This window comes from Pseudochaenichthys georgianus, chromosome 17, assembly GCF_902827115.2.
Source record: "Pseudochaenichthys georgianus chromosome 17, fPseGeo1.2, whole genome shotgun sequence".
NCBI lineage: Eukaryota > Metazoa > Chordata > Actinopteri > Perciformes > Channichthyidae > Pseudochaenichthys > Pseudochaenichthys georgianus.
This window is the reverse complement of record NC_047519.1, coordinates 22,234,341-22,353,008: the sequence shown is the minus strand read 5'-3', so window position 1 is coordinate 22,353,008 and position 118,668 is coordinate 22,234,341. Positions and strand designations below refer to the sequence as shown.

Here is a 118,668-nt window from a genome sequence, read left to right as displayed (position 1 = left end):
AATAATTTGGATGTTATGTGTTAAGATTCTCAGCCTTCTTACAGCTTTCCTTTCACAGGATGCACCTTGGATGAGCCTCAATATTTGTTATTTGGACCCCATGTGCCCTCCTCGGGCATCTTTGTACATTTTTCCTGCCTTTTTTTTTTATTTGGTTTGATTTTGATTTTGATTCATTTCATCAGCTTTTGGCATGGATTTTTGCAAATCAATGTCGTTTACTCTTACATGTTTTGTATACTCTCGTGATGCATTTTGTATCCTCTGGACCCCTTCGTGGCAAAAATGTACACGCTCATAAAAACTGCTATTAAATCATACATCAATATTCTTTTTTACTTTTTTTCCATGAATCACCTGAAGAACTTCTAACGTGCTCAAAACTACCAAACATTCAATAATTTCAGGATTTTAACCCTTTAAATGCCTGTTTCATTATTTTAATTATTTAATTTCTCTTAAAAGAAAACACAAAAAATTATGTGTCAAAGATTAGCAACAAAATTGATTTCACTGCATTATTATTTTTTACGTAGTGTCATATACTACCTCTGGACACCTTCGTGGCAAAAATGTACACGCCCCAAAGAACTGCTATTAAATCATCATACATCAATATCTTTTTCTACTTTTTTTTTCATGAATCACATAAACAACTTCTAACGTACTCAAAACTACCAAACATGCAATCATTGTCAGAAATGTAACCCTTTAAATGCCTGTTTCATTATTTTAATTATTTCATTTATCTCAAAAATGCCTCATTGACTTCCATTCAGACCACCTTTTTTGATCTCACTGCCATTGCAGTATAAAAGTAGACAAGTAGTGATATTTGATATTTCTACTCTATTCCAACAGATTACACCATTTTCCCACTGGAGGCCGATGCATGGAATTCTTACATGTTTGCCAGTTATATTATGGAGCCGTGTGACTACCAGGGGGCCCCGAGAGTGGTGTGTGTGTGTGTGTGTGTGTGTGTGTGTGTGTGTGTGTGTGTGTGTGTGTGTGTGTGTGTGTGTGTGTGTGTGTGTGTGTGTGTGTGTGTGTGTGTGTGTGTGTGTGTGTGTGTGTGTGTGTGTGTATGCACGGATCTTTCCATGGGGAAAAAAGGCCATCTTTTGAGGGATGTGTTTGATGTGTCTTTGAAGAGCTGCTTGATTACTCAAAAACAAAAAACAACTGTTAGTGTGTGTATGCACCTGGCTGCCAAAGATAAACATGCAGTTTGACCAAGGGCTTATTTCTTTAGTGAGCAGAGAAGGAGAAAGACCTGGAGCAAAGAGAAGTAACTCAAATGAAGAAGCATTTCAGTGCAGAGGAGACTTCAGAAGTAATCTTGTAGCCTTCTTCTGCACCATCCACCACCACGGGGGGCTTTCTTCTCACAATCTGTGAGGACACCCTGGTTTTCCCCAGCTCCTGGGAGAATGACCTCCGTTCTTCTCTGTCCCCTCACTGTCCCCTCACTGTCCTCTCCACTTTCAGATGAAGGGTCAGAGGAACTCAAAGAAATGCTGGACTCCAGAGAGCATTCAGTGTCAGACTCCCTTCGAACCTTGTGTCTTCTTCAGATGAGTCCTGCAGCTCGCTGGCAGAAGAAGGCTACACGATTACTTCTGAAGTCTCCTCTGCACTGAAATGCTTCTTCATTTGAGCTACGTTAGAAGTTGTTTATGTGATTCATGAAAAAAAAGTAGAAAAAAATGTTGATGTATGATGATTTAATAGCAGTTATTATGGACGTGTACATTTTTGCCACGAAGGGGTCGAAAGGTTGACAATTCGAGGAGGGCACAAGGGTTAAGGAAATGCCCATTAGCTTTAAATTATTGCTGGTTTCAGTAAAATGCAACTGTGATCATGTGCTCAGGTGTGTCATGACAAATGCTAATGCTAAAGGATTAAAATCACAGACAGAGTACTTTGACTTGTCTTGCTAATGGCAACATTAGCAGACTTGCTCATCTCCTCCCACACTTGTTTCCCTGCACTAACATTATTTACACAACAGACTTAATATAGGGTGCTTGGAAGCTTCTGTACAAGCAGATGTACTGTACGTTGGTGTCAACGTGTTGCTATGTAACTGATTTATTATAATGTCATTGTGCCACCAGCATTATTAATAACATGACCTCTTGTGCCGATGACGGAACCGGCTAACCCCATAACTGCCTCTATGTGATTACACTGACTCTCTGCAGAGGAGCAGATCAGCAGGGGATCCTGGGCCAAAGACCCTGAGGGGACATGAGGCTTCACAAGATGAGAGAAATAACTTTGGGGTATGGGGCCAAAATAAGTAGTGTTGTAAAGTATTTATACAATAGATGCAGATGACCTCCTAGGGGTCCTAAATCATATGATGGGCTTAAGTTTGCTTTTATAGTCATATAAACAGCAAGAACATACAAACCCCACTAACGACTTGGTCCACACCCAGATCACTCTCAAAGGTTTTGGGTTACAGGCAAGTGTGGGATGAAAACAATTGCTACTTTATTTTCTGTCGATCTCTTTTATAATAATAGGACTAAAACACATGCTCTTATCACCCATTATTTCCTATATAAGAAAAAAGTATAATAGTGTTTATCCTGCTGTCAATTTGCTTGGTTTGTGTTATTATAAGATTGGTTATGATTTAACAAGATGTCTCCATTTAGTTTAGCTGTATCACAAAAACACAGTAGGTATTTATCTCCACTTAGTGTTGTTTTAAGAGGCGACACTGGTCTCGGGAGTAAAAATCCATCTCTTTCAGATCTCTCAAAGGGACTCCTTCACTTGGTCATCCAGTCGGTGAGTAATGCCACTTAAATGCCACCGTGACAAAAGCTTGAGAAAAAAGGAGGGGTGGCAGGTTTCCACTGGGAGCCATAGGCAACACTGAGTCTGGAGCAGAGGGCTTCATTTCACAGGGACTGCAGGGCTTAAAGTTAAAGATTACTTTGAAATCTGCATCCCCTGCCATCAAACTCTCCCGCTTTAGCCAAACCTCCCTCCAGCCGTCACTCCCTCTCCCCAAAATAAGAAGCTGTCGCCACAGAGCAGGGGATGAGTTTTGAGCAGATCCTCTTTGATGACAGAGAAGGAACCTTTTGTTCTCTAATCCTCACACAGACCCCCCCTCTCCTTTTCCCTATAAATCCAACTGGACGCCAAGGGGCTTCATAATCAGCCAGGGGGTCAAAACGTATTGTTTTTTTCGTTGTTTTACTTTGAAAAGATTGGAATATAACAGTGATACACCTCTTGTAACAACATTACTATTTTAATTAAAGGTCACCTATTATGCAAAATCCACTTTGTCATGTCTTTTATACAGAAACACGTGTCCCCTCTGTGTAAAGAGATTCTGAAAGTTTCAGGAAAAAAGATTCGCTCACTTTTTGTCCTGATCCATTTCTATAAAAACCTGTCTGAAAATGAGCTGATCAGATTTTGGCCACTTTATGATGTCATAACGATGTTTTGGCTTGAGTAACCATTAGCCAATAACCAACCAAGGTAACCCCCCACCTTATCACCTGAATCTCCTCCTAGAGCACCTTTGTGTTCTTTTTAACCAAATATCTCTCAGAGGGGCGTGGGGAATGGCTCCTTATTTTCATCTAAAGTAAAAGACACAGAATCAGCACTTTTGAAACAGGGCTGAAACAGAGGGGTTGATGGGATGCTACAATGCATGATCTGTTTGGTATTTTGAGCCAAACACTTCAGAGACATGTTTTGTATATAAATTAGAACTTTTATATTGATGAAAAACTGTATAATAGGGGACCTTTAAGTCTTATAATGTTGGTCTTTACTGTGCATGGAAGTCTTGTTGAGAGCAGCAAGAACTTAAAAGAAGCTTATCATTAAGTGAATACTCTAACAAGTCACATGACACTAAGGGAACAGCCATTAGCCACTGTGCATGCTGTCAAGAAAAAACAGGGTCACACAGAGACAGACAGTTCCAGGACTTCCTGTGTCTTCCCTTCAAGTGTGAGCAAAGTGTGTCGTTATCAGATTGGACACACAGATTTCACAGAGGAGATGAAAGTGTTCCTTTTGCTCATGACATCTGCCCTCTGATGGTTTGTGTCCCATCAAGATGACCTCAGACATAGCCTGAGGAGAGCGATTATCACCACTCTGTACGCACTCTATCTCGTCATGTGATCACATGTTGAGTGAATGGCGTGGGTTTATGAAGAGAAAAAGGCATGAACTTGCGTTTTGAGTGCATGTTTTTGTCAGATTATGACTGCACAGACATATGCCTAACAAGCATGCAAACACACCAGAGACCAGTGAGAAGGGATCAAGGTTTAGGGTCAATGTGTCAAACATGGCTTACCTAGCTATTTCACTTCCATTATGTGGCTCTTCAGATGTTAAAGAAGACTCTCCTCTGTCTTGAACTCTTGGATCTTCTCTCTGTCAACGTGAAACAAATCAGATTATTAAAAAATGCAGTGAAAAAATGAATAAAAAGGGCACCAACTCCCTCTAGTGTAAACATGTGAGATTGCAGTCGAGGAAAATAGTCAATTTTATTTGACTGTTGTTTTTTTAAATAACCTCCTCCTGGAATCATCTATTCGTTACACAGCAGAGTTATTACATACTACATACAAACGTATCAAAATGGTGAAAGAACAACAGTTGCCAGTACAGTGACCCAAAATATATTTTTTAAATAGCCACCAGTACTGTCATGGGACCAGAATATATTGATTTTCAACAGTAACAGTATGACTAATCCACACTGTGTTGCAGATGGCTCTATCAGGGATGGTGCCTGTCAGATGATCGCAGTAGAGAAAAACAATCAGACTATGTGTTTTATGTTTTGTTTAGGGGGTTAACTGTAATCTGCATAGCTTTATGGGCAGAAGTTCAAATGGTTCAATGATTATCCACCCCCAGGTTCCTCAATTATAGCCCCTTCTCCATTTACTCTACTTCCATTTCCCTCTTCTGGATCTCTCTTCTTCTTTGTCATCCTTCTTCTGATTTGTACAGATGAGAGGACAGAACTAGACTGATAAAGAAACAAGGTCAAATGAGACAAGCTGAGGGAGAAGTACAACGAGCCAGGAGCCAAAAATAGAAGTGACAGAGACAGCTAGGAGGAAAGGAAACTGTTACCGCATTGTTACTCAGAATGTTCAAATACTTCACAAACAACTCACAGTATTGCAAGCACCTCTTATCAATAAGTCTTGTTAAGGACCACAACTGTTTTTATAATGTTTATTAAGGTGAAAAATGTCCAACGCTGTCAATCTCAGTTAGGTATTCCGGGTAAAAATTATGAAAATGAACAACATTATTTTGCAATGGCAACATACTGCATGTAGTGAATAAATTATGAATTATGCATACAGCTACCATTAATGTGGTGTTGCCTTTGAGTGAGAAACTGGAATAACAAAGATTTCCAAGAGAAGGCCTATATCTGACTGAATGTCTTGGATACACTTGGACCTCCTATAGTAGAATACAAATATCATCACATCATTGTCACATCTGTTGGTTGCATAAGGTTGGAGCTTGCTTTATTCTTTAAACCAGTGGTTCCCAACGGGGCCAAGTACCTTCTGACTGAAGTGAGAAATAAAGGGGGTGTCACTTTAACGAGGCCGGGGTTATACATTTAACTCCGCCCTCATTGAAACCCACTGTCAGTGTCTGCTAATGTTGCTCACTGTGACCACGATCATGAAGTCAGTTTTATGGGTGTCAGACAGTCATATTCACTCCAATCTTCTTCCTCAGTTTATCAGACTGTCAGCAGTTAGAGGACGGTTCACTTACATCTTTACCAAAGGGTTTAACTAAGGGATCTTAAAATCCATCCAATTGCTAATTTTACACAAACTCCCTTTGTAAATAGGCTACGATTTTGTATACGGGTTATTGTACAGTTTATCAGTTGTCCTGCAGTGTTATTCTTATGTGTTGAATAGGCTACATGGATATGATAACTATATAAAAGTTAACACTTAACTTTAGTTTATTCTTTTATGTTTTTAATTTAAATCCTGCAGTAGGCCTGTGTTAGGATAGCAACGTTATGGAAACGTTTAGAAAACACTACTACCAGAGTGTTGCGTATTGACTATTTAGTTTGTTTTAGAAAGGAAGCAAACCACTGGGCCCCCCTTTATTTTCATTTGTAGGCTACATATGCCATTTTATGGAATCTTTGCATGGTGGTGGTTATAGTACAGGAGGTCCACTTTAAGTCAACAGGCCATAGTCACGAGGAGTCATGGTGGGGCTACTAGCCCGCACAAACAGAAGAAAAAGGAGTTTCGCTTGTTTGATTTTGCAAAAACTAAAAAAATTAAATCCATGTTTCATACATGAGAGGTAAGTAGGAGAATACGCTGGTGACTGTTCGCACAATCTTTAGCTGAAATATACGTTCCTGTAAAGCCCACCATTCAGTTTCAATTCCCTACCATGTGCGCCTTTCTATGTCTGGTGTACACCACACACCTTTAGGTTTTTCTCGATCTTTGGGATTCAGGGTGCATTAACACTGGAGAAAAGTCAAACCTGTTCACGGTGACAGGTCGAATTGACCCGTTGGGACCGGGTGTATCCCGGGTCACAGTGTGCCGACGACTGACGCTGCCCACAGTTGTGACCGCTAGTAACCTCACTGACGTCCCGCTACCCCAAACACGCGCCACCTCCAGTGCTCCAATCGCTGTGGAGAAATGTCCTGACGTCACTCAGAAGCTTCCGGGCTGGCAGCACTGGCCCGGTGATGCTCAAATTTATAATTTCACTACATTTTTCAATCGTTTAATAACAGAGTAGTAGATGTGATTCATACCCAAACACATATTGTTTATAGATTATGCCAATATGATGTCAGAGCTTTGGTTACAACGATAAAGAGACTTGATTAAACCCTGCAGCGACTCAGGCGTAGCGGCTGGAAAAGAGGTGAGAATGTATGGCTGTGTGAACTGCAGATGTTGATGAGACTGATGGTTAGAACCGGTTTGCTCAACACATCGCCTATAATGTGCCATGTAATTGTGTACAATACGATGTGTGTGCTCCCGTTTGATTCTCAACTGAGTTTTGATAAACAAACTAACAAACTATATAAGCAGCGGGCTAACAACAACTGCAGTAGTTAGCCGAAATGCTAAATACTAGCTCGTCTTTGAGCTACACGCTAGCTGCTAAGCTTGATGCTGCGTCGTTAGCCTTGTAGCTTCAGAGACGCACACTGCGGAGTAATACAAATGTCTTGTTGATTAGATTAGATTAGAATGAAAACAACCACCGTGCCAGGTTATGCTTTGATAACATCACACATCATATCTATAATGATGTACAGGTTATCATAGCATGTGTTATTATCTTATCTAACGGTGATGGCGAATATTCATGATATCGACACAAGAATCAAAACACTATTGATAATAATAGATACATACATATAAACTACGTTAATCATAGTTAAGCTAAAACATAATATACAGCCTGTTGACAATTAAAATGTGACGCAATATCTAATTCATTGATAAGATGGAGAAAAAGGCATGTAACGATTGCCAGATGTAAATCATAAAGGGGAAAGGTTTATCATTTAACCTCATCACGTTGTTTTGATACTAGAACTCTCGATAAAATATCTTCATTATCAGATTAAACCTCTATAAAATCATTATTGATATTGTAGTTAAGCTGCAAGTCTGCTGACATCTGTGGTGTAAATCTCTAGTGTCAAGCATGTTGATAGGAGTACTTTACATACCAAACCTTTAAGCATTGGTCACGTGTTTTTTTATTTAAGTCTGCTTTGATCAGAACCTGATTGTAGGCCTTTGGCTTTGTGGCATGACAAAGTAAGATGGAAAGATGGCCTGGCATTACAGTCCTGATGATATTTGTATTATGAAAGTTGTGAATGTGAAGCAGAATATCTGCTCTGTAATCATAACTGTGGACCATGTTAAATAATTTCTATCCTCATTAAATTAGACGATCTGATCATGTGCCACACTCTTGTTGGAAAAGTAAGTAGGAGCAGGTGTGTCGACCTAAATCAAAGTAAAGCACACTATGAATGAACCAGTGTTACAAGAAACAAAGGGAGCTTTCACCTTCCTGATATACAATGAAATTAAAGTGTCAGTTGGTTGAGGTATGTGTCTCCCTGCAAAACAGGTGAGACATGTTCACCTGTGACACGATGTATACAATGTGTATTTAGAATTATACTATAGTATAGGGAGGCCGTTGCTGTTTGCCTCCTTTAAAACCCTGCACTAGATACACAGAAACAGAATGTTGTTTCCTTCACCTAGCAGCATTATATGTATACACGCGTTGCTAATAGATGTGCCAATATACTCACTTTGAAATGATTGTTTTGTCTCTGAGTGTAGAACTCATGAGAAAGTAGCATGCGTGTGCACACACTTACACATAAATATGCTGCTTTGCATTTATAACGAACTCTGTACAGAGAATGACCTATTGTTGTGTAGGAACAGATTGTACCCTGCAGTGTAATATGATCCTGACCTGGTCTCACAGTCCTTACTGGTGCAGTGCAGGTGACAGGACTCGCATTCTAACTGTAGTTAAATCCCTGCACACGTCTCATTTGTTACGAGAAGTGAGCCACGTTTAAAGGATAACTATTTGTTATCTAGACAGCAGCGTCCCTAAATGTTCTTGTGCTGCTAAACATGTAGAATGACAGTCATTCCTCAGTTGTTTCCTTTAGCTTGTGTTTGAGCAGCCCCTCTCATCAGTCAGTGTTAGATTCTTCTCAGTCCTGTTATATTGGCTGCTCAGGTTATGCTCACCTCCTTCGTGAACTCTTGACTTCTCAATCATAGGACTGAGTCACTGCTGCTACCTCTAGCATGCTCAGGATCAGACGTGCAGGGGCAGTGTCCCAGTAGAGCCAAAGTTGATTGTGGTATAGCCAAACAAATGAGAGCAGTCACAAGTATGACATATATGCTGTACTGCTGAATGTAATATTATATCTTGAGTTGGTATGAGTTGCAAACTAGTGGGGAGGCAATGTTTGTTTCTGTAATGAAATTAAAACGCTGCACATGTCCCAGGAGAGACCATTCATTTGACTGTTTATTAACTTTCCATTTTAGCACAATTATTATTGCTGATGATGATTGCTAAAGCATCTTGCTTACCAGTAGATTTGGTGAAATAGATAGTAACGGAGAGCCGGCCTAAGAATAGGCAGCAAGGATTTATTTACTGGGACGCAGGTGCACACTTTTCCAGCTGCTCAAATATCCAAATGTGCTTTTAAATGTTGTATTCCAGACTATACTTCTATCATTTCATGTTGTGTTTCTGTGCTGCAGGGTTGGACTTACTGCACAAAAGAACGACTGCCTGCAATCTTGAGCCTGCAATCAAGTCAAAATACTTCAAGTGCTGAGAAGAGTGTGGCGTCGCTTGTTTAGTTTGATTTAACTTCATCCTCAAAGATGAAGTTGAAGGAGGATATGAACCCGCTGCTGCTGCAAGTCTTCCGTTCTGTGGTGTGGGTCTACTCGGTCATCACCTTCATACCCTGGTACTTCCTCTCTGGAGCTAGCAACAACCTGGAGCGGGCAAACCGGATCAAGGCACGCTCAGTTAGTGGACTGCCATTAGGGCCTTACAGGGCCACCAACAGTCAAGACAAGCTGGTGGCATGGATGCACCCCAATGTTGACACCCTGGACAAAATGTTTAAATACGCTGCCAGTCGGTTTCCACAGAGAGACTGTCTAGGCACCAGGGAGGTGCTCAGTGAAGAGGATGAGATCCAGCCGAACGGCAAGGTCTTCAAAAAGGTGAGACACACACATTATTTCATAAAACAATTCTATCACCTTCAGTATTCTTTTGAATGATTGGTCTGTTGTCAGGAGGAAAGATAGTCATGTCAGTGGGTGGCAACGCTTATCATATGTACAATTAGAAGTGTGTGAACATTAAACATATATGATGATTTGCACGATAGGTAATAACTGTGTGTGTGTGTGTGTGTGTGTGTGTGTGTGTGTGTGTGTGTGTGTGTGTGTGTGTGTGTGTGTGTGTGTGTGTGTGTGTGTGTGTGTGTGTGTGTGTGTGTGTGTGTGTGTGTGTGTGTGTGTGTGTGTGTGTGTGTGTGTGTGTGTGTGTGTGACAGACACTGCACAGTGTGAGGAATGTGGGTGGAAGCAGAGAGCCTCCTCTTTAACATCTGCATGGCTACAAAAGCCCTGCAGATGGCGCTAACTGACCGCACATGAAGGATAAGGGATAGCGATACAGTTATACAGTTCTCACATTAATTACATCATTGTGGACACTTTCAGTGAAATGTCCTTAAAATCATTTAAGAATTGTTTTTGTCCTATTTCATATTTGACCCACTAACAGATGCTCTGAAGATGTGTAGTCCTGTAGAATGTATGTACATAGGACAGTTTTCATGTATCTTGGTGTAGTGTGTGGAAATAATCTTTAATAATACATTTTACAATTGCATGTTGTGTGCAGGTAATTCTTGGGAACTATAACTGGCTGTCGTACGAGGAAGCCTACGAGGCAGCGAAGTGTTTTGGCAGCGGTCTGGCAGCACTCGGCCTGAAGCCGCAGTGTAAAATCGCCATCTTCTGCGAGACCAGAGCAGAGTGGATGTTGGTAGCACAAGCCTGCTTTATGTACAATTTCCAACGTGAGTGACAGAAAGACAAACATAATGTGTATTCAGACCGTCTTGAGCCTACAGTAAGAAACTAATGACCAATTTAACTGGATTTGATTTTGACAGTTGTGACACTGTATTCCACTCTCGGACCCATGGCCATCGCCCACGGCCTAAACGAGACAGAGATCACGCACATCATCACAAGCAAAGACCTGCTTCAGAGCCGTCTCAAGGTAAGGCTATGTTTTTCACTTAATTCACTTAATTAATGGCTGTTTATTGTGTAAAACTTGATAAGAAGCTCTGGGCCATTTGCATAATTAAAATGTCCTCTCTTCTCCATCCCTCCCTCCTACATCCAACTTCTCGGTCCCAGGCCATAGTGTGTGATGTGCCGAGGCTGCAGTATATCATTGTAGTTGACAGTAAACCCACAAGCTGGCCAAACATCCCCAGAGGAATCACAGTCTACAGTATGGACGCTGTGAAGGAGATAGGGTCCAAGCCTGAAAATAGTGAGTATTCGTGTTTTGTGATTAAAAAGGTTTTCAATTTTGTCCGGGGAAATTAATGGAAGCGCAACTAATGGATGATTAATTCAAAGCGGACACCCTCATGTGTAATTGGAGTGACGTGCAGTGCATGACAGTCAGCTAGAGGTTCAATTACAATTTGCCAAACCCCCATTGCCACAATATCATTGGTTGACCTTTTAGGGAAAATGAGGGAAAACAGGAATTACTTTGTGCTACAAAAATCACTTGAGACCTTTTTTACAATTTCCTCTTGCAGTATTTGTAAAGAAAACCAACGTATATTGTTTTAAAATCGTGGATGATTAAAATAGAAACAAACAATAAATGTGTGAAATACCAACTTTTGAAAGATATTTGTCAAATTTAGAAAACAAGAACTATTTCCAAAACTCAGTGTGAGGATTAGCTGCATTTATCATTTTCTCTCATTGTAAATCATTTTAGTTCAGCTTTGGTTGAAAGAAATATAGACACCTTTGTGTTTGAATGGTTTTTGCACTGTACCATTTGTTCTTTACTTAAAGGTGGGGTAGGTAAGTTTCAGAAACCGGCTCGAGTGCACTAAAATTTGAAAGTACACAGCCGAAAAGAATCCGCCCCTTCCTTCAGACTTCCTTACAGAGCACCTCCTCCAACACACTTGAACGCGCAATGCACGCCCAATGACGGCACGCCCAATGAGGGCACGAGATACATTTGTGCGTGCACGAGATGGAAGACTAACAGACAGTAATACTGTACTTTTTACAGTATTACGGCTTCCACAGATGACGTTTTTTTATGGATTTTTTGTCAAAGCACTTAAGATATTCATTGCTATCTGGATGTTAAGAGCATTCCATGGAATATATCAAAAAGTGTTTCTCGAGCCGGTTTCTCAAACTTACCTACCCCACCTTTAAGTGAGCAGACATTTCTTAAACTAATAATGTTTACATTGATGTGTGATCCATGTTCTCTCTAACCATCTCCCTCTGCTCCTCTGTCTGTGCAGTCGCAGTAAACCGCAGTCAGCCAGAGTCCTCAGACATCGCGGTCATCATGTACACCAGCGGCTCCACAGGCATCCCCAAGGGTGTCATGGTCTCCCATGGCAACATCATTGCTGGCATTACTGGCATGGCCGAGCGAATCCCTAACCTCAAGTATGTCCATATCAGAATCACTTCCTGTCCTCTTTGTCCTATGTTATGTAACTCTCCCAACTCCCAATCTTCCCCTTCTTTCTTTACTGATTCTGAAACACGATCACATCTATCCTGTCATACTCAAATACCACCACCTATCTTTTGTTGTTGAAATTAACCTGCTGTTATTTCTGTGCCGGCAGTGAATCAGACACCTATATTGGCTACCTGCCGTTGGCGCATGTTTTAGAGCTCAGTGCAGAACTCGTGTGCATCTCTCACGGCTGTAGCATCGGCTACTCCTCCCCCCAGACTCTAGCTGACCAGGTTAGTGTACACACACACACACACACATGCACCTTGTGGGCAGAATGTATTAGTTGCATTCCGCGTTCATATATTACGAAATGCACCGTTTCCTTTGCTGATGCCCTTGGAAATGATCGTTCATGTTTTTACTTCATCCTCCTTAAACTGTTGTATCTTCCTTAAAGGAATGGTATGCTCATGACACTCATTTTTTAAAAATTATCATCCGATAAAACAGACCAGTCTCTGCCAGTCTCTCTTTTTTTTTTTTTAATCCGATGACATTATCAGTGATTTTAAACTGATTATATACCGAAATAACATCAACACTGTGGGCGCCGCCATTTCCCGGACGTGACGTAATCCATGCGTTTGGTTTTCGAAGACACGTTGATCTCCATGTTATTTACTGTAGTTTCTCTATTCAAATATGCCTCACTGTATCGCGAAATATTGCCATAATTCGGATAGGAACAATCCACGGAATGCTCGGTTCCATCTGTTGCCAAAAGGTAAGCATAAGAAGTACATTCGGAGGCAGTGGCTAGCGAAATGTGGCCGGCCTGAACCGAGAGATTTACAGGCTCATGTATGCAGCGAACATTTCACATTTCCAGACGACTACTCTGAGAGTATGATCAAACATAACATGGGATTTAAAGAACAACCATTACTCAATGGAGATGCAGTACCATCGGTCTTTCTGGTGTCATCACCGACCAGGACACCAGTTCGGCCAGTAGAGAAATCGCCCTCTGCAAGTGTGAAGCGACGGAGGAGCAGAAGTAGTGCTCGGAGTAAGAATAAGGTATGTTATAGCGCATTTCCATTGCAGCGGCTAGCCCCGTTTTAACGTCCAGGCCAGGACCGTTTTTGGTGGCCTTTCCATATAGCGTAGTACCGGCTAGTGTGTATTTCCCCCCAGTTTTTCCGGCCCCATAAAATCGTGATTCTATGGCCAGGGACAACGAAGCTGAGTATGCTAAACTAGAGAGGGAATCGCTAGCAAGGGTGGTACTACATGCATACATATAGTATCTTATATCATCTTCCCATTATACACACATGCATTTCCAAACATTTGGACTACCTATGTTGCAAATGTATTATCTTTTCAATTTACACACGGCATCTATTGCACGTCTGTCCGTCCTGGGAGAGGGATCCCTCCTCTGTTGCTCTCCCTGAGGTTTCTCCATGTTCCCTTTAAACTGTGGGTTTTCTTCGGAAGTTTTTCCTTGTACGATGTGAGGGTCTTAGGACAGAGGGTGTCGTATTGTCATACTGATATGTATGGCTGAATTCCCCCATCCAATCTCTTCACATTGGTCAAAACGTGTTCCTCTGCTGACGAGTCCGAACTGAAATACCCCACCATGTTTCCGTGTGTTGACAAAGTGAACGCATGGATGACGTCACGACCATCACGTGACTACTGAAAATGGCAAACATGGCGGCGGCCAGACGGAATATACAGGTCTTGATAAAAAAGAGCTATAAAATCATTATTTACCGGGGAATATCGCTGATTTCTTCAGGGTATGGTTTAAACATAACGTTTCACTAAATACTGAAGTTTTGATTAATTATCTAATGAGTGGACCATTCCTTTAACGATATATCCCTGAATCCTTGCACAACATTTGGTGTTTGATAATGTCCTTAACGATCTTACCTGACTTTTATCCAGTTTTTTACTCTGGCAAAAATCCATTCAGTTGCCTCTGGTCATGATTTTAAAGTGTATCTACCTCCCTTACTGACAGTTGATCAATTGTTTTGTTTACAGTCTACCAAGATAAAGAAGGGCAGTAAAGGGGACACCAGTGTGCTGAAACCTACTCTCATGGCTGCTGTACCAGTAAGATGTTTTTATCAATCCAAAAATCAATTGTTAGTAGTAATATGGCTTGTAATAAGTGTTTAAAGCGTTTTCCTGCCTAATGTGCGTAGGAAATCATGGATCGCATCTACAAGAATGTGATGACTAAAGTGGAGGAGATGAGCAAACTGCAGAGGACACTGTTTGCGCTGGCTTACAACTACAAGATGGAGCAGATCTCCAAGGGTTACAACACGCCACTCTGCGACAGGTAAATAAACATTTCATTCCTGTTCTGAGAGAGAGAGACACCTGTAAAACAAGAGCAAACATTAACCTCAGTAACATGGTTAATCAAATCCTTAGTCATAAAAGTAGGTTAGGGAACGAGGTAAATCGTTGCATAAAATGGATTCTGACATTGTGTTAGCAGAGGACATTATTTCGTTTAAGTCAGGGGTGTCGAACTTAATTTCATTGTGGGCCACATTAGCATTATGGTTGCACTCAAAGAGCCGGTTGTAACTTTAAGACGATATAAATATACATATATAAATATGTAATATATATTAAATAATGTATTACATTATTGGCTCTGCATTGGATTATTATCAGTTCTGGTAATAACTTCCTAAATACCTACGTCTGAAAGCAGAAGTCTAGGGGAAATAATTGAAAGCAAATATTCAACAATTACACCAATTGTATTGTATATTATATTCTTTGCAAACTCTTGCAGGCCACATCAAATGGGGTTACGGGCCTTGAGTTTGACACCCCTGGTTTAAGTCAATTTTGGAATATACGTAGTAGTATACAATAATCTAATTGGCCTCATCAGTCTCTCATTTGTCTCTTTTTGTATTCAATTTGTCCGCCTGCTCTCCTTCAGTCTGGTGTTCAAACGGGTGCGTGCGCTCTTGGGAGGGAACACCCGGGTCCTGCTCTCAGGCGGCGCCCCCCTCTCTGCTGCCACACAGCGCTTCATGAACATCTGCCTGTGCTGCCCGGTGGGCCAGGGCTACGGCCTGACGGAGACCTGTGGAGCCGGCACCATCAGCGAGAGTAAGAGAGACTGCATTTTATGTTTTTCTGCCACCTTTGGGAAATTAAGAGAAGAGCAAATGAAAAATATAAAACATCTTAATTTGTAGACATTATATTTTTACCATAAGTCTTTGCTGGTGTTTTTTTTTCAGTGTGGGACTACAGCACAGGACGAGTTGGTGCTCCATTGGTTTGTTCAGAGATGAAACTGAAAGACTGGGAGGAGGGTGAGTCCGATTCCAATAACCCAACTTTAAAGAAAGCAATACATATGAGGTTCCTATGGACTACATGATACTCTATCTGGGCCATTTTACAGAGGAAAATGTTCACTACATAGATAGATATATTTAAAAAATACTGTTGATAGCTGGCAAGAAAGCCATAACTAGGAAATGGTGCAAGGTGGAGCCTCCTACTGTGGAACAGTGGATGGAGATCGTGGAGGGAATTCATATAATGGAAAAAATGACATATCGACTGAGAATGCAAGAAACACAATATGAAGAGAAATGGTCAATGTTTAAGATTCAAACCAGCGACAAGGAATACTGACTGATTGAGTTAGAGGAACTGTTCTGACAAATGAGAATGTGACTCCCAACTGCATTTTTATTTTATATTATCTCTGTATTTGTATCTATAGCTGTTTTGCATTGTTTATTTTGTTTGGGTTGTTATGTACGTGCACAGCTGTTGTTGTATTGTTTTTATATGAGAAAAACTAAAGTGAGAAAAGCAATAAAAAGTACTGGTATTCTAATCACGCCTTTGCTCCTCTAGGTGGATACTACAGCACAGATAAGCCCAACCCACGGGGGGAGATTTTGATTGGCGGCCCCAACGTAACGATGGGATACTACAAAAATGAAACTAAGAACTGTGAGGACTTTTATGTGGATGAGAATGGCCAGAGATGGTTCTGTACAGGAGACATTGGAGAGGTTCACACTGACGGATGCCTGAAGATCATTGGTAAAAAATCCGCAAACTAGAGCATGTGTGGCACATCTTGTATCTGTTCGATCAGGACTGTGACCTGGTTGTCTTCCAACAGACCGTAAGAAGGACCTGGTGAAGTTACAGGCAGGCGAGTACGTCTCTCTTGGAAAGGTGGAGGCTGTTTTGAAGAACTGCTCACTCATAGACAACATCTGTGCCTATGCCAACAGGTAAAATCCTGCACACACTGTTTCTTTCAGATATAAGACTACTCACAAAAGACACTAACATTTCAGCTCTTTTTAAAAATATTTCCCCTCTCCCAAATGGTGGTAAAACTACATTTTGGACTCTTTTGTACCTTTTTTCAGTGACCAGTCGTATGTGATCAGCTTCGTGGTGCCTAACCACAAGCAGCTAATGGCCCTGGCGGAGCAGGTGCAGGTTAGAGGCACATGGGAGGAGATGTGCAACAATTCCCAGATGGAGAAAGAAGTTCTTCGCATCATTACTGAAGCTGCCCTCTCAGGTAGGGGCAAAAGGCCTTTAATCGTCTTCCTCGCTTATATTCATTCTGTAAATGCCCTCATTAAAGCCTTCTCAACAATACTAAAGATGTGTTACTCTCCATCATAACTTCACAGTTCACATTGGGTGCGATGATGCCTGGCTTGTGACAGACTTGCAGTAGTGTTACACTGTAACAAACTGACTTGTGATTCTTCTCTCTCCACAAACCAGCGAAAATGGAGCGGTTCGAGATCCCCAAGAAGATCCGTCTGAGTTCTGAGCCCTGGACCCCGGAGACTGGGTTGGTCACCGACGCATTCAAACTGAAACGCAAGGAGCTGAAATCACATTACGAGGAAGACATTGAGAGAATGTACGGAGGAAAATAAAAACAATGCTTTAAACAACCCATCCACATATATACTTGTACACATACACATGCTCAGAAGCCACTACAAGGAATATTGGGAGAGCAGTTATACTTTAGATACAGGTAATACACACACACTGACACACACACACACACACACACACACTAAAGCATCTCATGCATCTCCTCCTCGGCTTCCCTGCGACCAGCTTCGATCAAAAGAGGGAGACGAGTCTTGAAACCAGCTTACTTGCTATGCTATCTCTCAAGACCAAAAGGCTCATGGTCACTCATAGATGGCTGAACCAGCCGGTGCGACTTACTCACCGTTCCCCTTTGAGTTTCTATGACAACCGAGGTGGCACATGAAGTCGGACGTCCGTATGACTCGAAGTGAAATAAATGTCAGGCTAAATGTATATCTGGATCAGTGTCCGTGCGCTCGTTCTGTTACTCCTCTTCTTCCTCCCCTGCTCTCTGGAGGGCTCTACATGTTCAGTATGGTAGTGGACTTAGTGCAGATACCTGGCAGGGACATAGGGTAGCATGAGAGCGATGGCGGGGTCTCTCCTGGGCTTTAAGTAACATTCAGGTTGGAATATATGCAGGGATCTTCACTACACTTCATGTTTGGTTCATCAGCTTTGAAACCCCATTTGATGAGTATTTTTTTAAGTATGAGGAATCGGTGTTGCAAAGCCATGAGAGATTGAGCATCAACATTTTTTATTATTTTCTTACTGTATTTTGTATGGTTATATTCTAAAGGGTCTTTTTTTCTCTATCCTCCTGTTTTGTATTGCCAATTTGTTTACGCAAAGTACTTTATTGGGCTTTGTTTCCAGGTTCTTTTTTGGTTGGCTTTCCTGCTTTGCCCCTTTTTTCTGCCTGTGTCTCAAAGCTTGTAGTGCGTGCTTGCTAACTTGACTAGTAGAAGCAATTCAGTCTCTTTTGGTCTCGGGCCCTTTGCAGCAGGCTCAAACCTAAATTGTAAAACGCATCCATTGGGGCTTTTTCTGTCTCTGCTCTTTGCCCACGGCTTCATTTGTCCACCTAAGCGCCCCCCGGACACCTCCCAGCCTGTATCTAATTGGTTATTCTGTATTGTCTGTTCATTGATCATTAAGAAGCCCTGCCTCGTAATCCTCCAGTCATGACCAATGCACCGTATGGATGTCAAAGAGGGAAATAAGCCCAGCGTAGAAAAATAGTTACATTAAGCCTTTCATGGGTTACTCTTGCAATTACTTTTTGGCGGAAATGTACATGTTATATATTTTTTTCTCCATAGGTTGAGTAACTGTTACTTTTGTCTTTTTTTTACTTATGAATATGAATTACAAAATGAATGTGCAATATTTATACACAAATTTAAACTAGAGTACATAGGAAGAAAAAAACGCACATACAGCAGCCCCTCCGTAGTGTATGAATGTTACGGTCTGTTGCTCGTATTGAAAGACATGTTGGAACACAAGCAAAGGATTAAAGGGGTAGAAACACACTGAGAGGGAGGTCTAGATGAAGCCCATTTGAACGTACTGTGCTAAATAATGTAATCATCTTCATTCAGACTGAACTATTTATTATTGAGCATTGTAGAAACCGCTTAATATAAAGTGTGCAACTGTACCAAAGCACTTGAATTCATATTTGAGGAGGAAAGCGCTCCAGTCAAACAACTGAAGAAATTCCTTATCAATACACTCCTTTTTTTAATGGTTAGTAAATAGCATAAACTTACCAAACCTCATAGTATCTTCAAATTGGTTATTGTGTATGACACTGTATTGCAACTTAAATGAAGAGGTTCAACCGCCACATGTTTGAACTCATGTAATACTGTAGTTTTCAGATTGGTGGTGAAATTACCTGAATGGCATCAGTACGAGTGACACCCTCGCTTCAGTCTTTCTTTCTTTGCTTCACATTTATGGGTAGAACATGAAATAGTTTTTGGTCAACGGTCCTTTGTAAGGCCGACGTCTATCCCCCAGCTGCCCTCTTGTAATGCAAGTCTTGCTTTGCTTGTACTGAAGAATTTTAGCATTAACAAATGTACAGTCATGTACTCTAACTAGTTCTCTTATCCGACTAGCTCAACGTTAAGGTTATTTTAGCATGTACAGAAGTTACAGTACCATCTTGATGAAATGGAAAGCTGCTCCTCCCTTCCTGATTTTTATTACAGTTCTTTCTCTCGACATTTTAGTGAAAAGTCAGTAGCTTACTTTGCTGTTTGCTGCTTTTCCTCTGCCTGGCTAGAGGCAGCTAGTTGCCTTCTGACACACATGAGCTGTCTTCAGGGGTCTTAAGAATGTACTACCCACATTTTAGTTGATAGCACGCAATGCTGTGTCCTGCTACATCCATTTCATCAAGGCCAAGACAAAGGGGCCGTGGGAAGACCCCTCCTCTAGTTTATCTTGCAGTGTAAATAGGTTGAGAGGGGAAGGGATCTATAAATTCAAGTCCATTCAAACTACCAATAATTGTACAGGCGTAAATTCTCCTGTTATATTTAATAATCTTTGTTACTGACCAGTTTTCGAGGGTCTCCTCGTTGTATTGTGTGATTAAGTGGCCCTGCGAGCCAGGCTATTTGCAAGTGTCTCCTTCCTTATTTATTTGTAATTTGGCCTTGAAAACGATGTAATGAAAATAAAAAGTTGTGTTGTAATTGCTGCTGTCCTCGTGTGTGTGTGTGTGTGTGTGTGTGTGTGTGTGTGTGTGTGTGTGTGTGTGTGTGTGTGTGTGTGTGTGTGTGTGTGTGTGTGTGTGTGTGTGTGTGTGTGTGTGTGTGTGTGTGTGTGTGTGTGTGAACAAAGCGAGGCACGACGTGTGGCTGGTTTGATCAGCAGCTTGATTAGAATCACCCTGAGTTTCTATGGCAACGGAGACGAGTGTGTCGGTGCATGTGTGTTTGAGTGAGTGTGGTCTGTGAAAGACTTGTGGTACGAGGACGCTAACAGAACATGCAGTCCTCGGAGTCAACCTTCATTCAGCGCTAGTAAACAAAGGATTTCTCTTCTTCCAGTCATCGGCTGCTTTTATTCACAATGTGTCGACCTCGGCTTCTGATTGGTGAATCATTTAAAAGAAATGTAAGGAAGAAGCTTAACTGCTCACTGCACCTGCTATCCTGATGCCATACCCATCTAAATAAGATATAATCCAGCATTTTACCACACTATTTGCATTGCTTAGGACAAAAATGATCAATTTATCTTAGATATTGGGCCCTGATCAGATAAAGGGACTGTAACTGATGATGATGATGATGATGATGATGAGGTAATATAGGGAAAATATGTCAGATTTGCCCAAAGGTCAAGTTTATATATTTGAATATTGTTTGTCTGACCAGGTCCAGCCCTCCCAAAAAAAACGTAAGTAATTCTGTTTGGTATCGTAGTAGGAATTTAAAAAAGCAGTTTTCACATCTGAGAAGCTTTACCCATATAACAAAAATAACTCTAGTTGACAGGTTATTAATGGACTAATTATTTCAGCTGTAATTAGTACAAATGATTCTGATCTGTCCAAATCGGCTTCAGAGCTTTCAGGCAATAACAACATGGGTACAGATTAAATGTAGGTATTTGATAACAAACGTATTGAAAACGACAAATTTCATGTAAGAGCAATGTTAGAAAACGCAGATGCTTGAAGTCCTAATTTATGGTTCCGTTTCTGTGTTTTATTTGACATTAAACAGCAGCTATATGACCGTAGAGAGATGACTGATTCTTCTGACTCCTCCCCTCCTCTATTCCCTTCATCTAACCCTATGGGACTGGAGAGTGCGTCAGAGGCATCATGCTGCCTTCATTAGCCCACTGACTCTGACGCACACACACACACACACACACACACACACACACACACACACACACACACACACACACACACACAGAGAGTGTGTGTCTCTACCACAAAACAATAACAGCACCAGACAGCAAGAAACCGTGAAGGACATCTTTTAGATTGCATAAATTAGATGTGTGTGTATGTGAGTGTTTATGTGATAGCCTTCATTTTACTTTCTGACACTTTATTCCAAATGTTCCTTTCTCCCTCGTCCCTCCCTTGCGTCCTGCTTGCTCCCTCTTCCTATCTACCTATGACTCAGAAGTGCGCACAGACTTGTATCTGTTTGTGCTTTATACGCACACTCCAGTGTGAGCCAAAGGGCCATATTGGAGTTTACCCAAGGATGAGAGGAGCTGATCTTGGTCTGGAGAGGTGGGTGGTACTTCGAGAAAAAACTGAGAATGATTACCAGAGAGAGTGATAGAGCGAGGCCAGGGACTGAGATGTGACACTGGAATATAAAGCACACTATGGTACAGTAGGGGGCTAGTTTAGAAAACATGTGGATAGTAAAGGCAGGATAGAAAAATAAAGCTGCCTTCTTTCTCTTCCTGCTGATATTTGTTCTAAAAGAAAACTCACTTTTGTATGAAATGTAGCTCCTCAATTGTGTTTGTAATATATTTTGTCACACTCACAATGCTAAAATAATTTGAAATCCATATTCAAATGCATCTAAGTATACCAAGTATATCATGTTGTGTTAAAATAGCAAAGTTAAAACATCAGACATATTTCTTTGATGTACTAATGCAATCTTGGATTTCAGCATTTCACTCGTATCATATTTTAGCAGCAATTACTCCCTGAAAACAAGAAGACACAGAAAGATATTTCACCCGCCGCTGACGATACTAACGGCACATTTAAGGAGAGCCAGCTCATTAAAAGTTGGTGAATCTGATGCTCTGCTTTTTTGGTTAGCTCCGTTTCCCCATATTGTGTGCGCTCGGTATCACTGGCTGCTCCATGCCAGGCACACACACCTCAACTCTGCCCAGCTGGGTTATCAAGATGTGAGGGCCAAAGTGGAGGTGGGAAAATGTGTGAGGTCTGGCAATGAGCTTGAGCAGAGAGAGGGGAGCAGGGGGGGTGAGGATGGAGAGGCAACTGATATGTCTGGGCGATGACTCACCGATGCTGGGTATTTATAGCATCAGGAGGGGAGGGAAGTGTGTGGGTGGAAGAGCGAGGGGGGCAAGCGGTTTGGGAGGCGGACAGGACAGCATCATCGCACCACTGACAGGGAGTGGAGGGAGAGGAAGCACTGGGGGAGAAAATGGGGGAGGGGAGGGAGGGTGGATGGGACTGAACACAATGGGAAGATGAGAGGGTGAACTGAGAACAATATAAGATAAAAATAGAACAGCATGCATATGAGAAAGAGCATATTTAAAATGAAGTGTACAAAAAACGATCCTGCTGGGTGTGCCACACTGCAGAAGCAACTGCTTGCTAGTGTTTGGATACTTACAAATAGGGCATATTGGGTTTTTGTGATAAGAAATATACAGATTTTCTCTCTGAGCTGTTGTGTAACCAGTGGCAATACACATTTGCAAAAACACAATTCCCTGTAGCCTCAGATAGAGTCATGTAGAGGGGACAGAACAATGACCACGGTTGCCTAGAAGCTGTACATCTGAACGAACACGTAAGACAGAAAAGACAGAAATCGAATTTGAGATACTTTATTTGAAGCTTCACAACAGGTTTGTATCATTCTTGCTGCAAATATTTGTATTGGTTTATTAAGTCTCTCATTCCGCTCTCTCCAAGATTCCTTCATCAGAAACACACATCCTGCCTCTGCCTCTGGTGACGTCAGCAAGTGAGTCACACTGCATCTCTTACCATAGACACTAGCATAATCTGTGCACGTGTGCTCACATGCACAGTGGAGGGCTGGAGCAAGCACGAAAGCTCACCGTCGGTCTGATGAAAAGGGGGATGAGTCAGAACACCTAGGTGAACACTTGCAGCCTTCGATATGAATGTAGTCAAAGAAGATTCAAGAGGGTTTTCATATTGAGCGAAATGTTGGTTGACAGGGTAGCAGGAGGCAGGGCGGTAAAAGTAGCTGAAACTGAAGATAAGTTTCATAAAATAGTGCTACACTTTGAGGGTTGGTTGCTGATTCGACAAGAGAGAATAGGTTTGTGATGGTGCCTGAAAGAGTGACATTAATGTTGAGAAGTAAAAATGAGTTGAGGGTAGATCGACTTGCAAGAGAGGCAGAGGTTTCCCATTTTTCCAAAGTCAAGTACGAGAGTTAGATGGGATAATCAAAACCAGTCTTCGCTGAATATGTGTGCAGCTGAAACTAGCAGCTGGTTAGCTAAGCTTGGCATGGAGACTGTTAATGGAGAACAGCGGGGCTCAGTCCAAAGGTGTAAACAAAGCAATTGATCACACCACTGTGGTTTCTTTGCTGGACTTGTCTTGGTCGTGAGCGAGTTGCCAGAACAGCAGTTACAGCTCCCGTCCAGGAAATAATCTGGCACAAAAAAACTGTTAAACGACATCTTCTTCATTCTGTTTTTGTACGAACAAAAGAAACAAGATGGGCCAGAAAAAAGAGATTTTTAATCTCAATGATATCCTGGTTAAATAAAGGTAAAATAAAAGATATAAAGTGCTTCTTAGTGATCTTAGAATTGCTAGTACAGAAGGTGGATGTTGCACATATCCCAGCTAGCTGTTTCCAACGTTTCTCAATCTTTAAGCTAAGATGAACTAAGCCAACCAGGTGCTACATTTAGGTATTTGTTTATCACACAAACTCTTATCGTCTTCTCATTGAACTCTCAGCAAGAAAGTGACGCATGTCCCAAATGTCAACCTCTTATTAGAGACAAATATTAACATGGCCATTAATAGAAGATAGAGGCTCGGCTGGTGAATTCAGCCTCATTAAAACAAATCTACTTTTGCCCACACACAGGCTTCCTGTAGCATAGCGTGGACATGTGCCCTTTTCAAAAATGCTAAACCTGTTTAAAATGTCCACCTTTATTCCTTTCATACACTCCTTCAGTTTCCCTCTCTCCTCCCTATGTTTCTCAAGACAGACCACTTCTACCCTCACGACTGCTCCTCTGTCCTAATGGTTTCAGACAACATGTAGCTGCCCTAATCACCCCCGCTCTGCTCCTGGCTGAAACCACCTGCTGCCTCCTGAAGACAAGGACCATGATTTAAACACAGTAATTGGCACAAGGAGAGAGATGAGCCGGATGGGTACAAAAGAGGAGAAAAGTAATGAATTCAAGTCACTCAGAAAATGCTAAGAAAGGAAGCGACTAATGGAGAAGAGGAGGATACCAACCTGTGGGGAGAGACGACGCTGGAAGCAGATGAAAGGCCATGAGGCTGCGTCACCATAGAGACGGTGGTTGAGAAGATGTTGAGCCATGACAACAGGCGTGCCATTCTCTCCCAGCCTCGTGAAGAGGTGAGGAAGAAAACACACAAAGGAGAGGGGGAGGAATGACCACATATGGCTTCATCGATGTTAAGCCACCAAGGAAGAAATCCAAGGTTGTTACTATAAGTCAGTTGTTTATGTTTGATAACGTGTCCTTGAGCTGATCAAATATATCAAAGACAGATTCAGCTTTACGAGGCTGTGTGTGTTTCCATCTTTGCAATTGGCTGTCATTGCATATGAATATATGGGCGTGTGCTTTTCTGCCATTGTGACGCACGCGAGCTGTTGTTGAGCTGATATCATTCTCTCCCTGCTGCTCTGATTGACATGTGGATAAACACCAGAAGTGTCCCCATTGCCTACTATGGGTGTACAGACTGACGGAAGAGGTATGTTTTGTAGAGAGTGGAACAAATTGACACTGATCCACGAGACAAAATTAAACAAATGTATTTTGGAGAGAGGGAGAAAGCGAGTACAATAAAATCTGATGTGAAAATGTGGACCTAGCTGAACATGTTCCATTTAATCACTGATTCAACAGAAGCAGGGAGAACTATTCAATAGAATTAATGAGGGAGATAAAAGGAACATAGCATGTACCAATCACTAAAAAGGTTTCTTCTGTTTTGAATGTCTCAAGTAACAGCGTGGGTCTTTAAAGATTGATGCACATAGACAGCACATCACAGGCCCCGCAGCAGAATCACAGACTGAGCCAGTAAATCTTCCACCACCAGGAACCTGCTGGGAATTGAGTCTAAAAACCTCTGATCCATCACTTGGAGTCCTTATGGTATCCTGTTGGCTGACAACGAACACAACAGATACAACATCATTTAGATGAGCTAGAATTTCACACCTATAAGGATTTACCTTTTAATAACATCAGAGAGACCTGTGAACATGTATGGCCATGAAACTACCAAGACACATCAATAGCTTAGACACTGGCTAAGGTGCATTTAACTAAATGACATATCCCTATAAAATGCATTCCAGTTCGTTTGTTGTGGTGCATGATAGCTTACTCACACACACCATAGCAACCATATGACAAGTTGTTTTGTCAGCAGTGGAAACCAACGTTTCTGAATAAAACACCAATGTACAGTGAGTACTTGCGTGTCTGTTTTGATACGCTTGAGTGTGTGTTCCTAGCTGTAAATGGTCTCCAACCAAAACGTAAAGGGCCCTTGAGCTGGACAAACACTCCCTTAATCTTTTTTAAAAGCTTGACATTTTAATCAGTCAGTGGCCTGGCGATAAAATGACTTGAACAATTCAATTAATCTGCAAATAGCTCCTTTGCGCTTGTTCAATTTCAGTTAAATAGATAGCACTAGAAGGTATAACCTTTAAATGATTGATACTACAGTGTGCTGGCTGTCGTGACCTCTGGAGTTGAAGCCGTCCCTCGGGGTGGAGGCTGTTTCTGAATGGAGAGACGCGATGTTTGAGGGGTGATGCTGTGGGATTATACAACACATTTTACAAACAACACGCCACTCCTCTCTCTAAGAGTCTCTCGAACTGTGAACCTGTTTTATTTCCCCCTTCCCTCCTTCTCTTTGGCGCACACACATACAGCAGGCAGATCGATGTGTACCTTACCGTCAGGAAGCTCTCTGCAGCCCTTCAGCCCTGGAGAGCTGCAGATGTCGGCACATTTCACTAAAAAGCACCTCCAACGTCGCAATTTGATGGCATAGTAGATGATAGTAATTACCTTTAGTGCGTTGAATGGCATGGTTCCAGCTAAGCATACATATATTTGTTATGGAGATTTGTTTATGTCTTTAAAAAGAAATGTCATTGTTTTCCCAAGAGAATGACATTCTAAATCATAAAACAAGTACATATTTTAACCTGTTTTTCTTCTAGGAAAGGGTTTGGCATGGAGTCTAGATGTGACTCATTCAGTATGTTTATTTTTGGAAAGATCTGTTTACCACATATCACACTAAATGTAAAAATGCTGCTAAAAATGAAATAGCTGACAAGATGATGAAGCCATTTGTTGATGGTTGCCCCAGATGTTCACGGGATCCCGGGAGAGGAAGCAGCTTTGCATGTTGTTTAGTAAAGCTTTTTAAACTCATCATAAACTCTATCACCACCCATTCCTGACCTTTCATCGGAAGGTGCCGTGCTGAGGCCACTTTATCTTGTCTACCTGCGGAATGCCGGAGCGTTGGCCCCCAGCCGGCAGGAGGGTGTTTATCACAGTCTCTGTCAGAGGAAGAGGAGGGGGGGGCTGAACTGCGACAGCAACTCCGCGGTGCTTTAAGCCTGTGAGTCATCGTTGGAGGGTTTAACTCTTCGTGTGCCATGACAAGGGTGGACGTGAAAACTGCATATTGTTTTACACCAAGATGCTCAAAAGTGCTTTCTCTCTGTCACTGTGAAAGGTTGTTGGTATACATTTGGAACACATTTTGTATATGATATTGTCTCGTAAAACTGTGGCATGATTGTGCATGTTTACATAAATTGTAAATAAAAAGGGAACTTTTCACCTTGTGAAATGGTCTGATTTTAATAAAATATCTTCATGCAAAGTTTGCATGAATGAGAATCCGCATAAACATATCACTATTTGTGAGACACAGCAGTCCTGAAATCATACTCCCAGTCTTACAAAGATAGTATCTCCAGTCAATTGCTTCTAGAAAGTGGTGCAACAGACAGCAGAAAACTATTTATATACGCAGCTAGCTTTTGGTATGCCATATAATAAACCTGAATCATTCATGTCAATGTTGTTAGGGCCGACTATTGCGTGTGTTGTGTGATGACGCGGTGGTCAGGTGTCGCCTCTTATACGAGGGGAGCTGTCCAAGTGCTGAACCAGAAGAAAACAGCACCGCTCCCGAGGAGATGCCATACACCTTCACCGCTGTCTGAGCTTCATTACCAAAGGTAAGACATATTTTCTTTACGTCTTTAATATTATTTCTGTTCAAATGAATAGCTAAATGTTTTAGACTAAAGACATTGGTGTAAATCACATTCGCGTTTCGTCGTTCTCAACAAAAGTCACGATTTTCTATGTGATCAACCCCGCATTCTCATCAATTGACAATCACAATGCGAGGTTATTGTTTTGCAACTATGGTGAAATAACGAGGGAGGGAAGATGTTTTAGTAAAAAATTATTGTGATGTTATGGAGAATCGGATGCTGAGGTTGCCCATAACAACGCAGTGAATGACTCATCCAGTGATGTGAATGTATCTCCTGGCGCACAGTATCATATCATTGATTGCCATACAAATACATGATAAAAACAGACTCGCGCACATTTATGCACGTTGCTTTTTTGGTAGGTTTTTGGCCGGAAAAATGTTGTTTAAAAACATTTTCAATTATTTGACTAACATTTTATACCCTCTTGTTTGCAGGAAACAAATTGCCTATAATGCTGCATTTCCACCACAAGTTGCCCGCGGGGGGGGCCGTGGTCCTGCTCGCCTTCCTGCTCCATGGATGCACCGTGCAGACTGCGTCTCTCCCCCGCCACTACAGGCTCCGGGGCGGGGAGAGTGAGGCACAGCCGGCTGCCTACCCACCCGGCTCCGACATGATGAAAGCCCTGGAATACATTGAGAATCTGAAGCAGCGCAACGGGGGCAGAGCTGAACCCGCGGATTACGACGAAGTGGAAAAGTTCAGGGTCCTGCTTCAGCTCGCCTCGCAGCAGGAGGAGAGTCCCGGGGACCGTCAGCCAGCCCCCGGCATGCAGAGGCAGGACATTACCGCTGAGCAGCTGATGAAAGCCCTGCTCAGCTCTCTCCAGGATCGGGCTGGGAAAGACGCGAAGCCCGCTCCCGTGTCGGCGCCCCGGAACGACCGCCGTACGCACAGGCACCGCACCAAAGAAACGGAAGTTCCGCAGAGCCCACCGTCAGAATTCGGTAATTTCCCCAGACCCCACAAGAAATACCCGCTGATGTTTGAAGACGAGGAGGACACAGACGCTTCCAAGCGGGCCACGGAAGACCTAGATGAGCAGTACACCCCCCAGAGCCTCGCCAACTTACGCTCCATCTTCGAAGAGCTTGGGAGGATGCCCACGATCGGGGGACAGAAGAGAGACGTGTTCGGGGACGACGATGACGAAGAGGGGGACGGGTTCAGTCTGAGAAGCCAGGCGTACGAGGATGTGGCCGGGGGAGAGGAGTGGGTCCCCGTGGAGGAGAGGGAGGAGACGGAGGAAATGGAGAACGGGAGCCACGAAGAGATGGAAAGGGCGATCGGCGAGCAGGAGGAAGCAGACAGGGAGGAGATGCAACGCCGGGCGAACCAGAACCAAGAGGAGGGGGATGACGACACTAAGATGGTAGACTACTACCTCTTGAAAGTCCTGGAAATGAGCGACCAAACGCAGAAGAGGGATGCGACCGGAGAGCAGAGAAAGAGACTGATCCGTCCCTCCATAGTAGATCCTCGGACTTTGAGGGAGTTGCTCCAGCTCTCTCTGAAGCTCCACATCCCTCCCCAGGACCTTATCGACATGCTGCTCACTGAGGAGCTCAGGAAGCTGCACCGGGAGCCCCCAGCCTCCTCTCGCTTCCCCACCGGACAGACCCCAAAGATCAGGTATTACAGCCGCAGACTGCCGGTGAAGAGCAAGCCCGTCCACGAGGACATGGACAGAGAGGACTTTTTGGACATCATCGGAGTGGAGACTATCAGTAACGAGTATCCCCTGGTGCAGAGACCCATGAAAACACCCCCACCCGCAGAAAGAATCCCAGTGGCGTCCATTCCTGTTGTAAAACAAGTTCCGGTTAAAATCCCTACGCCCTCCGGGCGCCGGGAGAACCTCTTCTTGTCAGAGCTCAACAAAATGCCGCTGAAACGTCAGTCAGATGTCGCTGATGATGAAGACGATGAAGGTGGCGATGTTGAAGACGAGGTGACCACATACCTGGCGGCCAAAATCCTCACAGAGTACCCCAACCCCAACTCCAAACGGGACACCCAGGCGCAACTGAAGGGACAGTTCCCCTTCGACCTGTACGAGAGGGTCATGAAGGACTACTTGGGGCAAGTGGACACTGATCTGAGGCCAGTGGTCAAGAGGGACATCGAGGGGGGCCCAGAGGAGAAAATTGAGCCCACAGAGATGCAGGGGGACGAGGAGATAGCGGCCAAGACCTCGGCTCCACAGACCGTAAATGAAGAGGAGCACCGTGAAAAAAATGCGGCTGGGATGTAGCCTGATGCCCTGCAAGACGCACGAAAGGATCAATATAGTATTTATAATGTAAAAAAAAAAGTTTGGTGGACGTGATCTACGTAGTTTACACATTTATATTATAGCTGGTATTACTAATATCACCCAAACGAAAATGAACTATAGCAATCTTACAGGTCCAAAACATTTTTAAAATATATACTAGTCCCTACTTGCTGCAGGAACATTGTACAAATATTATAACGGTATCATAGACGATTAAAGGTGCAATCCGTGCATAAAAGAGAAAAAAAGGTTATCCTTAAAACACTTGTGTTTTGTTGTCATTCTTAAATTGCCAATTAAAACATTGACTAATATTAAATTACAATGAAATCCAAGTTATTCACGTTTTGTGATGTTGTAAAAGCTGTTTACATTAAGTTGTTTGTAAACAGGCCTATATTTTCAATTATAATCAACTGAGTAATGGTAAAAAACGCTTATTTTTCATCCATTTCAAACATATGTGAATATTCCTGTAAATTATAAAGTATAATGCTGACTCGGCCTTAACACATGCATACAGTATAATGACAGAAGTATAGGAACATTATGTGCCACGCTGAGAACGAGTGTTGTTGTGCCTCGTGATATAATCAGGGTTAGTGAATTCAATGTTATTATTATGGATAATTATTTCCAAGTCTAAATATCAGACCGTCGCCTGCCTTCCAACCCTTTCATACTGCGAAGCTCTGTATTGTTGGCCTACCAGTGGTTGTGCTATGTATGCTCATTTTTAAATCATTTTGTACATGTTCAATAATGTGTGATGAATCACAGATGAATAAAGCATCAGATGTATTATTTTTCTTCTTGCTGAGTTGTGTTGCCTTATTAAAAACACACCATACACAAACAGCCAGGTTTACAATCAGATGGGCGAAATTTGTTTAAAATCTCTCTTTTTATAATGTTGATCCTTTGATCAAACCTAAAATCAACAAGGCTAAAGGAACTTCATATGGTAAATAAATCATCAAATCAAACTGCTTATCAAAATACATATTTTTATTTTAAGCTCCGACATCAGAAATTGCACATGGTAAAAAAGTGATATTCACCCACACAGTGACTCCTTTGAAAGACCAATTGTCCCACCAATGTGGAATAGGCAGATTAAAAATAGTAAGACATCTATCATCATCAGTCTCACTACAATTTGTTGAAATCTGTTGTTTTGGAGACTGAAAAGATTATTATTTTTTATTATAATATTATATTCACTGTGGACGGAGATTACAAAATGTTTTCCCCAAATTAATCGGCAGTGTTTTAAGAATAAAATGACTCTTTTCCAATATATTAATACATGACTTAAATAATAATCCACTCATTCAGAAATCTAAAATATATTTGTTTACATCCCAGATCCTTTTTTCTACTTCATTAACATTTTGAAAACAGCAATCAATGTGAAAACAACCCTCCGCCTTCCTACAATTTAGCGCATGACTCTAAACAAATATTAGACTTGAATGCAGTTACATTGCAGCCAAGGTCGAGGCAGAAGTGGAGCAGACATTCAGACATTGACAGTGTTCAAAATGTTCATTAAAATCAAAGTAAACTTGATATCCATATTCAGAAACTTCTTCGATTCATATACAGGACATGTTCTTCCTGTGTTCCTCCCCGCTCTTCCTAGTCCTTTTGCCCACAGGTTAAAATGCAGGTTTGCTCATGTACTCCTCCATTGTCTAGAAAAAAAGCACAAAGAGTTTAGTTTAACATTCCAGTTTCACGGCTTGTAAAAATGCATTATAGTACAATTAATATTCACAGGCACACATTTACACACCACCTGCTATTAAGTGCATACCAACTAACGAAAGCATAACATCTAACCTTTCTGTCCATATTCAAGGTCATCCAAAGAGCTCCACCTCAAACCACTCACTGTTGTCACCCTGAAGTGATAATGGTCAAAATGAATGAGAGGCTACGCTCCACACAATCCAACACTTGATTAAAAAAGTGTTAGTCAGCCCTACTCAGAAGCAGAAACAACACACCCAGTTAACTACTGTACCACACGGAGCCATGACCCTACAGGGAGAGCGGGAAGCATCAGCCAAACAACTAAACCTACGCCACGTTCCAGGGAAATCTGTCTCTCACTCGCTATAACACTGGCAGAGAGAGAGAGAGATACACACACAGAGGGGTGAGGAAAAACACCAGCACAAACACAAATCTACACAAAAAGGAGCTAATAACCACAAGGCTATACGCTTTAAGAAAGACAGACACACCAGGGACTCAGCACCACTGTTATGGAACTCATTATGACGCTGACTACTAGCGTTGCAAGTTTAAACACACACACACACAAACTGAAAAAAGTTCCCATATTGGAGCTTAATTCATGAGTAGCGTTATAAAAAACTCAAAGCAGGCATCTGGATTGATCCAAGTACCCCACAGGCTAGATTGAATTAAAGATACAATCAACACTAAACTACATTTAAAACACGTCGCTGTTTCTTTAATGATCACGAGCCATGCAACAGATGTTACATGCTCACACACCACCGATGCAAGCCACGCCTTGTGTTGTTGTTGTTGTTGTGCTGTTGTGTATGAGTGTGTATCTCACCTCCTGTAACATGTCTGAGGCTTCAATGGAGCGATTCACCATTTGTTTGGAGGTTTCTTGTATTTCGCCTCCCATTAGAAACTCATCCAGGATAAAATAGGCCTTCTCAAAGTTAAAGATTATGTCCAGCTCACACACCTGAGAAGAGGGTATTCACATTATTATAAAAACAGTGCAGAATGCACTTAGATAGGCTACATTTAAAGCTGCTGTTTGATATGATATCTTAAGCCTAATTTAGCATATTCAATAAGAAAAAGGGGAATCATAATCAAATACATTGCCAAAGTATTTGTCCAGCAGCTCCACGTAGCGGTGAATAACCTCCAGGGCTATCAGCTCATTTTCCCCGTTCTCTATGGCCAGGCAGAAATACAAGCTTGCATACCTGAGGAAAAGACGACACAGTGATAACTTGCATCAGATATAAACATAAAGGTCTGCAAATAACGATTATTTGTATTGTCCATTGATCTGCATTACATTTTCTTGATTAATCGGTCGGGTAGTGGTTTGGTCAATAGAATGAGAAAATGGCGAGGAATGTCGATCAGTGGGTCATTCCAGAATTGGAGGACAATTTAGACACCAACATTTTTGAAAAATGAACCTTTTATTTTATAATTTTTTTTTATGTATTTAGTAAAAACAGATAATAAACCATCAAAAAAACTCATTTGCCCAGCTAGGCATCAAATGTATATTTTCCAATGAAGAATTACCCGTAGTAACAGGGTTGAAAATCAATGCTAATTTGAGCTTTAACCTCAGGAATGATTGCTAGATGTAGCATGTAATGCTACTTTCAAGGCAATGACAAACTTGGATATCTAATGCAAGAAAGATAACTTTGAAATTAATATGCTTTATTCTGATAATATGAGTAACAGGGTTGAGTGGGTCAGAGTGTCACACTCTTTTAAGACTGAAAAGATTGTAAAAATATGAAAAATAAAAGAGAGGACTTAGTTTCGGTCTACCCATGGCACTAGCACATTGCTTGCTGATGTCCTTTCCACTGTGTCATCTGACTTACAGTTTTTTCACTTCCTGTGCCAATCTAAAAAGGTTTGGGTAACAGGGTTGAACGCATGTTGAGGGACACACGTTCTGTGCAAAATTACTGTTATTTCAAATATGTTTATGATTTAACAAATTGATTTTACCATTACAAGAGACATATCAATAGAATAATACAAAAAAATGTAAATAAAATCACTATTTTAAATGTTATATTTGACATGTAAGTTGGTCACCAAGAAGCGGGGAGAAGAGAAAAATGCCATTTAAGGGGATGTTCGAGAGCTATTTGATCATTTAAATAATATTTTGAAACCACTTTTTCTACAACTTTATATACACTTTGTCTCAAGACAAGTATGTTTAACACAACAAGTGCATGTTTTAGCATTTTGGGCATGGATTATTAGATTTTTTATATGGGGGACATGAAATGTCCTCCAATTCTGAAATGTGGACAAAATACAACATGTGTTGTATTTTGTCCACATCTCAAAAGACACTCAGTTTACTGTCATAGAGTATTTAAGAAAACACTTAAAGGTGGGATAGGTAATTTTGGAGAAACCAGCTCGAGTGCGCTAGAATTTGAAAATACACAGCCGGAACAAATCTGCCACTTCCTTACAGAGCCCCTCCTCCAACACACACGAACGCGCACATGACCAATGAGGGCACGAGATAAGTTTGAGCACAGATGGAAGGCTGACAGGCAGGTAGGCCATCCAGTTACTTTAGCCGGGCCGGCTAAAATGATTGGTCGTGCTTTTTACAGTACTACGGCTTCCACAGATGACATTTTTTTAATGTATTTTTTGTCAACAAAAAGTGTATCTCGAGCCGGTTTCTACCCCATCTTTAATATTACAGCTGGAATTTGGAAATTGGATTTTCTCTTTATTATTTTCCCTTATGTTATTAAAGTTATTAGTGAATACTGTAATACTTGCCGGCTGTTCTATTCATATTTGAAGCTTTAATATGTGAGGAGTAATGAATAATAATACAGCAGGTGTAACTGTTAGTACAAATCACCCAAGGGTTCCTGCTGCTCAAAAAGCAGATACAATAATCTAAGTAGTTAGACAAACATGCAGGGGCAGCACCCACCTCTTGTAAATAATCTTCAAGTCCTTCCAGTGTAGGAAATTACAGGAGCGTGGTTGCCGTGACAACACCATGGTGGTCATGTCCCTGGTGATCTTCTTCTTTTCACGTTCAGTAATGGGCGTGAACCACTTCTGCAGACGCAGTTTCCCCTGGCGACTGAAGAGGAGCAGGAAGCGTATCTGAAAGCACAGACACAGCTCAGGGTCAGAGGGCAGTTGTGATGCACGCATGAACAAAGGGGATTACACGTAGGAACACAAATGCACACAGTCTTTGCATAGGACATTATTAACTACCCTCTAACACAAACCAGGGGACGAACAAGTCATGGCTCATTAAAGTGTAACTCCGCTCACCTTACAGTCGGTGAAGGTCAACAACTGTTGCAGGGAGAGGGAGTTCGGAGTTTTCTTTTGTGATTCTCAAGAGAGCAACTCACTAAGGTTTTAGATGTTTACAGATTAAGTTTACAAGCATTAGGGCTGCTCGATTATGGCAAAAATCATAATCTCGATTATTTGGGTCAATAATTGATATCACGATTATTAAAAAACGATTATCCATTTACTTTGAAAACATCAATTTATTGGAGAAAAAATATTTGAACAGTATGTTTTTAACAGTTGATTACCCTGAACTTTAAGTATAACCAATACAAAAAAGTAATAATACAAAAATAATCGTTTTATTTCGATTACGTTGTTTTCGTAATCGTTGCCAGCCATAATCGTAAGCCATAATCGTAATTGCGATTAATTGAGCAGCCCTAACAAGCATTGGAAGAGACTTGATTATAATTTAAATGTTCATTATTCTGCCCAATTATCGGAATTACTGACATCTAAATTCTTCCCAACATAGATTATGTAAAAGAAATTATAGGTATGAAAAGAAGGTTTTGTGTTGCACCTTGCCATTGGTGCTTTATAACTAAAATGAAATATCTGTGCAGAGGGAACATTCCTCAAAGACTCAATAGTGTAGGAATTGTTTTTAAACTCATGTAGAGCAACAAAGCACTGTTCCATCGGACATAAGTAGATAATAAGTCAAAGTTAATAAGAGGAGATGTGAACATTATAAAAGCACACTATACTTCACACATGTATTATTAAGCTGCAGACACGGTAAAAGGCATTATACAATTGATTCTTATTTAATATATTAGGCTTCCCAACATGGAGTCCCTGAATTCGACCATTGTCAGAGTTCAATTGAATTACTGTTCATAGTGAATTGGACACAGAAAGAGAAATACAGCTAGACAGTTATCAGGACTACTGTATAATAGGCTACCACATTAAATTATACTAGAATAACAGTAGGCATAGTTACTAATCTGGTTTTTCCAGCAGAGTAGGCTATCTGTGTGTCAGCCCATAGGCAAATTGATATGGAAAGCAAGAAACTGCCACCAGGGCTCCACTGAAAGTGACGAAACCTGTTTGAGGGGACCGCTCGAGGAAACACCTTACTTCCGGTTGTGGTTTAAGGTTACTGCAAGCTAAACAAACAAACATTAAACCTCACACTACAAAAGGAAAACATCCCCTGTTTGTTGGCCGAACGAAACAAACAAGCCTCAATGTGTAACAGGAAGAAGCATGTCACTTAGCTTTAGCTACCTGTCAGCGACAACAGGTGCAACAGGTGAACAGCCTGACGCTATTTTACGGACATGCGTATAGAAAACAACCACAAAACACTTACCATGTTGACGCTGCGACAAGATTCACAAACGATATGAAATGACTTTAAACTCTTACAAAGGGTCAACTGGTCCGGCTAAACACATATCTATCTGTCGTTCAGCTCAGTGTGGAAGTTTGTTAACTAACTCCGCCCCCCTGGCCGTGCCTGCTGCAAGCGTCACCACACCTGACACCCACCTGGATCGCTTATCGTAGATCTGTGTTCCAGGAATGCATCCCGTCCTAACCTTTAAAGATCTAAACCCTGATTTGTTCAGATTATTTCAATGAATAAGCTAACAATACCTTAACTTAATGTATCACTTGGCTCTCACTGTGACCGCAGAGAGCAGCAAGGGCTCCCTCTGTCTTCTTCATGTGATCCTGATCTGTCACAGTGGCTGACAAGGGGAGCTGACTGCAAACTGCTGCACTTCTTGGGATTATTATTCACTTGATAACATGTCTCTGTACCGAAATTCTATCTGGTTTATGAATGGACTCCAGCAATACACAAGGTCAGTCAAAGCTATTGAGTCTTTTGTAAATGATCTAGAGATATAGTGCTAAAGAAATGTCTGTCAGTCAAACAGTCTAAACTGTTAGTCTTGCTTGTTGGCTGTGTGAATGCAGAATTAATGGTTTGTAAAATGGTTTTCATATATTCTATTCAAGCCTAAAGACTTGCTAAACAGTGTCATATCAAAGGTCTGATCACCGTATGGCACACACTCAAACTAGCCTTTATGCTCAATTACAATAGTCCCATTGACAGCTGATGTTTCTTGAGGATGGCATTCACATCACTTGACTCGACTGAAACAAAAATGTGGAGAAAGGAAAATATGACACACTTTGATTTGTGTTTCTTCTATTTGCTTTTAGGAAGGGATATGAGACAGCATCTAAAGTCTTTGAGCCCCAAGACCTCAATGTGTCGATTGTGGGAAGGTCTTTTATGATCACAGGAGCCAACAGTGGGATCGGCAAGGCAACAGCCATAGCTGTAGCCAAGAAAGGTAAAATACTGGACAGGTAAGCTCTGCCATGCACTTGAATAGAAAATAAACATGAATGTTATTTGTTTCCAGGTGGGACAGTCCACATGGTGTGTAGGAACAAAGATAGAGCAGAAGAGGCCAAGGTGGACATTGTTAGTGAGTCAGGGAACACGGTAAGCGTGCCATGGTGAATGTGGAACAAGTGACACTTTTCGTGATTTATAAAAGACTGATACTAATCTGGTTATTCTAGGAGGTATACATCCATATTGTGGATATGTCAGAGACACGCAAAGTATGGGAGTTTGCAGAGGCCTTTAAGGAGCAGTATCAATCCTTAAATGTGTTGGTTGGTATCTCTTTTAATCATCAGAAATCTGTCTTCATAAACAAAAAATGCTGTTTTCGTCTGTTTTGACTTTGTTATTTTTGCTTAACAGATAAACAATGCAGGGTGTATGGTGAACACCAGAGAGGTGAATGCTGAGGGCCTGGAGATGAACTTAGCCACCAACGCAATGGGTTAGTCTCACTCTGATGTCAAAGAGAGACATTCTGCTGCGAACAAAACAGTTTCAAATTTCAATTTTCTCCATCTCGTAAGGGGTGTTGATCCTTACCCAGAGTCTTATACCACTTCTACGAAAGAGCGGGGATCCAAGAGTGGTATGAACCCACACACACACACACACACACACACACACACACACACACACACACACACACACACACACACACACACACACACACACACACACACACACACACACACACACACACACACACACACACACACACACACACACACACACACACACACACACACACACACACACACACACACACGAAACAAAACAAACAAACAAAGTGTTCATCTGCATCATGTGCACAGCATAATGCAACGTTTGTCCAGGCTGTAGTGGCTGTTGTCTGAACACACTGTGCCTATTTTCTCTGTGGCTGTTAGATCACTGTGTCCTCTGGAGGCATGCTGGTCCAGAAACTCAGAGTCGATGACCTGCAGTCAGAGAAGGGCTACTTTGATGGCGTCATGGTCTACGCCCAGAACAAGGTAGGAGATCCAGGTTTTAAAACACGTTTTTTGTGTAGTTCTCTCTTCTTCATCTGCCTTGCTGGGTTTGGATTTGTCTGTGTAATATGGTGGAACAGAACAGAAAAAGTCATACAAAAATGGATATTAATTTACAGCAGTAGGGAATAGTGTAGAGGCCCATTTCTAAAATGAAGCAACTATGTGTCATTCCTTCTCAGAGACAGCAGGTGGTGCTGACACAACAGTGGGCCGAAGCTTTTCCAGTCATCCACTTCTCTGCGATGCACCCTGGCTGGGTAGATACTCCAGGTACTGACTCATCCAAAGCACCTGAAATCAGTTGAGGGTGCTGGTAATATTCCTTTTTCTTTGTTTTTATCCATTTTCAAAGAATACCAAATAAATCGCACACTCAAATAATCCAATGTTAACATGAAAGTATTGTATCTTTTATTGTATTGTATCTTGCCAAATGTTCATGTTTAATTGTTCAAATAATTAGTAGAGTATGCATTAGCGTCTTTGGGTTCAGAAAAGCGCTATATAAAAATATATTATTAGAATTTTTTTAAATGCATAAAAACTTCAAACGGCATATTTGTTTTCCCTCTTATTATTTTTTATTTCACAATCCTTGAGAACCTGCTTACCAATCCTTCATGATGTATTAGTCTGTAAATGTTGCTTCCACTTCATTTGCTTGAGTAAATACTCAATACATACACATGATTCTTCCCGTTCCAGCTGTTTCTGCATCAATGCCTCAGTTCCACCAGATGATGGGGGAGAGGCTGCGCAGTGTGGAGCAGGGAGCCGACACTGTGCTGTGGCTGGCCGTGTCTAAAGCTGCTGCAAGGACACTCAGTGGGCAGTTCTTTCAAGGTGAGCAGTATCACGTGGGGCTGGTCCTATTTCAACGAAGAGAAGTCCCTTTTATTTTTGTTGAATTCTGACGCACTGTGTTGCAGATCGTGCTCCTGTTCCTGCCCACCTGCCTCTGGCCTGGACTCACAGTTCTGCTGAAGAGATCCAGAGCTTCATGACTCAGCTGGAGACTTTGGCCAGAGCCCTTCTACCTGATGTAGAGCACGAGAGTCCTTCCAGACATCCATCTGTATAAAACCTGTTACTGATCAATTCAAACATCAAGATTATTTTCTGAAAGCCATATATTCAGGACAGTGCAACGCTCTGTCACCTGATTTATGTTATGTCAACATGTGGTAGATGGACTACGTGCCTCGCAAATGTCACTATTGATGTAGAAGAAGTTGATTTTGATTGAATATCTCAATAGCATGAGCATATCTGAATTGTACTTGTGGCTAGCACATAGAAAAGCATACCACTGTTTGTACCGTGGGTGCATCAGATACTCTTCTTTCCCTTTGTGCTGCCACCTATGAAGTAAAGATATTTGAAGTGTTACTTAAAGTGGGAAAATAAAGTCCAGTTGATTGTTCTCCTGTTCAAATGTCTTAGTCCTCCCACAAAGTTCAATTTGCCTGAAAATAGTGTACAAAATAAAACACTTTGAGACAACATTCTGTTAATTATTTTGGTCTATGCTGCTGACTGCAATTTGAATAAATATCCCAATTAGGATTCTTATGTAAGAAGCTAATGTAAGGCAGAGCATATCTGTGAAAAACCACAGAGCATCAATACTCATTTGTATTTTGTAACAATCCACATTTGCTGTTTTTAATAATTTTATTATTTTTATACAGTATTGAAACAAAAAAATAATGTGGTGCATTCACATTTTCCCAAGGGATTCTTTGCAAGTTTGATCTCTACAAGGGTAAAACAGTGAAACGCTTGAAGCTGGATCCATCCATGTTAAAACTCACAGGGAATAGGAAGACTGGGCCTGATTTAAAAATCATCTACAAGTTTTGATGGATTTTATTTCTGCGCCAACATTTAATTCCGCATTTACTGTGTTTTTGTAAGGGAGGAGGAATCAGGTTCCCAGCATTTGTCTTTAAAAGAAACTTCCAGTCCATGCGTAACAACAGTCCAAAGAAAACAAACAAATCCCATCCCCCCCAGTCCAGTCCTCTCATCCACAGTCCATCTTCTATGCAACGTAGGTGTACACTTTGCGATCTTCTGGCGTCCGTGCCAAGTATTCTCTTTCTATTAGTCCTTCTATACGCTTTTTAATTACGACAGGGCTCGGAAGAAAACGTGACCGGAGCTGTTGTGTTACCTGAAGACACAGAGAGACAGCATGTAAGAGACCAACAGCAAATCAGCCTTTTACATTACATTTCTCTGCAGAACGTGGATGTGAGAAACAGAGAAGATTTACCAATATTGGATTAAATGTGCCATTTAACATTAAAAGTGTATCCCCATGTGGAGTTCCTTACCTCCGCCACCAGGACATTGTGCTGCATCTTCTTCCTTGACTTCATGATTCGGACAATGGCTGCCTCAATCTCATGCTTCCTGTCATCGTCCACTTTCTGCCGCGTCTCTTTCCTCTCGGGGTCTGATTCTCCTTGTTTAGCAGCAACTGGGACAATAGGATAGGAAACATGATGAGCTTCGAGGACAACATGTGGAAATATAAGCAGGAACAGTCCCACCCAGAGTTCATGTCACAACATAGCACCTCATTATCCAAGTTTCTTAAAGGCTGAAATAGAAACTATGGTGTTCTTTCACCTGACCTAAAAGCATGTGTACCGCTCATACAATGTACCAAGTTATTCAAAGCTAAATCATTTCTACTTCAACTATAAAATACAGGATTTTCATCTTTTATCAATGCAGTTGTAATGAGCCATTTATATCTTAAGACTACTGAAACATTATCATGTTTTAAATGCATAGAAATGAAACTCTCTGACCAAACAATACAGTGCCGTGCTTGACAGAAGCTGGCCTGGAAATGAGGTGTGACTTTTCTTTTTGTGATGCATGTGTGGTGCACAAACGTTGCCCACCTGTCTGTATTTTGACTCTGTGCAGTTTGGAAGTAAACTGATCATTAACTGTAAACACGTGGCCGGTCTCGATCTCTTTAGACTTTGGCTCCTTGGTGAGGACTCTCTGCGTCGGCTTCCCACAGGCCAGAGACTGCAGCGCTCGCACTAACTCCCGCTCAGGGATATCCGTCTCCTGCTGGATCTCCTTTAGACGGGGACAGAACGGACAATTAAGATTGTAAAAAGAGGGACGAAAGAACTTGTTGTCCCTTAGCAAAATGACATCTATAAAAAGGCCAAAGGATCTAATGCGAGAATGATATTCAGATAGTGAGTTTAAGGTGCTTCAATGTGTCCCCACCTCGAAAGTACACTTGTCTCGGTTGTTGAAAAGCATGAGGATGGTCATCTGGAAGGTGGAGACCTGCAGTATGTGCTTCCGGGTGTTGGAGCCGGTCACCTGCGCACCCCCCACACCAACCTCTGAACCATCCTCCTGCAGAAGAATTCAAAGGGAAGTTTGATTAAAACCTAGGAAATGATACGTAACAACACAATTGTATCTTGAATGCAGTAGTTTATAATTGAAACTGCTTTTTGTGTCTACCTTTTTAATAGTTCCGTAGAAAGTTGCGTTCAGGTCCGCCCCGCCCATATGGTGTTGCAGTGTGAGTTGTCTACCACTGTGCTTGGCGAGGTAAAACCTGGAAAAGAAGAGCAGAGTCCTTTAGAAACCACACAGAACCAGTTCAGACCTCCCTGTATAGTATCGACGTCTGAGGGAATTTAGATGCATTACCTTCTAAAGACTTCAAAGGCGTGTCTGGGAGAGGGGGGGATGGTGCATTTAGGTGTTGCCGACTGTGTAGGCCAGTAGCCTGTCGTGAGGACTCTTACTGTGAGGTCCACACCACTTAGAGATGCCTGAAAGAGATGCATGGTAGGATTTTTTTCAATACAAATATGAATGAATGGTGGTTAGATACAAGAGACTACAATACAACAAAGCTGATCTTCCAATCCTTTTTCTGTAAACTTGTGGAATTTCAACTATGCTTTCAAATTAAGATGTGTTTTTAAGTGTGCCTTGTTTAGACGAGTGCATTGTGAGACCTTACCGACGTGGTTTGTATGTGTTGCCTGAACTCATCCATGGTAGTGTTGGAGATGCTCATGTCTCTGAACATCCCTTCCAGTTTCGAGGTGAACTGACAGCCACATTCTGTCTGCAAAGGAGAAAGTCAGAACAGTGAGTTACACGAGTGGAGAAGAAAGAAAAACAGTACAAGGAATTGCATAAACACTCGGCACCAAAACCGTGTCCTTCTTTTACCTTGAGCTTAGAAATCATGTTCTTCTCCGAGTCGTCTGAGACACTCTTGTTGCTGAGGAGCCTGCGACCCAGATGCTGCTTGTAGTACCTTTCAAACACATCCTTCTCCTGCATGAAGCGGAACAACACCATGGCCTTGTCGAGGATCGACTCCACCTCCTGTTCTGTTAACTGTTCAAACACGACAGGGCAATCAGTTCATAAATGTGCAGTCAAATGTGCTTTGCGTTAAAAGATCATTAAAAGGATCTACAAACCCCTTTAACACCCTTCTTGAGCTTGTCATCGATAAAGAGTGAGAGGTACTCTGGTGAGCGGGAGTTGAGGTTGAGGAAATACTCAAAGTCTCCTGCTATGGTTTGTTTAAAGAGTCTGTCGTTGTTGAATGACTCGAGGAGGAAACGGTCAAATCGTATCTTCAGGTCTAGCAGGCCCTGTTGTGGAGGAAGATACAAAGACGTGATGTAATACATAAAAACACATTAACCTCTCTATCAACATTTTAAGAAGGGATCATCCAGGTGTCTTATCTTCAGATCTAAAGTTGTGCTTTTGGACTAATTTCTCACACAGCATACCTGGATATAGTCAACAGGGTTCTTGCCCTCTCCCTCTTCTGACACCAGAGCTTTGCCTTGCTCCCTCAGGTAGGAGCTCATACACTCACACATGGTTTTCAGGCCATTTGGCACACGGCTGAACAGCTTGTACATGCAAGCCAGGTCTGAGGGAGACACGGTGCGGAGAAAGGATGAGAAATAAACAAAACAGATTGAGTTAAAGATGGAAATAGAGCACAGGTATCTTTGCAATCCTTGATTTAGAAAAGTTGAATATCAAATAGGCAAAGCTTTTTACCTTCTGTCTTTCCGTTCTTGAGCATATGGACAAGGCCAGAATTCTCCATCTCCACTATGGTCTTCATGTGTTTGGAAATGAGCTCCCTCTCCACCACCTTGACAATGGGCTCCTCTGTAGTCTTGTCCAGGCAGTGCATAACTCGCTCGATCTCTTCATTAATTCTGGCCTCCACCTTCTTAATGTAGACACTGGCACTGTTTTCTGCTAGGAACTTTTGGCTCTCCATCTGAAAGAGCAGATCATTGTGTGTTTACATATTACAAACAGTTCCAGTGTCAATTAGGGCTGCTCGATTATGGCAAAAATCATAATCTCGATTATTTGGGCCAATAATTGATATCACGATTATTAAAAACGATTATCCATTTACTTTAAAAACATCAATTTATTGGAGAATTATTTTTTGAACAGTATGTTTTTAACAGTTGATTACCCTGAACTTTAACAACAAATTAACAAGACAAACATGTCGCTGATGACGATGACCTAATATTTTATTTCTAAGAAAAATATATGCTAGAGGGGGTAGGACCAGAAAAGTTTTTTTTAAGCTTCTTCTTGCCCCTGTTGAACATGACCAAGACTATCTGAGAATTATTATTCTTTTTTTTGTTATTATTCTTTTTTTGTACTTTGTTATAATTATTAATTTGAGTGAGAAAAAAAAAAAGGAAAAAGAGAGAATATATATATATATATATATATATATATATTATTGTTGTATGTTTTTGTTTCTGACATGTTCAATAAACTGAAAAAAAAAAACCTTTAAGTATAATTCAACTGAAAAACCAATAAAAAAAAATTAATAAAAAAAAGTAATAATAATAAGGACAAATTATAGTTTTATTTTGATTACGTTGTTTTCGTAATCGTTGCAAGCCATAATCGTAATTGCGATTAAAATACGATTAATTGAGCAGCCCTAGTGTCAATGCATTATAATGTTTATAAACCATAGAGACAGCGAGAACCTCCCACAGACTTACCTGGAAGAATTCCGCCGACATATCTAAGAAAGGACCCTCAAAGTCCTCCTCGTATACAGACCTGCCGTCCAGGCCAAGGATCATCAGCATCTGACAGGCGTTTCTGATGGCGCCCCTGCAATGGATAATACAAAAAACTGAGTCTTCCATTTTGCAATTATTACAAATAATTATTTAGAGGAAATCAAACGTGACAAAAATAACCTTCACAACTAAAATAAATGCATAATGTTGAACAAAATAAGGAACGGGACCTAGGAGAGTTGCTGCATGTCGACCACATTTCGAATTCAACCTAAATATCCCGAAACACGCGTAGTTACCTGTCTACAACTTCTCCCTTCCTCTCACGAGCGATCATGTCGAGTAACGTCTGTCGTAGGTGGTCTCGAATGCAGCCGTAGCGGACCACCTGGTCCCTGAATATGATGAGGCCGAGGTTGTACACATTCTCCACGTTGTTTTGTTGAACATAGACACGGTCCTGGGAGACAAGAGACGAGTGTGAGAACGACATTGACTAGTGTGTGAATGGAGAGAAGTTCCAAGGCCCCAAACTGACTCAAATACGCATGTTGAGATTTTAAATAATAAACTTCTGTATATTGAGGCATGTACAGTTTGTGTGAAATGTGTTCCTACCCCCTCTTTATAGGCATGGAGTTATGCATGCTAATCATTGCAGAAATAACTTCATCCACTGTGATTCAAAGGGGTGCAAATTATTTTTGATAGGTGCTGGATATACACAGACTTTCCATTTTACACTATGCATCTAATTGACAGGGTGCAAAGCTTTTTAAGCATCAGAGGAAAGGACTAGTAGGCGTCTAAATTATTCCCAGAAATCACGAGGTCAAGACATAAGCCCTATTCAGAAAGCATCACTATTCAAGGGGGTGTTGGTAATAACATATTTATAATGTATAACTCTAACCGGATTTGACCTTAAAAATGAGGAGGTGGCTTCTACTATCTTCTGGGACATTACGTAACATCATAATTCTTCAAAAAGCATTACAAAAATCTTTCAATCTCATAAGCTTGTTTTCTGATACCTCTCCTTTCATCATGTGTGCAGTGAATGAGTTTGCATTTCCTGGATTACATAACTACATTAAAAAAATAGGGCAGGTAACACTGGCTAAAGTAAACGTGATTAAATGCCTGCTCAGCATTAAACAAATGTGTGGAGGAAAATAACAATCGCCTTAACTTCCCTAGAAAATACATAATGCCTCGAGGGCCTAAAGGGAGGCTTTCAAAAAGGTAAATAAAGCAAAGTCACACTGGCTGCATCCTTCAGGCTCTCCTCTAGAGGTCAGCAGGCAGGTAACAACAGCAGGCACGGTGAGTCTCCTGTAGTTAAACACGGGAGAGCCGACCCCGGGGTAAGGCCAGGACAGGGAAAAGGAGAGAGCAGAAGAAAGGAACCCCAGGAGAGCTGTGGTCTCTGTGCCATTGTTCAGAGCCACACTTGTGCCTATCTCGAGGGCTCACTCAGTTACACACACCACACAAACATGTTGGACTTGCTGCTAAAGTTATTCACCTAGTTCCGCCAGTTGTCCAACTAAACAAATGCATACAGTAACACAAGCTCATTGTTAAGACCACAGATAAAGCAGCGCCTTACAAAGTCCAGAAAGGGATAACGTTTAAGGTCTAAGTTGGAAAACAAAAAGGCCATTTCTTTGGTAGCACACAATTATTCATGAGAGGGAACACACACTGTAATCCACTTGCAGAGGCAACATAGCCCATAGGATGGATGTACAAATGTGGATCCCATTGAAATAACAGCCACCACTGCATTGTAAAATGTTAAAAGCTTCGGTACAATAACAACTACAGAACAACATGAAAAACATATAGTATGACGAGAGAGCACAACAGCCTATTTACCATGTACATGAGGATGTCTCTGATCATAACCATGGCAGTCTGATGGTCATTCCAGGCCTGATTCAGTGTTTGCAGAAAGTTGTTATTTAGAGAGTTTAAGACGTCTTCCCGTACCTGAAAACACAAAGACATTGACAGAATTAAGGTCACATCAAGATATTATCTGCAGCAACACAGACAGTTGTGTTCACCTTGTAAGTCTGTGTGGGTTTGTTTTTCAACCATGTAAGATGCAGAAACAAAACTTTACAGGGGTGTAATCAAAAACAAGTCAAGTTGGAAAATGGCCATGGGTCAAGCAAGGGGGGCGTGTCTATGTGCTTGTACGTCTGTGACACATATCAGAGATTTTGGGATTGTGAAAGCATGGGAAATGTGCAAAATGCTGTCACAAATATGTAGTTGTAATCATAATGAAAGTTTAAAGAGGGTTGTGATCCGAGCAAGGAAGTGGCCATTGAGCCCCTACTTTACGCCCCCAGCCCAATTTGGGGTTGCGGCTGTAGGATACAATGTTAGGGTGGTCTCTATTTTCTAGTGTGGCTAATAAACAGAATTTTTTTTAAAGGGGAGATTTTGTCTTACAACCGATTTGGCTCATGTAGCTGTCTAGAATGTAGTATCCAAAATCAATGTGTGTATTATGCTTAGGAAAAGTCAAGACTATAAGTGTATCTCTTGTTAGGGTTAGGTCAAGCCTGCTCTTTGATATTAAACATTTGAAATACTTTAGCTACAAGTTACAGTAGCCCGAAAATGCAAACCTAAAACAAATGGGTAATTCATTATTATTGATTGTCTCAAATTATATAATGTTCCTATTTCTTTCCGATAATGATTTTTCAAGAAAGAGCTGAATATAGAGGAGATGTGTTTCTTTACTTTGTTGATGAGGTGCTCTGTGACGACCTCCCTCAGGCCCGTGTAGAGCTTCTCCCCGTGCTTGTGGAGCACCATGGTGTAGGCATTCCTGTAGAGCTCCTCAAAGCTCAACCCACTGTTGTTCTTCCTCTGGATCTCCTGGATGGCATTCTTTAAAAGGTCCCAGATGTTGTTGACATACTTCTCATCCATTGTCATCTAGGAGGGACAGAGAGATGAAAGTGTGTTTACCTGAAAATGTTCGGTTTTTTATTTCATCATGTTGGATGGCGAAAGTCTTGTTAAGGATTATTTATTGCAACACAATTAGGCAAGGATGTCATGGGAACCGATGCTTCAGTACCAATGTTGTGAAATCGTGACAGTACTTGTTTTCACTTGCACCTACTGTATTGTTCCTACGGCCTTGCGCCCTCTCTCCCTAACAGCTGTTTGCTGTAAGCACATCCATATCTCTTTTGCTCAACACTGCACACATAATATGGACAGTTAACAAACCTGAATAAATACAGGTATGGAAGTCAGCAGGAGTACAGCTAGGTGACGTTAGCAGCTGGTTTTGGAGGTGTTATTGACATGCATACATGCTTTATTAAGGAAAACTCTATAATCGGGGAAGGTCACTTTTAACATTGCCATGAAGTGTTCAAATGTAATCTTGTTTAATGTGGCTTTTTGTCAAGAAACTGTGGAATGACGACCTCCGATACTTTTATAAAAAAAAGAAGAAGATATAGATATAGATATATATATATATATATATATATAAGGAGTGTATGTTAAAGTACATGAGATGTATCATTTTGAACCCTGGAATCGATTGGGTACCAAGAGTTTTTAAATGTCATTGCTATTGAAACCAACTATTTTATTTCTGGTATCAAAACATCGCTAGATTTAGCACACAATAGTATGGCTCTTGTAAAATGTTACTATATCCATATATACATAAACAAAGACTTCCATACTAAGCAACCAATTTCTACCTTGCAGTGGGGATTGATGAGTTAATAGTGAGTATTGGTTACTAAAGTGTAGCAGAATGGTAAACAAGCTAACATTTGTGTTGCTTATAACGTCCTCCATCTGTGATACCATAATGACAGTTGATGCCTTGTGTCAGATAACTTTGCAAGTGTATAGAAATGTGATCAAGCATTTTAGGGCAACAGCACAGGAGCTATAGCTAACGGAAAAGCCATGATTGAATCACTCTTTTGAACTAGTGTAGCCATATCAATAACAACAGAGAGCTATATCAGTAATGCCATTCATCTGGCAGAAATCGAAGCCATAACAAACCAATCAAGAAAGGAGAATGTTTAAGAAATCCTTATATTTTTTAGGTTTACTGCAGACAATAATATAATCTGTGGACTGTCAGGATCATGCATCAACCAAGGAACAGACATATTTTTGCAGTATGGTGATATGTTGGCTATCAATGTTAAAACAGAAAACGTTATAATAATAATAATAATAATAATAATAATATGCAAGACTATGAAAACTGTGCCATTGTCTTGTCTACTCGTCATGAAAGGCTTTACATCCCCAAACACAAAGCAAGTGCTGATTGGCTCTAGAAAACAGGTAAATGTCCACGATCAAAGGATTAAAAAAGGAATAAAAGTCAGTAAACCATGACATAAGCTCCCTGACGTCTCTACGGAGATAGTTAATTAGACGCCGGTGCAATGTGTGTCAAACCTCTTTATAACCTTGGACAAGTTAACCTTTCTGCCTGAAATTAATATATGTATATAAAAATGTAATTTTATGGCAAAGTTGAATGACATTTGATTTGTATCTGATTTGATTTGTAATTTGATAATGTGGTTTCTGCCAAGTCACTCCGTCACATGAGCTGCCAACTCAGTTGTTTTGACATTTCTTAACATTAACATTGTTGTGATCAGTTCCATGCAAAAGGTACCAGCATACATGTTTGAAATTGGGGGGAAAGAGCACTGGTAATCCATAGAATCAGCATTGGTATAAGGAGGAGTTTCAATAGCTACTATATTTGGATCACATTATATGAATACCTTAATTCCAATTAGGTTGACCATCTGGTAGTGTGATTAAATTGTGGTCTAATTGGCTGGTCTTGCATTGCATGTGGGATCAACATTTCAATGGAAGATTAACTATGATCACTCGCTCATCTGCTCACTGACTCATTCTGCCAGACACCCACTCATAACCCTGGATATCAAGCAGAACAAAAATGGTTTCACACCATCAATCTCAACGAGGAATGGATGTTGCAATTTTGTCTATCAGAGCTCAAATAAGATTGTATATACCACGACATGACAACTGCGCTAATAACGGGATTTCATTATGGGTGAAGATGTAATTCAGCCCAGCGCTCAGCGGATGAAATACATGTGTGAAAGTGGTTCTGGTAACGTAGTTGGTGTGGTTGGACGTCAACAACACTAACTACTCAGGTTTCCTTAGACATGTTTACTGTAGCCTTGAGTAAGTGCTGAAGTGGCGTTAGCTCTCAGGCTAACAAAACATGCGAATGTGTAAATTGCTATCTATAACAGCCCACGCCAAATGCGTGGTGCAACAAAAGACCAACAGCCAAGACATCTTGCTCTTACAATAGCATTATAATACTTGCAGACTGATTGTAACTTAGCTAGCGTCAAGTTAGCTGACACTATCAGGCCTGCTACTTAGCTTGCTACCAATTGCTAGTATGTCACTGATGAAGTTTCCTTAACGTTGGACATGCTAACAGTAGCTAACGTCAAACGACGAAAGCATTTTCAAATCAAGGTAGCGTTTGAACTTAACTGATAACACAGCTAATGTTATTTCGGTTATTTGTCCTAATAATTGCAATTTTTACTTGACTGACATGTTTTTCTCGTTTGACCAGCTAGTTAGCAGGCAGTTGCTAGCGTAGAGACCTGTCATCCCCGGTACTCGAGTCTCACAGTTAGCTTCACAGTGCTCACAGAGCCGGAAAATACTTACAGGAAAGGCTCGTATCCTCATCTTGGTGTCCTTCTTGGTGCCGCCTTTGAGGTTGGACATGATTAGTTAGAACGACTTTCGTTTCTAAGTTGACTTAAAGACTACATGAAAGGCAGTTGCTAGTTTGCTTTCTACGCCAGGAAAGCGACAGGGTAACTCAGTGACCTCCCCTGCAGGAATTAGGTCGGTGTGTATGTCTGTTATGTTGTTGTCACTCGCTCGCTTCTCAGTGGTTGTTGGCTAATGCTAGCTTGTATGCAGTGATGGCGGACGGCTGTACTCCACTGCGCAACGCCGAAATCTCGCGAGAGTAAAGTCACTATACTGACAGGTGCGTTCCACAGGTTGATGATGGTAATAACAACATTTGCATTAGCTTAACAATGACATTTGATATTAATGTGTCGACGAAAAAGCTGTTGGAATGAAAAAACGTAACATTTAAGCTACAGTATTAATGTTACAAAATTCACCGAGGGCAGAAAAAAACTTTATTTTGAGACAGTGATACACTTGTTGCCGTTTTTGGTGACAAAACAGATTTGATGCTAAGCAAGGGATAGCCATGCGTTAACTTTAATGCAAGCCAGGCCACCATGTAGAGCTTCTAGGCTACTTTTTTTTTTAACAGAAAGCATAACTTTACAATACCAATCTTCGATGTTGTCAGAGGCCACAGTTTATCAGCATGCTAATTTGCATGTTTCTTTTGCTGTTTTCCAGTCCATCGTTCACTTTTCACACCGTCCATCTGCACATTCCGATGACTGGCCAACGGCTGGAAGATGGAATACCTTCTGACTGTCATGACAACGCTCTCTGAAGGACAGAATAAAGAATATACCAGCAAAAAGGTGGGTCAACACAACTCTAATGCCAAAATATGCAGAGGTGGACAAAGTATTCAGATTGTACTTGAGTAAAAGCACTAATACCACACTGTACATATACTCAATTTCAAGTAAAAGTACTGCTACTTAAAGTATTAGGGGTAAAAGTACTAGCCTACTTGCAAAATAAATATTTTGAACAAAGCAATCTTATTTAGAATTAATTTTCTGTTAACCCACTAATGGTTTTAGTATCTTAAATGTATAATTTTGGATGGTTTGATCTATACCAAATAATCCTATTTTAAAACTTTCCCCCAAGTATTGTGTGTCAAAGTCTGAATGTTTTAAGTAGGCTACCTAGTAAATCAATCTGTGAAAATACATTTAATGGAGTAATAAGGACACAATTGTCTTTTAGAGGAGCAGTATAAAGTAGCATAAAATGAAAATTACATTAATGAAGTACATTAATTGAGTAAATGTCCTTTAGTTAGTTTCCACCACTGAAAGTGCAATCAGAATATTAAATGAAGAACCAACCTTAGAAACGCCACACAGCTTATGCATATTTCAAAGCCTACAGCTCATTGACAATAAGTCTACCTCTGCATTCTGTAGTCATGATGGGAATGGTTGCAATCTTTCGGAGATTAGCTCCCGCTCTCCTCCTCAGGCCCATGTTCTCCAGCTCCAGCTTTCTGATTTCCATCCGCATCGCCTTGATCACATGTTTGAGCCTCTGTTCACTGTCCATGGTGCTAAGCGCACACATTTCCACCCTGCTGGCATCTCTGTCAGGGTGAAACAACCCACCACAAGACCCCATCTGACATGTAAACACACAGTCTACATACAGTATAGACGTGTAGAAGCCCCAAAATGAGCAAGTAAATAAGCAGCCAATAAAAGCAGCAATCTAGTCAGTCATTGGACCATTGATAGCCTCGTCACATGATGGATAGAGGGGTTATTTTCTTCTTAGTGATCTGATGCCTACCACTTTCTCTCATCCTGTTAAATATTCATTTACTCTGTCAACACAAAGCAACAATAGGTACTTGAGAGGTGTAGCCTTTGGTCGAACAGTCTGTGTCGAGGAAAAGCTGCTTCTCCTTTGAACTCAGACAACTTCTGAAGGTGGCAAAAAATATAAAGGAAACTCACATCTTGTTTTTTCATATTTAAGTTATATGAAAACAGACCTCTCAGTTTCCACACCTATATCCTAACTCTTGTGAATACATCCTTACTGTATTCACACAAATCCTAAAACACACACACTTGAACTGATAACACAGATAATGTAAGTGCTATGAATAACCAGATAACTGCTCTGGGTGTTTATTTTTGTTTACTTACCTATATTTAATGTGAGACGTTTTTGTAACTAGAACACAGCATCAGAGGTGCAGTATTTAGAGGAGAATGTACGAGTCGAATGAGTCGGTCAGTGTCTGTTTAATGCTGCTCTGCTGCTCTCTAGTGTCGAGTAGTCCCAGCATCATGCGACAAGAAAGAGGAAAATATTGTTCAACTGAACTCTTGGTTGAAATGTCAAAAATGTAGGGCCTCTGACTACAACTAACAGTTATGTTAGCACACTGAACATGATCTTATTACACCTCTATATCAAACCTTTTATGAACTAACTTCCCTTTAGATTGCCTTAAAAACAACAAAATATACTATAAACAAGAATATTTTATTTTATTTACCTTCACTGAAAGAATACAAATGGTTGTACACATTATTTAAAGATCCATTGTTCTGATTTAAACTACAATGCATTTTAGTTGTATACAACACTTAAAGGTCACATGTCATGCTTTTCTGGTTATTACCCGTCCCCTTGTGTGTTATGAAGGTTTTTATGCATGTAAACGGTGTGCAGAGTCAAAACCCTCAAAGTACACCCTGTAGCGAGTAAAACTATAGGTTACTTACGTAATCCCAGTTCTCAGAGTAACATGAAGTGAGATGTCTCACTATGGGATGCGCCTCATCGCGGAGCAAACAGAAGCATCAATCTCATTACGCCAATCCTGATTGGCTGGTGATCTTGGCGTCAGCGTCAGGGGAAATCACCCCCTATAAGTAGCTTGCGCCACGATTGCTCTCTCACTCTGGCCAGAGTTGGAGGTATCAGAGCCAGGGGTGGAAAAGCGTACAGGAGGCCCGGGGGCCAATCGTGCGTGAGTGCATCCACGCCTAACGGTGCATTCAGATCCCGCATCGAAAAGAACAGCTGACACTGAGCGTTGTCTTTCGATGCGAACAGATCCACCGCGGCTCTGCCGTAACGCACCCACAGCTGGCTCACAATCCGGCGAAATTCTCTCTGCAGACCCATTCTCACAGCGTTTATCAACCTTTTTCTTACTCAATATCAAGCCACACTTATTGTTTTTACTTCGGCTGTGACTTTGTGTGTGTTCAGGGTGAGTTTGGCTGTGTTTCGCTGTGTATCGCTAAACAAGGAAATCACACCTCCACGGAGCTCAGCGCGATTCACAACGTCCCGACTGGTCCCGACCAATCGGAGCACACTGGGCTCACAGGGAGGGGGGGGGGGCAAGAGCTGCAACGAGCCGTTTAGTGGAGAGAGTGAATACACATACTTTACAGAGATGCTGTATGCGAAACCAATGTGAGTTTGGAAAATTGCACAGTATAAATCTATTCTAGTAGACCTCAACAATGGAATTATGAGCAGTGGAAATGGCCATGACATCAATCAATCAATGTTTATTTATATAGCCCAATATCACAAATGTTACATTTGTCTCAGTGGTCTTCACAGTGTGTACAGGCATGGGACCTATAAACTCACATTTAATAAACCTTTTGATGTAACAGTGTAAGACCAGTGGGTGTTTCTCATACTAGAGTCAGTGTTTCCATTTTCCATGTTTCATTGCTGCAGTGAATCTATCTCATGAGCGAGGCTAAGTTTACAGCATACGCTTAGAAGTACAACAAAGGCCTTCAACAACGACTTTTGGTTTGTGGGTGCCTGAGGTGAGTTGGATTAGAATTCCTGTAGACATGCCAGCAAACCCCCTGCTACATACAGTACAGTTGTAGCCACACGTTATGCTTCCTGTGACCGCTGTACTTGTCCATTCAGGCTTCATGTTTGTCTCTCATCTATTGACAATTCTTAGGAGGGGAAGCTTGACCCCTCATCACAGAGCACGTCCTCAGCCTTGCCACTGTTCATATGATGAGAGTAGTACCCATAGAGTCCAGTAGAGGGCGGAGCCTGTGTGAGATAGACCACTGATATGGTATTGAGTTGAGTATATACCAAATGAGAAAATGCTGTGCGTTGCCTTTTTTAAATGAACATACTCTCTGATATTGACAACCATTAAGGTGTCATGTGAACTGCAGTTCTGGCACAGTAAGTGCTACAGTCACAACCTTGTGTGTGTTCAGAGGTCATGTTAGTATTATTGTGTACTGTAGGTGAGCAAGTTTCATGGTAAAATGAAACTGAAGTAAGATAAAACACACCTTTTATCTAATATTGGTTTCTGTGAAAACTTATCATAGATTTATCCTATAACTTCACTTGGTAACATTACAAACAGAACTCTGTGAAACACACGTGCGCTGCTGGGTGGAGCATAATATTAAGTTGTCCGTTTGCTTGTGTGTGTTTGACACTCCATTACATACTCTAAGTACCTCCCATTCCACACAGTGTGGCGTGTAACCTGTTTGTCTTTAGATAACAACCCCTCTGCAACTGAGAGATAAAGTCTGCATGCGGCTGAAAATACAGCTGCATGACAGATATGTATGGTGGCTGAAATGAAACTCTGCTGAGCGAAAGACCTCTTTCTTGTAAAGTGATGTTACATTAATTATGATAAAATGTGGTTCTCTAAGCAAAAATAACCAACCAAAATAACATCCGCTTTAATTAAAACTATATATATATATATATATATAGTTAGTTTACCCCTATTTGTCATATATCATACCCACAATGCCCAGCAGGAGGCGTTTGCTGTGGTGTGAGTTTCAAAAATGCACCTAATGCAGTCTAGCTTCACTCCATGTGCAAGCATATGACATCCTCCAGCAGCAGGATAAACCAAAGGACAACGGTATAAAGTGGTGCATTTGAAAGCAAAGGTAATTGATTTTTTTTGCCAGTGATTACAGAAGCAGAATTTAATACACTGCTTTTGATTTCAGCCATTTTTCATTGCTGCTACTTGCTTTGAAAACATGACACCAGAGACCTGGGACAAATGCGGCTTCCTTCAGATTCCCGCACTCATCATTTTAGCCAAGATGCTGTTGACCCGGCGCCAACACCACAAAACAGGACAAGTAATTTAATTTGCTACTGCTGCCGACCTTGAAGCAGAGAATGTAGGCTACCAGAATCCCAATAGGGAGGCTCGAAGAAAGCGTCCTGGGAGCTTGGAGAGGGGTCAGGCTGTTCTGCTGTAGCATCACACAGGCTCCTCATCTCCACAGTCACATGTTTGTCCTTCAGGTTTATAGAAATATTATTATTTCAGTGAAAGATAATGTGACAATGATATCAATCAATTTACTATCATTTTAGTTTGAAGAATGTGTACGTCCTAACCATCATATACATCATAATGAACAAATACATTTAAATTCACAGTCAATGTAAAGGTTTAAAATCCACTGTTGTGCTCTAAATATGTCCCTTTTTATGGCAGAAAATGTGAACAATGACAAGTATGGACTGTGCTTTCTCAAAACTGTTACCCCCTCAAAGTGGAAAAATCTGTAGTTACTGTCAGGGAGTTAACTCCATCATGACAACATATGACATGACTATAGCTGAAACACTTAATAAAAGACTTATATGACCTCATCTTATTAAAGATGTGCCCCTACGTAGGCTCTATATGTCACAAACAAGAATACGATTATGACACTGGATATATCACACTGAAGTCTAGAAAGTATCACCTCCCCATAGGAGAGGCACTAGATAAGACAAATAGTACAGGAGGTGGCAGAAATGAAAAACACATCTGCTTTTATGATGTGATGCATGCCATGGATGTTTGATGGTGCTTCTATCTCGTTATGTTTACATATTTCAGGAAATATGTGACAAGACATGGTATTGTATGCATTTGAGATACAAAAAACAACAACAGTCGGTTTAAAAATGATAGATTTTTTAGAAATTGCTTGGTCATTTTGTGTGCTTGCGACAATGATTTGTCATTGTGACTTGTCGCCACAATGACAATGATGATATGACATTAAGGTCTTTGATAAACACACAAATCCTTAAGTAAAACAAGCGTCCTGTTACTGTGAAACATGTCTTATATGCAAACACATTTCCAATCCCGTCCCTCAAAACCCATCGGGAACACATGTACCAATCAACTCCTACAGCCCATGTGATGTGATCTGAATGTAACTGCTGCCATAACTTGTTGCCCTACCAAGGTGACATGTCAAGTCACCTTATAGAAAATGTCTAGGGGTCAGAATTCAATATTGGTCGTACAAATCTAAATATAATGCCCCAGGGACTAAGCTGTTTCACAGAGCGCTGCTGTAGCTGACTGGCAGACACACACACACACACAGGGTAATAGGGCTTGAAAGTGGGGCCCTTACCCCTTACAAGAAAGCTTCAGCTATTAACATTATTGGAATATTTGTGAAATGTTGTAATAACTTTGAAGAAGCTTGTTGAAAGGACTTTTGAATCCTGTGCTATCCTTCCTTGTCTTCCAGCATGCCAGTGTTTCAAATAGAGACCTGTAGATGTTCAAGCCACTCTGCACTGTCTTTAATGACATAGCTCATAGCCACAGTCCCATCTAACGGCCTTCATTATAACTCAGTAATCATAGGCTACATTTGTTTTTCTTTTCCTCTCCACTCGCTCTATCCTATATGCTCTGCCGCTGTCTCTATCCCTCTGTTTGTCCTCCTCTGAGCATGACGAATTCAGAAGAGAGCCTGCGCCGCTACGGGAGAAAGTGTTTGTTGACTTTTCGGCGCAGACTGGTTCTCTGTAGGGGAGCAGTCTGTTATTTATGGCTCATGACTCTGTGATTGGTTGAGGAGAGATATAATTATGTCTGGCACTCAGCTTAGCTAGTTTTAGAATTACAATAGGTGCCATGTTGAGTTCAGTAGTTGCTATGATACTAAGTGTAGGGTCTTATACTGTATAGAAAATATATTTGATATAGACCTATAACTGGTGGGTGCACCCTTTTTTCTGTAATTACCTTCAGGGCGAATAGGCAAAGTTAGTTAACACTGGGCAATATAATAATGCATTACTGAGTTACATTAGACCAGATACTGTCTGAAAACTTTGTTTGTTGTTAAGTTGCACAACGTTGCACAGAATAACGTCTATTCATTTTGTTGCCCCATCGCTTACTTTCAAAACTCTTAAAGGCCAGCATGAACAGGCAGAATGATTACAGCAAGCACAAACTGTTTGATGTTCACATTGGCACCAGACTGTTGTTTAAATACTATGTGAAACTATCCTTTAATCCTATGATGTTGCATAAATGTGGTTCCTTTACCTCAGAGAGCGGGTGCATTACACACCAGGTGAAGTTAATGACCTGCAATATACTGTAGCTGTAGTTCATCACATATGAAATGTTTGTATAAATATATTTTAGAGCCTTTTAAAGCCTGTAGAATGTAGATACTGTCAAAGGTTCATTATAAGTGACTGATATTTGATTAATTGTGTGTATTAGATATTTGACAACTTCTAGCCCTAGTGTTTTTAATATTAAGACATTAATCCCTATTTGCATTAGATTACATAAATGAATGAAAAAAGTCTTACTATACACAATAGACAAAAACATATTAGGCATCATAAGAGATACTGAACCAATGTTTACACGGAAGTTATCTTAAAAGACTAATGTAAACCTTAATTACTACAATAATAGATATTTACCAGAGGAGTTGAAAGACTATCACATGACTAAACGTGGTCGAGACAACCCACTCAGATTCCTGGTTTCTTGTTTATTAAACTTGTGTGTCCCTATCATCTGTATACTGACAATTACAAATGAAATACCACCAGAAGACTAATGTAAGGATAAATAGATGTCACTTGATAGCCTTAAGTTTTAATCTGATTACATGCTGAAGTAAAAACAGTTACTGAGCTCATCCTTCTGATAAATGATGTCAGAAGGATTTCCAAGGAGCTGCAAAGTCTTATATCCAAGAGTCAGGATAAACCGATCTCAACAACCATCTTAGAAGTTGATTCAGAGCTTAAGACTAAATAACACACTATATTCCTTTAAGAATTCTCAAATCCAAATCTTGCAAGGGGGGTTAATTTAATTAGTAGTCGTCCATGACACAAGGGACTTGACTAATTATCGTTATTAAAACATTTAATAATGGATATTGCTCGAGCCGTTATCTCCTCATTACGCAGGTTGGTCAGTTAGGGACCTTGACGAGACTAATGGGATTGTGACAGTTTGAATCATCTTTTCCCGGGTAATTCCACACACTTGGAATACAAGTGGTAGCCATCTGTCTTTGTGCGGCAGCCATGTATTTGTTTGTTCCCCATAGGAAGTGGGGGGTGAAGACGAGTCTCTCCACCATAGATAATCCTATTGTGTATTCCATATCATGGCTTATGTGATTACTGTGTTATATAATAAAAGTGTAGTCATATCATACGTAGAAAACACAAGGATGGGAAGGGAGTGGAGGCTCAATGAGTAATCCTCATCTAATCCATTTATTTTTAAATACTTGGGCTGCCACGGTTAATAAACAGCGTAATGTCTATCATGCTCATGAGAACCGCTGCCCAGCCCGGAACCATTTCGTTTTGTTATCTAAAAAACACCAACACATTACATTTCATTTTCCTGTTGTAAAAATGATTTGAGCAATTGTTTGCATGTAATTGAATCAGTTTAAATCAGAGGAAATGTATCAATGTTTAAACGTAGACATTAAAATAGAATACTACTGTATGTGTGTAAGTGGAAGACGAGTGATAACCCATCTCTCTCTCCCTTTTTCTTTCTCTCCCTCTCTCTTCCTCTCTGTCTGTCACATGAAAATCAGCTGATCACGATGGAGGAAAGATACACTTCCTGGCCGACAGCATCTTGTTTCAGTGCAGATGAAGGATATTAAAGATAACATGACATGGTGTCATGGCCACGCAGAGTGGATTGTGTAAGTACAGACTCTCTGAATCGTCCTCCTCTCATGCCTAATTACTGGTGTGACGTTAGGGGTAGTTGCTGTGACAGTGAAAGTGTCAAAATGGCATTTAAAATAGGTTTACAGTGTGAGTAATATAAAGACTTTGCATAGAAATAAAAAAACTGCATGGAAAACATTTTCATAGATCCCACAGTGCAAGTTTATTACTTTGATAACAATTCTAATGCAGCGTCTATAAAACACATTTTGGCTGTCATCTTTCTCTCTGTCTCTCTCTCGGTCCTTAGTGTGGCGAGGAATGCTGAAGTGCCACTTGCAGACGACAGTATCCAGGGAGCCCTAAAAAGGGAAGGAGTCCCACTCTGATTCCAGCTGGCTCGTGGAGCAGCAGAGGCTAAATTAGGCCTGGTTTCATTGACTTCCAATCTCCAGAGCCTCAGCAGCCCAGAGGAGGAGATGCCGCCTGGCGCTCTGGGCCTCTGATGCTTCCTCAGAGCTTCTCCAGATACTGCCGGGGTAGGTTAAGGCCACGTGGAGGAATCATATGTCTAGAAAGCTTGCAACGAGAGGTTGCATCTCCAGATAATATTCTGAATATGTGGTAAAGACATGAATTACCTTAAAGGTTCTTGGATGTTTAGCCTTTTTACCATCATAAATCATAACCAGATAACATTTAGCAGTAGTACAATAACTGTCAACAAACAGAAAAATATACTCTATTAGTTTTATCAAAGATAAAGCTGCTATATTGCTGTATATAAGGGGGTCTTTTTGACTTGTGACTCCTTAAGATGAAGCAGTAGTCTCAGTGTGGACTTCTTTTCTCAGACAGTTTCCTCTTAGGATTTCGAGAGGCCTAAAAAAGTAAAAGTATACATTTTTGCACAAGAAAAAAACACAATAAGGAAATGAAAAGTGGTGAAAGCTAAACACAATAGTGTGTGACAAAGTTACAGCGCACGGTTATTATGAGAAATGTCCACCTGTCCCATAATACATCTCAGTAACTGCCCTCAAGGTAACTTAAAAGATATTGCACAAACTTCTACATGAAATCAAGGATGAACCGAGAAGTATTTGGTTATGAAAGGAAATGGGTATTTGGACCTTACTATACACGTTTTTTGACATCATTTGTAAATCTATCAGAATCAGGTTTATTGGCTAAGCATGTGAACACATATACATATTTGACTTAGTTATTTGTTTCTCACACTAGTAGACAAACAGCAGAACAAGAACAACATAGCTTAACAAAGGCAAGTCAAATCAAACATTTTTAAACAGTTTTACTGTTGATTTGGGTACTTGTATGAGTCGACTCTGCTCACTTCCTCTCCCTGGATGACATGGTACGGGGGGCTTCTTGTTCCTCTGGTAGTCCATCACAAGATGTTGTGCTGAGCTTCAGGTTGTTGTTGCACCATGTGACGAGCTCTCTATCAGTCCTGTGTTCTTCTCTATCAAAATAGTCCTAAGGTAAAGACGGATGTTTCTCAATGGAAATTATTCACAAAATGTTTAGGTTATAATAGTAATGCCTTCACCATAACTAAATGGTGAAGGCATCCAATGGTGAGGCGGTACATTTAAGAATTTGATTGGACTATTTTGCTTCCTCGTATTTTTTTGTATATCTTACGTGTTGTTGCACGAGCCTGGGACTTAAGATTTTCGTTGGCAACAACTACGCTTTAGCTATTGTGTAAGTAATATAAATATAATACAATACGATATTATATTATATAAAACCTTCACATTTGTTTTAACCTGAATCCTTTAACAACCTTGATGTATATAAGGATGGAAAGAATGTTTTTGTAATTTTTTTTATTATTGCTTTATCTTTATGCAGCCAAATGCCAGAAATATCGTCCCTAACATTGTCAAAAATATTGTATATATAATATAAGATGATTTCATTTTTGTGTGCTTTGAAAACCTCCTTGTTTCCAGTCTATTGCTACAAGCAGCTTCACATGTGTAAAATGCAACATTATGTTTGAAAAAGGAAGAGACATGTGGTCACTTATTTGAACAACATGGGCATGAGACAGAGGCTGCAACTTGTTTATGGTAAATACACATTTCCACATTTGACTTCATAATGATTATATTCAACAAAGTGAGTGTTTAAGCCATCATGTGACGTGTAGCACAGCGTCGGCTCTGTATGTATTTTTCTGCTGATAAAAAGCTGGTCTGCCTCCCACTCTCCACTGCTCTTTTCTCTTTGCTGCACTGTCCAGTGTGATTGACCGCGTCTCTTTCTCTGGCTTGCAGTCGGAGACAGGTGCTGAGTGCTGCTGAGTGTTGCTGTACGTGTGGGCTCCTGGGGCCTGGTTCAACATAGTTTGATAGACGCAGTCCTTTGGGGAGAAAAAGGAGTAGGAGGAGGCCAAATGCCCAGATCGAGTCCACAGGAAAAGAACTCGGTGGGTAAGTGAAATGTTGTGACGATGTACCTGCCATGGGAGGATTGTGATAACATGCTGCAGTCCTCCTTCCTTTAAAGCCCTCAACAGCAGCCTCTACAACACTCCACTTCCTGATTTGAAAAGCTGTTGCAGTGCTTATCTTTTATGTTGCAAACTGTCTAATGTCAGAGGCACTTCCTCTTTTCACACTCACAGGCTGCATTTGTGTGCATATGCTTTAGCCGCTAAGTACAGAGAGATGTGAAAATGAAGCGAAAGAGGAAGTTAGAAAAAGGGGACGCAGAGAGAGGCGGGGGGAAAAACAAGGCGACCATATTTGGCTCCAGTAGATAATGCAAGCAGAAGATGCAAATTAGATAAGGAGTGGTTGTCATGGAGACTTGATGTTGCGCAGTGATGGTTCGCTGCAAACCTGACCACATTTGTGGTATGGCCGTTGCCAAGCAGAAGGTGCTATTATGAGAGTGAGAGAGACGAGTGAGATGGGTAGAGGAAGAGACAAATGAAGGGGTGCATCCCATAGTGCATTGCGTCAGTGTGACCTGTGTTGAAGTAACTTCCTCTGTCCCAGTGGCGCCTCAGCGATAGACAGACACACAGGTAAGCTTGTTCTAAAATCACTTTATGGATAACTAAGGTTCAATGACTTTTGGTTTTATACAGTGTTTACAGAGTTGGGTTATTTGTGAGGATTTCTTTGTGTAAACGGACACATGTTTTACGCTACTTTGCAAAGACGTAAGTTTGATCAACTCTAGGAAAGCCAATATTTGCTATAATGTTCCCCACTATACAACTTGGCATAGAGTTAGAGTCTGTAAGAGGTTTGGGATGTAAGGAGAGTTTGACATGTGCAGCAGTGTATCTGCGGGTTGCATTTACATAGAGAAAGGACTGAATGCTGGAGTGAAAGGCCTCTTTGCAAAGGGTGGTTCCATTCGATGGCATTTTATTTTCAAGATAAGCTTCAAGCTTGGAGACACACACACACACACACACACACACACACACACACACACACACACACACACACACACACACACACACACACACACACACACACACACACACACACACACACAATGGTGTCAGATGGGGACAAGACAGTGCTATTTCCTCTCTGTATTTCAAACATGACAGCTTGAATTGCACCTGCTTCCCTTTACTGCGTCAAAGTGGATAGAAGTTGAGCAAAGACCACAAGTATGCAGCAGGGCAATGTCTGCAAATATGCACACTATAAAGGACTTGCTTTAACCATATACACATTTACAATTTCTCCCACTTGTAAGTTTTTTGGTAATATATAGCATATTTCTGCACTTTTGGTTTACAAGGGATGCTCCCAGTGTATTCTAAAGTAAAACGCAAAACATATTGTTTTTAGTGTCTCAAAGCACTACTTTGCTTTCTCATTTGGCACCCTCCAAAATAAACTATTGTGAAACGGCAGACGTTAAATGCATCTCCAAGCTGCGGGCCTTTTCCGCAAGACTGTGTACTGTTGCAGTTGTTGCTGTGATGGTCTGTAATGGGGGTGTAATGTGTATTTGCGGCCTTGGTGATAGATGAGCCGTCAGAGTTTGGCACACACAGGCTCTGGAACATTTCCTCGGTGGAGTGAGAGTTCACATCAGCCAGCCAGTGTCATTTACAGACGGCTGGGAAATAGCAGAGCGCTGAGATGATAGGGAAGCTTAAGGTGGAACGTTGCATTCATCAGGGAGGAGGGAGCGAATATCAGGGTGGACGAAGGTGAGGGGTTAGGATCTGATGGCTTTACAGAGGCAGATGGGGTCAGCCATGCCAGACTGTGTTGGTTTACGGTTATTTGTGACGGATGAAGTGTGTGAGAGAGTTTCTAGAATATTCCGAGTTTCTGTGTCAAACGACTCTTTTACTTGCTACTTCTCAGAAATGTACTACTTTATATTTTCACCCATGACTAGCTCACTGATCTTGATGTGTAAAATGGTTGGAATTCCCCTTTAACTAGGCCACGTACACACACCTCTTCCTGTTTTCAGTTGGTTATGCATGTGAACAGTTTGCTCAACACCAAGGAAGTCAATTTCTGGTGTGCTTCGCTCATACCTAATCAGCTCTAGGGCCTCATTGATCTTCTATAGAGAACAACGTCACACCATCCTCTTATCTGCAAGACACAAGACGTATAGAGCAGGTAGTTAAAGTGTATGACTGATAAAGATACAAATAGAAAAAGGAGAAACCGTCTCCTGCTGTACACTTGATCAGCTTAAATGTATAAAAAAACTCATGGAACTCAATGAGAAAACCATCTGGTATCTTCAAAGCTTGGCTCTGTAATCCAACCTCTCATTAGTGTAGGGGGATAAGAACTTTTCGAGTTCGGACAAATAGGCAGGTTGCTTGGGTGAAAACAGGCTCAGAGAGAAAATATAGAGAATGAGAAATATGGACCAGCATGGCAGAGGAAACAGATGCAGCGAAAGAAAGGAGCAGAAGCACTGGCTCACACTCAGCTGCAAAAGAAGAGGGGAAATTCCACGTCAGAGTCTGAGTTTCACAGAAAGCCCAAAACTTTGGAGGCGTTGCTAATGTGTCTCCTATTGAGCCAATCACCATCAATCACCATGTTTCTTCATTATGGCTCAACGAAAACTCCATTCGTCGGTTAGAGCGACCTGCTGCTTCCATTGATTGGCAGTCAAACGGATTGCTCTGCTAATGTAAAAGTCATACTGTTTGTGTAGCAGGGCTGTCTCCGTAGTTGGAAATAGATCTCCTTCCATCACTAATGAACGGCGGTTGGAAATAGATCGAGGCATGCACTTTGCTGTTGTAGCCAATGATAGCACTGTCTATCAACATTTGATCACCACACTAGTGCTACGGCCTCCTATGACGTCTTCCTTTTGACTGGGGGTATTCAACACGTTATTTAGTCTGTCTGAGTTCAGAGGTACACTGCGGCTGGGCTCTACCACAGATTGTCACCCGGGGTTTAAGGGCCTGCTGTGTGAATTAGAAATGACTTATCACCCGCTTTTTATTGAACAGAGAGTTGCAGCGATAGAAAATGATAGAAGAAAGGCACAGGCAGGTGTCACAGTTTTACACAGCATTGATGGATTTTTCTTTCAGGGTTATCCATATTTTGGCAAATACACCAGAAAGAAAGAAATGTTTCTTACATGAGAATATGGACGCAGGTGCAATCTCAGTAGAAACGTAATTCACTTGCAATGATTGGAATTTGCATTCTTTGTAAAAGTAAAAATTGAATAGCTGGTTTTAGTTTAGGCGGCGTAATGAATGCACTTTCTCCTTGATCACAATCAAATGAAGTGAGTCATGGACATTATACCAGACAGAAAACTTGGCCTCAGCACACTGCTCAAAACCTGTAAAGAATCCTGCAGATGCCAAGGCCACTATCTCCATGGCTACCGGATATTGCAGCATCACATTCTTGGAGGCTCCTTTAGCCTCCCTGGCTTTCCCCTGGAAGCACAGGGTTGTGGCGGCAGAAGCCTTGAGTCAACGACAATACAGGAAATATGGCAGCAGCAGTTGCCTCAGTGTTGGCTGGGTTAGCCTTTTTTTCTTTTTAAATATGTTGCTGACCTGCAACCAAACTGCACTGGTCTGCATCTTTTTAATAGCCAGTTTTTACACGCTCGGTGTTATTCTGGATGTATAGCCACTTACTAGCGTAGTTCATTTAGATTTAGTGCAGTTCCATGTGTCCTGCTTTTATGGTGCAGGCAAGAGCTGTTAATGTGAGGCTGTGCTGAGGCGTCTGAGGGCTGCATGCCACAGCAAAAGGGGGACACCTGATAGAAGTTTGACTAAATTAGTTGTAAACTCCCTTCTTTCCATTACATTACATTACATTACATTGCATTTAGCTGACGCTTTTATCCAAAGCGACTTACAATAAGTACATTCGACCAGGAAGACACAACCTTGAGGAAAACAGAATCATATAAGAACATCAGGTTTCAAAGAGCCAATCGTTTCAAGTGCTGCTCAACTGGCTATAGATAAGCCAGTCCTTTATTAGTATATAAGTGCTCTGTTAGCAGTTCTTTGTTAGTCATTCTATCGCTCGAAGTGGAGTCGAAAGAGATGAGTTTTCAGTCTGCGCCGGAAGGTGTGTAAGCTTTCTGCGGTCCTGATTTCAATGGGGAGCTCATTCCACCATTTTGGAGCCAGGATAGCAAACCCACGTGTTTTTGCTGATGGGAACTTGGGTCCCCCTCGCAGCGAGGGTGCAGCGAGTCGTTTGGTTGATGCAGAGCGTAGTGCACGTGCTGGGGTGTACGGTTTAACCATGTCCTGGATGTAGGAAGGGCCAGATCCATTCGCAGCATGGTATGCAAGTACCAGTGTCTTGAAGTGGATTCTAGCAGTTACCGGAAGCCAGTGGAGGGAGCGGAGGAGCGGCGTGGTGTGGGAAAATTTTGGAAGGTTGAAGACCAGACGAGCCGCTGCATTCTGGATGAGCTGCAGAGGTCGGATGGCACATGCAGGTAGACCAGCCAGGAGGGAGTTGCAGTAGTCTGCAGTAGTCTTTCCTTAATTACTTCCTCCACATCCCTTAATCTGTTCATTCTTTCCAACTGCTGTTTTTCTCCTTATCTGTCTTTCTTCTCTGTTCATATGTAACAACTAAACCCAGCTCTCATTTCTGATGCCCTTCCTCATCTTGCATGGCCTTTCCTCGATTCTATCTTCATCCTGTTACTAACTTCCCTTTTTTTCAGTTTCTTAATCTTTTTTCCTGTGCCTTCCCAATGTTTCCTCTTCTCCTTCCACTTCCCTCTCTCCTTCCTCAGCCTCATTGGATAGGCAAGGGCAGTGTTGCTGCAAGTGAACCACTACTTCCTGGTGTTGTTTTAAGGGGGGCGTGGCCAGCCTTTAGTGAGGAAGAGAGGGTGGGAGAGGGGACTGCAGGATCTGTATGCCCAGTCTGCAGGATCTGTAGGCTCCCTCCTCCTCCTCTTCTTCTCCCTCCTCCTCCTCTTCTTCTCCCTCCTCCTCCTCCACAGCTGTTGCTACTGCCACCCAGCAAGCAGCACTTTCCTCGGGCAGCAGACGGATATCTATCCAGAGGCTGGAAGTCAGTAGAGACACAGCCCAGCACATCCACTTCAAGAGGCAGGGGAGGGGAGACACTAGCGCACACAGCCAACACTGCAACGTACACACACACACACACACACACACACACACACACACACACACACACCCACCACACACACACAAACACTCCTCTCTCTCTCACTCTGGCGCTCGGCTCCGCACAGCTCCTCTACTCATTCGCTGCTGATTCACTCGCTCACTCGCTTGCCTGTCTTCTGCCAGTCGCTCTGCCTTGCTGCTCTCTGCCTGCCTGCCTGCCTGAGAATGGTCCAGCCGGTGCCTGGGGGTCTGCTGTCGCGGCCTGTCTGAACACACGCATAAACACAGAGCCTATCAACACACGGAAGCAAACACACACAAGCTTGAGAGCAATGTGAGAGGTAAGAGCTTGGTTCATAACCCTCCTCCTGGTCTCATTGGTTTATCTAGATATTTCCTCCTGTGTGTGCTGCAGCTTTTACTTTCCAAAGTGTCATTCCTTGCATTGGAACATAGGTAGACATATAGGGGATTGTTTGCTTTAGTGTCTGCTGTGTGTGTGCGGATTGAGTATGTGGGCCATAGGGTTAACATTGGTTTGTTACAGCTTGTTTTATAGATAAAGTCAGTCTCACACATGCACGTACACACACAGACACACAATAAGACACATTCTTGGCTCAAAGCAGACAGTCACACAATAGCTACTTCCTGAGGGGAGCGCTAGTTAGCAAGGAAATGTGCTGGTGTGTGTGTGTGTGTGTTTGGAGTGCCATGGTTGTTCCAGGAAGCAGTGGAGAGGATCAATAGATCGCCCACTCAGCTTTCATTCCCTCCATCTGACTCAACATTGGACATGTTGGGAGTGATCCTGCAGGGCTTAGTTAACACGAGGAATGGTAACATGTGATTCTCTCGTCCCTCTTCCCTCCCTTTGCTGCGTCAGCCTAAAGGGTGAAGCATGGTTTTGCACGTGTGTTTCTACGTATGTAAGGCAAAACTCCCGCCCCGCTGCATGTAAATTACGTGTGACATGCGAAGCTGCTGCTACCTTATATGGTGAGCACAGTATTTCAGTACAGTCGAATCTTGCCAAGCATTCCGGGTCGCGGGAGGAGAGAGAGTGTGTGAGAGGGTGACTCTGTCTGTGTGTGTGTGTGTGTGTGTGTGTGTGTGTGTGTGTGTGTGTGTGTGTGTGTGTGTGTGTGTGTGTGTGTGTGTGTGTGTGTGTGTGTGTGTGTGTGTGTGTGTGTGTGTGTGTGTGTGTGTGTGTGTGTGTGTGTGTGTGTGTGTGTGTGTGTGTGTGTGTGTGTGTGTGTGTGTGTGTGTGTGTGTGTGTGACTAAGTGAGTGTTTTCATGCGTCTGACAGAGGGGGAGTACTTGAGAGAGAGGAAGAAAGTTGAAGACGGAAGGAAAGAGGGGCAAGAACTAGAGAGACAGGGAGAAGGAGACCCAGTAAATGGAGGGATTTTACTTGTCGATGTCTGTACTGGAATGAAAGTAAGTCGTGTTGTACTTTATTAAGGCTTCGGGGGTTACATTGAGATTGCCCTGTAATGTTTTTCTTACCCTGTAATGTTTAACTCTGTAAGGAGTTAGGTTAAGCTTGTCTGGATCATTCTAAGGTGAACAGACTGAAAGTGCTTTCTTACGTTCAATTCTGTCTGGCTATTAGTCAGAAACATATCAAGTGTTGGCAGGCATTACTTCTGTTGGAACATTCCAAAAACTCTGAAAACAGCAGGACACAATTCAGGTAAAATACATATAGTGTTTATTTCAGAAGCTTGTCAGAGCTCTAAACTTTATCCCCTCTCCTTTGTCCCTCTCGCTGCCACCTCTGCCCTCCTCCCCCTCGCCCTCTCTGGGTTTCCTCTTGGTGGTGTGTCCGTGGTTGAGGCTATGAGGAGGAATGTTGTTTTTGTGACTAAGAGGGACTCAGGGTGGCTCAGACAGTAGCACGCACGCACACACACACACACACACACACACACACACACACACACACACACACACACACACACACACACACACACACACACACACACACACACACACACACACACACACACACACACACACACACACACACACACACACACACACACACACACACACACACACACACACACACACGCACACGCAAGCATGCGCAACACAGACAGATGTGTGGCAGATTGCATTGTTGAGACTTCATCCCTCTGCTGCTGGTAGACTATCCATTTCTGTCTAACAGGAGCCTGAGGAACGTGCTGTTGTTGTCAATGAAAATACCATGGCTAATAATGTCAAAGATGACATGGCTCTCTCTGGGTATTATTGTATATGTGTGTGTGTCTGACTTTAGGTGCAAACTACCCTGCATTTATGTGTGTAGCCCCTGATCTAGGGAATGCCCCACAGACAGGATTACGTGCATGGCTGAATCTGCGCTAACAGGTTAAGCCTTTATTACACGAGGGCTTCTCTGTATGCTCCTACTGTGTTAGGACCACATGTCAGCCCCTCTGAGTAACAGTTTGACACAGCTCTGTCTGCGTAGGAAACCCTTCACTTAACTTAATCCAAGCTAAATTCAAATGAACTGACGCGACCCCTGTCAGAGACACATTTGAGCTGTTAACTTGCCATGGTGTTGACCTTTTTTTATTCTATTCAGGCCTTCAGTAATTATTGTTTATCAGATATTGCAGTATAAAGGAAACACACCGAGTGTTCAGCAGTATGAAGCACACAACAGTGATAATAAGCAGGGCGAGCAGTACGTTGAAGCTGACTTTCGTGGAGCCAGTAATAAATGTCTGGTTATTTCTTTGTTGTTGTGTCCAGAGATACACGTGTCAACACAAGCCTGTCCTTGTTTTTCTTCACCGCAGTTGCGTCAGCTCCTGCCTTGACATCTTAAACCTCTCCGTCTCTGAAGCAGAGATAGATGTTACATTTAATAACACACCCCTGCCTCAATATGACACTCTTTCGCTCAGTCTCTTTCTAGCTACCCCCCTGCCTTGCCTCTGTTTCTATACGTGTGGCGGCACTGGGTCGGTTTGCCTCGATGTATTGGACCCACTATAACACAAGCCAGTTGATGAGGCCTGTTCTTTATGAAAATGATTGACTATTTAAATATAGATTACTATTGCAGACGATAAAATGGTTTGCATGTAATACACCAATAAAGAAGCTAAACCACCATGTCTAATAAAGTATGCCAAAACCACTAGACGCACTTTATTTATGACATCTTTTGACACCAAGGAATTCTAAATAATATGATAGATTGATAGGTCCAACAATGTCATTAAGGTCTAAGCTAATTTAAATGTATAATATTTATTTCATAGTATAATATAAATATATAGGTTTGTATTATGGGAGAGCAACTAGGTTAACCCTTAGATGCATAGGTGGGTCTTTTTTGACCCGGTGAGGTGGTTTTCTTGAAGTATCTTCATAATTACATTTTTTTTATCATTTCATATTCCAGCTATTCCTCAAAAATCATGTTTTGGATATCATGCCATTCAAAATGTTTATTTACATTTTAAGAAATTGTAGTTTTTGTATTACTACCCCAAGCTTCCATAAGTGGGTAAAAAATGACCCGCATGCATTTTCTATGGAATCCTATGGGAAAACGTTTTTTTTCAAAATGTAAAACAATTTCTAAAATTATAAATAGTGAAAAATTAAATATAAAATATTTCTAGTGTGAACCAAAATATAATACTAAATATTATACAAGTCATTTTTCTTAACCAAAATGACAAAAATGGCATAAAAACACATATTATTCTAATGCGGATCCATTTTGACCCACTTATGGAAGAGTGTAGGGTCCAGTCACTCGTGCATCTCGTTAAGCGAGACTTCTATACAAATGGGAAAAAAATAATAAGGGGAAAAACTAAATAAACTGCAAAAGGCCAACATGATCGACCAGTTCTGGTCGATCATGTTGGCCTTTTGCAGTTTATTTATTTTTATTTATTTACATTTCCAACATGATCGACCAGAACTGCTTCAATTAAACATGCCATGGATTTTACACGTCTCTAAACTCTGGAGAGATGAACACCATTCCTCCAAGACATTTTCTCCTATAAAATGAACTTGATACAAATTTCCCACAGGTGTTTAATTGGCAATTGCTAAGGTCATGACATATGACACACATTATTATAGTACTCGTAAAATCTTTCATCTTCTGTATTCGCTTTTTTCCCCCCTATAATTTATTTCGATGTTTCTCAACCTTTCTGCACATGTGGAAAGCAGTCTGACTATCTCCCAGCACGTGGACACAGATAGCATAGATGTGAGCCAATGAGCCACTCATTAAACCATAATGCCAGACATTATCCTCATCGCCCCTTGACTTAACCACATCCTTACGTGCGCGCACACACACACACACACACACACACACACACACACACACTCACACACACTCTCACACATACCCACACACAAAGATGCAGTGTTGCACACACAGTCGGATATTCACCACAGCTTAAGAATACCCTCTCTCAGGACAAAAAGATGTTTGTATATGTTTGCATTTGGGTGTTTGTGTGTGTGTGTGTGTGTGTGTGTGTGTGTGTGTGTGTGTGTGTGTGTGTGTGTGTGTGTGTGTGTGTGTGTGTGTGTGTGTGTGTGTGTGTGTGTGTGTGTGTGTGTGTGTGTGTGTGTGTGGTGTGTGTGTGTGTGTGTGTGTGTGTGTGTGTGTGTGTGTGTGTGTGTGTGTGTGTGTGTGTGTGTGTGTGTGTGTGTGTGTGTGTGTGTGTGTGTGTGTGTGTGTGTCAAAAGCTCTGTCCATGTATTCTATACAAGAGATCTAATTGTCTCCAATGGTTTTCTCTCGGAAGAATCAATAGGCATTGTTTGTTGTGCGTTGCTAGCCTAAAACACCCTTTCAGAAACCACGCTATTTAGTCTGTAGATAAATGAGTGAACTTAACTCATTGCTGAGAGAATACGACGCCTTGATGCTAATGGCTAAAAGGAGGTCAATAACAATAATGGTACTCAAATTAGCAAGAATTAACAGAGTTTTTATTTTTCCAACACCCTTGCTCTCCATGTGAACTCTTTTCATCCTTAGCTTCTACGCACACTCTGAAATAAATGATAGATAGATAGAGTGTACGCATCATATTTTATAATTCAATGTGTTGTTGCTCTAGCCCTCATTTTATGCAGACCCATACGTGGTGCAATCTCTTCACAAACGAGAAAGCGTGTGTGTCAGAACGTTAAAGCATGAAGAAGCAGCGAGGATACATCCTCCTCACGTGTCCATATACAGTACGTACTGGTGTGTATGTATGTGCTAAGGTCAGTGAGGGCAATATTGACATGCTATATTCTGAGCACATGCAGGAGCGAGGCCCGGGGTGTTGCATTTCCTCCAACGTCCTCCACTGAGATGACCTGCCTCAGCACACTGTCACCCTGAATCCACCTCTGTCAATATGCTGAAACCACTCCTTTTACTGAACAGCAGCAAACCATTAGAGAAGGACGCTCCCTTCTATAGGAGGTTCGGATACAAGTTATGTTTTCTAAGGGTAGCCTTAGAAGACCTTGCAATATAACAAGCATGTGCTTACTGCATCAGTAAACCACTATGAGTTATTGCCTCAAGCAATGGGTTTACTTCTTCGTTTGTCAGCAGGTTTATGGGAAACATTACTAACCTGATACTAGTACCTTTCTAGATTCCTATGAGATTATGAGAATAGCAGATCCTCCGATAACTAATGACCTTTGATATCAAGATATGCTGCATGTATAATGTGCCACATGTCCAATTTTAAACAATAAGTGTTGACATGACTGTGAACCACACCTTTTTTCTTATTCACATGACAACTTCAAAACAAGCGTGTCTCTTTGATTGCTCTAACCCTTTTCATCAATTGAGACATGCCTTAACAAAAAAAACATCACTCTGTTTTAAAAAAAGAACTACCTCATAATGTGCCATCCATCACAGCCCACCGTGCAAATCATTGACAGTAATGCGCAGTTGGCGCTTTCCGTTGAGGTGAGGAGTGTACTTCAACAGCGTCTCTGACACGTCGTGAACAGATTTGTTTTGTGACTCATAACCAAGAGAAAGTCGGGCAGGTTTACTTTTCATGCCGGAAACCGTTTGTGCTGTTGAGGCATATGCTACAGTCACATGGCCGTAAGCTGATGGTGATGGGCTCATATTGGAAACACACACTTCCTCTTCTTGCAGCCATTTAATGTTTCTGCCACTTGTCCTGAAGGGTGATAGGAAGCATACGGTTGCTCTCTCTTTCTCTCCCTCTCTTTTCTCCCCTCTCTCTCATCATCTTCCCTTTCTCCAGTGTGGTTGACCTTGCACCAGCTTGCAAGACCTTGGAGTCTCAGGGAGTGCTGGAAGAGAACGTCGGCCAGACAGTCACATTGAGGGCATGGATGGAGTTGGGGGGGGGTGGACAAATCAGGGAGAACAAAGTAGAGTGGGATCCGCTGGTTAAAAAAACTGTTCTTTGGTTATTACATTACATTACATGTTACTTGTTAGGCGCTTTTATCCAATACTGTGGGCAATCCCCACAGGAGAAATGTGGGGTGAAGTGTCTTGCCCAGGGACACAACGACATGCTGACTGCAGTGGGGTTTGAACCTGATCCGAACACCAACGCACAACCCACTGCGCCACACACCTCCTGGTTATAGAGGAGAAGAAGTTTGTTTTCAACATCAATCTATTTGAAACGGATGCCTTGGAGACAGGGAACACAGACAAGCAAAGTGGAATTAAATCGAGGGAGTGGCATACTGACAAGAAAGACCATGGCGCTGCAGAAATCAATATGAGTGGGACACCCATGTCCAGACATGATGGATCATAATGAGCGCTCATTATCAATCTGGCACTGTCTTACTCCGTTCTAGATTGTCTCTCACTCTCACAAATATGTGCTCATCTGACTCTAACAGAAACCATAGAAACCGATTAGGAAGCCAGACAGACAAAGAAGGGTGTTTTCATGCATGAACTCATCACATTTTCTCATTTAATTGAATACAGGCCCATGGTACCTTTTAAACATGTTATAATACATATTTCTACTCCACCAAATGAGTGCAAGTCCAGCTTTGGCTTGAGTTGAGTCTGTTCAGAATGCACCTGAACTTATTTGAACGTATGTTTGTGTAATAAAAGTGTGTTGCCATCAGCCCTATCAGTCTGAGTTGTAGCAATAAACACATGTAACATCAGCAGTACATGACAGGTCCTTGGGGCATACAGGGTTACACAGTAAGATTAGTATAGGCTGACTCCACATTTTTACAGCAATTAAAATAAAAAAATGAAATCTTATTCCAAAACATTCAATCAAGCCCAAAGTCAAAAATGTTTTTTAAAACTGACCAAAAAAATGATTGCTCACATATAGCAAGTATTTTCTGTTAGAATTGTGTCGAAAAGTGTATTTATTTTACTCTCCCCTATTCAGTGCATGATATGGAAGCTCATTGGCTGTGTGTGTGCGCCTGTGCATGTGTGTGTTATGGGGGTAGGGCTGTCGTAGGGTATGTGTTTTGATTATGCTTGCACTCCAAAGGTCGTTTCGAGCAGTTATGCTACTTTTGCTAGCTTTGGGGTCAATCAAGGTGAAACGGAGCAGTTTCCCCTCCTTCCCTCTGTAACATATATCCATGTTGCTGGCTCATTATGACCTGGGCTGTACTGCTGCAGGGCTCTGATATAGTGTGTTGCAGTGTTGCAGTGCTGTAAAGTAAGACGCGGCTTCATAGCATTGCTGAAGGTGCAAATGCTGTTCTGGGAAAAGCGATTTCTCTACACAGGGTGTGGTGAGTTACCCTGCCAGTGCGATAAGAGCTGCCCGGGCCCACGGGGAACCATCATTCAAATTCCCTGAAAGAAAACCAATGGATTTTTTTATTTTATCATTTGAACTACACATGCTATTATCCCAGCAGGCAGTTCATTTCTGTCTGAGATGATCACCGCAGTGTTCATGGTGGTGTTTTTTATTCAGAAATGCTCGAGTTAATGGAGAACAATATCATCGGGGATCTTGCTGGTTTGAAGAAACATATCATCTTTGCAGATACATCAGGTAGTCTTAGAAATAGAGTGATTAGTTCAGCCTGTCTCGCTTTCTCTTCATTCAGCAGCATGCAGGTCAGCCTCCTCGTTGCTCCTCCCCCTGCTCTCACCTGGCGCTCAGCCCAGAATGTTGCTGCAACTCTGCAAACTCTCATTGGTCCCCACTCTCATACCGCTTCGCAAGAAGGGAAATGACTAACCTCTTCTCCCTTCTGCCCTGCCTCAACTTCCCCTCTGCTTTCAGTCTCTTGCTTTCTCCCACCTCTAAACACATTTGCAATGGCCGGCTTTGCTGTACTCGACTGTAAGTGACAGAGGATTTGATCAGATTTTCCTGCATTAACCAGGAGATGTTTAAAGTTGTGAATAGCTGCTTTGTGCATTTCTGTGTGAGTGTGTGTTTGGCGTGGCGTGATGAGCGTGTGCGCACCATGTGTGTTTAGAGTGCAGGGCGGGTGAAAGTTTTATTTGTTTAAGCTGACACCCCTGCATTTCTGACATTTTTACACATTATTTATGCCCAGAGCTGTATAACTTAGCGGCAGATAAAATATGCTGCACGTCAGAACCTCCTATGAAAGATAAATGGAAGAGAGATAAACCTGAACGTTTTCTTTAGATCTGATCATCAATCTAATCTTTATTTCCCTCGTTTCTCTCTCTCCCCAGAGGAAGTGCCTTCCCTGATGTCTGCTGCAGCTTCGACCTGCTTCTACAGCTGAAGCCCAACCCTCCCCCCCGCCTCGCACGCTTGCTGCCACAATAAAACGAGTGTAAGGACAGCGGCCACACCCACCTCTCAGCATACGCTCCGACCTGCTCGTTCACCCACCACCATCACCACCAACTCCTCGCAGCCGGGCTCCAGCCTCAGCTCTCCTCACCTGACGGCCCGCTGACCAGCCTTACTACAGCAGCCCATCACCACCAGGCCAGCGCAGCATCTCACCCACCTTGCCTTTTAACCTTCGCCTTCAACCCTCTAAGCCTCCACACAACCCTGTAGCAGGCTACACCCAGACTATCACCTCCGTTGCCTGCTCCACTGCACACAACCAGAGGGCTCTCGGCTTCTTGCGCTTGCCTCCTCGGCTTGTGAATGTTTTAGTTGGGATCGCTGAGCAAGCAAGGTCGGCCAAGAGTGGCACCTTCATCGTTAGGCTAAGTCATCACCTGGATACAAACACTTCTTCTGTGATTGATTGATCAGGAAAACTTAACTAATACCATTCGTCCTGCAACATTTCACTCTGGAAACAACCTCGCTCAATCAACAGGAAGTGTATTTGAAAGGTTTCATTCAACGTCACAAACACCTATCACAGACTTGTCAACAAATAAACTAAAAAAGACTTATAAGTTGTGGATTAAAACACAATAAGTACTTTATCTACGCTAGACCAGATTTCAACTGAGCATAACCTTTAGCCGCGTGTCGCCATGGCTATGAGCATGGCACACATCCGTGACACAAAGTGGCTGACCCTGGAGGTATGTAGGGAGTTCCAGAGGGGCACATGCTCACGCTCGGACCAGGAGTGCAAGTTCGCTCATCCGGCCAAGAGCTGTCAGGTGGACAACGGACGGGTCATCGCTTGCTTCGACTCACTCAAGGTAAGAAAGGAGAAGTGGTGAACAGGGAGTCTGGAGGTCTGCTCTCAGACAGATTGGCCACAGATAAGAGAAAGCATGTTCTGTCTGACAGGCCGTTTGAGTGAATATATGGAGTGACAAACTGGAAATAGCCGTTGTCTACAGTTTCTACATCATGCTGCCATCTGGCCACAGCATGTGCTCTCCTTGGTCCCACCTATTTCTGGTCAGGTGACTGGAACATGTGACCAAGCGTACAGAGGGGGAGAAGGGGGTGGAGTTTCTGCTTTTTTGGATCCAGGAAGCAGAAGTCAGGCGTTGTAACACTGCACTGTGGTATTCTCTAGAACAGGCTGAAGTGTTTTGGCGGGTGTTTACTACTTCTTATTTTAGCAGTCATTTAGGAGTCAGTCACATTACACTGTACATAAACACTGAAGACTAAACCAGCACACTCTTTGGAAGTGAAAAACACCGCTCTGTGCCAATGTTTGAACAGCAAAACTCAGATGAGTCAGCTGTCACATGTACAAACTTATATGGATGCCTTGAGCACAACGCGTTTCAACAGCTCGAGATGCACGAGGCGATGGCGTCACCGTGTAGATCTCGCTCAGTCAAACCACTTCCTGTGCAGAGGCCTAGGGGCAGTTAGAGGGGGTGTGTGTTTGTGTCTCTCTACATGCGTGTGTGTTTTAGAGTGAAGTTAGGGGCAGATTTGGGGCACCGCATGCAGTCATTTTCCATTTTTAGGCAGCAGCAGGAAGGCAGTAAAGCAAACAGCTCTTTTTCATTCTCTCGCTCTCTTTCACAATCTGTCTTCTGTCAATCTGTCCGCCCATCTCTAGAGATCTCGTGCTCCACGAGATCTCTAGAGATGGGCGGACCTCAGCCCAAAGTTTCCAGCATTGACACACAACCACTCAGGTTCGGCTGTGTGTGTGTTTTTAATTTACTTCTTTTTGTATTCCGCCGCTGTATTGGTGACTCGTGGTCACTGGCAGTGTGTGAACAGAGCAGGGTTAGGATGAGGACAGCGCGTGTGAGTCGTCTCGGAGAACAGTGTTTACAGCCAGATGTGGACAGAGGAACATTGTCAAGCCCAGGCTGAACTCGCCCCAAGTTTCCTCACAATGTGCTAACGCTAACGCCTGTGTGTGTGATTGTCAAAATTACAAGCCAGATTAAGTCATTCTTGTTTATTACATCTTGAGCCCCATTTTCGTAGTTTGACCCTTATTATTAGTGGGTGAGATTGCCACTGTTATTCTACTAAACTCCAGAGATCTTCAACGTTACAACATCGTAAAGTCACAGATCAAAGAGGTTTTAAACAAACCCTGAGTTTAGCCGATTATTAGGGAGAGCTTTCTATCTAAAGGCACAAGGATCAGGACATGTTTTTAAATTGTTATTCATGCTGAGGTAAAGGTCAGCCACTGGAACATTAGAGCTGGCATATATATGTAGGCTGGTTTGAGGGAACCAAGGGACCTATTTTAGGTAGTATGCGTTCATTTTCCACTAGGACTTGTGTATTAATGGAGATGGGGGATAGTTTTTTAAACTGTACGGCCCATTTTTTCCACTGGTAAATGAAAAACAGTGCAGGTTTCTGAAACCCGCAGCGGAAGCAGCAGAAGTATGAGAGAGAAAGAGAGAAAACAGAAGCAAAGGTTGTTATTCGCACATAAACACCAGAAGATAAGGACTTAAATACAAACATGGACACATTCACCACATTAAGGTTTTCCTCTTGCCTAGACCCACAAACCCACACAGAAAAATCACATGGCCTACTCTACTTTCGCACCGGATAGGTGGTTAAAATAGAGCAAATTCTTAATTTACTTGAGTTACACAAATCCCAATCGCTCCTTTTACTAGTCTACACACACACACACACACACACACACACACACACACACACACACACACACACACACACACGCACACACGCACACACTGCACCCTCTTGGACACATGTGCACACACTTTCTGCCCATGAGAGAGGATCGGCCTTCTTCTTGAGAAGTGTATAATTAGAACAGGTCTCACATGATCACCAGTGCATAGCTGAGCAGGTCACACCCAAACCCAGTCATTTCCCCAACAACCTCTCTCACTCACTCTCTCACTCTCTCTCACTCACTCTCTCTCTCTCACTCTCTCTATCTCACTCTATCTCACTCTCTCTCTGTCTCTCTCTGGCCTCCTTTTTATATGGTACACACACACACACACACACACACACACACACACACACACACACACACATACATGAAAAGACACACTAAATGCACATGCAGAGATCACACACTCATAATTGTCCTGCACTAAACCACGCTTGTTCTATCCATGCCGAGCAAATTAGAGCACGGACTGAACGAGTACCAGAAATAGCAAAAAGAGTTAAATCACCATTTTTCATGGGAAGATTTGCATGGCAGTAATCAGATGTGGATGATAGACCCCCAAGCAGGGCAATTAATCAGAACCAAGTTTTCATCTAGGCAATATAATTGAAACTAAGTGCTGGTGTGTGTGTGTGCATGTCTCCGTGCGCTTAGAATGAACATGCATGCGTGGGTGTTCAGTGGCCTCAGACCCAGGCTCTAACCTCAGAGCCCTTTCCGTTGTCTGTGTTTCTGGTTGGTGCAGCAGAGATGGCTCAGCTATGTCGACGCGGGGTAAATATTTGGAGAAGGATAGCGGCTGCCATAACTCCCTGATTTAAATGTACCGTTGTAACCATTAATGATTCACTTCTAAACAGACAGTGATTCTGAATCCGCACAAACAATTCCTATCTGCAGCTAAATATCTGCTCTCATATTGTAAAGGCTGACGGAAAAACTGATGAGACAGGTGGAAAAGTGTGGTACAGTGTATCTGACTAAACTGCAAGAAGAAGCATTAAACGTTATGTTGAGGAAGTAACCTTCGCTAATCACTCGAGTTCTCTAAAGCATTCTTAATCAGATTTGAGTATAATAGTCAGCTCAGGTTCCAGAAGCAAGCAAGCTAATTCCTGCCTGATTATTTTCTACTAGAATGTGTCTGAAATAATATAGATTACTCTCTACAGTAATTTAACTGTAAAACTGCAGCTCTACTCCACCCACACATGGATAAACTGCCAGCTTATAAGTAGTGTACCATCCCACTTTAATTTGATACAAGCCTATTCTAGTCCACCGCTGCCTGTTTTCATTCTCCTCCCATCTTGGTTGCGCCTTCTACTTGATTTCCCGCTCAGTCTGGTTTTTGCCTCATTTACTTCAGGCCACACCCATCCCAGGACACGGTGGTTGGCAATACACCCTGATACACACACATTAAGTTATGCACTCTATGTACATAAACGAATGCGGTGTGCGTTTAGGGGCTGGAGTGCAATCAAGGAGCGACCTTGTTTTAACCCAGAAGCAGGTCCCTGTTTACCCAGACACACTGCTGTCCATGTCATAGAAAAGGATTGGTAACACAGTCCCCCATAGATGACAGTTCAACTTCTCACACACACACACACACACACACACACACACACACACACACACACACACACACACACACACACACACACACACACACACACACACACACACACACACACACACACACACACACACACACACACACACACACACACACACACACACACACACGTACACAGCTTAGACTTTAAACTTGTCTAACTGCCAACTGACACACCCACTGTCATCATGGCTGTGGCCTGAGAAATATAGGCCAAGTGCATGCCCATGCATATGTGTGTGTGTGTGTGTGTGTGTGTGTGTGTGTGTGTGTGTGTGTGTGTGTGTGTGTGTGTGTGTGTGTGTGTGTGTGTGTGTGTGTGTGTGTGTGTGTGTGTGTGTGTGTGTGTGTGTGTGTGTGTGTGTGTGTGTGTGTGTGTGTGTGTGTGTGTGTGTGTGTGTGTGTGTGTGTGTGTGTGTGTGTGTGTGTGTGTGTGTGTGTGTGTGTGTGTGTGTGTGTGTGTGTGTGTGTGTGTCTATTGTATCTGTTTTAGTAGTGCTGTTGCAGCGGGTTTCTTTGTGTTACCACGCTGTTGCGAGCCAATATTACAGGGGCGGGTAAATACTTCTTATTTATCTCTCTCTGTCTCTCTCTTTCAAAGTCTGCACCTCTCTATCTGTCTTTCCTCTCATTTTGCTGACCCTATTTGACATCATGTTTATGTTCAGTGGTAGGATGGAACAAGGTACACTCGCGTGCACTGAAAAGTGGTTGGGGGGGGGGATAGACATGTGGGGTAAATATTAGCTGCTTTCCTAGTGGACAGTGTTTTTTATCATTTCAAACTTATTATACAGCCAATATACACTTGCATTGTGTAAGCATGTGGGTGGAGTTCAGAAGGCTAATGTGTGTTTGACACTGCATTCAAAGACACACTGCACATGGCCACATAAAGTCAACCGATGGTATTTCTCTGGCCAGTGATGAACTAATGAGAAATAGAAATAACAGCAAGATTTATTATAAACCTGAGAAGGAATTATCGAACATGATAACAAGAAAATATTTAAAAATCAAACAGTATTCCTGAGATCCTCATATTGCTGTTTTAACAAATGTGTTGCTGCAAATTACGACCCTAAAGAAAATAATAATGAAGACACGTGAGCGTGCACACAGTAACAATGCCCAAATCTGACCAACACCAATGTGTTTTCCGCATAAATGCTTAATCCCACCTGATCAGCAAGGTTTGCCTTCAGTAGCACTGTGCTGCTCTTAAGTCATGTGCTGCAGTGAAGCTGTAGCTCACACAGATTGTCCCCTGGATCCATATGGGGTTCTCTCCTCTGCAGCACACATAGGATCTTCCTCTTGATTGGATTTTTAATGAGATAACTGTGGGTGCATCCACAATGAAAATGTCTCTGCTTTAAATTAACAAGGATTCAGTCATCCATTACACTGAGCTTTTATTGGAGTGCTATTCATCGTGTCACACTGTTTGGCTGCTCTCAGTCTTCCCTAAATAAAACCAGGAGATTTCATACAAACATTAGAGCTGAGTCACATTGCAGGGGCTTTCATTTGAGTCATTAGGATCTTTAACGCCTCTCTGTCGTGGCATTGAGGGGTTTATGCTCATGCCTTTCATACTTTAGAGATGTGTGTTTTGACCAGTGTAATCCAGGCCTACACACACACACACACACACACACACACACACACACACACACACACACACACACACACACACACACACACACACACACACACACACACACACACACACACACACACACACACACACACACACACACACACACACTTACAGACACAAACACAGAGACATTCTTTGGTCTGCTTATTCCATGGTGTGTGCATCCTTGTCGGATCAGTTTAGCTGTGAATCTTCTCTGTGAGGTTATGTGACGGATGATCAACGACAACAGCCCGTCTTTTCTTCTCAGTGTCAGCCGTCCCTGTCCCTCCATCACACTGGGCCCCTTTATAACACCACTGATACAATGATTACTCCTATAGTCCTTTTTCTCTCTGTCTCTCTCTGGCTCACTCTCAAACACGCAGACATACCATAAAACCAAGATTGCGGTATTGCTTAATCTAAAACTCATAAAAGATTACAGCATGCAGTGACATATTTTAAACATGTATTGAGTCGAATGTAAGTTCCTAAACTATTGAAGACGGTAAACTACCGGTACATCTGAGCAAACCGAATTCAAACTATACATTTTCAAAGGAAAGCTTCTAATATTCAATCATACTCAAGAAATAAATCAACCCTCATCATACTTTAATTGTTATTTAAGTTTCAGCTTTAGGCCTAGGTATTAACTTTTCAATTCTTTTGAAAATAGCAATTTCAAGGTAAATGTTCAAACTTGTCTCCATCATTTAAGAGGGGGTAACAAGAGGTAGCTTTGTGTTTAGCCCAAATGGACCAATCCGCGGTGCACCTCACACACCAGGATCCCTTGGCTAACTAACAGGGAGTCCCCATTGACTTGCATAGAGCTCCCTGAACGCTGGTAGTGGACGAGTTGGGATCGCGGAGAAACGCTCTCTGCAGACCCATTCTCACAGCGTTCTAAAGCTTTTTCTTACTCAATATCAAGCCACACTTATTGATTTTACTTCGGCTGTGAGTGTGTGTGTGCTCAGGATGAGTTTCGCTTGTTCTCGCTGTATCGCCGACCCGGAAACCTGTCCGCTCCTCACAGCGGCGAGCAGCAGCGAGCCTCGCACCGTCCCGACCAATCAGAGCACACTGGGCTCACAGGACAGAGAGTGAATACACATACTATACAGAGATGCTGTATGAGAAACCAATGTGAGTTTGGAAAATTGCACAATTGAAATCTATTCTAGTAGACCTCAACAATGGAAATATGATCAGTAGAAATGGCCATGACATGGGACCTTTAATTGCAATTGAAAGAAAAAGTTGGGACACTAAATAGTAACAAAATGGGGTTTGATTAAAACGGAATTTAAGTTAATTTTAAAGTGGAAATTAAAGGGGAAAACTAGACCGTCAGCCGTGTGACTTTCCAAATGTCCTCTACCCATCACCCCTTCATCATTCAGTTTGTGTCGTTTTTTCATTACCTCTTGCATGCAAACAGTCCCACAGCCAGTCAGTCAGCTCAGCCATTACACAGGTGAGAGAGCAGCAGAGGAGCTTCAGGGCACAACTACTCACTTAGACTCAGCTCTCTCACCACCTTTTCACGCTGCTCCTCCCTCTCGCCAGCTGTTAGGTCCATCAGTCAACTGCACCCCGCCCCTTTCCTCTATGTTGATGCCAAAACGTAAAAGGAGAATCTTAAAGGTGAGATACCCGCTGGTGGTGAAAGGCATGAGAATATGAGGCTAAAAGGAAAAAAGTGTAGCTGATATTTGTATCTTGTTGAATTCCTTCTCAAAATCTCAGTGTCTGGGCCTGTCAAACCCGTGGCATTAGTCTTATTAACTTCACAGTTTTTCTGCTTCCAACCCTAACCTTCTGATTGCAAATCTCGCCTAAAAAGACAGCAGTGAACACATCATTAAAATCCTCCAATGTTGCTATTCACCATCCATTATGTGTGCTTTGCTTTTGACCTGAAACGGTAACACCACCTGAGGTTCGGTTAGTGTTGCTTAGTTTTTGTGTGATACGCACAGACTGCTGGCGTCCCTATTTATAAGCGTCTTTGGGTTCAAGAAAAGCGCTATAGAAATAAAATATATTATTATTATTATTATTATTATTATATTGCTTCATATGCGACACTGCATCTTCTACATTGTCTATTTCTCATAGTAACAGCAGGTACGTGTTGGTTTGCTTTATATATCAAGAGTACTAGTAGTAGCATTTGTATTAGAATGCAAATTAAATTGCATGTAAACACTGCCAGTTAATACATCTGGACTTCTCGACTGGACATTGGGACGATGTGTTGGTTAGATGCCATTGTCACTTGAAAAGGCCCTTATTATGCAGAAAAGAATGAACCCAAATAATTCCTCTTTATGCTCATTATCAACACCTCTACATAATTTGTAAAACACGAAAAGTAGCTTCAGAAACAAATGAAATCTTCCTCTGGCGTGTTTCTTTTCTTACGTTTTACCAGAGAAACAATTTGAACAGTTTAAATCCCTGTTTAAAATGCAATAAGAGAAAGAGGGCGAAAGCATTGAGCCAGTTTGAAGGAGATAATCTCACACAGAAACAGGATTAGGCTAGTTGACAGTGGGATTAGAGTTGCGAATAGGATTACAGTCCGTGAGATCAGATTAACGCAATACGTGCCAGATTAAATCTGTCAGTGAGTGCTGCAAACTCAATTAATCATCTGCCTGCTGGTTATTACTTGGCCATTGATGGAATATACTTTGCCATTCCTTGTCTACAATCTAGGTGTCACAAAACTGAGAAGTGAATGTGAAAAACCGTGTGCAGAAAATGATGTTAGTGGTGTGTTGGAGAGGGATTAAAGAACAGCATATAAAGGAGGAGTGGAGCAGTGACATGCCTCCAAACTTTCTTTACATACATTTGAAGCTGCCACTCTGAAGAGGTAGAAACAAGGATGTAGTCGGCATAATAGAGATGTGAAAGGACTGCGGTACACTTTCTTATCTTGGTCAAAGGATTTTTTAATGTCTCTACTGTGGGGGAGCAAAGGCAGGAAGAATTATGTTTTTGATTTGTCCCGTTCTTGTGAATACGATATATATTTCGAGAACCCCGACAGGGAACTTTTTCATATTTGGCACAATCGTCCACTTGGATTTAAGGATAAAATCTTTCGATTTTCAGAGTAAAAGGGTCAAGGTGACAGAACACATTGTTGGCCATAACTCCAGGCTGTGATTTTAGTTTTTCAATACTACATCTTAATGTGATTCTTACTGCTATGAAAGTCTAATCCTCACGTTAAAGCATATCAATACCTGAACCTTCAATAAACGTATGTCTTGTGTAATCATAAAAGTGCATTTGCTTTTGACGCTCTGCTAAGGCACTAGAAGTCTAATCATTAGTATTGCATGTCACTCATCTTCCATCTTTTGAAATGGCTGATGAAGATATATACGGCAGACTTTGATCCTCAGCCTGTGAGGCCGACAGACACTGAGCAAAGATGCCACCTCAGTCATTTCGGAAACAATGTCGTTGTTATCGACGCCTCGTTGCTTCCGAGACCTTGTGATTTCTGCGCAGTGACTCTTCATTCCCTCCCCTACTGGGAAACAAATCTCGGAGGTGATTAAATGAACGTTCCCTTGCCTCCTCACGTACTCACAGAGCGAGTACTGGATGGTTTTCATAAAGTGCTGCTGCTCTAATCGATACCTGCGAGATTGCTCCGTTATCACTGATAATGAAAAGTACGGAAGTAACCGTGTTAGCCCTCACAGCAGAAGAAACAGCGCTGCATTGAACAGCGAGCGTAGGGAGAAACGGTGCAAATAAAGTCACATGAAAGTGTTTGTGTGAAAGGAGATAGAGAGAGATATCGAGAGGGAGGAGGGGGGGGGGCATGTCATGTCAGGAGGTCTAAGTTTGGATCCAGGACTCCTGTGTATGTGACATCTGACCTGAGGCATTTCTGAGAACCAACACCCTCTGTGTGAATAACGTATTGCTGTGTGTGTGTGTGTGTGTGTGTGTGTGTGTGTGTGTGTGTGTGTGTGTGTGTGTGTGTGTGTGTGTGTGTGTGTGTGTGTGTGTGTGTGTGTGTGTGTGTGTGTGTGTGTGTGTGTGTGTGTGTGTGTGTGTGTGTGTGTGTGTGTGTGTGTGTGTGTGTGTGTGTGTGTGTGTGTGTGTGTGTGTGTGTGTGTGTGTGTGTGTGTGTGTACATAGTGAGGTTTCTGTGGCTACCACTGTGTCTAATACATACAGGGACTGTTTGAACATCACCTGGGATACTGCCATCTACAGTATTTCTCTTAAAGATGTGCTTACTCTTTAACATGTACCGCCCACTCACACATGTTTTATCTGGCTAACCTTCTCTCTGTCTGAGTTGTAGCCTATAATTCCTTTTCATCTCAGTTGTTGTTTGGGTTGATAATGCGTCACCGGGGGCATACTGTAACTATTATCGTAGATTAACACTCCCTGCCTTCTCCATATCTCAATAAGCTCCACCGGTCACATCTACTCCCTGACCACTAAGCTGTGCAGCATGGATCACATGTGCACTGAGTCCCCGCAAGGAGATATAGACACAATCACAAGGGTGCAAGTGTGTGTTCATGGTCTGATATAGAAAGGCAGGCCCCAGTGAGAAGAAACCCCTAAGACCGCTTGAATATGTGATGTCTTTCTTTGCCCTCTCCAAGAACTCTTCTGCTAATTCAATGCAGAATTTAGAGGCTAAAAAGAAAATCAATTGTACTTAACTGTAAAAGGATATTATTGATTGTGAATAGCTCGTTGCTTTAGGTGGCTCAATACTAAGACAACCCATGTCTGAATATTCTACTTCACTATCAGGAAAGTCCACTTGTCTGCACTTTGTCAGATTATTGACTTATTAATTTATGTTTTATATATTTCAAGGCATATTTGATCACACAGTGGACAAAGAGACCAACCACGGGGCCTGGCCCAGAGTCTCTGCTGTTCTCCGGGAAAACAAAGCTTCATTCACAGTGTGTGTGAGGAGAAAGTGCTTTCATCTCTGCGCTTGTTTGCACAGAAGTCACTGGAAGGCAGTGCAGAGAACAGTGTAGCTTCACACCAGAAGCCAACTATACACAGCTCTCACACCATAACACTGGCGTCAAACATGAGAGGCACATTAGATTAGGATACATTGGAACTGTTCATGTAATGAACTGCACTTTGAAGATCAACATTCATTATGACATGCAGAATAAATGCTGTGTGTGCGTATGACAGGATTCAAGCAAGTGATATAAAACAGACACATACCATCTTTTAATAAGAGTTACAATACATATTTTTCATTCCTGAGATTAAGAAGCTGATATGACATTTTTGTATGGTTCCCAAAAGAGTCATAGGATTTTTCTTGGAAGAGCTTTTAAGCTTTTTAACAGGATAGGAAAGCCAAGGTTTTCTGCTTTACACATTTCCTTTTCTTCTTTTTAAATAGTTTTTCCATTTCTAGGCAGTTTTACCTCTTCAGGCCTATACATTATTCAAGTAAAACAATTTGAGATATCTTCTCTATGTAAAAGACGACCTGAGAGCTCTGCATGTTTTCATAAGGAAGGAGCAGATAAGAAATGTATTTTGCCCCTATACCAAACAGAAACATATAAGAAGCCAAAAAGGTTGTGAGCACAGCACCATCAGCTATGTTTACTTTAACCCTGAAGAAGAAGCCAGTTTGTGTTCACCTTTCCACTGTCTCACTCTTCCTCTCTCACACACATGTGCACTAGTACATCTTGCGTGTTCCTCTCTTCAAAAGGACAGGAAGCAGCCCCACCCAGCATTCTTTACACATTACTTCATTGTTTGTTTGAATCCCACTCAGTCACAGAAGCAGGGTGTGTGTCTGCAGGGGAGCCACGGAGTTAGGAGAGAGCGCGGTCAGGGTGGGACATGTTATTACAACTTATCATCCATCAGACGGCACAGTAGCCAGTGGGATTATTGTGCCCTGTTTGGCATATCTGATTCCAGCCGGGGAAACACAACTCAACCCCAACTATTTATTCAAAACACATTGTTAAAGGTGGCAGGGAAAGTTCAGTTATTATTAGGTTTATATTATTTCTATCTATCATCCAAATGTCTGTTTTCAGAGGTAGTGATGACAAGCAGATATTTTATGTAACATTTTACATTTTTTGCAATAACTTTCTATTTAACTTTTCTATTTCTTCTGTGAAATCTGTAATTGGTTTGGTACTATTGTTTAAATCAGTTATCAATAACTCAGGGTGTCTTAAAAAGTATTAAAAGTTGAAAAATCAATTTAGCAAAAATGAAGGCTATTAAAAAGTATTAAACGGCATTTTCCAAGGTATTACATGTTGTAGCTTGTTTTCAATAAGTATATAAATTGTCCTAAGAGGTTGTATTCTACAGTCTGCCTGAATGTAATAATAATAATGCATTTTATTTATATAGCGCTTTTCACAACTCAAAGATGCTTTACAGTATGAGGGAGGGTAGACAAACAAGGACAGGCAAACAAGTAAGTATAGTAAAATAAAAAAATAAAAAGGCAGTCAAGAGGAATGTAGTCATTGCGTAGGTGTGTAGTGTGATTCTGTGTAGTTTATTTATGGCATCCCGTTGGATTTGACGTCATCTGAGCAGGACATCGCACGCTCACTGCTTGATAGCGCGAAGGTCCGTTTACGCCGGTTGTTAAACAACATCGTTATGAGGAAATGCAAGTTTGCGTCCAAATGGTTGGAAGATAAGGAGGAAGGACAATCAATACTGTATATAGTAAATGTGAGGTAGAGTGTGTCGCCAATGTAACTGGTTAAAACTCCAAGTGGCGATGAGGTCTTAAAATGTATGGAAAGGGTCTTTAAAAAGGTATTACATTTGACTTCAGGATTCCTGCATATACCCTGTAACTCCAATATGTTAAGACATTTTGCTAACTTTAAAAAGGTTACTTATTTGTAAATATCGACGAACAATTTCGAATTATTCAAAGAAATCTATGATTGTAATTAGAATATCTTTAAATCCTGTCATTTGGAGTTGTGGCCCTGGATAAATCACTCTGCTCTGTAACTGCTTCCCTGAATTGGAAAGAAAACATTTCTAAAAACACACCGACGATGACGAAGACAAATATGTGAGTGCTCTTTGCTCATATCCACCTGCACTGAAAAAAGGGAATCAAAGAGCGATGTGGGTGCATTTCTCTGAAGCTGCTCGCCTCATTGTTTTCATAATTTCAGGCATAAGAGAAAATCAGTTAATGAATTCATCACATTCTCACCAGGTATCTTCTCACTGTGATAAATGTGATTTAAATCTTTTTATGGATCCTCATTGCTCATCCAGTTTTCACACAATGAACTTTAAATTGTGTCTTATAATGAGATCATGTAATTATTTGTGCGCCAGTGTTGAATCCCCAAATGGAGACAAAAGCATTGCTCTGTGATAAGAACGGTAAAGAGGATATCTGCTGGGGCTTCAGGGTGGGTTGTATCTTTAGTGTTTTTCTTTGCTGAGCTCGCTTGCCAGTGATCGGAAAGATGCCAGGAAACACTGTGTTGTTAGAGCAGGAGTGTCTGGCTGCGCTGTTGCCGTGGACACCGTCTCTAGCTGCTCCTCAAGGCCGCTGATGTCACAATAACAGCCACAAACATGATCTGAGCAGAGCCAATACTCTCCCTCTCTCCCTGCTCGTGATGATCCAAACTATGACTTCTTCTGCAACTTCTAGAATGTCAATGACGCACCCCGGCTCTCGCTTTAGACGCTCTCTCTTCCACTTATGCTGCCTGACGTTTCCTCTTCTGCTAATAGTTTCATTATTCAAAATGGCTGCATGTTTTGGTTGGTGGCATTTTTTCTTTGTGGAATTGTTATTATCAGGCTATATTATCAGAGACATTGTTATTGGCATGATTGGCGAACGTAGTTGTTTAAAGTCAAAACCATGTGTTTCTTTCTCAAACATTACCCTTCCATCTAAAGCCACACACAAACTGCTGCTCCAGGGTCATATGGGGTAAATGCAATATGATCCTCCATGCCTTTGCAACCCCCTCCGCACACACACTCAAACCCACGAAGCAAAATCACACACACTCTCACTCTCCCCTAGCTGCATGCCATTGTCACTCTCTGGTTGAGTGCTATTAGAACCTGCTTTCAGCTCCTCTCGTCTCACACACTCGCCCACTTTCAACACACACACACACACACACACACACACACACACACACACACACACACACACACACACACACACACACACACACACACACACACACACAGTGTCACAGTGTCACAGTGTCACCGTGTCACAGTGTCACAGTGTCACAGCTCAGCTTAAATACACATGAACAACCTGGTCAGTCCTAACAGGAGACCTTAACCCCAGCATAGGAAAGTGTGCTTCTGTTTGTCTCTAAAATTCCCTTTAAATGGACGTACAGTTATTATACACTTGGGTTCCAAATTATTCAGAAACTGCAACATACTCCTTATCTGCCTGCAACTAAACACTGGACAAGAGTTGTGTGTGAAATGGGGTTAAACTCAACAACAGTATTTGTGTCATGTTTTAGTTATGTAGTGTATAACAGCTTTAATGAAATCCAGACATGTCTTTTATGGCTTTTATGTCTACAGCAATGTAGACAATGTGGGGGGAGGGGGTGCTCAACTAATCGTATTTTAATCGCAATTACGATTTTGGCGGCTTGCAACGGTTATGAAATCAATATAATCGAAATAAAACGATTTTCTTTTTAAATTATTATTATTTATTTAAAAAAATAATATTATTTTTGTATTGGTTTTTCAATTGAATTATACTTAAAGTTCAGGGTAATCAACTGTTAAAAACATATACACCTTTTTTATTTTCAATAAATGGATGTTTTCAAAGTAAATGGATAATCGTTTTTAATAATCGTGATATCAATTATTGACCCAAATAATCGAGATTATGATTGTAATATAATTGATTTGCCATAATCGAGCAGCCCTAATACCTTGTGTATTTATATTTCATATTTATCCGTTTATTTATCAGGAACAGCGAACAAAATACGACATATCTGTAAATGCGCCAGTTAGCAAGAAGGCTATTTTTCATCTGGAATTCAAGTAGACTACACGTCTGAAGGAGGCCCCCACTGTCATTAAAGTGTCCCCCTCTCTGCTCCTTATCCCCCACCCCTTTCCCTCGCACCTGTCCGGTGCTCCAGTGTCAGTGAAAGTGAAGGAGATTTGAGGGGAATGGAGTCATGACAGGATACAGAGATGAATCCCAGTGGGGGCCAGCTCTGTCAGCAAGTGTTGAGGCCAGGCTGCTCGGTCAGCTCAGCTGTGCCTCAGGACTGAAAGTAAATCTTCTTGCTTAAACTGGTGACCTGAGTGTGTGTGTGTTTGTCTTATGTTTGTGTGACGTGTATCCGCCACCTGTTATCCGAACATGACCCCGATGCGTATGCATTCTTGCTTGCGTAAGAATGTGCGTGTGTGACTCCTCTCCAGACTGAAGGTATAATTGGACACAGCAAAAAGGGATACCGGACTTTGATAATGATTTGAAGACTCTCAAGTGTGACCTCAGGATGACTGCTGATACATTATATGTGGATAATATGTGGGCATTATTTATAGCGTTAGACATATAACCAAGATGGGAGTTTGTAGAGCAGCACTAGTGTGTGACCTCCTGTGGCTAGCACACATACATATATCTCTGCTGGGACTGGAAAAGGCTAGCCGCTAACAATCAGTGCTAGGCTCGTCTTAGACCTAATGTGAATCTGGTATTAAATTAAGAAATTGTCCATGTTATGATGTTACACATAAGCCAAATTAACCTGCTTCTTATCTCCCATAATCACATTGTAATTTTTTAAAAGGCCAGTGAATATGTTATTTTTACAGTAGCTCAGAATGAACAAACCAAACATTGACATTGCTATTCTTTAGCCTTAAAGCTACAATTTTGACAGAGTGCAAGTAAACGTAGTAAAGATACTCCTACAAAGGGTTTACTCCGGTAGTTTTAACATATCCTTGTTCATAAATTGTAAGAATTGAGAGTGTATGTGTAGTTCTGACTCAGTTTCCCCCTCTGCTTTCGTCCTTCAGGGCCGTTGTTCCAGGGAGAACTGCAAGTACCTGCACCCTCCTGCCCACCTAAAGACCCAGCTGGAGATCAATGGCAGAAACAACTTGATCCAGCAGAAGAACATGGCTATGCTCGCCCAACAGATGCATCTCGCCAACGCCATGATGCCTGGCACGCAGCTATCACCTATGGTGAGAGGATACACACGTATGAACACACCACAGCTACTGCCCACGGTGAGAACGCATACGTGTAAAAGCTCACCCATGTACAGCTCCTTCACTGTCTGCGTGGCTCTTTTCGTCTTCTGATTTGTCTTCAGTCAGTCCCTCTCTTTTCCCATACAAAAAGCTCACAGTTTGTGGCTTGTGTGCACATGATGTCATGTTATTTCATTTCCTTGCTTTTACTTTTGCTCTCTTCCAGCCAATGTTCTCGATGTCGCCAGGCATGGCCACCAATGCCAGTGCAGCAGCAGCTGCCGCCGCAGCCTTTAATCCCTACCTGAGCCCCATGTCACCAGGCCTGATGCCCCAGGATATCATGCCCAGCACCCAGGTCCTCATGGCCTCCAGCCCCAACATGAGCCAAGTCCCCAACGCTGCGGCTGCTGCAGCCCAGAAGCTGCTGAGAACAGATAGACTTGAGGTAACACACACACTGATGAATGTAACCTGTTTTTTTCAGCATTTTCTGGAGCATATAATCAACCCACTCCTTCCTAAGAGTTTCAGGAAAACTAATCAAATCTACTTCATGGTGTGTTTTTCGTTGGGAGTGGAGTGGCACAGGATGATAACGAGCCTGTAAACAAGACAAGTGTTGTTAACAAGTGGTTTAACAAGCATAAGAATAACGGCACTCTTTATTACACTTGTATTACTGTGTCTGAGGCGATATGGTAATATTAATAGCCAGTACTATTATGCAAAGAAGAAGGTGATTAAAATAAAACCATAAAGCCCATAAACTGCAGTATTTCATCAGATTATGAAGCCAAGTGCATTCTAAGAAGTGGTTGTAATTAAGAGTTGTTACATATTTGTCTCAACTCATTCTCATTTACTCTGCCTCATCTATTTCCGGTACAGTTTGTGCTCTCACACTGTACGCTTCACAAAATACCATTAGAGAAGCAAGGGGGATGAGCCGGAACTTGTTTTATAATGATTTGAGTGTAAAAGGCCTTAATGATTTCCTCAGCTACAGTAATAGTATAGCAACTGTTAAGTCAAGTAAAAGTCCTTCCTGTACCGTAGCTGCTAGTGTCATTGTTGAGTCAACTAGTTCATGTTGTAGGATATGTTTAAGTCAGTAACGTTAAAGGGCAAAGTGCAAATCCAAGAGTTTTTAATTGTCTTTACTGAAACATTTATCAGAGTTCAACCACACACTCATAGCAGGGTAGATATCAGGAGAGTAAAACCCATGTGTTCATGCTACATGTCATTTAAAAGAAGGTGCTGCCCTCTGGTGTCTCACTTACAAAAAAAAAAAAAAGGCAGATTCTCAAGCTCCAACAAACACATAACTATTCCTGATAAAAAGAAAATATATCACAATCAAGGATTATTGTGTTAAAGTTTCAGCATTTGCCTCAATGTGATATATATTCACGTCAAAGCACAGGAAATCTATACCGAACCGTTTCAGTCAAACAGGAAGTGCACTGCATATCTCTGTACAGATCGTTTGTTTGGTGTAAAAGGATACTGCAGAGAGGAAGGCCTAGAAAATGATTTACACAGCAAGAAGAATCTGACCTTGCAAAGCATTTTAATCCACTTATTAGACTACAGCTCTCATGCATTTTTAAAAGTAATGGATGTGTTTAGCTACACAGTCTTACATCACAAAGTGAAGGCTTGATGAATCATAATTCATATATTCTACATAAAGGCACCAGGCAGGAAATATTCTACGTGGCACCGTTTTTTGTTATAGCCACATGCTTCGCTGAATTCGTAGATAGCTCCACATCTTTTCATCTTTTCTTTTCACTTTCCAGGTGTGTCGTGAATATCAGAGGGGCAACTGCTCTCGCGGGGAGACCGACTGTCGCTTCTCCCACCCCGCAGACAGCACCATGATCGACACCAACGACAACACCGTCACCGTGTGCATGGACTACATCAAGGGTCGGTGCTCTCGGGAAAAGTGCAAGTACTTTCACCCACCGGCTCATCTGCAGGCCAAAATAAAGGCTGCCCAGCACCAGGTGAACCAGGCCACAGCCGCCGCGGCAATGGTGAGCAGTCTGTACAAGCGTGGACACACACATTCACACAGCAGGCTGAAAGGAGCTTCAAAGTGATTGCTTTTTATATTAGGGCTATTTATTCAAAGTTCAAACTCCCTGGAGGAAATACTTTTCTGTGGCTCATACTTCCATGTTGGTATTATTTAGTTCTGCTTTTGCCAGGTCACATTTTAAAGGTCCTTAACTTGGTGTGGGTAAAATCTGCTCAGGACAGCATGATATGAAGAAGGATGGAACAATGGTACGTTATTCTCAATTAGTTATTTATTTTCCTAACCAGAAAAAGAAAAAAAAGGGTCCTTCTTCATCTCATCCTGGAACACGAGCCGGTCAGTTCCTCTCTCTCTGATGGTCGTATATGTGACTCCATTGTTTCTGTACTTCCTACGGTATCACTTCTCTTCCTCCGTTTTTTGAAAAGGGTTCATTGTGCTTTCTCACAGTAACAGCACCTGGCTCACTTCTGTAGTTCAGTGATTTACTGTGCTCATGCTCTTATTGATATAGTGTGAGGCAGAGAGCATTGAGCTAATGGTTGTCATGTGAAATTGACTACGATGCGTACAGTTAAACAGAAAACATGTGGATTTTACTTTATAGTCTGATCAATACAAGCCACGAAAAGAAATATTAGAATAAGATTCTCATCGCTATATTCATCCATCTTTGTGTGACAGTAACTAATGTAGTTTGGTAGTTATCATTATTGACGATGATTTAACTATAGAGCAGGAGGGCTAGTTTCCAAACTGTGCATGCCTTAGTCCTGTTATCCCCTTGTATATTGCATTCCAATGATTTGTTTTTTTATTTGTTTTTGTTTTTTCTCACCTATACCCAAACTGCACTGCTGCCCCCATGATGCACCTCTGCTTGCTGGTTTATGTTAATGCGCTTGAACCCCATTGGCCATTGCCATCATGTGCTCGCTGCCTGCTAATTAAGACTCAGTCGGCTGTCAAATCACTGAAGCGACCCCTCGACGCAACCTTTGACCTGGTACTATGACCTTTCACCTTTTAGCTTGGCATGTGGCTTTGTTGTAGAGCAGTGTTTTAACCAAAGATACCTAGCTATTTTTGTCGTCGTTGTCTCAGTGCAATGTCTGTTTTTTCCTCCTGCTGATCTGTCCTTATTGCCTGTGATAAAATGATTGTGGCTTTTGTGGATCCGACTCCAAACAACTAGTTTCTTGTAGAAATGACTTGAAATACAAATTAAATGTATAATTAGGAGCCACAATCAGTTCATCACATGTAGCCTATTTAACAAACGTCAGCGAGGGCTAGGGAAGTAGAGCTTCTATAACGGTTGCATGGCTTCAGTCTTACGTCCAGTCAGTGGTCAGTGTTGTGGAGCAGCTAAATCAAGTGTGTGCATGTCTGTGTTGCTAGTGCATGTCAGATGGATAAGGGTGGGGCTAAGAGAAACAGTCTTTACAAACCATACGGTACTGATCCCACCATAACAAATGATGACAGTTCAAATGATAGTTCACTCCATCATCAAATCTTGTCACAGATATTCAGACCTCAAAGATGGCCTCATGCTGAGACCAAATCCACCTTCAGAGCGTTTTATGTTGAAAACTTTCACAATCACAAACAAATTATTTTACATCTGACTTGAGACCATTTTTGACATTGGTCTGAGAGTGAACCATCACTTAAACATGGCTTACACCGTTTATCATGGAGCTAGCAGTGCAGCCTCCCTCTCTATGTGCTTCCTACCTGTTCCACCTCCTGTTAGCAGCCTTATTGTTTTAATAGTTAATGCTTGCTCATGTTGCATTTAGTCAAATCTAGGAAAAGAAAGTTAACAATCAAAATGAAGCTTCCTGATGAAATGTAATGAATATATGAATGCTTGTTAGCCAGTAGCTCCAGTAGGCACCATGCTCCTGCTTGTGTAGTAATCGTGTCAGACTGCTGCTTGCTTGCTACTGATGATATGACGATATTGATGTTGTTGTTGTATCGTTGTTGTACACAAAAGGATGTTGTCATGCTGTTTTTACAATGTCGTCTAACGTATGTACCTTTTTTGTTTTCTTTCCCGTTTTTGCCTCTTTCCAACACATCCTTTCTCTCTTTACCACGCAACTCTCTCTCTCTCTTTTTTTTTTTTATTTTTTTTTTACTGTCCTCCCTCCATCTGGCTGGGCAGGGCATCGCTCCTAGTATCATGGCTCCCATGCCCAAGCGGGTAGCCCTGGAGAAGGCCAACGGGGCCTCTGCCATGTTTAACACCAGCATGCTCCAGTACCAACAGGCCCTGGCCAGCATGCAGTATCAGCAGCAGGCTGCTTTCCTCCCATCAGGTACGGCTCCCAAAGACAACTCCACTAGTGCTCCGAGCACCCAGGAGACGCCTGGATCCGTCTAACCGGCTCCTGCTTGTCTGGGGTTGGGCAAAGTTGTAGAATGCAGGGCAGAGCAGTTTGGTTGTGGATTATTTATCAACTTTTGTTGTCTTCTGATAGAGGGAATTTACAAAGATAGTCAAACATATGACATTACATGAAAGCTCTAGATCATGGGTCTTCAACAGGTGGTTTGTGATCCTTAGTGTGTCGTCAATGTTACTGCAGGAGGGATCATTTGATGTTTTGTTGGTTAATTGTATTATTAGTTACTTAAGATGTCTAAAAATACATGTTAGTTTCATGAATCTGACATATTATGAGCAAATATAAATAGGCCAATAAAAAAAAAAAGACCCAATTTCATTTACACAACATTGATGATAGTCTGGTTGCTACCCATGAATCCCACTTGGGCTGGCTAACCTGTGCAGTTAACCAGTTAGCTAAGGGTGCAAGCTATTATTAAATACCATGTAAGAAATAACATAACATTTGTTATACATGCTACTTAAAGCCACCACACATTATTGCAGGCCCAGTTTAATAAGCAACTGGATTTAGATATGTGGGGGGGGGGGTCCTAATTGTTTCTCTCTTGAGGCTGAGACCTAAAAAACGTTGACGACCCCTGCTCTAGATTTCATTATAGGCCAGAGAGGGTCAGTGCGTTAAGATATCTGTGCATTATGCTTTGTATGGCACTGCATGGCCACTAGATGTTAAGAATGTGTTCGAAAATGTCTACTAATTACTTTAATCAAACTTCACTTAGCTACCTGCTCCTCCTAGCACATGCAGGATAAGAGAGGAAAGCATGGATGTTTGAACGAGAAATGATAGAACTAATGAAAGTGTGTATTTTGATGAGAAACGTTGCTTTGGCTGCAGCTGGGAAGAGCGGGTTTAGGACGGGTTGGTTAATGGCAACTAGCTGCAGGGACTGGCTTCTGTACACGTCTGCATTCTCCTCACTTCTGTCTCGAGTGTGTATATAATGTTTAATACGTAATGGTTACTATGATAACCGCACTATCAATCTTGTTGCATTACACATTAATATGCAATGCACTTCAGACAAAAGTGTAGATCCTCCCTCTTATTTGATTAACAGATATGATGAGTTCGCAAATTCGCCTTTTCCAATCACTGATGACTGTGTCCAGGAGATATTAACCTTTGTTCCCACCTTTTCTCTCCCCCTCACTCTAACGAACCTTGTGATGGGCTGTTTTGATTTCTCTTCCCCTATCCAATCCACTTCCTGTTGCACTGCATGATGGGCAGGCTCAATATTCTGCATGGCACCTACAGCCAGCGTTGGTAGGTTCCAGCTTTCCTTCTTCAGTTGTCTGTAACCTCATGTCTGTGACTCGCACGTCATCAAAAATGAACCACCCTGAAAATGTTCTATCATGTGATTATAGATGAGTGATTTTTATATGAGATTTGGTGACCTGTGACTGAGTGACTGTTTTGGTTGCATTTTTGTGATTTGAAGGATAATTAAGAGTCCAAATAAGCATAGGCATATCGTTTTTTAAATGTTTCTGATTATTTGTGTGGCAGCTATTCTTTTTTCAAATCAATTTAAATCACCTTTTTATTCATTTCTTTGTGCGCACACCTACTACACATTGCATTACCACTCTTGTTTTCATTCTCACTCTAAATTTGGCTTTTGGCTGGTCTAACCTGACATCTAATGAAACATGATTGACAAATATATTATTTTAAAACAAACAAAAAAAGAGGGAGTTCTGTTGTAACCTTCCCCTTATCCCCTCTGCCTTTATTGGTAACATAACTCTTTTAAAGCGCACTCTTCTGGTGTTTACCACCAAAGTACAGTATTGGTTGTTTAATAATACACACACACACACACACACACACACACACACACACACACACACACACACACACAAGTGGAAGTGTGTCACTGTGTTTGCTGCAGCTTCTCTGTGTGACGTCAAATCACAAGACCTCTTACCAGTGTTGGCAGAGGGAAGAAAGGGAACCAGTTATATCAAATCTCTCTCTGACTCCCCCTCCTCCTTCCCTTATTTGTGTGGTGTGTATGTGGCTACACTGCTCCTCTGTGTATTTATGCTTACCTGATTTTCCCTCCAAAAAAGTTCCCATGATGCATGGTGGTTCTCCAGGCTCTGCAGCCACCGCATCTGCCACAAACCCCTTCCAAACTGCCTCCAATCAGGTTTGCACCTCTACAGTCTCTCTCTCTCTCTCTCTCTCTCTCTCTCTCTCTCTCTCTCTCTCTCTCTCTCTCTCTCTCTCTCACACATACACACACACACACCTCTCTTTCCTTTATTGCACATGGATGATCTGGGGATGCTTGTGTCCAATAGTGAGGGGTGGGTTGGGTAACGGGCAGTACTCCCTCTTGTTGGCCTACTCATGTGAACACATATCATACTGTGACAAGTTTGAACTCTAACCACAATAATCAATATGTGTTTTTAAGTTTCTTAGATCTATCTGTCTTTCTAGTAAAACATACTGTATTGTAATGTTTGTTCCCATGTAACCTCGATTTTTGTCCTTTCCCATTTTGAGGACACTTCCTTATCAAAGTTGACTACCAACGAATACATGCAATTGGTATGTATGAGGTAGTTTTTTCAAAATGTTAGAGCCATTCCCACAGCTTGTTGGTGCTTGGCTTTTTTCTCTTCTCTCCCCCCCCCCCCCCCCCCCTCTGCTTCTTCCTTGTTGTAAAGTAAAGATTTATCTGCTTTCCGTTCTGTTGAAGGCATTTTGTAAGCAGTTAGGTATTGCACAACTTCAAAAGGCCAGAAAAACACTTTGTAGGATGAATCATCATGTAACCAGTTTGAACAAGGATCCTATTTCTGCATTTTACTGAGGCGTGCAGGTCAACAACATGGAGGACTTATATCTGCATGGGGTAGCCACCTCACTGCCAGTTTCCCTCTGCACCCCTCACCTCTCCCTTCCCTCCTGCTGTCCAGTAGTGTGTGTTGATTCTCTTTACATGTCACGACCTAACCTGTAGCCAAATAGCTTTTTCTATTGTTCTCATCCGCGTCCCTTTTCAGTAAGGAACTCGTCTTAATGCGAGAGGATGTGGTTCAAATGTATTGTTTGTGTTGTCGATCAGCGTCTGCTTTGAGTGTTTTTGGTTTGGGATGTATTTATAAGATTGCTGTCCGTTCTCTACCGCCAGATTCCAATAATATCTGCAGATCATCTGAATAGTCACAAGTACTTGACTCAAATGTAGTTCCTCTCAAGAACAGTGAGTTCCTATTTCAATCCTCATATTCTTTCTGCTCATGCACATGTATAGCTTTCTGTCTAATTCAGTCCTAAAACTTAAAGACCTTTTTTGAAGCATAATCTGTCATGTCTTACAGATCAAATGAATGTGTGCTGGCACCGTCCAAGCCAAAAGAGTTCAGCCTATATGTACATAACCGACGAGGAGGGTCTGCCATCTCTTAGCCGATCCACGACGATGGTCTCATCACACTTGTAAACATCAAAGGTGCAACACATGATCTGTGCCATCTTCCCACATATCAATCTCAAGAAGAATTTGATATCAAATTCAACGTCCAGCCAAAAGAAGGGGATTTCTTGGTGCCGGGTCAGTGTGTGTCCCTCTGTGGGAAGCGTTCACATTACACCTCTGTGTCTGCCTAAATCATAGCACTCAATCTGTTCTAATTGGTATCATTAACACACACGCAGAAGGTCAAGAGCGGGGTTGTATAAAAGCAACATCCAGTGCTGGTACGTTAGTAGACCAAGATTATTTTTTATTTGTTCTGCTTTATATATATTTTTTTAATTGATAGCCATATTTCATAGTTTACAAGTGTAATGCAAACATGCAGCTTGAATATGAATTAAAATCTGAAAGGCACAATTATTTGAAGAGGAATTGTATTCTCCAAAAGAATGACGCATGTACAGTATTGTGTTTTTACGGCTACTAGTGAAACTAGATGATGAAATGAGGGTCTTGGACGTATGAATGTTCTGGGTAAACCAACATACCTGTGTACCTTGAAAGCACAGCCAGGCTTTTTCTCACCTTGACATGTGCCATCAAGGCCATACAGCTAAAAACCAGAGTGTTATCTCAGCAGTGTTATTTGTTTACAGATGGTAAACTTTTTTTTGTATGGCTCTTTTTGTATTGTTTGGTTTCAGAATCTCCGTTGCGAGTTGTTTTTTTTTACGTTCAATGTCAATGATTAATTCATTTAGAAGTGGGGTTCTCGCCAAATTTGTGTTTCTTTTGTTGACGTTTCTATCTTTTAAAATCAAAAATGGAGGGTTTTTTGTCATGCCTCTTTTCATAGACTAGTGATGGCTTTTATTAGTTGGGATTACGTTGTGTAAGTCCATTGACTCTAAAGCCTGGTTCAGAAGAGGGTGTAGCTTTAATTGACATTGTGTTACCTTGTTCTGCCTCTTTTAAAGAGGAGCGACTCTAAAACTGTGCCTCAAAGAAGCACCGTTGAGCCATGTATTGATGAGAAATTACAACATCAGACCCAAAGGTCTATTAGGTCATTTAAACCACATGTGCACTTGAATGATTGTTTGTCTGGTCTCCCTGTTTTGATTTCACAACTCATCCTAAGTGAAGTTTCGCTTTTGAGGAAACGTTTCCAAGTAAAAAATGGAAGCTCTTACTCACTTGTAGATCTGACTACAGAAACCAAAGCACAGTTTTTCTCTCAATCATACTCATTGAGACTTACAGAAGCATCTCTCACGAGGCTTAAGAAAACATGTTTATCATCTGTCAATTTTATGATCACATCCCTTTTTGTTTTCAGAGAGGTGTTTAGTGCATCTTTACCGATTGTAATTTACCTAACAAAGCCTTAGATTACAATTAATGGGTCCGAACCCAATCAAATGTACTTTCAATCACCATGCAGGTAAAGAACACCAATGATGTTTTATAGATGTCTCACGTGCCGCTCATGATCTCTTTCTTTTTTTTTTGGTTCTTTCTCTCTATGTAAAAGTAACAATTACTCTCTTAAATTTCATTGAACTTCTGTGTTATGTACTACTTAAGGATTTGAATCTATTTGAGGCATGTAGTTGTAGATTTTTCTTTTTTTGCCTTACTATATATTACTTGACAACATTGATATAGCCGTTGTAGATTTTGAGGTAGTATGACATTCATAACTTTTTCAAACCATATAAATGATCATGTGTTTTTAAATATTCACTTCATTCATATAGCTGGATGTCTTTTACAGATGATGTTACATTATCAGTTAATTGTGTTGATGAAAGACTTTTGATACAAGGAATGAGATCATTTTATTTGCTGCCACTGGCAGAGAAAAAAAAACTAATGTTTTAACCAACTTAGATTTTCCTTGTCACATGTCAAGATCACGTTTGAAAATATATTGTATTGAAATATAGATTGTCCATGTTTTAGAGTAACAATTATTTTCTACTGTATCCATTTAAAAAAGATATGTACTTTTGTTTGAATATTTCTTAAGTTTGCCCTGAATGTCAGGCCAAAACGAGCAGTGAGATTGACGGGTCTTTGGATGTTGTGGATAGTGAGATTAGGAGAGAGAAGACTTCTCCAGACTGGAGAGGTCCGAAATGCTGCAGATGATGAGTTCTAACCTAAGGGACGAAGGTTGACTTTTTGCACTTCTGTATATAGTCAAATGAACAGAGAAAAAAATGTGTATCATATTGAGATATTATTTTGAATAAAAAAGATCTATAATTATAAGGAATTTTGTTAGATTAATTTAAATTCTTAAATTAGAAGACCAGCTAAAAAAAAACTTGCTTGCAAAGAAGGGCACTAGTTTCTTGGCCAATGCATTCAGAGAAAGCTATGCGCTTTTTGTCTTATTTTATCAATAGTATTGCAAGGGAATGTCGAAGGGGAATAAATCCCCATGTCATGCTTACCCCACCCCTCTTGTGGGATGACATATCCAATAATATCCATATCATTTGTTAGACTTGGTCGCGCAGTATTGCTGCTCCCATGGTACAGTTAAAACATACAACTCAAATTTGTTTGTATTTTCGTTTGATTTGACTGCATGTAAAAGTACAAACATGTAAACAAAATAAAACGCATAGTTATGTAAAGCAAGATAACACATTCAGATTACAGAATACACAGTAATATGTATTTTAATCAAATATACAAACAGTAGATAACAGCAGGGAGAAATAAAACTTAAAAAACAAGTCATCTTACTCTTGTGTGTTAAAAATATTTTCCAAGCAAACATGTTATTTAAAGAATGATCAAATATTAGCACTCATCCACCCGGGTACTTTCTTATAGCCATATAATTACAGTCCACACTGACTCACGGGAAGTTGTTTGTGCCATCACAGCTGTGCACTCAGCAGGCGAACTATACACCAAACGCATATTTGGCAAATTAGTCTTTGAAATGAATGTAACAGTCACCTGGTCAACATGTTTCTGACCCGAGGCTGCTGTGTTTAGTTGCTACAGAACCAAAGCACCATTTTTCTCCAAACCAGATGTTCAGTCTCCTGGCTGGAGCCATGGTTTATCTTCCCTGCTGGGGGCACATGTACGCTTTGACTGCTTTTTACTTGTAAATGCAACCACCGATTATGTATTTGCTAACAGTTTCCTCACAATAATGTACTATTCTGCCTTCAGATTTGTTTATGCACATTTTATTGTTGCCATAATTGACTCTGAATCTGAATTTGAAATCTGAATAAAACAATATTTGATTTGCTCATGCAACAGATGTGTGGTCACTGCCTCTGTGTGTGCTGGATGTGTGGGGTAGTGGGTATTTTAGTAAATGCAGATATTCTCAGTCAACCTTTTCATTAATAAACATGTTAAAGAATACCATGTTGTTATAATGTACAGATTATCTGTCTTGCAGGTCAACCTTCAAGTATTGATTTCCCATTGAATTTCGCTTAATTCATATAATGGGCACAATCTAGGATAGGTTGTTCTATATTCTTTCAGAGTTCAACCTTGAGGATTCAAAGTCAGCAAGACTGGAGCAGCTCCACAGAGAATGATATCATTATTAATTTAATTGATCGGCTAAGGGCATTATGTTCTTCATCTGGGTCAAAAGTGATAATGAAAAAAAGATAGATCAAGCACACATGAACTCGCAACATGCCTTCCATTGCACTGTGTATGAATATTTCACATAACATCTGGATCCTGAATTCATCCTACCATCGTTTGGAGAGTGTTTTCCATTTAGAAGGCATGGGTGTTATGTTAGCCAGTCTGGAATCAGATATGAACGAAGATATTCTCTTCCCGCAAAACACAACCTGCTTCCGTTCACAAATTGTTTGAGATAAAGTTAAAACGCAAAGACATCATATGTTCTCTTCAGAAACAGGGTACTTTTCCAGGCTGTATTTGTTATCATCATGCTGCGACACCATGGTGACTTTTTGGATGTCCATAGATGATCTGATGGGATTATAAAAACAGATCAAGATCAATAAATAAAATAAACCTTATGGTTCCTGTTGTGTAAAACTTCATTTAGATGCTATTCAGAAAACAAAATATTAATGTAAACATGTAAACTTCCTTGTATCATTTGATGGGGACACAAAGATAGGATAAGATGTACTTTATTGATCCCAATTTGGGAAATGTTTGCATTGCAGCAGCATAAAAGACAAGGCTTTGCACATAAGATACATTTAGAGTAGAAATAAACAATTCTAAAATGTAAACATTTCAAAATAGAACTAAATATATAGTAAACAAATATATAGTTGAAATACCAACAACAATATAAAGCAGGATATGTTACAACAGTGACATAGCATCACTAAACACCATCATACAATCTCCTCAATACAAAGAAAATGTGGTAATAATGTGAATGTAATTGTCAGGCCTTCAATTGATGCATTGTCATATAGGTAAACGTATAATAATAATAATAAAATAAATAATAAAAATGTGCTTAATCTGAACATCAATGTCGACAGCAACATGCAGGATCCTCTTTTTTCTGCATTATAAATACAATGTTGATAAGTAAGCTGACATATGTAAATAAATGACCTCATTATCATCATTGCATGCTTAACATGATTAAAGTGACAGTGGGCATCTGAAGAGCCTCTGGTCGTCATGTATGAGGGCAGAGGTCATGCAGAGAGGCCACAGACATGCACGCGCCTGCAGGATCTGTCTGGTCATCTGACGGCTCTGACTGAGGTTTCGGGTGACGGCTCCTTTAAGAAAACGGAACTGTGCCTAGGCTTTTGACGCGCTGAGGATGTGGGCAGGAAACGCCATGCAAGAGGAGAGAAGCGATCACGCTTCCCAACGCCGTTGCACAATACAGGGCGATCAAAAATAATGTGCTTTAATTTTCCACGCTAATGTCCAGGAGCGGTGATTCTCCTCGGATCTGCAGTCCGTCACCCAGCAGGCTCGGAAGATTTGCCGGCGTGGGATTTGACTCCTATCCGAGCGAGAGGGCAGCCTTCCCAGCCTGCTCGCTTTGAAAACATCGGGGCTGGTCAGCGGGTGGGAGAGACAGAGCAGGCTTCGTCGCGGAAAAAAGGAAGTGTCTGCCTATTTTTTTTCACCCCCCAGCCATGAGGGAGTACAAAGTGGTTGTTTTGGGCTCGGGTGGAGTCGGGAAATCCGCGCTGACTGTCCAGTTCGTGACGGGCTCCTTCATCGAGAAGTACGACCCGACGATAGAGGATTTCTACCGGAAGGAGATCGAGGTGGACTCGTCTCCGTCCGTGCTGGAGATCCTGGACACGGCGGGGACCGAGCAGTTCGCCTCCATGCGAGACCTGTACATCAAGAACGGCCAGGGCTTTATTTTGGTGTACAGCCTGGTGAACCAGCAGAGCTTCCAGGACATCAAGCCGATGAGAGACCAGATCATCCGGGTGAAGAGATACGAGAGGGTGCCTATGATCCTGGTGGGAAACAAGGTGGACCTGGAAGGGGAACGAGAGGTGTCTTCCGGGGAAGGAAAGGCGCTGGCCCAGGAATGGAGCTGCCCTTTTATTGAAACTTCAGCCAAAAATAAAGGCTCGGTCGACGAACTATTTGCAGAAATAGTCAGACAGATGAACTATTCAACTGTTCCCAGTGGTGGCAACCAGTGTTGTTCATGTGTCCTGCTCTAAAAAACATGAAAAACATCCGGGCTGAAATGTAGCTTCTTACTTGTCCTGCGGGCTTTCTCTCTCTCCCCCCCCCCAAGCCTATTCATTCTCTCTTCACACTGTTGTCTTATTGTTGCACACAAACACAAATCAACGAAGACAACAATCGATTATGTATTATAGTCTAGAAAAAGTGTTTACATGACAAAGTACTTGAATGTTTTTGGATTTTTTAAACAGCTTTGTATATGACACTTCTCTGGAAATGTGCCTCAATGGGAATGTCTTATTGTGAAACCTAAGAGACAGTTCTTTTGGTGTTTTTATTTGTTGAGTTGTACTGTTACATCTTCTGGGCTGGGTCCATATTTCTTGGGTGGTGGTGGGGTCATGCAAAATCCAGACAGAGCTGGGATTGGCTACTTTTAATGTCTTTTTGGGTGAAATGACACAGCTGGAGGCCTGAAAGCACTTAAAATCGCCAATAAACGTAACAATCACCATTCAAGCCTTTCCCAGGTTACTCAAATCAGATCTCTACAATTTATTTCCCCTAAAGGTCAAGTGGGATCCAAGAGACGCAGATTCCTCCCACTAACATATTTTATCTGAAGCTGGACTGTGATGGAGTTGTGTTAGGAGCTTTTGTTTTTATCCCCCCTCTGGCGAAAGTGGATTTATCATGGAACCTGCACTTTGCTGACGTTGTCCCACCTCAGTGTGCACAAAGAAGGACCTTAGTGCATTGCTGTCGCTTCATGGGGAACCCCATGTCAAGTGCCTTCCTAAGAAAACTCCTGTGACTGTGCCAACTGATGAGCCCTACTTCCTCTGCAGTGCGTCTTGATGGCAATCAGAACTTTTAACAGTTTTCAGTGAACAATCTAGTTTCATTTGGTGTCAAAGTGAGAATAGCCTACTCCTATTTTACTATCAGGAAGCTAAGCTTGTATCAGACCTGCTGTTTCAGGGTCAGATTCAGGCCGTTTCTCGAGGTACTAGTCCAACAAGAACAACAAAGTAACTTTAACCTACTAGGATTATGGTTCAGTGAATGGCAAGCCATGTCTGTATTATCTAGATTTCTTTTTCTTTTCTAAAAACAATATGACATTTTTAAATGTGCCGTAATTGTAATTCTCTTTTTGGACAAAATCTTCTGCCATCCACCTGTCAGTTTGAAAGACTTAATACAAAAGCATTTTACGTAACGCTGTGTTTGTCTCTGCTGATAACATAAAGTTTCTACATTTTGGGCTACCTTTGAATGTGATTGTCCCTGTAAACGATATTAGTGCCGAAAGAAATAATATGTTGACAGAAAGACAATTAATTGACAATGTATTAGTAGTTTGAGTAATATATGAAGAGAAAGCTTAAAACACAATGTAATTCAAGCTTCAGCAATGTGAGGAGTTGCTGCAGTTTTTCTTTGCTACATATTTGGTTTTACATCAAAACCACATATTTGGTTTTACATCAAATATGTCCTATATAGACAGCTTGGGCTCTTGGGACTCGTAATACTACAATTCCTAAACTTTTGGGCATCTTGGAAGGAAATAAATTAGTTAATTATCATAAACGGATGCATTGACAATGAACATTATTAGTTGCAGGCAGCCTTTTCCATTGGCTTTTATATACTAAATGGAGCTCTGAATGCCATATTTGACGCTTGTTTACAAAGGTCCCGGCTTCAAATGTTTACTACTATGAGGATGAATTGCCTACAAAACCTTGTTAGTGTTATATAGTCAGTGATCGTGGCGCAAATAAGAAACTTCTCAGTCAAGTTGTTTGGGTAGTGGGTAGGGTTTCTAGTAAGTGTGTTTTGCTGTGGAGAGCTGTCTCCCCCCTTCCCTGCCGCATGTTTTCTTGGCTCTAGAGCTGTGGACAGAGAAGACTTTCTGTGTCTAAGTTTAATCAGCCATGCATACTGTAGACCACTATTTGTTAAGCCGTTCCTCACACCGGCCAATGGGCTGCTGCCTCATGTGTCCCTCTAACCGCGGAGATTCAAGGTCAGATTACCAAAGCACATGCTCACACTATTCAGTTCCGACCTGAAGAAAGGGTCCCTTCAATGACTCTAGCAATGCTTACTTTGTTTTCACAATGATCGTCTACAGCCACTGCCTGGTTATCTAAGCTACAACTCTAAAGCAAAATCACGTTGCACTAAATCAGAGCTCATCATTCTTTAGAGATGACTGGAATCTACTGTCATGGACTGCACATTTATATACAATATATTCCATCTTAATGATCATTGGTGTAGGAACAGGTGGCCTTCATTTCTTTATCTTGAAAAATGTATTTCTTAGAACATTAATGCAGTTTTTCATGCACTAAACAGCAGGAGATGAACATACAGTACAGCAACGCTGACTGCACGGCAACATGAGTCACAAAAAGCTCATAAGGATTATTATTATGAGACATTCGCCTGTCATTTCAAAAGAAAAGCAGAAAAACAGAAGCGTAATATTTAAGGGAATCATTTCTTAAAAAAAGCACAAAATAAGGTGTATGATAGAGGTGTCAAACTAATTAAACTGGTTGCTAAGCTACAGATTCTGTATTCTTGCAAGCAGCTAAATGTGTCCACTTTGCTGCACAGGTGTAAAATACTCCTTAATTAATAGAAAAATATTGTCACTGCCTATCAGTAGAAAAAGTATATCATGTACACATTGAGGTAGTTGTATTTCTAATAAGTATTTATTTTTATGCTACTCTATATTTCTACTCCACTACATTCAAAATACTTTACTTTTTACTACATTCATTGGACAGCTGCAAATGAAAGTCACATTTATTTACAAAGCACTTTAGTGGTTTTAATTGATGGTTATAAGTTCACTGGAATCTGTTAAACAGTAAATGCACCATTGATCAGTATTGATGTCACACGTTCAAAGTCAGATACAAAAAAGATATTCTGGTGGAGTGTTGTTGTCTTTTAGCAGGACAACATTTGAAAATAAAACATGCTTGTAGTCAATTTACCTTATATTTTGTACTCGTGCAAAATATGCGATAGTATATGACCGGGCCTTTCTTCTGTAACTGTATAAAAATCATATAAATAACGATGCATAGTGTTTCCCATTTTCAAACTGCTTCTATGCCTTCAGAGCTACCTACAATCTGACACCATCTTACTGCAAAATTACACAAACGCTACTGTTCATCCTGAATTTCACAATCATGCTGGCATAGTAAAACATGTGCAATAGTAATAATATAATTACATTTTTACGTCAGCATATTTTATGCAACATACAGCCTCTATTTACATTAGCATTTTTGATGCATGCATGCAAAACAGCTTACTGACACATTGTGCATCTTTAGTGTGTGGAGGAAAGGAAGGGTGGATGATATTGTGCTTCCTGTGTTGTGGTAACTTCACCTCAGATCTATGAAATGTTGCAACAGATACGCAGTTCCTCTTTAAAATGTAGAAATAAATGTTCTGCATTGCCACAGTCCTTCTGCCGGTGCCCATGACACAAGACGTGACCCCAGACCAGAAATGTCCTGAGAAGTATGTCCTTGGATCTAAACTCTTTGATAAAAAAATGAAGGAGGGACACGTTGGGGAACGGAAGAATAGATTTCACATGTGAGGCTGGGGTGCATCCAATGGCTCCATGTGATTTGATTTGAGCAAAGAAGCCAGCAGGATCATATGACACTGACTGGCTGCTCTTCTATGAGCTGTTTGGACGCAAATCCAGAGACAGAAATGGTCACATTCAGACAAATTCTCTAATTCCCCTCAAAATAATGCCATATTGTCACAGCTGGAACTTCTCCCCCATAAACACCTTCTCTCGTGTAGACTATTGAAGAGCTTTTGTGTCTTAATTGTTGTTAACCACATGAACTCAGACCTATGTGAAGAAATGTGGAAGTAAGTCTTTCATTGTGTGCTGTACATAGAGCTTGACTTAGGTTTTAGTTAAATAGTCTGTAACTGCTGACAAAGCCGTAAAGGGAAACTATTAGTCGGATTTAACTCCTTTGTTTAATTTGTACCTTGGAAGAAGTTAGGAGCTGTAATAATTTATTGTATTTATTTCAGGTTTTCAAAGTTTGGGATAAAGATTTAGGCTAACTGTTATTTTTTGGGTTTTTACAGGCACAGTTCAAATTCAAATGTTCATATTTTCTTCTGTCTCTAACATTTGTCAACTCACTCCAAAAATAATGGCACTACAGATAGAAGGAAAATATGTATCTTTGATTTGGTCTTTGATCAAAAGCAGCAGTAAACCTACAAGCTCCAATATAATTCAGTTTAAAAGGATGTACAGAAAACACTTTTTTGGAAAACTATGAGAATGAAGAAAGGTGATTAATTATTGTAAATGTATGAATAAATGTAAATATGTAAGTAGGGATAACTTGCAGAAATGATTTAAAGGAAAATCATTGATCAGCAGTAAGTAAGGGGTGTGAATTAATAAGAATTTGCTTCCTCCTGCTCCCTTTCAGACACATGTGATTTATATCATACTATCAGACTATTTTATTTTGAATATTGATAAATACTGTATTCTAACAATACGGTATTCTGTTTTTTTCTCTTTTTAATCTGTTCAAAATAAAGATGGAAATGAAAAATGAAATTATCAAAAATGTTATGATAACCTCAATTAATAAACATCTTTCAGTTTATTACAAATTACACTACAGTGTCAAATTGGTAGATAATATGAACTTGACGGAGGAAAAAGTTACATTTGAAGTAAGTTAAGTTTAGCATTTGAATTACAATTAAGTCTATGTGATGATTTTATCTCATTACAAATTAAACAAAATGGCGGTTTAATGCTTTAAATGTGTAGCTTTATTCATAGAAACAGTTTATATAGCAAACATTTACTCAATGAATATACATTTTTCTAAGTTTTTAATGTTTCAATGTGCACACTTATAATAGGGATTTATTTGTAACCTATATTTAGTGTTTGATTAAAGTTGTCCCACCACCAAATCAGTGGCTGCTGTTCCAAGATCCAAATATTGTATCTAGAATTTTTGAAGATCATTCCAGACTTGCTACCTTCAGGTTATAAAGCAGACCACTACAGAGAGAATAACAGAAAACCAATTAAGGTGCTGTGGTTATTACCATTATCAAAAATCCAGGTGTTCGCTCGGAGTCTCATGTATACCTGGTCTCCCACTTCAAGCTGCAGAGTCATGCCGTTGGTTGCTGTCTCATGGCGGTTTCCAGCTACATGGTTGAACACAGTAACCATCTGCTCTCCATTCTTCATCAGGCGCAGCCCCATTGGTTTAGATCAGTGGTTCCCAACCTTTTTTCCCAAGAGCCCCCCCCCCAAATGACTCCTGTTGGAAGTTGCGCCCCCCCCCCCACACACACACACACACACACAAAGGGGGGGGGGGGGGGGGGCAACAGCGGTAATTAAAGTGTTGTTAAAGGAGGATGAAAGCGTAATTAAGGAGCACTATTGGAGTGACTTTGATGGTTATTGGACTCAGGATTAATTCATTTGGATTCCCGCTGTACGAAGAAATTAAAGAACGGCGCAAGTGGAAACAATTCACAAAGGGATTAAACTGTTTAAAACAAATGCTCAAAGTAAGCCGGATTTTGCCGATGTGTTTATGTGGATTCAAAAGTCGTAAATAATCTACAAAATGGAGGACACCGATCTGATCGGAGCAACTGTGACAAATAATCCAACTGAAACCGCCCCCCCAGGTTGGGAACCACTGGTTTAGATGATGATATATTATGACCAGAGAAGCTAAAGTAATAGATTCCTTTGACTGGAGCAGTGAAAATACCTGGGGATGAAAAAGAGAGAAAGTTACATTTGTTGTGCTTTGGATTTTATCCATAGCAAAATAGAGGAATTGACACTATTTACTAACTGAAACTATGTTTGAATTACACATCATGTTGCTCAGTTTACCTGTTTCGAGGTTGTATGCGCCGGTGTTTGTGAAGACGTTCTTGTAGGTCAGTGTGATCTCAATGTTGAAAGGTCCAACATTTTCAATGGGGCCTAAAGATGCTCCAAATGCCACACGCTGACCTTGAAAGGTTACATTAAAACATTTTTGTTTAAAAAGTGTCATCAAGTTGAAAACAATGCAAGCCATACCTAAAAGAAATGAAAACATAGTGTCCATTTACTTTATATTCTTACCTTGGGCCTCTGCCCTCAGATCCTCTACTTGTTTCTCATTGTCTTTCAGTTTGGTCTCCAGCTCTCTTAAGATGTCATCCTTCTTCTGGCTCTCTATGGTGTGAGGGAAGAGTGAAGAAAATATCTCACATATCCAGGCACTGAAATAGACTAAATGCTCTGCCTCTCACACTGTACACTGTGTGGGAGGACACAGCAGACACAGAGGTGCTCTCAGTCCCCCCACATTCATCCACTGTATTATCTCCATTTCACTAGATACACTTAGGCCAATGAATTCAATATGTGTGCATCCACTTTGAGATTTGTTATATAAGGCTGGGTATTTACATTCTCGGTGAAAACAATTAATAACTTAATAAGACTTTACGCTGATCAGGCCTTAATGCTGATATCAAACTGAAATGTTTCCTTGGATACTGATGCTGTATCCTCTCTGTCCTCCAGAAGGCAGGCAAGTACAACTGAGGAAAATAAAAACTGTACAGTCCTATCAATATGCTTCCATTCAAGCAGCCTTTAATAAAGTATTTCAGGATTCTTTAAACTGTAGATCTGTGCTTACATCTACGATAAACCAACCTCCTCTTAAATGAAATCCTGTGAACAAGTGTTTTTATAATTGAGAAATAAAACAATAAATCATGAATAGTTCATAGTGTGAAATCAATATATATTTTGGATTTTAAACATTGGTGCGTCTATTATATATTGATTGTTTCTGATTTTATTTACACTGGTAGAAGATCACATTTACTTAGTACAATGTTGAGGTACTTCCTATTTTATGCAACTTTATGCTACATTTCTGAGTTAAATATTTTCCTTTTTTCCTTTGCCTGGTTATTTGATACTTTTAGTTACTTTGCAGATTAAGATGATTGATACAAAATATGAATCAACTAATCAATGATGATGTTTTATAATACATTAAGCTTCCCTGCAGTATTTGGAGTAATGAAAATGACTCTATCTTAAACAGCTACAACATTAAAGTGATAAACACATAAATGCCTCAATAATTATAATCCAACAACATAATATAGATTTCTCTGAAACTGGCTATTCTGCCAAATGTATTCCTATTACTTTTTGTTATTTAATTTTTTATAAAGCTGATACTTTTATAATTTTACTTCAGTCACATCGTGAATGACACAACACATTATCCGAGGGGTAAATTCACAAGTTAACATACTTAACAAGCCATATATAAAGTTTTATATAAATATATAAAATATTATGAAATAGGTTATCCTCCAAAATGAATTCTATAAGTATGTTTTGATGCTAATTAATTTACACTTTTACTTATTTGAATTTGAATGCAGGATTTTTACTTGTAACAACATACTTCTGTAGTTTTAGATTTTGTCTTGTAACATTTTAGTGCAGATGTGTGAGAAGATAGTTTTTTGTTCTCATGTGTTTCTTGAAAAAGAGACATCATTGTCAACAAAACCACCTGCTTGCGTATACTTCAACATTACAAGATTTTCTGCAGCATTTGGTTAATGTATTATAGGAAATACCAACTACTGTGTTGAAAGATAAACGTGATCATGAATCGTCTAAAAAATAGGTTTGTATTTTCTTACCGGTCATCTGCTTGTGATCCATCAACTCTTTTTCAGTCTTTGTCAGTCTGGCCTCTATCTCTTCAAGGCTGAGTGCTTGGTACACAGGCAGGTAGACGAGGCATAGAGCCAATGCAGCAACCAAAGTCTTCATATTTGAGTCTTGGTGGACCTGTACTTAATCAACAATGCTTTATATACCATTCCGAAGAGGAAATGTTCTTGCTCTGGCACAAGTTTAGTAAGCTCACATACCTGGCTGCATTCAATTTTTTTGTCATCATTTACATTTTTTCAATAAGGAAAAGTAAGAAAATGTATCGCACAATCATATGCTGACCTAAATACCCCTCTTGCTTTGTTTGGCTTCCCTCACAGACAAGCAGGTTTCTCTGGCTGGAGCCACCAGGAACAGAAACAAACGCTGCTTTTATATTTTGCTCAGCTGGTTCCCTGTCCTGTTTAATTCCTAATGCTTTCATCACCTCCTGATATGGACGAGTCACAGTGAGACCCGGCAATAATTTGTCAATTAGACTTGATGAACGCACATGAGGCTGCCATGTATTCAGTGGCTGAAAGTTTCAGTACTGTCGAAAAAAACATGTAATGAATTTAATGAATGTTTGAGTTGATTGTTGCAGCAAACAGGAAATAATGGAAATGTTCAGCTGTGGTTTTCAGATAAATCATAACATTATTTTTATGATTTCTGGAAGTGGGATTGATGTGTGGCTGGAGTGATAAATTGGATTAAATTAAAATTAATAACTTATTCCAAGTCTTCGGCCAAAGGTGTCTTTGGTTATCTTATTACCCTTGCTCAAAGGAACAATACATTTGTATTTACAATCTTGTATAGCATCACAAATAAAAGGATAGCTAAAAATGCAATTGTCAGCTGTTCCCATGAAGACACTTCACTGCCACGAAGGTCTCCATCTTTCACTGTCTTCTGCTTGTCTTCTGCTTGTCTTCTGCTTGTCTTGCCTAGCTCTCCCCACTGGTATTTATATACGAGACAAAGAAGGAAATGCCCCTTGAATTTACCAGAAAATAAAATACCTTTTTCCCATCATCTGATGAATCATAACAAATAAACTGATATCAAGAATATGATAAGAGAGTACCTGGCCAAAGGTGTCTTTGTTTATTACCTTATTTACCTTTGTCAAAACAATCATTATTTTGTATTTACCATCTTCTTTTTGCATTAGAGATAAGGAAAGGCTGGCTAGAAATGTATATATATTTTTATTGTCAGAATTAATCATTAAAACTGTATCCTCAACTAATTTCCTTTGCAACTAAAGCCTCATTCAAATTCACTGAACACAAATATAAAGGCAACACTTTTGTTTATGCTCCTATTTGTCATGAGCTATCTACACAAAAGGCCTATTTCTCTCAAATTATGTCCACCCATTTGTCTAAATCTGTGTTACTGAGCATTTCTCCTTTGCCAAGATAATCCATCTATCTCACAGGTCACAGGTGTGGCATATCAAGATACTGTTTACAGCATGATTATGGCAGAGGTGTGCCTTCGGCATGGTCTCAATAAAAGGCCACTCTGAAATGGGCACTTTCATCACACAGCACAATGCCACAAAAGTCGCAGTGTGCAATTGGCATGCTGACTGCAGGAATGTTCACCAGAGCTGTTACCTGTGAAACTAATGTTCATTTCTCTACCATGAGCTGTCTCCAAAGGCGTTTCCGAGAATCTGGCAGTACATCCAACAGGCCTCACAACCCAAGACCAGGACCTCCACATCTTTGCCTGCAACATCCTCTGAGACCAGCCATCCAGACAGCTGATGCAACAATCAGTTTGCACAACCAAATAATTTCTTTCCAAACTGTCAGAAACCGTCTCAGGGGAGCTCATCTGCATGCTCGTTGTCTTCACCGGGGTCTTGACCTTACTGCAGTTAGTCTTGGTAACTGACTTGAGTGGGCAAATGCTCACCTTCGATGGCGTCTGTATCCGGTTTTCACTGTACAGGGAAGATGAAATGCAGCGTGTATGGTGTCATGTGGGTGAGAAGCTCGCTGATGTCAACGTTGTGAATCAAGTGGCCCATGGTGGCGGTAGGGTAATGGTATGGGCAGGAGAATGTTATTGACAGCAAACATAGGTGCATTTTAGTGATGGCATTTTGAATTTGAGATACCAACGGAGGTGTGTGGTGCAGTGGGTTGTGCGTTGGTGTTCGGATCAGAGGGTCACAGGTTCAAACCCCACTGCAGTCGGCATGTCGTTGTGTCCCTGGGCAAGACACTTCATCCCAAATTGCTCCTGTGGTGATTGTCCACAGTATTGAGTATGTAAGTCGCTTTGGATAAAAGTGTCTAACAAGTAGCATGTAATTTAATACCATGACGAGATCCTGTGGCCCATTGTTGTGCCATTCATCCACCGCTATCCCCTTATGTTGCAGCATGATAATGCACGGCCCCATGTTGCAAGAATCTGTACACGATTCCTGGAAGCTGAAAATATCCCAGTTTTTGCACGGCCTGCATACTCACCGGACATGTCACCCATTGAGCATGTTTGGGATGCTCTGGATCGGCGTATACGACAGCGTGTTCCAGTCCCGCCAATATCCAGCAACTTCGCACGGCCATTGAAGAGGAGTAGACCAACATTCCACAGGCCACAATCAACAACCTGAAGGGAAATAAATATAAGATTTCTCAGATTGGAGCTTTATTAATAAAATGTTAGAAAGGCAAACAAACGCATATTCATTGTAAAAATGACAGTGATTCATCCTAAGCTATCTGACCAATCAGGTAACAGAGAAACCCACAGAGTGGAGGATGCCTCATATTTTCATGCTCCCTCAGTCACAGCCCCATTCGTCATTTTCAATGTCCTCTAAACTTTACAAACCCCTTCATCAAAGAATACATATTATTATACAGAAGATAGTACATTTTGCAGGTTTGGAAGTGCCTTATTTAAGAAGAAGTTCTCGGTCTTAAGATTTTTACAACATTGCCTAAAGAAGCTCAAAATGCCACCCGTTTATCTTGAGGGTTATCTTGAGTTATTTTTAAATTACTTCTAGCAATCTTTATCAGTACCCTTGCATTTTGCAGAAAGCTAAAGCCTGTCTTCTTGTGCTGTAATGGAACAGAAGAAACGCATTCTAATTATGCCGCATGTTTCTGAAATATTGCTCTCTGAACTTAGGCACTTATATAACACATATATTTTTAGCTTTAATGGTGGCACTTTAGTAGCCCTAAGACAAGACAGAACAGAAAAACAAGATATAAATCAATAAAAATCAAAGATAACAATACTAGTTAATAATACTAGTGGCAGATGCTTATCTTTGAGGGAAAGTGAAGGCCTTTGCATGTGGTTGAGCACAGTGCCTTCCACTTTGAGGGGTGGCTTTTCCTATCTTCGTTTCTTCACTGCCTGCAGGACTGAAGATGAGTCACTATGGTGTTGGAGGAAACAGTGAAGAAAAGTCCTCACATATCCAGAGACTGAAATAGGCTAAATGCTCTGCCTCTCACTGTACTCTGTGTGGGAGGACACAGCAGACACACAGAGGTGCTCTCAGCCCCCCCCACATGTATCCACTGTTTTATCTCCATGTCCAGCATACACTGATTAATTCATAATGTGTGCATTCACCTCCATCTTTTTCGATACCAGCTACTGTGCGAAAAATGTGAATGATAATGTATAAATAGCTTAATAAGACTTTGCGCTGCTCAATCCTTTCATGCTGATGTTTCCTTGGATACGGATGCTATATCCTCTCTGTCCTTAAGAGGGCAGGCAAGTACAACTGAGGAAAATAAAGTGTTTACAGTCCTGTCCATTTCGAGAAGCATTTAATAAATAATTTTAGGATTCTTTAAAAGCCTCTAAGGCCTAAACTTACATTTTTGTCTGTGCCAACAAATAATTTTTCCTTGCTCATCCTTAACAAATCAACATGGATAAGAAATCTTTTGAAGAACTTTATTTTCTGTTTTTCTAACCTAAACATAGTTTCAATAAAGGTTGAGAGAAGCAGAATAACAAGCAACATTACAGAACACAAGGGAGAAAAGACTGCACAATAAAACAGATTTGACTGTAGAACAAGGGTCAAACAGTAACAATATCAATATTTAAGGGAAAGATAAGCCATTTGTATGTGATGACAATACCATTTTAGCCTTGTTGCCTTCTCTCATGGAACATATAGGGACTGAGATAGACTAAATGCTCTGCCTCTCACACTGAGTGGGAGGACACTGCATTCACACAGAGGTGCTCTCAGCTCCTCCACACTCAACCACCATCTTATCTCCATTTGTAGCATACATGCACATTCAGGCCTGTGAATGAATGAAGTGTGTTCCTCTTGTGGTGTGTTTGTTGTGTGAGTCTGGGCATGCATCCACTTCCATATTCGTAATTGCTTCTCCAAGGATTTGTGTTTCTTTTCTGAATAAGAAAAGTAAAAAATGTACAAATGTGACCCACTAGGATTATTCTGGTTTTTACTGTGTGAGAATGTACAACTTTTGAAGAGGCTGCTGTATCCTCTCTGTTCACAAGAGGGCAGACAGATACAAGTGACGAGAAGAGAAGTCCACATGTTGGGATCATTACAAACGACCTCTACTTCTCCCTCACACTTAAACAAGGAAGACAAACTAAATAACATAATTAAACAAAAATAAATACTGTAATGCAGTTTAAAATTACAGCAAAAACATGGTCTTAGCAAATGGTCTGCAAAGCTATTGAAAATATGTCAGCATTAAAATAAAAGTATAAATGTAAGTGAACCGCAAAAGAGAAATCACAGCACATAGTTACATTAAAACATTGGCAAGTGAAAGCAATGCACGCCATTATCTATCAATAAGAGATCAGTTCAACACATTTTACTTTCGGTTCTTGTATATCTTATTGTTTTTACATGTTTATAGACTCCTGTCAACCTTCTCTGCATTATTTAGCTTATTGTATTTATTTATTTTTCTGGCATGTATATAGTTTACTTCATATGAGTACTTGAACATTGGTCTGCATCATAATCTGCACTTTTTAATTGTAATCTATTCAGTGTTTATTGCATTTTTTATTTTTGGATTTGTCTTATTGTTTTATGTCCTATATGTTGCATTGTTGGAGGAGTTCTGGATTTACCTTTTTAATTACCATAACTATACTGTAGCTACTATGCGTATGACAGTAAAGCCTTTGAATCTTGACT

General features: G+C 41.2%; 7 protein-coding genes and 1 long non-coding RNA gene across 20 annotated transcripts; 6 read left to right on the top strand and 2 right to left on the bottom strand.

Annotated features, from left to right (window-relative positions):
* Positions 1–6,736: 6,736 nt before the first annotated feature.
* On the top strand, positions 6,737–20,036 carry acsl3b (acyl-CoA synthetase long chain family member 3b). The gene is made up of 15 exons (XM_034104358.2): positions 6,737–6,960; positions 9,375–9,851; positions 10,543–10,720; positions 10,817–10,926; positions 11,070–11,208; positions 12,224–12,374; positions 12,560–12,683; positions 14,455–14,526; positions 14,619–14,758; positions 15,380–15,552; positions 15,687–15,761; positions 16,318–16,509; positions 16,592–16,706; positions 16,848–17,005; positions 17,218–20,036. Exons 2-15 carry the CDS (start codon positions 9,501–9,503, stop codon positions 17,373–17,375), a joined length of 2,136 nt encoding a protein of 711 aa, XP_033960249.1. The 5' UTR covers positions 6,737–6,960; positions 9,375–9,500; the 3' UTR covers positions 17,376–20,036.
* Positions 20,037–27,473: 7,437 nt separating this feature from the next.
* Positions 27,474–30,720, top strand: scg2b (secretogranin II b). The gene is made up of 2 exons (XM_034103787.2): positions 27,474–27,581; positions 28,064–30,720. The coding sequence occupies exon 2, from the start codon at positions 28,081–28,083 to the stop codon at positions 29,881–29,883; it is 1,803 nt and encodes a 600-aa protein (XP_033959678.1). The 5' UTR covers positions 27,474–27,581; positions 28,064–28,080; the 3' UTR covers positions 29,884–30,720.
* A 174-nt stretch (positions 30,721–30,894) lies between these two features.
* ap1s3b (adaptor related protein complex 1 subunit sigma 3b) lies at positions 30,895–36,456 on the bottom strand. Its single transcript, XM_034105263.2, has 5 exons — positions 36,344–36,456; positions 34,634–34,812; positions 32,783–32,891; positions 32,504–32,641; positions 30,895–31,604 (listed from the first exon to the last, which is right to left on the bottom strand). The coding sequence occupies exons 1-5, from the start codon at positions 36,344–36,346 to the stop codon at positions 31,569–31,571; spliced, it is 465 nt and encodes a 154-aa protein (XP_033961154.1). The 5' UTR covers positions 36,347–36,456; the 3' UTR covers positions 30,895–31,568.
* A 102-nt stretch (positions 36,457–36,558) lies between these two features.
* LOC117462897 (dehydrogenase/reductase SDR family member 12-like) lies at positions 36,559–39,921 on the top strand. 2 transcript variants are annotated; one of them, XM_034105261.2, is made up of 10 exons: positions 36,698–36,842; positions 37,210–37,343; positions 37,416–37,498; positions 37,579–37,674; positions 37,766–37,847; positions 37,930–37,991; positions 38,293–38,397; positions 38,598–38,688; positions 39,124–39,261; positions 39,348–39,921. In XM_034105261.2, exons 1-10 carry the CDS (start codon positions 36,787–36,789, stop codon positions 39,497–39,499), a joined length of 999 nt encoding a protein of 332 aa, XP_033961152.1. In that variant the 5' UTR covers positions 36,698–36,786; the 3' UTR covers positions 39,500–39,921. The 2 variants fall into 2 exon arrangements, with proteins under 2 accessions (XP_033961153.1, XP_033961152.1); XM_034105262.2 differs by lacking the exon at positions 39,348–39,921 and having other exon boundaries at positions 36,559–36,842; positions 38,598–38,731; positions 39,124–39,214.
* Positions 39,922–40,069: 148 nt separating this feature from the next.
* LOC117462317 (cullin-3-like) lies at positions 40,070–51,047 on the bottom strand. Of its 2 annotated transcripts, none has more exons than XM_071206226.1 (16): positions 50,934–51,047; positions 47,289–47,486; positions 46,407–46,520; positions 44,825–44,985; positions 44,502–44,616; positions 43,510–43,738; positions 43,230–43,375; positions 42,909–43,085; positions 42,652–42,822; positions 42,437–42,544; positions 42,118–42,242; positions 41,926–42,022; positions 41,680–41,814; positions 41,337–41,523; positions 40,758–40,903; positions 40,070–40,594 (listed from the first exon to the last, which is right to left on the bottom strand). In XM_071206226.1, the coding sequence occupies exons 2-16, from the start codon at positions 47,484–47,486 to the stop codon at positions 40,463–40,465; spliced, it is 2,241 nt and encodes a 746-aa protein (XP_071062327.1). In that variant the 5' UTR covers positions 50,934–51,047; the 3' UTR covers positions 40,070–40,462. The 2 variants fall into 2 exon arrangements, with proteins under 2 accessions (XP_071062327.1, XP_033960383.1); XM_034104492.2 differs by lacking the exon at positions 50,934–51,047 and adding an exon at positions 50,283–50,574.
* A 4,144-nt stretch (positions 51,048–55,191) lies between these two features.
* On the top strand, positions 55,192–61,759 carry LOC117462319 (uncharacterized). The gene is made up of 4 exons (XR_004553814.1): positions 55,192–55,258; positions 59,222–59,335; positions 59,614–59,842; positions 61,613–61,759. It is a non-coding gene; the product is annotated as an uncharacterized lncRNA (long non-coding RNA).
* A 486-nt stretch (positions 61,760–62,245) lies between these two features.
* Positions 62,246–103,267, top strand: mbnl1 (muscleblind-like splicing regulator 1). 11 transcript variants are annotated; one of them, XM_034104199.2, is made up of 12 exons: positions 62,246–62,367; positions 75,663–76,607; positions 91,876–92,091; positions 92,282–92,503; positions 93,864–94,103; positions 95,061–95,114; positions 96,285–96,438; positions 97,768–97,803; positions 98,616–98,695; positions 99,076–99,102; positions 99,689–99,760; positions 99,879–103,267. In XM_034104199.2, the coding sequence occupies exons 2-11, from the start codon at positions 76,434–76,436 to the stop codon at positions 99,743–99,745; spliced, it is 1,260 nt and encodes a 419-aa protein (XP_033960090.1). In that variant the 5' UTR covers positions 62,246–62,367; positions 75,663–76,433; the 3' UTR covers positions 99,746–99,760; positions 99,879–103,267. The 11 variants fall into 11 exon arrangements, with proteins under 11 accessions (XP_033960090.1, XP_033960091.1, XP_033960092.1 ...); XM_034104201.2 differs by lacking the exon at positions 62,246–62,367 and adding an exon at positions 66,915–67,277 and having other exon boundaries at positions 91,876–92,046; XM_034104196.2 differs by lacking the exon at positions 62,246–62,367 and adding an exon at positions 66,915–67,277.
* A 935-nt stretch (positions 103,268–104,202) lies between these two features.
* Positions 104,203–106,911, top strand: LOC117462394 (ras-related protein Rap-2b-like). The gene has a single exon (XM_034104613.2). It carries the CDS (start codon positions 105,124–105,126, stop codon positions 105,670–105,672), a length of 549 nt encoding a protein of 182 aa, XP_033960504.1. The 5' UTR covers positions 104,203–105,123; the 3' UTR covers positions 105,673–106,911.
* The last annotated feature ends 11,757 nt before the right edge of the window (positions 106,912–118,668 follow it).

Coding starts and splice junctions, on each gene's coding strand:
- acsl3b (XM_034104358.2), top strand. CDS start 9,501: ATGAAGTTGAAGGAGGATATGAACCCGCTGCTGCTGCAAGTCTTCCGT. Junction 12,375..12,559: donor GAGCGAATCCCTAACCTCAA/GTATGTCCATAT, acceptor CTGTGCCGGCAG/TGAATCAGACACCTATATTG. Junction 12,684..14,454: donor CCCAGACTCTAGCTGACCAG/GTTAGTGTACAC, acceptor TTTTGTTTACAG/TCTACCAAGATAAAGAAGGG.
- scg2b (XM_034103787.2), top strand. CDS start 28,081: ATGCTGCATTTCCACCACAAGTTGCCCGCGGGGGGGGCCGTGGTCCTG.
- ap1s3b (XM_034105263.2), bottom strand. Junction 32,892..34,633: donor TTGAAGATTATTTACAAGAG/GTGGGTGCTGCC, acceptor TCTTTTCCTCAG/GTATGCAAGCTTGTATTTCT. Junction 32,642..32,782: donor TGGACAAATACTTTGGCAAT/GTATTTGATTAT, acceptor CCCTCTTCTCAG/GTGTGTGAGCTGGACATAAT.
- LOC117462897 (XM_034105261.2), top strand. CDS start 36,787: ATGTCTCTGTACCGAAATTCTATCTGGTTTATGAATGGACTCCAGCAA. Junction 36,843..37,209: donor GGACTCCAGCAATACACAAG/GTCAGTCAAAGC, acceptor ATTTGCTTTTAG/GAAGGGATATGAGACAGCAT. Junction 37,344..37,415: donor CATAGCTGTAGCCAAGAAAG/GTAAAATACTGG, acceptor ATTTGTTTCCAG/GTGGGACAGTCCACATGGTG.
- LOC117462317 (XM_034104492.2), bottom strand. CDS start 50,342: ATGTCCAACCTCAAAGGCGGCACCAAGAAGGACACCAAGATGAGGATA. Junction 42,823..42,908: donor TCAAGAAGGGTGTTAAAGGG/GTTTGTAGATCC, acceptor GTGTTTGAACAG/TTAACAGAACAGGAGGTGGA. Junction 42,545..42,651: donor ACATGATTTCTAAGCTCAAG/GTAAAAGAAGGA, acceptor TCTCCTTTGCAG/ACAGAATGTGGCTGTCAGTT.
- mbnl1 (XM_034104199.2), top strand. CDS start 76,434: ATGGCTATGAGCATGGCACACATCCGTGACACAAAGTGGCTGACCCTG. Junction 76,608..91,875: donor CTTGCTTCGACTCACTCAAG/GTAAGAAAGGAG, acceptor TTCGTCCTTCAG/GGCCGTTGTTCCAGGGAGAA. Junction 95,115..96,284: donor TCGACGCAACCTTTGACCTG/GTACTATGACCT, acceptor CTGGCTGGGCAG/GGCATCGCTCCTAGTATCAT.
- LOC117462394 (XM_034104613.2), top strand. CDS start 105,124: ATGAGGGAGTACAAAGTGGTTGTTTTGGGCTCGGGTGGAGTCGGGAAA.